At 42.1% G+C, this 140,651-nt stretch overlaps 1 protein-coding gene across 1 annotated transcript; it reads right to left on the bottom strand.

Moving 5' to 3' along the window:
* Nucleotides 1-55,948: 55,948 nt before the first annotated feature.
* On the bottom strand, nt 55,949-117,341 carry EFHC2 (EF-hand domain containing 2). Its single transcript, XM_055703146.1, has 15 exons — nt 117,252-117,341; nt 108,372-108,560; nt 103,957-104,107; nt 95,980-96,203; nt 92,869-93,120; nt 91,192-91,299; nt 90,728-90,866; nt 82,702-82,867; nt 81,578-81,720; nt 76,333-76,529; nt 71,664-71,797; nt 66,400-66,597; nt 65,763-65,855; nt 58,734-58,839; nt 55,949-56,267 (listed from the first exon to the last, which is right to left on the bottom strand). The coding sequence occupies exons 1-15, from the start codon at nt 117,291-117,293 to the stop codon at nt 56,172-56,174; spliced, it is 2,238 nt and encodes a 745-aa protein (XP_055559121.1). The 5' UTR covers nt 117,294-117,341; the 3' UTR covers nt 55,949-56,171.
* Between the last annotated feature and the right edge of the window lie 23,310 nt (nt 117,342-140,651).

The following is a 140,651-nucleotide window of genomic DNA, read 5'->3' as shown; positions in this document are numbered from 1 at the left end:
TCAGTCCTAAAATAAATCTTTAAAGATTGAAGGACACAGTTCTAGCCCACTCCTTGGCTCTCTTGCAGGCCACCCCAGCTGGCTGCCTCCAAGACAGACCCCCCAGAGAAGGAAATGGGACTTACCAATGTTGCTATGAGCCTGTGGCCTTGGGTCTGGGACTCAGGAACATTAATTGAAAGCCCTTGGAAAATAAGTGGAAAGATTTGTTGTTTGCCACAGACGTTGTACCTGATGTAAGAATATCTGACAAGGGCATAGACTCATAGGGACAAGTCAGACCCTGAGGTATGGGTTTGGAAATGCAACCAGCCATCCTTGTAAGCCCCTACCCAGTTTGTCCCATTGCAGCAGTCTGGGGCTGAGCTCCAGAGCTCAAGACAGCCAGTGGGCTTGCTGCTTCCTAACAGCACCATGGCACTGAGGTCAGACATCTCAGGCAAAGCCAGCATCTTCACTCAACAATGAAAGGTTCTTCAGAGGCTCAGCAGGCACCACTGATTAGTACTACATTGTCTATATGGCCTGTCAGTCTGACCTTGGTACTGTGGAAGGTTAGGGAGCAGACCACTTTGAATGCCATCATGTGACATGTACAGGATGACCAGGTGATCAGGCCCACCAGTGTGGGTTTATGAAAGGCAGGTCCTGCTTGATGAATGTGATCTCCTTTTATGACAAAGCTGACCTGCCTAGCGGTTGAGGGAAAGGCTCTGGATGTTGTCTACCTAGACCTTAGTAAAGCCTTTGACACTGTCTTCCACAGCATTTTCCTGGAGAAACTGGCTGCTCATGGCTTGGACAGGCTTACTGTTCACTGAGTGAAAAGCTTTGGCCAAGCCCAAAGTGTGGTAGGGAATGGAGTTAAGACCAGTTGGTGGTCACAAGTGGTGCTCTCCAGGGCTCAGTACTGGGGGCAGTTCTGTTTAATATCTTTATCAATGATCTGGACAAGGGGATCAAGTGCACACAGTAAGTTTGCAGACCACAACAAGATGCTGGGGGAGTATGGATCTGCTTGAGGGTAGGAAGACTCTGCAGAGGGATCTGGACAGGCTGGATCGATGGGCCAAGGCCAGTTATATGAGGTTCAACAAAGCTAAGTGCCGGGTCCTACACTTGGGTCCCAACAATGCCACACAACGCTACAGGCTTGGTGCAGAGCGGCTGGAAAGCTGCCTGGTGGGAAAGGGCCTGGGGGTGTTGGTCAACAGCCGGATGAACATGAGCCAGCAGTGTGCCCCGGTGGCCAAGAAGACCAACAGCATCCTGGCTTGTACCAGAAACAGTGTGTCCAGCAGGACTAAGGGAGTGATTGTCCCCCTGTACTTTGTTCAGTTTTGGGCCCCTCACTGCAAGAAAGACATGGAGGTGCTGGAGCGTGTCCAGAGAAGGGCAACGCAGCTGGTGAAGGGTCTGGAGCACAAGGCTTACAAGGAGCATCTGAGGGAACTGGGGTTGTTCAGCCTGGAGAAAAGGAGGCTTAGGGGGACAGCTTCTCGCTCTACAACTGCCTGAAAGGAAGTTGTAGCAAAGTGGATGTCAGTCTCTTCTCCCAAGTAACAAGTGACAGGACAAGAAGAAATGGCCTCAAGCTGCACCAGGAGACGTTTAGACTGGATATTAGGAAAAATATCTTCACTGAAAGGGTTGTCATGCACTGGAACAGGCTGCCCAGGGGAGTGGTTGAGTCACCATCCCTGGAGGTATTTAGAAGTGTAGATGTGGTGCTTAGGGACATGGTTTAGTGGTGGACTTGGCAGTGCTGGGTTGACAGTCAGACTTGATGATTTGAAAGGTGTTTTCCAACCTAAACGATTCTATGATTCTATGGTTTTAACTTCTGTGTTGTTGCTTCCTCCTTGGTACGTTTATTGTTTAACCTGGTAGGAAAGAAATAGGAAACTTGTTTGGGATGCTTTTCCAAGATCTAGCTGGAATTATGGTTGTGAGTTACATACTTCCTTTCCGGGCTATGCCAACCACTTACAACTCAGCCACTGCATGAATGAATAAATGAATGAATGAGCAAATTAATTATACAGGTCTTTGTCAGGTTCACTGGTTTCTGAGCTTCACAGACTTGCCTGTGGCTGCCAACAGCTCTGCACTGACTGGTTTAGAACTGGTCTAAAGCTCGTACAAGCTCCAGTTATCCACTTGCTCCTCAACTGTGCCTTCACAGTTACCTTGACTACACTGAGACCCTGGGTAGCTAGAACATCTGTGAGATTAGGTTGAGCTTGCAATTTTCTAACAGCCTTTAACATCTATTTGCTAAGCTCGCACCTTCCATTTCAAAAGACCACTTTGGAAAGTAAAGTGGCAAGGCTGTAGCTCTCATTTGCAAAATATGAAGTCCTGCATTAATTCCATCACTGAGACTTCTAAATTTACACCAGCACTAAATTTACCCTTCCAGTTATATAGTCATAGTATCTAATTTGGTATTTTCAAAACTTATGTATCTAACAAATCCAATGAATGGGATGGCGCAGCTGGATTGTTTCAATGCTTAAAGCATAGTGCTGTAGGATGCTGATTTCTCATGGTAAGTTTGGGAAGGAATCATGGCTGTGCTCTAGGCTTTCTAAAAAAGCCTGCATAGTTTGGGGACATGGTACTTGGAGTTTATTGTACTGTTGTTCAACACAAAAAAGGGATGGTCAGTCTGTAGGAATTGTTGTCACTTTGTCTTTTGTTGTTGTTCTGGCTTAAAACAGGTGGCCTTCAAAATTAGTTATCAAAAGAGAGATACACTCATAATCAGCAAGACTGATCATTTTAGTGATGCTGAACTCTGTGCAACACAATATAATATTGATGCAGCAGCCACAGAGCAGACTGTTAGCACAATCAAGGCACTGTGAAATGTGCACAAAGCGCACCTCAGCGTCGCGGTTGCACTCCCTGTGCGGGCCTGAGCTGCCTGTCTATGGATTTGTCATCTGTAAACGGTCATGCAAATTCACCCTTCTGGTGTATCCAAGATGTGAGCTAACACTGTAGGGCCACACTGGAAGTAGGTCGAGCCCATTCAGCTATCTGGAGGACTAGGAGCTGTAGTGCAGACAAGACACATTTTTGGTACTATGTCTTCTACACCTGCTTACAGCATGGTTAGGTTACATGGCAGGAGAAATGCCCATCCTCCTTTCTTCATCCGGATCTCCCCCTTGATGACACTGGGGGTGAATTGCAGCTTCTAGATCTCCCACAGGATTGAAAAGTCATGGTGACAATCTACTCAGAATGTGTTGTAACGCCACAGCTCTTGGGCAGGAGGGCTTTGCCACTATGGCAGGGCAGCACAGATACCAGCCCTGGATACGGAGGGCTCTGAACCACAAGGCTACTCCCAGGAACAGTCCTCCCCACAAGCCTGGCTGGTCCTCACCACCAGCATCCCCCGCTGGCCCCTGTTGGAGACACAGAGCTGGCTGGGTGGACCTTCCCCTGGTGCAGCACAGCCATGCTTAGGGTTCTGTGATCGCTGTAGTAAGCTATGTTATAGCACGACACAGCGTGGCACAATAGTTTACTGATTTAAATGAACCAAATGATGAAGAGCAAACAAAAGAGTTTTGCTTCTTCAGAACAGAACTTCTCAAAATTATTCAATCTGAGCCTTCTGATAAAGAAAAGCAGTATGATGATTTATTGATTTGGTTTGTCTGGGGATTCAGGTTGTGGTTTTTTTCTGAGGTTGTTACATCTTCACAGAACACTCAATTTGCATTTATGCTGCACTTTCCTGGAGAAAATGATGCTGTTAGAAAACAGAAATTATATCTTCTGGAGTTTTATAACACTAAAATTACAATTCAGATTCTCTGTAGTTGTAAATCAAATCCTTTTATTTCAATGGTCTAGTCTATAGAGCCTGAGAGGCCAGCTCTGTCTATCCAGTTTGTAATAAATTGAAGAACACCTTTGTTCAGCACAGCAGTCTCATACTGCTCATAACACCCAAGCATTGATGTCTCTATATAAACAGTTTAATTACCATTGCCAATTCTAATTTTCCAGGTGAAGGCAGCCACCTTGCTAAAATACTGAAATCATTTATCACCTGCCATGAAAAACAGTTTGTTGGCATCCTCCTGTGCAGGGAGACATGCTTTGATCTCAAAGTATTCCATCTATGGTATAGTAAGACAAAGCACCACTTGCTATGAAGTTTGAAAGACTGTATAAAAAATAATTTATGTACATTACCATCTTGTCTGACACAGGAGCATCACAGAAGAGAGCAAGAAGCAAACAAAAATTGTAACTTTTGTGGTAGGTACATATATCTCTAATTTATGACAGCGAGCAAGTAAGATAGTTTATCTTCAAAATAAACAACTCCTCCCAGGAGCTGTGCAGTGACTTTATTTATATGGTCTTAAATGAAAAGATTGTCTGTAGTCAACAAGTCAACATAATGCAACCAAATAAAAAATACAAAGATCCAGAAGATCTGATAAACCTATCTGGTAATTCTGATGTGTACAGAGGACCAGAAATCTAAAAATAAGAATTAAATCCATCAGACAACAGCTAATTCATTTGCAGATCTTCAGCTGGTAGAACTCCAGCAGCAGCAATACTTTACCACCCTCCCAGATGCACAGGAACAGGCAAGAGCATCGTCTGGAGAGGCAAGCTCTACTGCTCACTAACATCTATCACCATGTCCAAATCTCTAATGCTCCAGAATTGGCATCCAGCTGGTGGTGGGTCCCAAAAGCAAACCAAAATCCTCCTGTTCTTTAGCAGTTTATAGATGGGCAGGGGTCATCTTAAAAAAGGGGCAGAGAAAAAAAAGTGATTGGTGCCAGAGGAAGCTGGTGAAATGGGCCTGGGTTTTGGGGCTGCAGTCCCAGCACCGCTTCACAGCCACTGCACTGTATTGGCCTGGGTACAACCCCTCATGGCACCCAGAGCATCAGGATCCCACACTTCCACTCCTTTATAAACACAGCACTTCTTTAGGGCAGTGCTTTTGAGGCAGAGATCAGAGACATATTAATTGTAATGACTTGGGGTATTCCCTTGTCATCCCTGCTGTGACCTTCAAATTTTTTGGTTTTATATCCAGGGTTAGGGGGTGAAGTTCCCTGATAAATAACAAATCCCTACTGGGCATCATGCATGCTGCAACACTCAAAGGTAAGACACATCAGGGGCTTGTGAATCTCATTTGAAAGTTTTCACTCTTGTCTTCAGCTCATGCAAAGGTGGGACAATGAACAACCCCTTCAGCCCTTGCGCAGGGAAGACTGGCTGAAGCACGGTCGGGCATCATGCTTCACCCATATGAAGAAGTGGGGGTCTGGCAGGGTCAGCTGAGAGTATTGCTCCCCTAAAACTTACCTCTCAGCTTCAGCCTTTGTGCCCCGTGCCCTCCCTAGGGACACACAGTGGGGCATTGCCACCCACAAAGCGATGGGGCAATTTTGGCATTTGGGAACTGAAACCACGTGTGAGAAAGGAAAATGCAAGGAGACGGTTGGAGCAGCTCTGACTTGTGTTAGACAGCAGTGGGCTTTCTCAGGAGGCCACTTGTCCCACAGCCCAGGCAGGGAGGTGAGAAAACACTTATGCCCCCTCCCAGTGTGTCCATGGAATGCCTGCACTGTCCAGCCACCTGCTGGGCACCAAACACCAGGAACCAGAAAGTGACTGCCTTTGCAGGGCTGTGGGATCTTCCCATTTTGAAAAAGCAGATTACTTACATACATAGGTCTTGAAAGGAGGGTCCAGGGTTGGAAGTTTTCAGGAATCATTGCATGACTTCTTTTTAACTTAGTCCATTTGTACTACCATATTACTCCCCCCAAAACAAGCTAGAGCCTTTAGATCAAATACAGAGATGGAGTAACTTTTTTTTTCTTCCTTTGCAGTGTAGTGGCTGAGGCTGTATACACAGATCAATGTACACTTCTCATTTAGATTCAAGTACAGTAATTGTTAGCAAGGGTTACCCAACTCTGGAAAGTCTATTTTTTTTCTTGTTTGTTTTCCAAATGAAGATTATGTTTTGGTCCCTTTTTTAAAGGGGAAAACCAACCTATTTATTGCTCTTTTGTCACTTTTTTCTCCCCTCAGTAGTGAACCCCAGCCTTAATGCAAGGAATTCAAAGAAAGCTAAAGTGATTTTTTTCATGTTAAGAATTTGTCCATACACTAAACGTGTTTAAATATCATCTTCCATTTTCTGTTATGTCCTGATAAGTTATCCAAATACTGTTCTGCAAATTTGCTCTCAAGAAAAAAAATCCAGTCTGGTGTATTTCCTTCTCCCCTATTTCTTGCTTTCCATTACCGTTTGAAATTTGTTGTTAGAACTTCCTGGAATGGGAACAAAAATGATTCAACTTATTGCAGGGTTGGAGAGAAAAGTGATTGGTGGGAAAAGGGCAGGGAGATAGTAAGAGCAAACAAGGGAAAAAAAGGTTTGTATTTACTGAATCTCTAACTTTCAGGTATCCAACCTACAACTGGTATTGCCAGCCAAGCCCGACATTTCTACATTTTCTTTTGACGTTTGAAGATTAAGTACATCATGTTTATGTGCGATAGTACCAGCAGACACTTGACTCCGTTCTCTCCCCACCTCTTCAGGACTTGTCGCCAAAGTGATACCATGGAAACAGCATCGCTGAGATGGCAGGGAGTATGTGCCCGTACAGGAGACCACTGCTATTAACTAATCTTCTGATTTAAGGGAGCATTGACATAATCTCCAGCCCTGATTTCCTTCTGGTTTGAGCAGTTGCTCTAGATCTGCATGCATGTGCAAACCTACCTGATAGACATGTGCTTGTTATCTCTAGAGTTGTATTTTATTTGCCCCTTAATATTTTAGTAAGGATACAATTAAGGATACCAGTAAATGGCTGCTGTTTGCTTTATAAAGTAAACATGAAGCAATGGACCAAGTATCAAGTCTGTAGTGCTTTACTGAGGTGTGATTGGAAAAACACTAGAAGTCTACTTAAAGGTACTTCACTTTCTAAAGGTTTCTGAAATGTATCCGAGACTGGCTTGCAAAAGCAGCATATTGACATTGCCTTTATTTATCACTTACCTTTTGATCCTGCTTCTTGTGGCTACAAGTTCATTTCAGCAGCTGTGCTTGATGGTAGCTGAGAACAACCTCAAGGCTTTCTTTTTCCTGAGGATTCCCATCCTGTGTAGCAAATGAAAACAGATACATGCCAGACATGGAGGGAGGGAGGAACAGCAGGGAGGCAGGGATGGAGGGACAAAGAAAAAAAGAAAGAGAAGGAAAGAAGGAAAAAGAAGGAAAGGGAGGAATGGAAAGAAAGAAAATGAAGACAAGAAAGTGCAAGCTTTTTTATAACCTTGATTTAACACACAGCCTGTGCCAAACCTGTTTTACGGAATATGTTTCCTTGGGAGCTTATAATGTAACAACTACAGAGAAACCAGCATGATCTGACACAGCATGAACTATTCAGCAGCCTGCTAAAAATACGAATAGCTCACAATGACAGAAGTATCAAACTGTAACTGCCTGGAATGTGAGATTATAAAATGTGAGATTATAAAATATCATGATCCAGATTGAAATTCAATATATTTGTTGAAGTTTTCAGCAAAGGCACACAGACTATTGGAAAATTGTCACTGCATTCCCTACAGTTCATAGCAGCGGCCTTTGGACAAGGCAAGAATTTGCAATTTACAATAAAATAAATAAAAACAAAGCAAAACAAAACGAAACAGGGGGTGGGGGGTGGGGGGGGTGGGGGGTCCTGATAGCAATCCAGAGTATTCAAAAATGGAAAAGTAATGGTAAGCAAATAGTCAAAAGCCAGCCCTGGAGAAGTGAACAAAGGCAACTGCAGCCTGTAACACTGATGTCTCAAAGGCAAAAGGCACGTTACCCTTACCCAGAGGGGTCTTCAGAAGGTACTTTGCTGCAAGGCAATGCCCTTGCATAGTCTGTGCTGCCTACCGATTGCAATATTTAAAGGGATTTGCTATCAGAAACTCTCTGATTAGGTAATTTTACATGCACCAAGTTAAACAGCAAAGAGAGAACTAGCCAGCCTGCCAGGCTAGCCACTAGGGTTAGTGAAGGTAAGTAACAGCACGAAAATAGCCCTATTCAGGTAGGCAGTTGAACAAAAGTTTAGTCTGAGCACATTACTTAAGCATTTTCTTAAGCAATTTAATACACTGAGGTCAGTTTAATGAACTTCAGCTGCTATTCATCCTGCCACACACAAGTGTCCTCCATACCATAGATATGAAAGCAAATACGATAAAAGGAAAGATGAAATAAGAAAAGAGGTGCTACTTACCTGTGCTATGCATTTGGTCTTTTTTATGGAGCCATTTGTAACCACTCCTAAGCATGGTTTGTATTAAGGCTGGATCACAAATGACACCTACCATGCAGCTGTTTACATCTGGCTCACAGGTGTTGGACTGGTGTTTGCCAGAGGCAGATGGATGCCTTAGAGGGACCTTTCAGGACTGAGACGCAGAGCCAGAAAGGAGGGAAAGGAGCAGGTCTTTACTGTTCCCTACCTTTGTTACCTCCCTATTAAGCCTCCTGTTACGAAATACAAGTCAACTTGAACAGAAATACTGGTTGGAAAACTCTCCCGATTTTCCTCTAAGGTAGTGAAAAATACAGTAGTGATTACATACAGGAGTACAGGGCAAGCTGACTAGAAAAAACAGAAAGCATTAACAATATTGTAAGGCAATTCAGGTAAAGCCTTCAGCAAAGGATCTCAAGGTAAAGCCTTTGGCTGCTCTGGAATTGCAGAGTACATTGCCCTGACTGTGTATTCTGCCCCAGGGGCCAGAAACAGGTGCATTAGACTAAAAAGCTGCCAAAAGCTCCCAGGTGCCTGGCAGTGTAGTTTGCACACCCAGCGAGGAGCCCTCTACATGGCCATTAACTACCCTCCTGTGTGAGGAAGAGCTTAGCCCTGCAGTACCCCACAGGCTGAGCAGCCAGTCCTGGTTTTGAAAGCCCATTCACCATCATCTGCTCAGAGACTAGACGCTAGGTCTGACACTTGGCAAACCTACCCAAACCCGTCTGGACAGCAGGACTCTTGCCCACCTGATAATCTGAAGCCGGTGAAAAACATGGGCTGCATGAAGGATGCACCACCATATCTTCCCATCATTCTCGCATCATTCATGAGAGAGGAAAGCTATGGGGCGGGAGGATGCAGGAGGCAGGACAGGAGCAACGAGCAGGAATTTGCCCCTTGCACTACCAGCTTGGCACTTTCAAAGCCAAGTATGTCTGGGTTTTGCCAGGGCAGTTTCATTCAAGAGGAACTATGCAACAGACATGGGCGTAACAAAGAGACCTTTGTGAACACAACTGGCCTGTAGCACAAGATAAGGACTTCTTTTCAGGCTGGCTGCCTGGAATACTGAAGGAGGACGAACAGCTTCTCAAGTCAGGACAACATGACTGAACATCCCAGTATATCCCCTAGCTCCCTGCCTGTGCAACTCCCCATCAGCCTTGCAGCAACTTCTTCCTCCGTGGGAGGATTTGAGCAAAAAAGGGGGGGGGGAGATGTGGGAGGTCAGGCAGCAGGCAGGGCAGGCAGCTCTTTGCATGCATGCACACGTAGCGCTGGCAGCTGGGAGCCTGGCTGCTGGCGGAGCCCAGTCAGCTGCCTGGCTGCAGAGTTTGGGAAGCCCTACGGCGCACAAAGGTTGCACTGAGGCAACAATTCTGAATTCAGTGCTTTTGCTCTCCTGAGCCAGCACCACACAAAAAATCCCCCCAACTTTGGCAGATCAACTGCTTCCACCTTTCCTGAAGAATTATCTCAAGGCAGAGAAAAGATCCTTAGCCCTTTCTTGCACAGAAAACTGAGGATTTTTTCCATGGGCTGGGTAAAACAAAGAACCCCAAATTAGCACCATGCATGCTACCATGGCCAAGCACTCTCTGCACAAATAGCATCCCTAGTGAGAGCATTGCAGCCTCTCTTAAGAACATACAAAACAGAACTAGTCACAGATTCCCAACCCAATCACACTACCAAACTCACCCACTTCATCCCTGATCCCACCAATATTTTTTTCAATAAATTCAGGCCATAGGGACCCAGTTTACCCCAAAACACACCAACTTCTTTATAACTCACTTCACAGCAGATTTTTAGTTTTAAATAACTGTATCATCAAGCCTATGTTTTAATCAACATTCAGAAATCACATGTTCACCATCTGGATTGGAAGCCTGTACTTAGTTTTCAGTTCCCATCGCATATTCAGTAATCAGCAGTGCCATCAAGCTGGCTCTGAAATATTCTTACACCTCTATCAACTTAGTGGGCACCATCATTAGAGAAGTGACACACTAATTCTTCCATGCACAAGCATGCCTTCAGATCAACACATGTATCTCCACTGAGCTTGCAGCCTTTCAAAACATATTACGTTGCTGTGCCATACAGCAGACTGTCAGGGACCACCAGTCACTTGGAGCAGAGCAATGACAGCAATGATTATTTCGTTGGTGTAAGACTGCGTTTTGCTTATCAAAGAAACTGTTCTTACCTTACACTGAATGAAGAACCAGAAGCTTCTTCAATTCAGAAACCCAAACCAAAAGATTGACTCTACCCCTTGGTTTTCACACACTAAACCCTAACGGAATCCACATGGAAAATCAGCAAGCAATGACAACCAGCATTAGAAGACCATATGTTTTGAAAGGAATTTCCCCTAGCATCTAATTTCCTAATGTTAAAATATCCCCCACCCTCAACAAGCTCACAATTAGAAGCGAAACAAACTGAACCCGCTCTTGACAAATGAACAGCAACAAGCAGAAGAAAAATCTGTAAGCCCATCTCTGGAGCCACTGCCACGACTGCCCTCTGAGCAGCCCCACTGCAGTCCAGGCAGCCTTCACATGCTCACGGTGAAACATGACACACACTACACCCATGCACTACAGGGCTTATGGAAACAATGCAGTTGGACAACACATATGTGCTGGAGTGAGCTCTGCTGGACAATTAATAAAGGACCATAGCATCCAGTTACTACGTAGAGAATATTTTTCACTAAACCTTCCCTCTGACCTCTTGGAGGGTTGTTCTGAAGGATGGCTTCTGATACGACTCCAAAAGACAACCCTGAAAAGGAAGATGCTTAAGTCTACTAGAGTAAAAAAAAAGTTATGGACTCCACAAAGTCCATGTCTCTAAGGCATACTTTGATCTTCCTTCTGTCTAGCTGAATGATGCTCATTCCACATGGGCTGCCCGCCAGCCTGTTTCCCCCTGCTTTGCTCTGCAGGAACAAACATGTTATCACTTTCTCCTTGCTAAAACCCTGTCTTGACCCCACAGGCTGCAACAGCCCTTCTTCTCTCAAGTTAACTGGTCAGCTAGCACAACTGCATTGAACAAAGAATTATTGTCTCAAACCTGTGTTTTGTCTGGAAGGTGCTGCTGCAGCTTTCTGAGTCCTGAGCAAAGAGCTGTGTGTCCCCCAGGTTCCCTGTTTGGGTTTTTTCCAGATATCAGCTGGTCTAATGAAAGATGTCACGTCTGTCCGTAAGCCTGGTGAAACACATGTTATTGCACTAGCCTTGCACACACCTGAGCCCTTCACCCCCCAAGAGGGTATGCAGGCTGCTGTGGGAGGAACGTGCTGTGCGTGTGCCACAGACCTGCTTTGTTGGGCCACAGGCAATGGAGCTCAGCTCTTCTCATGCCCACAGGCCTGTACGCAGTGAGAAATGGAAAAGACCCTTAGATCAGAGAGGAATGGCTAGACACCCTGCCAAAAAATTCGGGATGGAAAGCAAACTGTGACTCAGAGAGCTGGGGCAAAGTCGCTGCTCCTGCCCCTTGGCTCACAGGGAAGCTGTGCCCTCCTCCAGGGGCTTGGCTGCACTGGCTGTGCCTTGTGGCACCCACAGCGGTGGTTGCTCTCCCCACTGTGCGTATTCCCTTGTCAACGCCTCCTGCGCAACCTGGTCTCTGCCCCCTCAGTGGGCCAGCTGGGCTCTGAGCCTGCGCCAGGAGCATGGCAGCCCCGCCTGGATGAGCTTCTGTGCCCCTTCAGCACGGCCTTGGCTGCAGAAACAGCTTTCCTGAAATGCATATGAGATGTAGTGCTCTAGTTGCTTTCAGGAATGTGCCTCTAACCAGGATTAAGTGAAATAAATGTTACCTGGTTTCCTATCTGTTTTCATGTTGGCATATGCACACCTGCCTCTAGCCCTGTCCAATGCTTAGACCTGGCAACTGCTTCTAGTTATTAAAGAGCATCTCAGTTTTACAGGGTCATTCTTCACTTTTCAAGAGCCTTTTCTTTAGAGGATGGCTACATCTGCCTGCTTGCATTCCCTCCCTAAGCTCACGGATACCATATATAGAGTTACAGTTCCCTACAGAGGCACTTCAGAGACCATCCTTGCATTGCAAAGAAGTAATGTTAGTAAAAAGAGGTCATATCTGAGGAATAATAACTCCTGCAAGACTTCCTTGGGTGTGTTACTGAACTAAAGGTGTCCAAATATTTTTTCTGTGGGACTTGGGTGAACTGTCCCCTTAGCTACTTCATTCATATTTTCTTTGGGCATATTTTCTTCTCAGTCATAATAGCATAGCTTCTTTAAATATTGCTTTTCTGAGCCATTTTTGTTTCATTTCCAAGCTACTGCTTCACAAACTGGTCCAAATTTTCCACTAATCCTCACTGATGCTGCCAGTGGCACCTGCAGAAAGGTGCTGTCCCAGAGTTCAACCTGCAATCTCCAGTGAGCCCAACAGTGCTGATTTTTAGTGGACCATGTTATTGTTCTTCCCCCACCCCAAAACTTGCAGCCATCACATTTCCTGGGCTTCTGCATATAAGAAAACTCCTGTTGGCCTTAAGGGAAGAGACCAGCTCTTGCACTGGGAGAGATGGGGACCTGCAAATGGCTTCCTTGCCAGCCCATTTTGGTGTGCTGTGAAGGAAGCATGGGGCGTTCATGGCTCCAAAATCAGGGCTCTTCCTTTTCAGTCTTGTCAGCAAAACACATTGAGCAGGTAGTACTATCCCCAACAGACTTCTCCTTACAGCCAAGAGTGAAGACAAGCTTGAAGACTGAATGGGACAGCAGCATACAGTAGGACAAAGTAGAATTAAACTCTGTCCAACTTTTGCTGGCCGAGAGCAAGCTCATAACTGTCCTCAGTGGCATAATCCTTCCACCCACACAAGTGGTTCTGGTTAACTGGATCCTTAATGGTGTCTTGGTTTGTGCCATCAGAGAGTTTGGCCCAGAAAGTGTACATTATTGTAAAAACCACAGGCAGCTTTTAAAAATGGCTATGGATAGGTTGTGTACCTTGGGCATTTCTGAGAAAGGTTCAGAGGCAGCTCCTCTGCAGCCACTAGAAGCCTCAGGGCAGCTGCATCATGCAGACAGGCAAAGAAATTTGCACATCACAGTGTGTAGCTGTGAGAATGCTCCCCAGATGCTTTTTGCACAGGAGGAGTTTGACAGCACTTGGGGCAGGGGCAGGACGTTGTAGGTGACACTGAATGAAATTGTCTGCTGTTGTTTCCCATGGAAAAAGGAGGCAAGGAGACACAGACTACCTCAGTTTCCAGGCTGGAGTTGCAGTTACAGTTCACTACTGCGCAGACAACTTACTCATGCGAGAATAACTGGTTTGTCACCTTTTGAATATTTATAAACTCTGCATGTCAGGATCCAGATGACAGCTATGTGTGGAGTCCTGCAAATATAAGGTCTAGCAGCCAGCAATGGTGTTTTAGGATAGATTTTTTCAAAAACTGGTGCCAAACCTTTCAGCTGCACTTGCAGTGTGGCACTTTCCAAATGAGTTGCAGGTGCAAATAAGACTGTTTGAATTTCTCTTTTCCTGCCTTGCATGAAATTCAGTCGGGGGAACAGCCCTCGGAGGTGTTCATGGCAGTTGTGGGGGGCGAGTATTCCTTAGGGTGGGTGCAGAGTGTTTGCTCCCCTTCCACTCCCTCCACCAGGATGCCTTCATTTCTGGGTGATGCATGTCAAGATCAGCGCAGAGGAGGGGACAAAACCTTTCCTTGTGAAAAAGCTTGCTTAATGAGCCCTGAACAGATGATTTGTACCTGCCAGGACTGCGAGGAGGGAAAAAAGAAAAGAAAAGGAAAAAAAAAATGTCACCCAGTGGATCTTGAGAGCTGTCACCACACCAGCAGTGAGTCACCAGAGCCGTGAGAAACATGTTGCAGCCCCAGCCAGGCAGGGCCAGGCCAGGCGCGCTCACCGCTCTTCGGCCACACGCTCGGAAAAGAAAGGGTCCCAGTTTCCAACAAACAAGCCATGGGCAGGGCGCCAGCAGCCTGATTTCTGAGCGCTGAGAAGAGGGAAAGGCTGCTCCTCTGAGAAAGGCTGGACCCAGGGGTGTGAGTGGGTCACTGGCGATGGAAAGATTTAACTCTTCCAGGGTTGCTCTTGCAGAGAGTCACGAGGAAGCGAATGTGCCCAAGCAGGTACCAAAACTCACCAGAGTGCCAAAGCCTGGCTTGCACGAGGTGATGAAGCTCACTTCTATCAGTCTTTGCCATCAAAGGACTTTACGCTATAACTTCAGAGCAGACAGACATCTATTTAATAATTTGCAGTATAGTGCCAAATCAAAGACACAACAGCAGTTGTGCTATCCCCAGACATTTAGACAAAGACACTTACCAGATTTCACATGGTGATATTTCAGTCTCCATAACCCTTATGCAACAGTGTGGGCAATACTGCGCAACAGTGCTTTATAAAATTCCTTATTCTAAAAGTTATGGACCATTTTGAAAAAAAATCAAGAGCCAGCTTGTGTAGTGCTGCCAATTTGCTTTTCTTCTGCAGCCAAATGTAATTGATGCTAAACTTCAGACATTAATTTTTAAGACTGTTTCCCCCCCCTACTATGTTTGTTTCTTGGATGTGTATGGGTGTGCTTTGATTTTCTTTACTTCTTTTATCCATCCACAGACCACCCGTCTGCTGCCTTACAGACCAGCACAATGTGTGCACCACAGACTGAAAAGCACTTCGCTTTCCTTTCCGCAGCCTTGGTATTACAAAATGCTAAGAGTTAAATTACAGCTTTATATTAAGAAAGAGCAACTGTAAAATACTAAGAAGCTACCTAGCAGGACATCTCTAGCTGGTTATAAAAGTAACACTAAAAAACAGGGGCAAAAGAATATTGCCTGCTTCCAAGAAAATGCAAAAGAAACTTTTTCTCCAATTGCACACACTTCATAGCAATTTGTACAGGCAGGAGGGGGCTGATGTATTGTCAGAAGATTGCACTGTGCTTTACTAAGGGTATGGAAGAAAATGCATAAGAAACAAGGAAAAATTATTACTGATCAGTTTGTTAGGTCCTGCTGAGGAACACAAGATTCACACAGTTGCAACAGCTATGAAGAAGTAACCTGGATAAGACTTAATGCTTGATCCCTTATTGCATCCTACAAGTAACCTAGTCCCCTCAGGCTTGCCCAGGCTCCTAACCTTCATCTCTGCTGTTCCCCGATGCACTCACATCATCTTTTCACACTGCAGAAAGTCTGCTCAGGGGTACTCCATACATTATGGATGATACATGCCTAACTGCACTGTGCTTAAGAGCCTCGGCATTCACTGCTCAGGAAAGCTCGCTACATGACCCCGTGCCCTTCTGCAACTACCCATTAAAACACTTATTCGTCACATGAAATTATAAACTTAGGTGGCTCCAAAAATAGGCAGTGTCATTTGGTTTGGAGCTGTGAACCTTTATGCTTTAGCATTGGCTGAGTAAGCAGTGAAAAGACCATTCTTCTAGGTTAATATGAAAAAATAATGTCCAGAGTGGAAGCCTATGCAGAGTAATTTGGCCTAGAGGTGCTTGCTCTCCACTTTTCTTTTAAAAGAAGATGATTCTGGTATGAGTGGTGCCAATGCGGCAAATTTGGGAAGAATTAAATACCAACATGTTGCTTCATCCCATTTTTAAGTAGCTGATAGAACAAAATTTCAAATTACTATAGCAACAGGCTTAAACAATACTCTGGAACTTGTCGATATTCATTCCATGATCTAATAATGGTTTGTTGACTGTGCTACTCTGCAAGGCTACGGCATTAAGTAAGCACTTCATTCTTTTAACATATGGTCCCCAGGAAAGAAATTTTCTCTTGTGCTTTGTACTCTGCACTACGGTTAAGTGCACCAGCAGTAAGATTCATAAAGAAAGGCATGAGTTACCTCTGATTAAATCCCATAGCTTAGGTGTGGATTTAAAATTTATGGAAATAAAATTATAGACATAAAAATGAGGTTGCATAGATCCAGATGAGTGTTAACAAGTGTGAAGGCCTGTGAGAGTAATGCGTTACTTTACTATTATTATAACATGTGTTTATCTTTAAAGAAGGCATCTGTAAAAGGTATTGCACAGGGATTTAAGTCATGTGGGTAGGTGCAAGTAGTGCAGGATTAGGTGGCTGGGGGAACAGGCTAAGATCAAGGAAATTACATCATTTCTAAATTCAGAAAACTCAGCAGTGAATCTCAAGGGAGCCGGGGAGAATTTCAGCAGAAGACCTTTTAAAAGAGGTGAACATGAGGATGTTGCACTATTTTTTCTAATTGGGGTGTGGGGTTTTTTTTAGGAGCTAACTCCCTGTGACACTATCCAAAAAAAACGCAAAAGACAGCAGTTCCAGTGGTCAGCTCAGGCAACTCCCCCAGGCTCATGCACAGAGACCCACCTCTCATGAGACAAATTCAGCTCCCAGAATTACACAGCAGATTTTGACTGGACTTACTTGCAGCAGCCTTTCTTCCCGTGACCCATTTTTGCTATGTGTTGGAAAGCAGCAAATTGCTTTTTGGGAACACATGGCTCATGGGAAGCTGGATGGTAAGTGCATGTACACCTACCTGCGGGACTGGCCGTGTACTCCTTGCGTACTGCTGGTGCTCCTGGTTATCCCAGGGAGAGTGCTCCCAATAAGCAAGGGGTGAATGATTTTTGAGATTCAGTATTCACTAACTGACGGCAAAGAATGTTGCCTGGCTTTAGAAAGGAAGAGAAAGACCACCTGGGGAATGATAGAGCAGTCAACCAGAGTCTGACACCCTGAAAAACACTCAGCCAAATTATTAGATGATCAGTCTGTAACTCTCAGGGGGATAACAAGGGGAAGGGAAAAAAACTACAAGAATTTGTGAAGAGCAAATTATGTCAAACCAACTGAATTTCCTTCTGTGGCAGGGTCACAGCGCTGATGGGTAAGGGTATGCTGTAGATGTGATATATCTTGGCTCCAACAAGATTTTCAGCAGTGTGAGGCTGGAGAGGCCTGAGCAACGCTTGCATAGAAAAAACTGGAATTCAAAGCAGTCCTGACAAAATAAAATAAAATGCAAGTGAAATCAGCAAGGTGAAACTCCATGAGACAGATGTGGAAGGCGGAACTCAGGAAGGAAAACTTGGGTGCCCAGAAGAAGGACAAGCTGGTGAGATGGACTGGGCTGCTACACAAACCAGTCTGGGGTCAGAGTGAAGCGGGGAGTGAGCATGAATCGACAATGTGATACTGTTGGAAAAAAGGCAAATGCCATTCTGGGACATGCCAGCAAGCGCTGTAAACAATTACTTTGCTCTGCTCCACGCTAAGCAGCCCTGAGCAGCAGCCCTGTGCCCAGACCTTGGCACCAGGCTCTGCAGAGGATGCAGGCAGATGGGAGGGCACAGGAAAGAGAGCGAGAGGCACTGCAAGGGACTGAAAAGCATGATTTATGGGGAAAAGATGAAGGAATAATTTGTTTAGGCTAGAAAAAGGGTTCTGTCTTAAATAATGCTCAGAACAATATTAAATGCTGAAATTCCCAGACTTGCTGGCATGGGGGGGCTATGCTGGGGATCCCCAAGAGATTTCAGGCACGGAAGTGGGGAGATGGTCCAAAATGCTTGGGAATGAGCAGGCTACCAGGGGCAATGCAGACACACTTGGGCTTGCTTCAGAGCAGGGGATAGCCCCACTGACCTCCCAGCCTACCCGCCTGCCCTCCCTGTCTATGGCTTCACAGTCCCACCTGCTTCTTGACTGAGACTGAAACCCACCAGAGTTGCCAGCTTCCATGAAACCCCTGCTCTGAGCCTGTATTGCTGGTCAAAGGAGCAAAGAGGACCGAGTTCTGTGCCTTACGTTGCAACATATGGCTTTCGTAGGCAATGCTGAGCCCCAGGGGTGCTGTGATGGGCTTTGGGCATGCAGGGTGGGAAGGACAGGACCCAGCTGTCAGTCTGCCTGCCACATGGCACCCCAAGGTGTCTGGAGGGGCATGGAGCAAGCATACTTTATAGCAAAAAAAAAAAAAAAAAAAAAAAAAAAAAAGACAACAGCAAATCATTTCTGGCTATAGAGCAAATGATGTCTATGGATGGTTTAGCTCCATGAAATGAGTGAATCAGCTGAGAAAGGTTGGGGTGGGGGGTGGGGGTTATTGCTGTTGTTCAGGGCTCTTTTCCTATGCTCAGATGCCAGTCTGGAGGGTGAGGACAGAGTATCTTCCCCACAGCATCACTGGCTGGGTTTGTCTCTGCCAAATACCACTTACTATGGAGTGGCAGGGTTAGGATGTGTCTCTGGTAGTTGCCAAAATCATGCTTGCTTGCCTTTGGAAAACAAAAATCCCACTTATTTTTTCTGTGCTTCACATGACATGCCTCTCTGCCTGGGTCTTTTTTGAAAAACTGCAAAGCAACCATGAAGGTTCTTTGTCGCTCATGACAAAAAGCGCATGGTATGCAGTTTGGCTGAGTGCCACACTCTACAGACCAGCATGTCCAGTGATTGTTCTTACTCATGCACTGCACCTTGTCTTCTTTTGTACTGTCCTTCATTCTTCCCTCACCCATATATTTCTTGCCCTTATTCTTTTTCTGAAAGAAGTTTTTTGATAGAGGATTCAAGACTCCAGCCACCCTGAGTGGTGAAAGGCTCTAGCCCTCAGAGTTTGCAGCATAGCCACTGCAGTGCCATAGGAAGCCCATCAGGGCTGTGTGGACCCTCAGGGTGCCGGTGACAGACTCAGGCCCTCACTCTGTACAATGGTACCCATGGAAAAAAAATCAGTCTTCACACATCATATTTTGAGGCACAGTCTTCCTCAACCAGGGTGAAGACTGGAAGATGACATGCCAAAATTGCATGTTGAGCAAAGCAATTTTGTACTGTAGCATGCAATTGTGAAACAGCAAGAGCTTACCCTAATAGTAACTGCCCCCCTGTCAGTGGTACCCTCTGCATCTGTTCTCTGTACTCTCCGCTTGACTGCTGGCCCCAAGGTCACTGCAACTGGTTCTACTGATAATGTGCTGGCCAGATTGGGCTGCTGGCATTTCAGTAGAACCTGCAGGCAGTAACACAAGGCAAATAAACAACAGGAACTGAGCTCCTGCAGGAGCCTAGACTTCTCTGGAAATGAAAAAGATTATTTTTTTTTTTAATTAACTTCTGGATTTTTCGTCAGCTTGCTGTTTCCAGATTCAGTTTCTGAGTAGCTGTCCTCTACAGTCCAGAACCGGATCATGCCAGAGGGTTACACTGCTCTCTGACAACAGTCCAGTGCAATGCAGGTGTAAACCTTCCTCACCCCCACAACACAGCTCATACCAGAATACTTAGGACTTTCCATGAGCCCCCCACGGCCAAGCAGTAAATCTGCAGAGCCAAAGACGGCATCTTACCCAGGGCAGAAATGTCTTTCCCATCAATGAACATGATTTACTGCACGTCTGCTACATTTCTTAAGTTGTGTAAATCGTCATATTTTACTGATAGCACATCCTTCTGGGACTGCGCATCCCTTTGGTTTCCCTTGGAGTGTTCCCATTCATACATGGAGACGGGCAGAGAGAAGTCATTCCGTCAGTGAACTGAAAGATGCCCCCCTGCCCTCAGCCCCATGACTTCTTCATAGAGAACAGAGTTTCTGAGAATTGGAAAAGCAGCATGTGATAGTGCTTTTAATGCCTGCTGCTTTTCCATGCCCTCCTCTGTTTTTGTTTCCTGGGGCTGTACACAACCTCCAGTAAAGAAAAGATTTTGAGTAACCCTCTGAAAATCATCCTCCTCTGTGTCCAGGGAGCCAATCCTGTGGGACAATACCAAGAAACAAAAAGCACTGTAGGCTTCCTAGTCAAAGGAATGCTCTTCAGCTTGCTCACACATATCCATGGATGATAGAGATCAAAAGAAAAAACAGACAAGCATCTCAGTTATTCTAATCAATACAAATGCTGACTCTTACAAAGTCCATTGATTGAGGTGCAACGTCAAACTCGATGGGGGCTGGGAGTCTGTGAAGCTGCTTTGACAGTCCTGCCAACACCACTGCCTTCATGTTCTGGGTTATGAAACACTGCAGTTGCTCCAGGCTTAGTGGGTTTGCTTTGTTGTTGCATTGCAAACACTGGACTTCACAGTATGCTATACAGAGGAAACACGCAGGGGCCCACTATTCAGCATCTGAGGATCTCACCCCATGATGTGCATTAATATGCCAGAAAGAAATATGAAGTTGACAGATATATTCAGTCACCATTATATGAGTCTTCTGTTCCCATATTGGCTCTCAAAGGCAAGGCTGTCACAGACAGGAAAGCACTGGCTCTTCAACGACCATATGCATTGCAAATAAAAAATTTTATAAAAAAAAGAAATGTTACTAAGGTCAGCATATGTTTTACCACAGGTCTTTGCAGAGCAAATGACTTAGAGTAAGTGCTGCACATAAAACATTATTATGTAAAATAACATGTATTATGTGTTTTCATTAGCTTTCTGCATAACCCCAGGATTGGATGGCGAAAGTCTATAGTATAAATGTATTTCAGATAAAAGCCCATTGCAAGATGGAAGATTTTCCAAAATTAAAAATGCCAGTTGATTACAATATTCAATAACTTGTTTACTTGGGGTCTACAAACTTATTCATGCCAGGCAGACTTAGCAGACTCCATGATTCATGTAGCTGCATGGAAGATGGAGTTGACACTTCAGAGAAAAACCTTCCCCTCAAAGAGGCAGTGGAGACCAGTATTGTCTTTCTTTTTTAAGTACAATATTACCCTAGAAGGATGAAAAACTAGAGGTCTGCTGTAAGACCTAGAATCCATGATAATTTCCTAATAGTTGCATGTCACTAGTGAATCACACTTATTATACAAATTAGAAGCAGGTAACGTCATGGTTTCTGGCAGGACAGATGGATGGCATTTATGACTATAGATTTTTCCTGGAAAATGCTGACACAAATTGACAAAAATAAGTTCTAGATTATGTCCAGTGTTGCCTAGTTGGACTGGTCAGAAAAATAAAAAAACCTACCAAAGCAAAAAAACTATTGAATGTTAGTATTTTTAAGATGAAATGCTATGCTTTCATGACTGAAAACAGGCTTCCAGCTTCAGTTAAATATTTGCAATGTTTGATTTCAGGCACAATAAGCCATTTTTTTAAGCCACAAATTTATTTTTTTTTTGCTCTTCTGTTCATCCAAAACACTTTGAATATTCTCTTTTTGGGGCAACCTGAAACAAACTGTTTTAGTTCTTTCAGTGCTGCCAATTAACTGAAAAAAATGCCTTATTAGCCAAGCTCTATTTGCAGCTCCTATGCTCTGTTTTAATCCTGAAAAGCCTCTCTGTGTTTTCTAGCAATTCTGGTTGTTTCAGACAGAGCATATGTGTACATTTATCTGTAAAATAAATTCTGGCACAAAGCTCTAGTGTGATGGGAAAACCTTTTTTGGTTTAGGAGATTCAAAAGCTGCTTTGCTTTGTTTTGCCTCTTCAGTACCTAACTGGAAGGTGGGTAAGACTAACTTAAAGAGGACTTAAGAAGGATATTTTATTTTAACCCAGGATTATAGTCACTTTAGCTAATGTTGTATAAGAAGATCAAAGTTTAAAGACATTTTTTTCTGTTTCTGTCTGAAATTATAAAAAAAAAAAGGTCAAATCTCATCCTTGTTCTAGAATATTTACTGATGTTATGGATTTTTATTGGTCATTTCTTACATGTGCCTGAGGAGTGTCAGACAATTCGAGTCCTTAATAGTTACTTCAATAAAGAACTAGTCGTTAAGTCACGTGGGTGCTGACAGAAACCAAAACCAAAACTATCTGTCGTAGTAACAGGAGACACACTGAATTAATACTGGGATACCTCTTCAGCAGGGGACCAATTCTGTCCAGAGAAGAGCAAACCATCTGACTAACCATCTCTTCCCCTCCAGCTGCCCCGTGGTCACTCTCTGGCTTTTGTAACATCACCAGGTTGCCAGCTGTCCCATGACTGCAAACATCTTCCAGAAAAGCCAAATTTAGGCAATTTTTTAATTTGTAAGTCCCAGAAGCCACATGAGAACTGAAGCAGCGCCAAGGCCTTGGGCCCCAAGAAGCTAATAAGCACCAGGCCAGGGCTTTGCTCACCCAGGGGTTACAGACAGATCAGCTAAAGCTTGCCTTTGCATCAATGGCTGAGTGAAACAGCCGACCGTGTGCCCTGTCCTTCCCGCGCATCGGCAGTGTTACACCGCAGCTCTGTGGTATGGCCCCTGCAGTTGCCCATGTCAAAGCTGATGCTCCAAGGAGCAGAGAAGGAGCAACCAACGTTGGTGCAAGGTGCTGTAAATAAAACTTGGTCACAGAAAAAACACCCCTTATGAACAGGAGCAAGGCTGATGTTAAAAGTAGAGGCTTAGAGAATGGTTTCTGCGAGAAGGGGAGGGTAAAAGAGAAATTAGGTGTGGTTATGTCTCACCTAAGCCTTGACCCCTCCAGATCATGTACTTTTTGCACAGTATTTTGTAGGCAAAAATGGAAGGTTAAAAATAAGCAGTTTTAAAGCGCTGGTGCCTGGCAGCATCTGTGAGGAGGCTGTTATGTACAAGATGTCCATCCCCCCCCCGGCAGCTTTTCTGGGAACACAGATTCATTCACTCATCTCTTCTCCTAACAGATAAAAATGAGTGATGAAAAAAAGAATGATATCTCCTAAATGGCAATTTTGACATGGAAAATACCTGATGTGTGTGTCAGGTATTCCCAAACTGCTCACATTCCCTGAAATAGCCAACAGAAGTAAAGAAGCAGATTAAAATGTGATGGCTGAACAAAAAACCACACACCTTTTTTCCTCATCTTTTTACATGGCTGCTTTAATAGAAGTTATTTCCTCTAGCACCCTGCAAACTCACGTTTGTATGGATACATGTTGCAAACGAACACTTCCCTTTCTCTCCATCATGGCTTCAATGACTGTATGGGAAGCAAGAGTGTGTTTCCTTTTAATCCAGTTCTTCTTCCAGTTTGACTCCAAGGTTTACAGATGTAAAAATTTGCTTTATCTGTGTTAAAAGTAGGTGAGTTTAATCCCGGTATTAAGAAAGTCTGTAGCAAAGCTCTTGCTGTCTTTTGAGGGCCAAGCTTTCACTTGCTGTGTTTTTTCTAATGAGCAGATGGACACTGTCACTCAGAAAGGAATTTTTCTGGCCTTACTAACTCCCCTCCTAGGAAAAGTCCTACAAGTGTCCTCAAAGTGCCACACAGCTGGCCACAGATAGGGAATTTGTCTGCTATTTCTTTTGACGAGGCACAAAATATAGTTTCTCTTACTGCCTCAGAATTGTGCTGGCTGTTCAGGGGTGGCAGAAGAAAAAGCCATATTGCCACCCAGCGCAGCAAGCCCAGCTTCGAACTGATGCAACAAGCACAGTGACTTCTGGGAGCAGAACTGCACATTATCATTTAGCTGGATGAATGCATGAGACAGAAAAGTTGTTCTTGATTAAAAACAAATATCGAGCATGGCAAGAAAATGAGTAAGAATAAACAGTGATTAAGTGTGATATGTCTGAAGGCTTCCCACAGTATAAAAGCCATATGTGGGAGGCATGAGCCTAAAATTAAACTCCTAACAGTATGAGTTAAGGTTTTGAAAGAGGCACCTGACACAATCACAGGGGGAAAGTCTGAGTAATTGGCTCATCAAGGGAGGTTCTCGCCACTTTCCCACGATTTGCACCTTCTTTCTTCTGCTGTGCTCATCCAAGCAGGAAAACACCATTCAGGAGTCAGACCAGACGAGCTGACTTGCTCGTCCCTCCAGCTCCACTCATTTGAAGGAGTCCCTGTGCAGAGCTGAAGCAGGGAAACAGCTGTGGGCAGCCCCCAGCTAAGCCACAGCCCATTCAACACCAGCCCAAGCCCAGGTAGTCTGGAGCTGGTACGAATGCTAAGGTCAAGTTAACCCACCAGTAGCCTCCCCTTCTTGCGCTCAGCCAGCTCAAGCCCCGCACCACAAGCTCAAGTATGGGAGAAAGAGTCTATTTTGAAAACAGGCAACGGGTTTTGTAACAATCAGTCCCAGACTAATTGCAACAAGAATTGTTTGGAACAGGAATCAATCAACAGAGAGCCTTCCTCGCAAACAATGAGCTACTGGTTGCTGTCTCTGTGGTTGCCACTGTGGGCTATAACCTCAATGCCCTTGCAAGCTGAAAGGCAGAGTGGCATGTGTCTAAGCAACATAAATCTTTTACCGATTTAATTTAATCCACCAAATTGTTTTCATTTGAGGATGCCACTTTTTGTTCATTTGGTGTTGCTGCAGCCTTGGCTTCCACAAAAAGCCTGCACTTCCAACAGGAATGCCAGCTGGCTTTTCTGCTGCCAGGTGGCTGGCAGGGTAGCCAGCATCCTTGGGATCTGTGTCATTTGCCACCCTTTGCCATGCAGCTGGCATTCCCGCACGCCCTCCCAGGGGTTCCCCACTCAGCAGCAGATGCGAGGAAGCCTACGGTTATTGGGAACCCAATGTCTCCCAAGGCTTTATGACAAACTGCTTGCACTGCATTCAAACCACTTTTTCCAGTAACTACACAATCAAGCAATCATTCATCCAGACCAAACTCAATAGCTGTGTCTTGCTTTAGCTTGCAAGTCGCTCAGTTCCACTGGTTTCTTCCTAATTAGTCTTCATTACAGACCAAATCAACAACATCTTCTCTGTACATCACTGGTGAAGAAATAAACCAGATCCAGTCAAGGTACATTTTCTGGTGACTAGGGAATCCAGAAGTTTCAGACCCTCTCCGTAACGCTGAAAGCCCAGTCTCTGTTGCCCACCACGTCGTCCCAAAACCTTTGCAGAGGGAGCCCACAGATCAGGCTGGAGGCTTTTCCACTCCCTTTGGGTGCGTGCAAGGAGACTGCCAACACTCTCACGGCCACCTTTGCTCCTGCAAAGATCTGCTGTGACCACAGAAGAAATTCCTGCTCAGGCAGAGCATACAGGGCCTTCACACAACATTTTTTTTGTAAAAAAAAAAGTCTAAATTAACTATACAATTAACTTCCTTTCCAATTCTTTAAGCTGCACTTCCTTAGGCAGGTAGCAGAAGCATGCTGCATGGCAAAGCATGCAACCAAAACATCACAAATATCTATTATTCACTGTGACCTGCTCTAGTCCAAGAAGGTAAGAAATATTTTTCAAAAGTTATCCAGAAAGTATTGTTGATTAATGAAAGCATTCAAAATAATGAGCTCTCTTGGAAATGTATTAAAAAGAAAAAAAGAGATTAAATTACTCAGATTGATTTCTGCTGAAAAATTATTAGCCCAGCTTTGTCAAGTACAGCCTAACTAAAAAGGACTGTATGATCCGCTTTGCTTTAATTGTGCTATTATTGCTTCTTGGTTTCCCAATTGTATAGAGCACTTTTTTTTCTTTGTTCAAGCTTCAAAGGATGCTTCACCATCAAAAACATCGTTTCTGAGCCAGCTAATGTGAGGATGACTACCTCACTCATCTTAAACACAGTGGTCAGCCAAAACTTGGAATCCAGAAGATTGTAATAAATTAGGAAGATGATAAAGCGAGTTGATTTATTGATGCCATCTGCTTATTTATCAAATTAGGGAAAAAAAAAACAAACGCAAAAAAACTATCAAGACCTGTTTTCCTGAAGACAGGAATAATCAACATCAGTAAAGTAGTTCCTTGCAGGTACCGCTCACAACCTTTCTGGCTGGCAGCTGTTCCCAAAGCGCTTGGCCATAACTGCTCTACCTTTCCATCTTCATCATCTTCTTCCATGGTAGTTTCATAGTGGTGTCTCTCATAAACTTCAGTTCTCATCAAAAAGCTAATTTATCCATAAAGTTCAAATTCCTGAGCTAGTTGGGGCAGGTCCACTGTGTCTTAGTTCATATATCTGTTGTCTCCTAAAGAAACTATATCACACAAAACATGCCTTCTGTTCAACCAAAAAGTTGCCAGGATCAGCTTTATGGAGATCTACAAAGTTACTTGCTTAAGATATCAACAAAGGCAGTGGCATAGTTAGGTGTCAGCTCAGGCAAGTTGAAATTGCTCAGATTTATTTTAGCCATATAAATATGTGCCAAACTGTGCATGCGTCTGTGTATGCACATGTGTATACACATGCACACCCCCACACACAAATACACTGAATCAATATATATATATTTATATGAACAAACAGAACATATTTTCCTGCAGTTACACCCATATAGACCATCTGAGTTCATCACTTTTCTATCTACTATTTTACCACCAGACAGAAGATTGTAGATGTTAAAAAACTGCTAAACGCAGAACAGAAGAAACTAATGGATGCTGGGTAAATTAAGGTCTCTACAGCTGATAAGGAAGCTGAAGGTTTGTGGGGTTGCTGCTGTCAATTCTGCATTTGGCAGGACAGGGAGGAGAGGAAACCATACACAGATATGCCCCATCACAGGAACATTAACAAAAACTAAAAGAGAAAATTCTTCTTCCAACAGGACAAGACCATCTCCTATCAATAAGCTCTTAACCAAAACTGTCCTCTGGGGAAGGTCCTTCTTCTATTCCCAGTCTGAGGTCTCCTGTTATGAGATAGATATAAGATTTTATGACAAGCTAATGTAGTCCAGGATGGTAAATGCCCATATTTCTCACTTTCCCACCATTTCTTTTCTCTGTCCTAAGGAATCAGAGCATGGACAAATCCCATTGACGTAAATGCTGTGGGGGTAGCAAGAATATTTGCCAACAGGCCATGCTCTGGAATGACAAATATGCAAGAATTAGCATGTATAACTCTCCATAAACATTGGGGTTAATCTCCAGGGTTTACAAGACTCTTTAAATGTGTTTTAGTGGGACACTGTGCTTTACAGAGGACCCATCCAACACTTCACATATCAGCAAGGTTTACAAGAAGGTAAACTGAGCTGGGGTAATAGTTTGGATGTACAGCCAGGGCTCTAATAAGAATGCCAAAGTCAAAGTAATAAATGGATTTGCAAGTATAATACCTTCCCAAATGGCTGAAGAGCATTCCAGGTCTGGCAGGACAGTTGGAAGGGAAGAACTGCAAGAACTGCATTGTTTTCTCTCAAACTTTGAAAACTAAAGAAATGGATTGAATCACCGCACTTTCAGGGCAAAACGATGGACTAGCTTAGACCTGCACTCTGCCAGCCTCACCCAGCCTGGGCAGGACTCGGCTCCTTGGGGAGTCCTGCTGAGGGGACCTGTGCTGCCCACAGAGTTTGGGGCTGATAAGAATGAGTAACAGTGGTTAACTAAAACTGAAGAGAGTGTGGATGCTTGTAAGAACACCTACTATAGGAAAGACTGAGGCCCTGGAAAAAACTGTTCTTCTCCACTGATGACAAAAGCTTCTTTCTAGCTTCTTAAAGCCAGGTAAGATGAATCCTGCCCTGGGTTTATTCAAGCCTTCAGGTAAACTCCACCTCTGCAGTCAGAGCAAGCCATCAGCCCCAAGTACAATTTGGTTTCATTTTGGAGAATGATTTTTAAGGTGACTGACCTCAGCCTCACCATTATCATCCCACAAACACCTAGAAAAATCAGAAGAAGCCATTGCTAACAGATGACCAGTTTGTTTTGAGTTAACTTATTCTTTCTGTGCTTTTCACCCAGAATTGAATACCAACAAGAAAATAAAGCTGGGAAATGCAAGTGACACATTTCCATTAAATCAGTATGAAAACCAGCCAGACTATCCTAATAAACTTAATGAATCAATTAGGCTTTCAATTATTACAGAACATTGGCCCAACTTAGACTTTCTTTCTATGCGTCTGTAAAGACCTGAGGGGACTTTTTGGAGGGAGCCAGCCAATATCTTAGCTGCATTTGCTATTGTCTCTGTTTATCACTTGGCACAACCCCGTCAGACAATGGGTAGATTGGCAGTAAATGGATGATTGCTTCATTATAATAATTCAATCTGCACTGAGACAGGCTGTCTCCTGTGCTACATGAGAAACAGCTAGAGACTTTATTTCATAAGCAAAATTACCACTAGCCATTTTAAAATGCCAAGAGCCACTATCATTAGACTGTGGTTCAGCTGGCTCTGTTCTCTGGTGCAGGGGCTGCAGCAGGCTGGGGAGCCTCTGCCTCAGGAGGGAACCAACCTGGAGCAAAGTGGTGACAATCAAGAGAAGACACGACCATTTTTTTAGCACCAAACCAGAAAGTTCAGGAAAAAATGTCTTTATAGACCAAGAGAAGACATTCTGTAATTGCTCATACAGCGAACTGGGAACAATTTTTGCTCTTTTAGAAACATGAGTTGACCTGGTCACTGTCGCTGAAATCTGGTGGGAGGATTCCCATGGCTGGAATGTTTAAATCAATCTTTATTATTTCAGGAGGATCAGCTGAGCAAAAACTAAGGAAGACTTGCACTGTTTGTGAAAAGGGTTTTGACCTGCTTCCAAGTTTTTAGCAACTTGGGAACAAACGTTCTCGTGTTATTAAGGATTAGCGCCCTCAGAAATGGTGTCTGAGATGGGTACAATCAGCATCAACTCTAAAGCCAACAGGCAAGGGTGAATTTCGCTCCCTGGATTATGATGCACAGGGACAAAAACCTGCATTGTCATGGGTGCTGCAGCCTGTGTAGTGCAAGTGAGAAACTTCCCGTTGCACCTCCTAACATATTTACGGCATGTCCAGACATACAGAAGACACAGCATAACAAATGCATGCAGTGTATAGCATGTAATGTGTAAAATCTGGTGTGCAACATACTATCTGCTAGATTTTTTTCTTCGCAGGTTACCAGCAGATCAGACAGTGAAAGCAGTGGCTGCATCATGGCTGGATGGGGTCATCATCATAAAGCCCCAGTCCGGACTGGGTGTTTGGAAAAGCCTGGCTTCAGAAAGCTGAAAATATCACAAGGAAAAATGCAAAGAGAGAAACATGGATGATTGACAGCTGTTTGATGGCAGCAGATCAGTGAGGACTAAGATTAATGAATCCTGGTTTGTGAGGAATGTCTTTCGCCACTAAGTGACTACTGGTGTTTGGTACAGCTTGAGCTTGGCCAAAGCTTTGCTTACCGCTGGCTATTCGTAAGGGGTCCCTCTCGGGTGGGTCCTCTGATCTAGGAAGTTGAGAACCTGTACTAAAGGGTTACGTCCAGAGAAGTCACTGAGCAAAAAGAGTAAATTGATGGTAATTAATATGAACTACAAGCTGTAATTTATAGCAGTATGGTAAGAAAAGGACACAAGTAGACATCTGTGGTCAGCTACACGTGGGATCATCAGAAAGTTACTACATTGTTTCTAAATGGACATGATAAGACCACCAATAATAAGCCCAAAGAAGTGCAAATGTTGAGTAAATATTTCCCATTTGTATTTGGGGGAAAGCCAGATAGTGCATTGCATCTTATGTAAGAAAAACAAGCCTTTCTTTTATAACAATAATTTCTAAACTTAGAAATTTTTAATTGGCAGTTCCTGAATAATTTGCATCCAAGAAGCAAAGATGTTCACTGAACCCCTGCTGCTGATTTTGAATAAGTCTTGGAACACCAGAGAAGTTAGAGATGTGAAGGAAAGATAATGTTGTGCCAGCACTTAAACAGAGTAACTATGATGACATGAATAAATATAGTCCTGTCAGCTTCACATCAATCTGAACAAAATAATAGAACAATTATTTAGGGACTTTATTAAGAATTAAAGGGGCAAGAATAGAATTACATTGAAATTATCATGAACTTATTAAAAACAGACTCAATCCAAATAATTTTATAATGTTGGAGCATGTGCAGGTTCAATTGGTAAAGGTAACAGTGCTGATGTAAATGATCCTGTTGGACTATTTTATCAACAGATAGGTCCTCAAATAAAACCGTCTTTGGGGAACAGGGCAATCTCATGAGCTGGATCCTTGGCCCTTCACTCTTTAACTACTGTTCCCTGCTGATGGAATTGGCAAATAAGACAAAGATTGAGGAACTGGTGAACAGCGAAGATGTAACACCTGATGTAGGAGATCAATCTGGTTTGCTCCATAACTGTGGCACAGCACAAGTAAGGGACAGCAAAGGGGATCGGTTTCCAGATCCTGGTAGGAAGTCAGCCAGACTCAAGCTCAGTGTCTAAGGAGGCCAAGACAGCCTTTGGCTGTGCAAAGCAGCATCCATTAAGGAGCAAGGTATCTTCTGTGTTTCATGATGGTGTGATGGCTCCTACAATTGTTCTGGTGTTCAGAAAAAGGGTCCTGCAAAAAAAAAAATGGAAAGGATTCAGAAAAAAAATACACTAACTTGATTAAAGAATAGAAAAGCGTGCCTTAACCTGAGAGACTCAAGAACTCAGTTTATGTACCAGGTCCAAAGGAGGGGGATGACTTGATACTAATGAGTAACGGTTGCACAGACAGCAGAGCTTTCACAAAGATAGGCTTTTTCACTTGTTGGACAGATGTTTAACAAATCTCATGGTCTGATGCTGAACTTAGATTCATTCTGACAGAAATAAGACACTGTTTTTCAGAGAGGAGAATAATCAATGGCCAGGATTCCTCACCAACAGTCTCCTTGTTATTTATCAGTTTCTAACAAAGCTTGGGGGATTCTCTGAAAAAAAAAAAACCAAACCCAAAAAGAAAAAAAAAGGTACAGTAAAACATTGAAATTGGGAAATTTCAAGCAGGAAGAAACCGAGGTAGGTCCCATGGTTTGTATAACAACGAAGATCTGTCTAGAAGGCCCTCAAGTCTATTCTAACCTTAAAAGATCTGAGAAAATAGATTGTCAGTAATGACAAACACTTTCACTGAGTCTTTCGTCCAGCAGACTTTCTCACCACTGAGTCAACTAGGAAGACCTTTCTTTACACAATAGAGTGCTCAAACAGTCCCAAAGTTACTGTTTGCTTTTACCAGCTAGATGTTCTTACAGACAGACAAAACGAGATGTCTCAGCTAGTGCAGCCACCATGTTTAGCCAAGCATTTCAGCAGTTGTTCTTTTGACCATCCTGTGAGCTTGGCAATTTCCCCATGCTAGTAGGACTTAAAGATCTTGCAAATTAGTGAACATTTAGTAGCAAGTAAGCTAGAGGTTCAAAACCATTTATGCCATTTCTACATACTCCTCAGCTCCTTTTGTGGCCTTGTAGAACTTCTTTATGAAGAAGCTAAATGCATCTCTTGCTGCTTATCAGCTAAGGAGCTGACCTGAGAGGAAGCACCTCTGCTGCAGGTGATGATAAAGTTTCCATTTGCAGAACTTGTTCTTTTAGTTCACGTGACCTTGCAGCCCATCAGTTTGACCAAGTCTAAAGTCTTAAATCACAACTCAAGCAAAATCACCATGGCTCTCCTCCTTTTCCCATTAAAAATCTGTGAAACTACCAAGTTTTCCATGGCTTTTGCCCAAAGCAACAACCTGCTACAAATTCATTGAAAAGTAATTCCAAACTTAACCCAGATTAATAATGCTTCCAATTAGTATGGCCAAGTTTTGCAGTTTAACAGACTAAAAATTGTCAGGTTTCATGTCTTTTTGCGAACATTTTGTTCCACTTAAACCACAATTCAACAACAAATTATGACCACCAAACTAAAGTTATAAAAAAAATTCCACCTTTGCATTTTGAAAACTCTACACTTTGGTGGAGTTCAGATCTGCAGTTTAATTTAGTCCTGTTGCATAAAGATGGGAGGAACCTGCTTCTAGATCCAGAATGGTTTCCAAGTCATAGCCCTACCCAGATCGGGATATTTGGACCCATATGCTTTTGTTTGGATCATTCCCTATTTTTTTCCTTAAAATGGAGGGCGTGCTCAGATCATCTGCAAGTGTTTCAAGCTAACATGTTTTCAGCTGTTAACCTCCCTTTAGCTGAATATTATTGCCCCTTGACTGAAGTGTAATATCTAGCCACAGTTCCCCACCAGTGTAACGTGAAACGGGTTTGCTGGCCCACACTCATCGAAAGGAAGGAGTTGAGAAGGGTGAACACCTACAAAGATGCTCTTTCAATTGTTTGTGATCACACTGGCTGCTCCCTACATTTTTCTGAGGTTGGTTTCTTCCCCTAGCTTCTGCATTCTTCTCTTTAGGTATGATATTTGGAGACAGAAACATGGGCTGATGATGACTGAAACCACACTCCCCTGAACAGGATGGCCCTTGCACTTTCTAGACCAAAGTACTCTCTGGGACTGTGCTGAAAAAAAGATTTATAGTTTTTAATCTCCTCATAAGGTATGACTGTTAAATATGCTATAATATATAGGACAGGAATTAATCCTGAATTTATTTAGTATTTTTTTCTTATTTCATCTGTCAGAAGATTGTCATTTCAATTATTTATTAAGAAAATTATGTTTTTCAAGGTAAATGCATTACTTTCGTTATCTGCTTTCAATTAGCTGGGAATTCACTATGTTCAGCCAAATGTCCATTCATCAACAAATTCCAGATTCCTGGCAGTCTGAACAAATTCCCGATTTTCTTCTTTTATGGGTAAAATAAGTGAAGATATTCATGCCTCATACTAAATTATGGCTGGGGTTAGACTAGCCTAGAGGGAGGAGAAAACAACTATGGAAGGTCTTGAAATATATTAATAGATGTTTTGATAGAGGTAGAGCTAAAATATTTCACAATCTTTTTTTCTTCAGGTGCTTTGTTATGTTAACTTGTTGCCCTCCTGCCCTCCTTCATGGGCAATTTAATGAACTGAGCTGGTCACCCTCCAAAATATGTGCAACAGGTTGATGAGACCGTCTCTAACTGCAGGACTCTGCCTTCCACATGGACATGAAGGAACAAAAGCAAACTAAAATACATCCTGCACCACTGCAACTCTTCATGTCACGTTCAACCCCTCCAATTAGTTAATTCACATTTTCAGTGCAAGGCTGTGTGAGGTAGCTCTGGCAGTGCCATGGCTGACCCAGGGCCACCTGCACACCATGGAGCATCAAGGGAGCAGTGAGCAAGGAGAAGCACAGTGGCCAGCCACGTGTCTGGGCAGAACAGGGTCCAGGCTTCTGCCTCGGAAATACTCCAGAGCTGGTCCTCCTTTCTCCTCCTGCAAAACAGGACTACCTAGCTGGGGGCCAGCCCATTGCTGGCACAGCTACCTGGCGAGTGAGACCCCAACCAGTTTCTCAGCCCAGCACCGTGCCATGCTGTGTGGCTCAGGCCACTGTGGCCAGTTCTCTCCCCAGCCAGCTGCACGCTGGGGAGAGAAAGCCCCAGGCTCCAGTGTGGGAGCTGAGCTTCTTGCAGAGAGGTTCTTTAACCTGAAAAAGGGAGCATAAGCACTTTTTGAAATGCAAACATGCCTTTTTTAAATGCCTCATGACCAAAGGCACTTCTGCTACCTGCTTGCAGTGACACTCCACAGGGTGCTGGGCCAAAGCCTTTTACAGGGAACCACCCAGGCAAAGCTGGGAGAGAAGCTCTGCCCATGCCAGCCATGGGGATGGAGGGCAACCAGAAATGCTGCCCCAGGCTCTGTGCACGCTCACCACAGCTGTGGTCTCAGTTACTCTCCAGGCACTGCTTGCAGTGGTACTTCTGTGTGTGGTACGGCCAGCTCCGAGCCATGGAGAGAGCAGAGGAGCTGAGTGGAGTGATCCTACTGTCCCAAATGGCTGTATCAACTTGCATCATCTCTGCAGGGCATCAGACCACGTGCCTGAGGAGGTCCTGGGCACACCACAGCTCCTGACTGGGCCCTGTGGCCACATTCCTTCCCAGTGAGCAAGGAGGCAGGGAGAAGAGTAACTTCCCAACAGGCAGTTAAGATCTAGCTGGGATGCTTGCTAGGACTTAGGAGCGTTTTTTGTGAGATAGCCTCAAAATATAAGCAGTATTTAAAGCTCAGCTGTTTCCTTCCAAACTAGGAAGATTTTCAGTCATTTTAGTAATTTATTTTATCTCCTCCTTCTTTTGTTAGTGAAACTGCTATCTCCCCTGGCTTGCTCTGTTATTGTCAAAAATCATCTGTCCTGGTCACTTCCTCTGGGTTGCCCAGCGTCATCTTGGTTTTGTGCTGCCCTTCTGTTCCCCAGCTCAGCCATCACTGACTCTCTAATTATGTTTACTTGGTCACCTCCTCTTTCCTCCTCCTCCTCCTCCTCTTTCCTCCTTTCCACTCACAGTGGATACTTTCTGCTCCTTTTGTTTTCTCTCGTCAATGACTTGTGGTCTGTAATGCTTTCCTTACACTGTGGAGCAGGATTCTTCAGCCTTTCTTACCATATCATTCTCACAGGTCTCTCCCTCTCCATGCACACTCTGAGATGGCGTTCTCTTGTGCACCATATTTTGCATCATGTGAATGAAGAAAGAGAGTCACTACTCTGCCTTTCGTTCGCCAGGTTGTGCAGAAAGCCAACCATCCCTATGTGGGACGATGCCTTTCCCACCAGACGTGGGAGAGGCAGGAAGATAAGATTTTTCCCCCCTTATGAGATTTGTGTGCATCTCAGCCAGACATTGCTCTCCACACAGCAAGATGATTTGTGTGCATCTCAGCCAGACATTGCTCTCCACACGGCAAGATGGCTAGGCTGAGGTTTTGGGGTAAAAGCTATGCCTCCTTCACTTCTCGGTGACACAGAGCCCCAAAAGCCACCTCACCATCCAGCAGTTCTGCCAACGCTGTGCCCCCACTGAAGGCTCTCCCAACAGGCGAAACCATTGCCATCTCTCCAACATCTGTCTAGTGTCCTATAGCCTAGGCAATCATGAACTCATGTGTTTATTTTACTGGTAGAATACACCTGCAACTTAAATATTGTATGATAAGCAGATGTTCGCTTCTATAAATTGAACAGCGTGCAAAGATTTATAGACCCCAGAGGTTCAGATTTAGTGAGTGGGAGCCAAGGTCACAACTGGACCTTCAGATTCAATAAATCTTGACATTACTGGAGCATTGGGGGAGGGGAGGAAGGCATTGCTATAGACATATAACAATTTTTAAAGTATACCAGTGATAATCTGCAAAGCAGATGTAAGTCAGGCTGATTTTGATATGTTAAACTGACCCTGCCAGGCAAGAGATGAAATAACTCAGGATTTGATTTGGAGTCACATATGGAATATGGGAGTGGAAGTGGTGATAATAAGCCCCTGTTCATATGAGAAGCAGAGGCGAAAAAAGCTTCATGAAAAAAAAATAAATGCTTTGTTTTCATGCTATAAGAAGGATACTGTAGATACCACCAGTGGTGAATTTATTCTAATTAAGGTACTTTAAATGATATATCTGTGCTGTGTCTTTCTTTCATGCAGCGCACTAATGAAAACCACTGGTTTAGCCACAGAAAAACCAAAGTCTTGTGGGAGCAGAGTAGGTACCTGCTGCACCCCAATGGTGTCTCCCAGCTCAGGAAGCAGAGCCAGGGCTGTAGGGTGCATTCAGAGGGCTGGCAAGGAGAGAGGCTGTTGGAAGTAATTCAGTCTCTAACGTCACTTCAGACCCTGGTCTCTTTGCTGAAGTTTTAAACACAAGCTGGCAGCAAGAATGGATGGGAAGGGAGGCAAGGCAGTATGGACAACCTGCGCTGATGTCACTGTGGAAGAAGGAGAGGCTGGAAATTGAGATTTAGGTAGTGAGGAAGGTTTGAAATGGGGACCAAAACATCCTGACATGGCGCCTTCATAGAATGGTTTGGGTTGGAAGGGATAGGAGCGACTCAGCAGCTGTTGCCTTGTGATAGGTGCAGTAAGATAGTGCTAAGGGTGTAAGTAGCAGTGGATAAAGTCTGAAACACCAGAAGCAGCCTGAACTGGCCCCTGCCAGACCAGAGCCCAGCCTGGGCTGTGAAGCCAACCAGGGAAGTAGTAGAAGTTTGTCTGCTCCAGACTCCACGCCATACCCCGTGATTCTCAAGTTAGCACAGTCAAAGTCAGCTTTCATCAGCTGATACGCCGTCACAGTCCAGGCTGGGCAGGGAAAGCCAGAGCTGCCGCTGATGTACATGGGGTGTACGTGACCAGCTCCTCCTGCACCCCCTCCACCCTGTGGGCACCCTCCTGCTCCACACCTGCAGTTTTGCAACTGCCCATGACATTTTAAAACAAACAGCTCAACTGGCCCATTGAACAATTCAAGGTTACAACAAAAGCCCACATGCAGGTTTTCGATGAGCCATCATAAATTACGCTGGTGTTCTGGTGTTTCTGCCTTTCTGTTTAGAATAACTCATAGTGGTTTATAAGAATCATCTAACTAGCAATTTTTAGGGACTTCCGAAACATGTAGTTCAGCCAAAAGCAAAGCAGAAAAAACACCACCAGTAAGGAATTCCCCAGTTACTGAATAACGACTATTAAATACGAATACCCAATCTAGCAGAAGATGGAGTCAGATGCAAACAAGAGAAAACAAACACGAAAATGTTGTACTGACTTATTTCTCACTGAGGCAGATATGCATGTGAACAACTCCCCCGAAGTCAAGTACCTGAAAGCAGAGCTGTCTGAAGCAGAATGAGCTAGGAAGATGTAGCATTTGATGGCTTTTGTGGGAACTGAAATGAAAATTTTGGAGCCAAAGTGAAGTTATCGTTAATTGCCAGATACAATCTTTGCAAATGAGAGTGACTCCAAATAAGACTATGGGATATACCCTACCTGCCAGCTGTAATACAGATAAATAGTCATATCACTCTGAAAGCATGACAGGCAGAAGCACCAGCTCAAGATTTTCAAAGTGCTTGCACAAGGATGCACAGGTACCTGCATGCCCTCCTGAAAGGAAATCCAGTGGGAAAAGCTGGAGTTAGGCAGGGGGGTTTGAGGCCCAGAGCACTACCCTCTCTTGCTCTCATACTGGCTCAGTTTTTTCACTTCTGGGCACAGGGATCTTTTTAACTCTCACACCCATGTATACAAGATATGGGCATATTTTCCTTCAGAGGATGTGGTGGAGGTCACGGTTTGTGCAGGCTTGGAAAAGTCTGCCGTAACAATATTTGATGTAAAACAAACATTCCGTCAACTCATCTTTCCTGTCTGACTGTGTGTTTTCTGCACCTAGGTCCCAATTTACGGGAGGGAGGCACAGGGAGTGATTACCTGCCCCAGTGCCACCCAGCAGCCCCAGCCAGCAGCCCCCTGCAGTGATCCCAGTCACCACATCCGCTCGCCTGGAGGCTTTTTTCCCCATGACCACAAGCTCCAGGTTCATTAAGGAAAGATATTTCTCAATGGTTTCTCCACTACTCTTTGTGAAAGTCCTACACAACCAGGGCAATCGGGAAGCATTTACACTATTGAGCATTTGTTCCAGTTTTTACTTTAAACACTGACTCTGAAAGAATTCTGATTTCCATACGAAACAAGCACATTGTGGCCTCTTTGCTGGTGAGGCACAGACTGTGAATTTCCCAGCCTTGGAAGTTACAAAAGACAGCTCTGGTGTCTGCAACGTCTTTTGAGAGAGCCCCTGGTGTCCTTAATGAAAAATTCATTTAGTGTAAATCAATATTCAGCTTTATTGTCATCCTGTAGCAGACCGGGCTGCAGGTGAGAGTGAGTTTAGTGGTTACTATTTATTCCCACCCGATTACTAATCCCATTTCCCATTGCTGAAATAAGGTGTTAAAAATCAAAGTAATCTCTCATTGAAAGGAAGACATTCCTAACAGCTGTATCCTTCAAAGGCTTCAGCCTTTTCTTTCCCTTACCGTCTCCCTAGGTAGCCCTCTGGGACACACGGTTATGTGGGATGCCAACAGCTCGCTATTCATCACGGCCCTATTCTCCAATGGCCCATTGACTTTCAATAATTTATCACTCAATGTTTTGTGTGTTGCTGAGGAAATAAATCAGAACTGGGAGCACCAGATGACCCTGCATCACATCATACTGTGTTAATTTATTTTAAAAGGGTTTTCTCAGCCCAGCCATGGGTTGCAGGAATCTCCTCTGCAAGGAGCAGTGAGGACGGGGGTTAAAGTCCACTGAGCCAAGTGCGAAGAGCAGAGAGAGAGAGAGGCTTCAACGTGGAAGCACATGAGCTTGGAAACCCTCACAGGGTGAACAGGCGGTCGGCTTTCCAAGCAGAGCTAGTGGTGACAGTGCTCCAAGAAAAATACATTTAGTTCTTAAGCGTGTAGCTTTTGTTCTGGGCTCACAGTCTCTTTTTGTTTCTTGGACTAGGTCTTGCACCCGGATACGGCAAGTAAATATCAAGCCATAAATCACAAATCCGATGCTTGCTTTTCTTTCCTCAAGGTTGTATAATGTAATGAAAAAGATCAAATAAATGCAAAGCTATTTTATGCTACACATGCAGAGTGCAAAAAGCCCTGGGTCTCTTCCAATGACCCCGCAAGAATGATAGGCCTCCTGCTAACAAGAAGATCTATTTTTCTGAGGCATCACACAAATCCTCTCGTGGATTGAAGAGTTTCTCCTGTTCTTGTTTTCTTTAATGCTCTTGCAATACAGTTAATTTAATGTATGACAACACTTCATTCAAACCTTCTGCACATATATATTACAGTAGTTTCATCAAATGTGCCTCTGGCAGAACAGGAAACACAAATTTCTTACGTTCCTTCCCAGAGTCCTGAATGCACGTCAACAACTTTTTGGCCCTTGTCGCCCTTGGTCATTTCTTATCTCCCCTTCAAAGGGGAAGAACCATGGCTGCTAACACACAATCTTGCCTCTGACGTTACCACTGGAGCACCAGGTTGACCCAACCTGGAAGACGGGAGGGTGTTGGGACTTCACCTTGAAGTTCTAGGACCTTGTTCTTGAAGTCCAGCCTTGCCAAGGTTGCACACTCTGTTCCTGCACTCCCTAACGCAGCAGGGCCTGCAGTCACACCACCTGGTGCTCTTACAAAATCAGCTCCTAGTTACCTGCAAGGGGAAGAGCCACACCAAGAATGCGTGATTCTTCCTAACCCCCTGAAACATTGTTCAGGGTAATTCCTCTTCTCTAGGATGGTGAGGAATTGTATAACAGGGTAGGAGCATTCCCAGTACTGCTGACGCATTAGCAGCCTCTCCGCTCATCTCTAAGCATGTAAAAACGGGACTTTAGAGCATCACATAACTAACTGGCAGCTAGTTTTTGTGGTGAGAGCAGGGAAACACACTTTCTTGACACCAGCTCCTTTGCCAGGTTTCACGTCTTTGCCACACCTCCAGAGGAACAGTAACCTTTACAGGAACGAGCTCGCAGGTGGGATGTAAAAGCCCATTTCTGTCTCCATTCTCTCCTCCTCCTCAGAAGTTTCCATTTGCATTTACATTTTTCCAAACTTGTAAAGTAGGGAAAGATATCCAATGTGTGTAATTCTAGCACGAAGAGCTAAAGTTTGCCAATGTTATGGGAAACCATAAGCAAAAGCTTATAATGGGAAGCGCTAGGGAATCCTGTCTTTGCCGAAGACAAAAACCCCTGCTGTGCCTGCCACCAAGATTAATTCCAGATTTCCTCAGGTTCTGTGACAGGCACAGGGCCTGTCCCAGCAGCTGCTAAGCACTATCAGGTGTAATGCTCTCTTTCAAATCTCTCAGCCCTGGTATCAAGAGCATTATTCTGAGGAGATTTTTCCTGAAATCTTCATGAGACAACATTGGGAAATCCTGATTAGTCAGTAAGACCATTGTTTATCCTCCTGGTAAAGCACAGCTTCCACAAAACCAGAGCCATTCTCTGCTTGAAGATAAGCAAATGTTAGCAAAATGGCTATAAATTGTGAGATTACTGGTTAAGGTTGCAGCAAAATGCAATTTGCATCTAAACTCTGTTTTCTCTCATTTACAGCCTTCTTCAAATGTCTTCTTTGGCACTAAAAACATTTGTCTCAACCTAAAAGTGAACTTTTGAGGGGGGTGGGGGGGTATCTAAATAAAACCCCTACAGCTGTTTTTTAATTATCCAGGAAGAAAAAAATGCACATTTCCCAGTATAAACATTATCTTGGTTTTATTTTGGGGATTTTTTGTTGTTTTGTTTGGGGTGTTTTTTAGTTCAAGGAGAACATTCAGTTTATTTAGACTTAGATTATTTTATTTTATTTAGATGTCAGCACGGCACATCTGTATTTCTCGGTGAGACAGAGGAACATAAGAACTGCTTGGTGAGGTCACACCAAGGGCTGGTCCAACCCCGTATCCTGCCTCCAACAGCGGCCCGTCAGTAGCAGATGCTCAGAGCAAAGCACAGAGGAAACAGGACCAGCACCCAGGGGGGTCTCCTGGTGTCCCCGCTGTGCTCCCAGTGCGCAGTGGTCACAGGGCTTCCTGAGCTGGAGCTGCAGCTGGACCGCTGCATGTGACAGTCACAAACAGCCTGGTCCTCTCCAAATTCGTCTAACCCCCTTTCGAGCCCCTCTGCCGTCTTGGCCTTTGCAGCGTCCTGTGGCAGACACAGGCACAAGGCAGCCACACTGCATGTGAAAGCAATACTTCTTGCCCTCTTTTTAAACCTGGTAATGTCCTTAGAAGACTCTTAGTTCTTACAAGAAACACTGAATAGCCTTTTTTCCTGAATACGCCTTTTTTTGTAAGCTGTGTCATCTCTCCTCTCATGAAAGCTTGTTCATAGCCCTCCTCATTCTTGTTTTTCTTCTCTCTGTACCTCTGCCTCTCCCATATCCATTCTAGGGGGGTTGAAATATGGCATGGCTTGGACTTATGATTCATATGACAACTTCCTTTCCTGATAGTATCTAGTATGTAATTTGCCTGGTTTTTCCTACATTGCTGCATATCAAAACCATACTTTCATAGAATTTTCCATAATTATTCCAAACTTCTTTCCAAAAGGCAGCAGCTTGCTGAGAGCCAACTATTGGCTAAGCAATAGTCATTTTCTTACTTCCCCTCTGTTTCATTACTTTTTTCTTACAAGCACTGGCTTTCTCCTGACATTGTATCTCCCAGCCACTCAGCAGTGTGAGATCCTCCTGCAACTGTTTGCTGTTGGCTCTTCCAAAGAGTTTTGCATCATCTGCAAATGTGGTTACTTTGCTGTTTATCCTCTCTTCCAGATCTTTGATCAATACATTGGAATATACTACATTCATGTACACTGCTTTCTAGGCTAAAGCAGATCCGTGAAAGGATTGGGCCTTTTTCCCTCCGCAGCTTGGCTTTCCAATGGGCCTGGGGCAAAGTACCATTTTTGGAAAGATGGATATGCTTTATTGGTGATGCCTTGCTTAGTCACATACTTACTGACCTCTGCAAAGACTGCCAACAGATTTGCAAAGCCTGACTCTCCCCCACAGAAGCAACACTTCTTTCACCATCTATCTCACACACATGGGAGCAATCCACATCTGTCAATTCTAATCTATGATATAGTTTTCAATACCCTGCCCAGTATAGAAGGCCAGCACATTAGTTTGCAGTTCTCAGATTCATTCTTGAATTATTTCTAGGTGTAATCAACATATCTGGAATAAAAGGTTCAAATGTGAGCTTTTATTAATAATGAGAAGGACAACAAATATTCCCTGTTGTCATGGTTTAACCCAGCAGGTAAGCATCGCACAGCTGCTCGCTCACTCCCCCCAACCCCAGTAGGATGGGGAAGAGAATCAGAATGGTAAATGTGAGAAAACTCATGGGCTGAGATAAAGACAGTTTGATAGGTATATCAAAAGCCACACTTGCAAGGAAAACAAAACAAGGAGTTCATTCACCACTTCCCATAAGCAGGCAGGTGTTCAGCCATCCCCAGGAAAGCCGGGCTCCGTCACACTCTATAACTGTTACTTGGGAAGACAAATGCCATCACTCTGAACGTCCTCCCATTCCTTCTTCACCCAGCTTTTTATGCTGAGCATAATGCCGTATGGTATGGAATATCCCTTTGGTCAGCTGGGGCCAGCTGTCCCAGCTGTGTGCCCTCCCAGCTGCTTGTGCACCCCCAGTTGCTGGTGGGGTGGGGTGAGGAGTAGAAAAGCCCTTGGCTCTGTGTAAGCGCTGCTCAGCAGGAACTAAAATACCCCTGTATTATCAACAGTTTTCAGCACAAATCTGAAACATAGCCCCATCCAGCTACTATGAAGAAAATTAACTCTATCCCAGGAAAAACCAGCACACCTGTAGACAAGCTCAGTTATCTGTGCTAGTTTCCCTATTAAAAGCATAACTTCTTCCACAAACTGGGCCAAAGTATGCCCACAATTAAAATCTTTGGAAAGTTGCCTGTGTTCCTTGAACAGAGTGTTGATTTAGTTTTTGCACTGCAAAATGCGCTGACAATTTCTTCCCCCATAAACTCCATTTTTGTATTCACAATTTTGCTCCTGTAGTCTCTTGTGGATCAAACATAATATAAGGCATCGACTGAACATGAAGAAGCTGTCATATAGTTTGGCATCTGCCATTAATACTGCGATCTGGGTTCACAATTAATTAGAGCCCTCCTACACTGGGAAATGCACTAGCATTATTTTGCCTCTATAATTCTGGTTATATTGGTACAGTGGTTGATGACCCAAGCCCGTCACCGTTTAAAGTTCTTCTGACAATGCCTTTAATGACATGCTTTAACTTTAGGTCAGTCCCTGAACTGGTCAGGCAGTTGGACTAGGTGGTCCTTGTAGGTCTCTTCCAAATGAAATAGTCTAGTCTATTCTAAATCAGAGCTTTCCCTGTGCTCAATCCTTTCCTGAAATAATTGTGCAAATTTGTTGATGTTTTGGCATATTTTCCTTCAGCATTGCTGCCCTCAGGTTTACAAAGCAGACATTTGCATACTTTTAAAATGTAGTCAAATGTATAACATAGGATAAAAATATGTAAGTCTGTATTGAGTTATTTGTCTTTTATACACCTGAGCGTGTACATGTGCATGTGTGTGTGCAATACTGCACAAGCATTCATGTAGACATTAGAGAAGGTAAAGGTATGTGTACAGGAACTGTGTTTTATTTCAAAAAAATGCTAAATAAATCCAAAAGAGGTAGAAGTTAACTATTGCAGTGAAGGCATCAAGTGTTTATGTTAATGCACGTAATTAAAAATATGAAAGCGCTGTCTGTGAAATTAACGCAACCTATCAGGTGCTTTAAAAATAGGCTCCCACTTAAAGATTTTGCCTACCCAGGGTTTCAGTGGGTATCACCATGGTACCACCTACGTAAACAAATGCAGATTAATGGAGGGAGTGTGGGTGCTTTCACCTCTCTCCCTCAAAATTAGCAGCACTGTGGTGGCACTGTGCATTCCCGCACGATAATACATCATGGCTGCCCAGCCCCGCCTCCACCTTCGAGTTAGTTCAGGGCTGTGTTTGCCTCCGGGTAATGTTAAATTCAGGGCTTGTGTTTCAGGACTACTCATCCTCACCTCGCAGCTCTCTCAGCTGCAGTATATCACTCACAGGCCTATAACCTTAACCCATAGGGGGGTATCCCATGCGGCATACACTAATTTATAAATGAGAACGATATCTGAACGCGTCACATTTCAGTGAAGAAAAACAAACCTTATGGACTCTTTTAAGGCTGTGATAAATTAGAATGTGCATGGTACAAGAATTTATCTTGCACCCTTATTACAAGTATTTCCTTTTCACTGGTTAATTTAATTAAGAGGTGTCCCTTTGGATGAAAACTTTGTAAGATGGATATATTTTTCTCCAAGACATAATTCATTTTGAATGAAGAGGGGGAAAATCATAGCTCCTGAACTTATTAATAATGATCTAAATTAAAATACATTCCTGGCTTCCTTGAACACTTACGTATGTTATGGGATAGCTGGGAGCAGAGGCAAGAGGGATTATTTTTGTTTTCATGGAAAGGTCCGGATCCCAGAAACACTGTCAAATGCGTATGGTGAGGAGTTAGTCACAATGATTACTTTGGCAAGGGAGAAAGCAGCAGAAACAAAAACAACACTGACCCAACTTTCTGTCAAAGCAGGGGACAGGGATGAGAGAGCTGGTATGGGGTCGTTCTTCTTCCCTCCCAATGCCCAGGATCCCATCTCACTCCAAAAAAAAGCCTCCCTGTGCTTGGCAGCCTGTGGCTGTGAAGGAGACTGAGGACAGGAGCAGGACAAATGGTCGAGCTGCTAGGGGTAGGTCATGGCCCAGAGGGGTCACCCTCCTGCACAGCCCCCTTTCCCCGTGACGCAAATCATCACCCAGCACAGGACACTGGGCCCCCAGGGGACACAAAACCCACAGAAGACCCCATCCTGGTTCAGCTGGCAAGTTCTGGGGAAGAGCAGCCATCCCCTGAAGGTGTTACTTGAGCTGTAGACCCAAAAAGAAAAAGGGAAAGATGAAGCCCACTGGAGGAGGTGCTCTTTAGGGTTCAGAGGGTGAGGATTTTACCTCGGGTCTGCCCCACTGATCTTGGATGTGCCACTTTATCTCACTTCTTGGGACCCCTTCCTGACTTTTGTCTGACCTACTTGAAGGGTGATATCTGTGGATCACAAGCCAATTCCTGCTGTGTCTGTGCAATGAGACAACGAGGCCCCACACGCAACTTTGCTGACATACAGGCATTGCAAAGCGATGATGACAAAACCGCAACAGTTTTTCCAAAATGTCTGCTTTCTGCTCACAGAGCAGTTCCTAGTATTGTTCACTAGAAAATTAGTTCCCAGCTCAGTCCCTAGAGAGGGGTGGGTGATTTTGTGCCTGATTATCTCTGCAAGAGAGAGTTTAGACACACAAATGTTTGGGAGACCCACCTGTTTTGAGAGGCTTCTTCTTCCACAAAGGCTGGTGTTTACAGCTTCCATCGCTGCCTCTGTGGCATGCTGATGAGGGATGATTTTAACGATGTTCAAGGTTGAATAATAGATAAAGGCTTGTCATTTCACTTCCTCTTTAGGGGACAATTTTCTGATCAGTATTGAGTATTATGTCAATAACTCGTGTCATATTTTCTTTCATTACAGAGCCTACCAATGCACTGCTAGCAGACTCATTAACAAAATAAGGGGCATCACTGCCAGAAGAAAAGGCTACTCAAATGTAAATACAAAGTCTAGCAAAACATCTCAAGCATGTAAGCTTGGGCTTGAATCATTGCTGAGGATATAATTGAAGGGGTTTCTCAACACATTATTCAAATCCATGTTGATGCTGTTTTGCTTCCCACCCCACTCCAGCACCTGCAGAAACCTCTCTGCTGACCCCAAGACCCTTGGTGAGATTCAAGCCAGAGCATTTGGTCAATGCCAGCTCTTACATCAGTGACTGGCACCCCTTCATGGCTCACACATCCCACTTTTAAAAGAACAATTACGGCCATGCTGTGAGTTGAATGACAAAACTCAAAGGAAAATGAACCTGAAGATGTTTCCCTAGCAACTGTGTGCAGCAGTGTTCCCACCAGTCCAACATTACAGCATCACTCTTCGAACTGAAAAAAAAAAAAAACCAGATTGAAATCTTTACCACTTAAATTGCAAGTGCAGCCTGGCAGAGACACAGCCTTCCTTGGTCACATTGGCCAGTACCCAACTCAAAATGCTGGCTTTCACCTCATGTGGAAGACCACTCTGGGTAAGGAATAGCAACAGTCATGAACAGAGGTTCAGGGAGCATAGCAACCTCAGGAACTAGCCCTGAAAACAAACAAACAAAAAGCTTAATTTCAGTATAGTTAAAAGAAAATAAATGTTTATTATTTCTTTCTCCTTCCATTCCTGATCCTTCTCACTACAACACTAGTGTAATTTTAACATGTGCTGTTTAACGAGTCACCTGCAACCATCTGACACACATTGGCTTCCTTGAAACAAAAGCCACGAGTTCCCTGTGGGCACAGCAAGGCTGACTCACCTAACTGTAACCATCTTTGTGCAGCTAGTCTTTCCCAATCCTTGCTTATCCTTCCTGAAGTGGCCTGACTCTGGGAAACCACATGCCCTGTTGCAACCCACTCTTTTTCTTTCCTGGCAGACACTGAGGTCCATATTTTCTCTCCGCTGTATCACCCAGAGCAGATACAGTGAGTGATGCAAATGGGGAGAGGGAAGAGGCAACAGTCCCATTACTATCGTAATAAACCCACCTATGTTTTGTTTATATTACCACCATTGTTTTGACTGATGTAGTCCAGTCTACTGGATGAGGCCAACTTTTTAGGCTGAATCCTGCATTATTCTCTTCCAGAAGGACAGTAACCATTTCCCTCAAGGATGCTATTCTGGTTTGAATATATAGGCACACAGGTGAAAGGCTGCGATGACATTATATTCTAAAATATATTTGCACTGGTACATTATCCATTAGTGGTACTTCTGAGATAAATGCAACATTATACCGTAGCACCCCAAGAATGATTTCCACTCACTCACGCTGGAAATATCCTGTTAGACAAACTTGGGTTTCACCTTTTGGACCTGAAAATGCTCCCCAAAGATGGTCAGCCAGTTGCTTTGCTTAGCTGATGTATGCTCAGCATCACTAACATGGATTAAATATTAAAGCAATATTAAATCCAAAAAATCGTATCTCACACTGTGATTTATGATTTACTTCCTGCAATACGAGAGGCCTTTGGCACAGAAGCAGAGATGCCTCAGATGCCACCAACGGGACATTTTTATAGAAAGAGTGTGAGGGGAGAGAAGCGTTCATCAACATCCGTGCATTAGTTATGCAGCTCTTCCTCCTGCTTGTCAGGTGTTAATACTCATGCCGTTCACTCTTTCTGTAGTTCTCCATGTGCCATCAGTAGGAAAAGCTCAGCCAGGGGCTCTGCAGGGCAGGGCTAAACAGTCTCAGGGTATCTGAAAGCCTCAGCTGATGAAGCAGAAGGAAGACTTATGCGGTTGCCCTGACCCACGAGAAAGGGACTGTTGCTTGTTACCCAAGGAAAGTGGTAGGTTTGTGCAACTGAGTAGAGCAAGTCAAGAGGGAAACGAACAATCAAAAAGCTGGAATCTCTCCTTGGTGAGGAGGCAATCCCACAGCTGCTGGGCCTGCTTTGGGAAAAGAGCTCCTCATTGCCTCCCGAGCTACATGCAACAACTCGGGGAACCCATGAGACCTGCACTACCCGCAGACTTCAAATGTTGAGTTTCTAACATCTCAGGAGGCTTTGGAGCATTTCATAACTGCATACAATGCAGGCAAAGCCTGAGAAGTCCAGTTTTCTTCTCTCTAATTCAAGTAACAGCCCACCCACATACTTAGATTAAGGTGTACTTCAGGATAATGAAAAGTCATTAATTCTCTTCTTACGACAGCTTCTTAAGAAAATTTCCCTGTTACTCCATCAATTCCCTTCGTTGACACAGGATGGTAGAGATGTAGTAGATCAGGCAGACAATATAACATTTTTTTGTGCTGCAGAATCTCACATCCTGTCCCGCTCATCAACATACTTACGAGGCATCAGGAACATTATCTCATACCTAGAAATTATTCCTTTTCCCATCCCTGTGCAGTCTTGCTACTGTAACTTGCAAAACCTCCCTACTCACAGGTTGGAGCTGGCACTGGACTCACCATCTGTCTTTTCTGTCTGCAAGAGGCTTTGATCCAGCCTGTCATCTTGCTAGGAGCCAGAGCACGGCTCCTCCTGGCTCTCCATTCCACCAGGTGCTGGGAGCCAGAGCCTCTGATGCTGAAGCCACAGAGAAGACAGTGCAACGCTGTTACAAATGGGTGATTCAGATCACTTAAAGAATCACTGTCAAAGCTATCAGCAAAAGTCAATTTATTGAAATATGATGTTGTAAAAGTGCCACTTAACAAAGTTCGATGGCAAGGTTTACTCTACTACTGCACTGCACAATCATTTGAACAATAATTCAAAACTGCCAAGGCAGAGTCAAAGTTACCAAGGCAAAATCAGAGTTACCAAGACACAACATTATGTACAATATCAGTCGCTGACCAAAGACCTGCCGTCGGTGAAAGGTCTCTCTGCCTTGAGGAGCAACCTTGAGAAGCGTCCCAGCTCAAGGGGAGATCACTGCCATACAGCCAGGCTGCTTAGCAGGGTGAGCTCAAAGGCAGCTCACTTAGGCTGTCATATTTATGGAATAAAGCGGTTGGCTTGTAGTCAAATTACATACAGTGGAAAAGGTGTGCATGAGACTCCTTGTACCCACAGCTTTCTTTGTTCCTTGATAAATGAGTCATGGAAAAGCCACCTGCTATTCATGTGTTAATTGCATGATGGATTGGTGTTCCAAGCTCATAGCCATTAATGCTCAGTGTCACTCTGCTCCTTTGTGGGTTTTCAGAGAACAGATTGGAACTAGAGAAGTTCTTGACCCGGTTATGGCTTAGGTCTTTACTGCCTTTGGAGCCTGTACCAAACTACCGCTAGTTTGGTTAAGGGGTTGAGTGTATCCATCACAGACCCCCATACCTGCATATCTGCAATACTACATTTTAAGCTGGGATCTGCCAGGACCTGACCAAGTCCTAGGACCTGGCTGCAGCAGCTGAAGCATGGGGACTACCCCAAGATGAGTAGAGGATTTTGTGTGCAGGGGTATGAAAGCAGCAAAGCAATTGCCCTTTCCCAGAAAGTAAAGGCATAACCTGTTCCCACAGAAATGAATGGTGAAACTGCTGCGCCCTCAGCAGCGACAGTTCAGGTCCTTTGTGATTGCTTGCCTCCTAAAAGGAATTAAAATGCTGATTCTTTCTAATTCAAATATTTGATTTGTTTTGGGTCTTGGGTCGTCTTCATTATCTGGTTGCCAACAGAGAGTCAAAAGGGGCATCTCTGAACCTGCTGTGAGGCCATGAAGCTTTAGGAGGGAGTGTTATGTGTGGGGCAAGAGCAGTGGGCAGGCACATTCCTGAGGGAGTGCCTCCCTGTTTGATACCATTCTTATGGAAACTTCAGGAAGGCCAGTAAAATGCAAATGGCACAAAGCCCAAGAGAGAGCTATTTGCTCACTACTTACCACACTTCCACAGAACAAAATGTCTGAGTTTCTGCCTTTTATGAAAATGAGGTTTCCCAGGGTCCTAAAGGCCAAGCTCCCTCGTAGGCGTAAAGGTCAGGAACCAGCAGTGGTGAGGTGATAGACATGAATCCCAACAGCCACTAGAGACGCTTACTCTGGAAACAAACTCTCACACAAAAGTGGCTAGAACAGAAGACACGATGCAACAGCAAAACAAATGAAAACCAACCGTGTGTTTTGTCCCAGGATGAGTTACCTACTGGGAGAGGGAGGGCAAGAGCAGTGGCTCTGTTGTGTGCCTCCAGCTTTTCACGTCCATTTGAACCCAGCCAGCTAGCAATGACAAAAACTTCCTGCATTTTCATGAACTCAAACAACATGACTTCAACAACACAGGAAGAAAAGTCCTTCAGCAGCAAAGTGACTAGATAGAGGTGTTTCATTGAGTGATTTGCTAAGCAGAACGGCGCCCTACCACAATGCAAAATAAAGCTCTTTTGGACAAAGCGTTCCTTTTTTGTGGCAAATGGCTTAATGAATCACTTCCCTTAGCTCCAAAGGGAAAGAGGCTTGCTTTACAAAAGCTCTGCTTGTATTAACCTCCAGGCAAGCAGACGTTCTTCCCTAAAATTTATTTAGCTGTCAAAATGGGGGAAAAAAAGTCAGCAGCAGAAAGGTGCAAAAACTGTGAAGTCCAGGCACTTCGATGAGGATTTTCCTTTAAAAAAATAATAATTACGACAGAAAACCACACTGAAACCCAACTCCAGAGAATATTTTGTTCCCATTTCTCCAGGAGGGAGAGGCAGGGTGAGGATACCACCAGAGCTTTTACATGCAATCCTTTCATGTAAATGATTTCAAATAGGAGCTCTTGCTCTTGCCCGCAGACAAAAGCAGAATGCATCGCTGTTGCCAGACCACCTGGGACACGGGGAGGAGAGGAAATTTCCAGATGGGTTTTAAGACAATTCATTTATATTTATACAGCCAAAATAAATGTTTTTTTTCTGAGATAGCATTTCCCTTTGCTCTATCTAGACCACCAAGAAAAGAGGGAGGCACAGAATTTCTATTACATTAATAGTCCTGATGTTTACGTTTTTGGCTTTTATGAACTTGTGGGAGCTGTTTATTGAGTCATAAACTCTACTAATGGGGATATTATCTCTAAATTATGTAAGTACTACAGTATTTGGGTTAGTTAAAAGAAAGGTTTAAAACAGTTACACACTTACAGTTTATCTCAATTACCAACCTGATCCCATAATGGGAATTTAATTGCTAAATGCTAGCTTATTTGCAGAAGAACTACACCACCACACAATATATAGCCTATATAAACATGTCCAGACAATTCTATATTACCTCCTTTCACTGCTACCTTCTGATATGGTGGGTTTTCTTATTACAATGATTTAATTCCTAAATACCTCAAATTATGGATTCCTCTTTGTCAGGAAAGCATTTCCACCAGTGCTTCATTTGACAGATTTTAGCATGTTGCCTGCACACACTCAAATGGCTTTGTGCAAAAGGGACAGTCCTTATGCATACGCTTAAATACTTTGCTAAATTACATTCTCAGAGAGCTCTAACAAGAGAAATAGTTCCATTTAAATCAACCCAGGTTTTCCTGTTTACCTAGCTGGAATGAAATTTGACCAAGACCCACTGGCCAGAGCCTGAGTCAAGCTCATTGAGGAGAGTCAGGTCCATGTGCTAAGCATGGAGCTGAGCCTCTGCTCAGCCTAAGATCCAGAATACCCCATGAGAGGGATCACATGCATGTTCAGCACATAGCATGGACTTACACTCTCCTCTGTCCAGTCTGCCCAGCTCAACCTGGACTATCCACAGCTGGCTGAAGCTCAGCCCTTCCTGCACGTACTGTACTCACTGCAGCATGGCTGCAAGGGTGGGGAGCAGCCAAGCGGTCACCATGCTTGACCACAGTGTTCCTCTAGCAATGCTGATGAACCCCAAGGGTGGGATTCATCTCACACAACAGCAATGCAAACATCTACATTTAGCTGTTTTTTTAAAATCCCTTCACAGTCAGTGCAGAGGGAGGGGCACTGTACGGATAACAGGCCTCCTGTAGATAGTCCTGTAGGCTAGTCACCCCCTAGAGATGCCCATCACCCTTCCATCAGCAAGGGACCCAGAGAGCTAGTGCAGGTGCAGACATCTGCACTGTAGACATCTGAAGGCAAGGAACGTAAGTCTCACCCATAAACCTCATGCTAATTTAGAGGAAGCTGTGTCCCACCCACACCACAGCAGCTCTGCAAGAGGTCTTCCTCTTGTCTTTCAAGCCAATGCCATTCTTCTGACAGATTTGCCTTTGAAAGTGGGAGCTCTTTCAAGTACTGTTCGGTGATACAATGAATTTTTTCTGATGTAGATCATTTCACCATGCTGCTTGCCAGGGATCTGCGCCAGATTTCGGAGAACTCTGTGAATCAGTACCTTTACTTCTCTTTGTAATTCTTAGTATGAAACCAACCTGACAAATGAGGACAGTGAAGAGGACAGACAGATGGCTTGGGTAAAGGGCAGAGGAGGATAGCTAGTTTATTTGTGTGCAATACATACTGTAAGAAACTTCCAGATGATTCAGTAATCACCAGCTGTGCAGAGAAAGATTTTATATGGTCAATCTATAACCTTAATATATCTATATTAACTTCCTTCCTTGTCTTAGTTGTTCTCCCTCACTGGTTTAGAACTTCACGTTGGAAACCGGTAGGGACATGGACTTCCCCCCACCCTCCTATCTGGCTTGTTTAACCATTGCCTAAAACATAAGTGCTGCTTCTGACTGGGCCTGAGTCACCATCCTAAACAAAAAAAACAACAATAAATCAATTCAGAGCAAACAGTAACTTTAAAAAGTCTTCTTTCAAGACAGTTTTCCCTCTTTCTTTCTCTATACTGCCTTCTAAAACCTTAAAATAATTTAAAAAACTGGACTGAGCAGAAATTGTGGTATTTTTTTCTTCCTCATATTGTAACTTCTTCACAACCACAGTGCCATTTTGTCTTTCTCACTGTAATGGGGCTGCTGGCTAAGCAACCTCAAGGATGAAGAAATGCTACAAGTAAATATGCCACAGATAAATTACTGAGGGTACAGGACATTATTGTTTAAAGAAGTAATGTCTCCCTCCATGTCACTGAATAACCTACATATTAAAAATGGAAATTTCTTCTAGTGATGAGTTCCATGTCTCAAACCATGGGAACACATGGAAGGGCCCAGCAAGCAAGAGACCAGTGATTTAGTGATTAATTACTATTAATTAATTATTAACTATCAGTAATATATAGGCTGCTGTTGTCTGAATGCTGTCAAGTGACTGAAAACATCCAGTATTTTGGTTATAGCGGAATTAGGATCCCTGCTGTTCTCCCATAGAAAGTTCACCTTCAAGAGGCAGAAATGTCTTCTGGGCTAAAAGGACGTCACAGGTAGAGCAGACATGGGAGTCAACTGAGCCCAAAATTTTCCTGTGAAGAGCTTCCTGCCATGAAGTAGGAACAACTCCCGTGAGGAACAAATGCAGAATGAGGACTTCAACATCTTTTCATTTATGTAGATGAACATGTCTGACTTTGATACAAATAGCTCTGTCTAGAAGAATACAGTAGATGCCTGTATGATGGGCAGAACACAGGAAAATACTGCCTAGTGAGGAACTTCATTTTTGTCCACAGATTTTCCATGGCTGCTTGTGGCTACCATGTCTGAGGGGCCCATCTGCTGGTGACCAGAGCCAGCACTCTGAACTGGACAGGAGCAGAAGCTGATGCAAGGCCATGAGCTAACCAGCACACTACCTGTACACGAGGACCGGTCCTCTTTGCCGTTTGCAGCCTGCCATTTGCTTTCAGCAGCAGCTATTCCAGAGAACTCAAAGCCTCTTATTCTCAAATGCCAAGTTGAGGAAATAAAAATTAACACTGAACATGCAGCAAACCCCAGCAGTGAGATGGGGAGCTGGTACTGTAATGTGAATCTCTTCGCTCCTGCCGTGGACAGCACAGATACTTGTGGAAATAAGATATCTTTGGCTCCCCTACAGAGATCGAGAGATGAGATTAATGGCAACTGTGAGGGCTGCCTTCCCCTTTATGCCATGCATGCTTTAAAGCTGTGGCCTCCTGCCATCTTGAAACATAATCTTGTGGTATTGTCTTCATTCAGGCCCCTCATCAGCAATGTGAAAAGAGAGAAGAAGCTGGTGGCAGGATTAGAGGAGAGGTTGAAATATTCTGGGCAGCATATGCTGTAAGTCACATTATACAAAGAGTATTATTGGACTGCTCATTGGCTAGGGCTTTCCCTTCTGGAAGCACTGCTGCTTCTAAAAAAGAAAACCTGGTGAAAAGTGTTTATCACACATCAGACCACAGCATATGACACATTGTGAGCACAGTGACAAGCACTGAAAATATTTTTCAGGCCCTGTCTGCCCTGCTCGTAGGAGATCTTTTTATGCTCGTCAGGGTTATGCAAGATGCATGGGAAAAGAGGAGAAAGAGAAGTGAGAATAATAATTTGGAACAGTATTAATAAACATCCTAAAATTACTGTCATCAGATGACCCATCTCAGCTTTAAAACAGTACTTTGTTCTTGGAAGGCTGTTTCACATCCTTATTTTAGAAGTGAGAAACTACCTTTTGTTGTCCAGTTTAAAATTATTTGTGGCAAATTATACCTGTTTGTTCTTAAGACTACCAACATTCTTACCTAAAACATTATTTTCCTGGTCTGGCCTTAATGTTTTTACATCAAGCAGTCACATTCTCTCTGAGACTTCATTTTATGGCACTAAATAAGCCAAGCTCCTTTCATTTCCTTTCTTATCTCCATTCTCTTGGCCACCTTTCTAGTTTTTCTCTGCACTGGTTCCAGTTTGCAGTCACCTTTCTTGACCACGACCAGACCAGACCATGATTGACCAGACCTATACACAGGGTTCCACATGAAATTATAAGAAATTATATTTCTTGTACTGATTTTTTTTTTTTTTTCTGTAAAGAGGCTCCTCCTTGTCCTACACACATAAAGGAAAACAAACTGAAGTGTATTTCCCATCTCTAAAAGCTACTTGGGAAGTTCTAAATGTTCAGAGTCAACCTTTCTTGGAAACCCTCAGCTGTACAAGATCTCCACAACTGAAACACCCTTCTAAAGTCTGGGGAACATTAAAAATTTACAAGGGCAACTGCATTCATTTGAAGTGTCAAGCTCAGTCTTGGTGGCATGTTTTAAAAATCTTCCGCTTTCATCAAACTGGCTTAAAATGCCAAGTTATTGTGTTGGCTCCTGACACTGTTCCTGTGGTCAGACATTTTTCTTGTCATGTGAGAAACCATTTTCCTCTTTTGGATCAAAAAACAGTACATGGTCTTGTCTACAACTTGGAGCATTTTAACAAGTTTTCACAGTTTTCTTTCTGACCCCCTGGACACAGACACCACTTACCCATTTTATTGCAAACATCTTCCTAAGTAGCAGCAACACTCATAATTATGCCTTGCCTCAAGTCTTTTTTTGCTGACAAAAAAGGTAAAAAGCTGCCAAAGGCTTCATATTTTGCCATACGGAGGGAAAAGAATTACTTCTCAGGAGCTGGGGGGTTAGAAAGAAGACATACAATTTAAAATTTCATTTACCCTATCATGCAAAAATGCAGCAAAGTATTTCTAAATGGAATCATAATTCTAAAAGGGATCTCCAAGTTTCCAAAAAGATACAGATTTACTGAGTTAAGTTATTCTTTGAAATATTATCTTTCCCTCAGTTTGAGGACTTATCTAAGTTGAATTCTCAATGTTCTAAATCAAACACTTCCTCCCTGAATTGTAATTTCAGATTACAGAAAGTGCAGCCTACTGAATACGTGAGTTTCCCAGCCACTGGCAGAGGTGTGCTGGCTCTTCCCCTGTGGAATCACCGTGGATGAGCCAGGTCCCCTCTTCACGTCAGCTCTTCCATTCTTCAAACTGGGGTAATCCTTTCACAAAAGCATGCCATTAAATTCACATCTAATCATGGCTTCGAGGTGGCACATGCTTAAAAAGATAGAAAAATGCTATCAGGAACTCCATTTAGTCATCATAACTTTGAGCAAAGAGAAAGGCATCAATTAATTTTCAAAGGGCAAGTACAGTGTTACTGCAAGAAAGCTGCACACTAAAACTGTACTGAAACACCTTCTCTTCATACATATCTCACTCAAGTAAACTTGGGTGGCTACTAATCTGAGTCACATTTAAAACAAAAAGCAAGAACTGGTAGCTTCCGTGCTGTGCCTGCAAAATATTTACTTCTACATTGGAAGGCTATAATTATCTCTGACACCACAGCAACTTTATAGTGTGCTAAAACCTTTCTAGTATTTCCTCCAGAAAATAACAAACTTTGACACAAACAGTACCTAAGCATCACCACAGGGATACAGCAAAAACACAGACATAAACTAAAGAGCAAGAAAGGATATTTGAATGGAATTACCTTATTGCGCTAACATAGACCAACCTAATATTTTAAGAGGTCATCCAAGAACCTTTGTTTGCAGAACAAAGCAGGGTTAGTCAGATTTTGCTGTTTGACTGAAAGATTTCTCAATACTTCTAAATTCTCCATATAAACAGACACAAAGATCAGAGGATACAGTTTTAATTATGCTTGTAGAAGTATGAAAGAGTACTGTTGATTTAGAAGGAGTTACAAAAACACACAAAGTATACATCTATGTTGGAATAAGAAATTCAACGCAATAAAGCCTCTATCTGATCTTTATGTTTTACAAGGAATGTTTTCAATATCTAAGTAAGCTTTAGAGCTGAAACACTAATCCAAAAGTAGTGCCTTGCACAGATCAGATTATTCTTCCTTGCCAAACAGATCATCCAGGAGAGGTAAGTATTTGATTCGTTTCACAGGAAGGAATGGTGGTTGTCCACTGCCGTCACCTTCATTCTGAAATCAGTAACCCAGAGAATATCTTAGAATATAATACTGAAAACAAAAATAATTAAAAACTGGTCAACATAAGATTGAATGAGCTGCTTCATTTTCATATATAAATCTGTGAAAAAGTGGACCTTTATGTAGCACATGCTCTTGAAATATTAATACATGCACATTTTTATCCATCTTGTGGAATATTTTATTAAAAATATTTTCTATCATTAGCCCTTTTGCAGATATTTTCAAATTAAATAATGCTATATTTTCTTCACTAAGATGCTTATACTTGAAAGTCTCTCAAGTCATCTAAGTCTTGACACTAGAAATCATATGAAATAATGAGATGAAGAAGAAAGAAAGTCAGCTAAATAAGCCAAACTCTGTTGCTGAAATCTATCTGTCAAATATAGGTACTGTAGCCCCAAAATATTGCTGTTAATTCATGGTTAAGTCATGAATAGAATGACGATTGGATTCTAAATTTGAACAAGATTTAAATCCCTTCCTTTCTCTGATTTTTACCATTTTGTATTGATCTCTTCATTAAAATATTCTTGTACTGTACCAAAGATAGCATAAGTATTGCAGTTAACTTACAAAACAATAAAGTCAGTAAACCTCAGTAAAGTATACTGGCACCAATTCGGGTGCAGTTCATTAAAACCAGTGCTGTATGTCAGTATGATATTTACAGCAAGGCTTTGGAGCTGATAAGGAATGGATCATCCCAACATAATGATGACTGATTATAATTTCTATCAATGGTCTTTCTCGGTTTTTGATTTCAGCTGTAACCTTCCTCCCATAACTCCATGTACCATTCTCAGCTGGGGCTCTTAGGCACCAGCCACCCCCTGAAAGCCCATCCACTGGCTGTCCTCCAAGCAAAGATAATGCCTTCTTCATACCCAAACAAAACCTCATCTCTTATGCTGATCAGAACATACAGTTCACCACAAATGTCCACCTTAACCTCCTGCTTGTTTCACAAGCATCTTTTCCTCCACACCTTCAACTTGTGAAGGCTGTCTCTTGGTTCCGCCACCACTTGCCCCTGACCTTCACCCTGTAGGAGCCATTTCCTTCCCTCACCTGCCAGAAATGAGGTCATGCTCAATGGCTAGATAAGCCATTTCTGTGAGGGGGGGAAAAACGGTCAAACATATTCAACAGCAAGTGTATCTATGCCTCCGTTTTTTTCACCCTTGCTTTTTGGTACAGAGCTTAGCACCATCTTCAAGGCAAAAATCCTCTGGGTACAACTTCCAATCTTCTTTCTGTTTCTGTGGTACTGAGGCTCATGAGGCTCCTTATCCTGACACAATCTCCTAAGAGCAGTCACTGTTTAAACAGTGAGTTGTAACTTAAGCACAGAATTCTTCTGGAAAAACAAAGAATATCCACTGAACAAAGCCTAATGCACACTTTGAACCACAGGACTGCTGTATAAAACACATGGAAGGGCTTTGATTTTATCTGTACAAGATGGAAAAACTCTTCTCAATGACAAAGTGAAAAATAAACCACCATGGAAAGCAGTGCAAAGCAGCAGCATTGGGCCTTCAATAGACATCACCAACAGTTTGAGATACTACAGGAGAAAGAGCTGGTAAGCCAAGTAAGAGAGAGGAGTCACGTTAATACCACTGTACCTGAGGAATATTGTTTTAAACACTGTCACTGTTGCACTTGAAATTAAAGGAATGCTATGCTTCTAAACAGTCTGAATACAATCAAACACATTCCATACAAGCATAGCAACACATTGGATAGGCTAGAAGAGCAAAACTACATGTTGCCAGAAGGGCTTCAGATTTCTTTGTTACAAAGTTTTTAAAAATCAGCATAATTGCCTTATGCAGCATCTATTTTAAAATGTTCCATTCAGCACAAGAAGGCATGATCAGATTAATCTCTGCAGTTCGTTGACACCACATTTTTATTTACCCTAAGTAGCAGGCTGGTGGAGACATACAAAGTTGATCCATCAGTCCTGCTCTTGCTGTATGCCTACCAGTGATGTGGTGTATTATGTACAAGTATCTATGGAGTTATAAAAAATACATAGCTATTTTCTGCAGTGTCGGTGAAGTTTAAAGTATTTCCTGACTATGTCAGCAAGTGAACAGATCGTTTGACATGTGACAGTGATATCTGTGGGTGAAGTGGTATTCACACCCATTGTTCATGGACAAACACACCTGTTTCCCTTTTTTTTTTTTTTTTCTTCTAGAAAAACTTCACAGAGATGTACACCTATGAGGCATGGATGTGTTACAGGGTTCCTTGTCCCTGACTGACTTTTCTGCTTCATTCTAAACCTCCCAGAAATAATTTATTACTTGAAGAAAACAGGCACAAATACAAAAATTTGAAAACTGTTGTGGTCTCCATTGGATAAAGCAATCATGTTAAAGCTGGAAAAACTATATCAATGTACTGTACTGTTCCTTTGTTCAGATATACTGGTTTTACCTTAAGAGGAACCTTTATTGTCTGGAAAGCAGGGATTTGATTCTCTCTCCAGTTCAGCCCATCCACAAATTTTTTATATTCCACTTGCTTATGCTCATCTTCAAACCTAAGCAGAATATCCATAAGATGACTCAACATTAAAGGAAATTTTCAACAAAGTTGTATATTTGTTGTATCAACAAAATATATCATACTAATATATTACCTTTGGGGTAGTAATTTTTTACTCCTTTATTACCAAACACTAGCAGTAGTACAGAAAAACAATACTAAACTGCCAGGACTTCTATATCATACATTCTATTCCATATTCTTATACCTTATTATTGTCTCTTATAGAAGAATCCAAATTCTTTAAGGTTTATTACATTTCAACTAATTTCATTTTACTTTTGAAGCATCGCCCAAACCTTCTCCAATACTGTGATCTCAGAACTGGTGACAAGCATAAAGTGAGAAACAGGTAGAGTGATACAAGAGCACTGTGCTATAACGCAACTGACCTGCTTTACATGGCTTCTGCAATCATTTCCTAAAAATAAGCAAACCTTCAAAAATGCTGTTTACACACACCTTGGGATCAATTTACAACTGAAAACCACACAGCTCTCTAACCTATCAAATAATAGCCAGCTTTAAAAATCACGAGCCTTGTCATTCGGTAGTTGTTTAATGGCATTGTTCTTTATTTCTATGGAATAAATAAATTTGTGTCAGTTATGAGGCTCCCCTACATGCATGAAGATATATATGCTGCTAGCTAAGGTCTACAGGTACATGTGGAACACACTGTCTTCCTCCCCCAGATTTCTAAAATCCCCACAGTAATAAACCCCATGAGAGCAAATTCATAAGTCACATCATCCTTTTGCCACTGACTTGGATGAAACAGCTTCAGAAAAAAAGACCTTCATTCAGCAAAACATTTAGGTGATTAAGACACTTGGGAACCACTGTTATTTCAGTGGCACTAGTTAAGTGCTTGAAAGATACCTGCAAGGTGAAGCTGCCATGCAAATCATTGTTGAAATGAACAGCTTGACTGCTCTGCTATAAATACTGTACTAGCAGTTTCTGTGAATGACGTCTGTCTCACCTAACACTATCTACATATAAAAGAGACCTGGTTTAGGTTTATCAGTACACCCTGGAAGTGTCTGTGCTTCACTGGCATCCATAGAGACAAATGCAGCTAGCAAGACTCAACACCTATTCTTGGGTGGGAAACATCAGGTTAAACAATTCTGTAATCTGGTGAGACAAACACTACTGCACAGGAACATCTCCAGGAAACAAGTATTTTAGAAAATCACTTTATCTTGCTCTTAAATAAACAGCACTGCACAAAACATGGGCCTCAAAACTCTTCAGTCACTGCAGAGGGTTCTGGTAAAAATTAAACATGAAGGTACTTTAAGAGAGAATTTACAGCACAAACTTGGAAAACAATACCAGAGAAGAGGAGAAATAAATCCAGTGACAAAAATAAACTGCAATAATCAGCAACTCATCCTTTCCTTCTCCTCCCCCCACACCTTTCATTTAATAGTCAGCAGAAGAGATAATAATAAAATATACTGAGAGCCATAAACAAGAGATGCTAGCGATAAACTGGAATGTTAAGTACAGTGAGTTATGCTGAAGATTAAAGCAAAGTCAGAAAAGAATGCTACTGTTACTAATATTAAAGAGGAGTCTGAAACATTGCCATAAGAACCCCTGCTATGATAGCTTGCTTCTTTGTAATAGCTCACACGCAAGTTAACGTTTTCATAAAGCCTTACTTTTGGGGAACATATCCAATATAAAATAAAATTACCATTCCCAGTTCTCAGGGGTTCTTGGTTGTTTCAGGTTTTTTACAGGTGGCAATTGGGAAAAGGAAGTTTTGCATTAGAAGTAGCAAGACAATAAAATAGCTTATACCTCTTGGAAAAAAAATCTATGCACACAGATTCTGAATTTCAGAACTATCACAACTATAATTTTTTTCTGTTATTACATATGTGTTTATCTTTTGCACATTGTGAAAAGTCAAAAGATTAAATCTACTGCCAAGATGCAGAGCTGTAAAGCAGGATTTAAAAAAAAGAACAAGAGAAGATGTGTAACATACTTAAACTTTATGCTGAGGCAATGAAGTCAAGGGAAGCATTGCTTCTGCTTTCGACAAGCATTAACAAGGAGAAAAGTCCTTTGATGTGACAGCACTGGCAAACTGAGATGATAACATGGGCATGCAGTTAACTATAACCAAAGATTTTAATATGGGCAGAGGAAATGGGATTCCTAAATCTCGTATTTAAATAGCTACAGAAAGCAGCTTAAAATATGCTAGAATAATCCAGAATGAAAAAAAGAAAAAAAAAATAATCTACTTTTCAGATCTTTCTGCTGCTGTGACTTATTGTATCAATCTACTAAAAGCACACACTTGCAATATGGCACAGAGTATACAGATGGACTGTGGAGATGTTATCAATTTGTGCATTATTAGGACAGAGATGTCATGCGTTTCAGTGGTTGGAATTAATATGACTGAAACTACCAGTGCTCTTCAGGAAAGGAAATTTGATTTGTCTTACCAAGAAGATGCAACAAAGATCTTTTGAAACCATGCTTCTCTTCAATTTTGCCCTAGGACTTTACCAATGCACGTTATTTTAGACTATGAAAGTCACGCCCCCATCCCTATCATAGTTTGCAGAGCTTTTTTTTTCTTTGACATTACAGAAATGACCCTACTTTTTGGCTTCTAAAAATGTATTCATAATGAAATACTCCAGATGTGTGAAAAACTGGTTAAACCACAATATGACCATTCCCAAGGATACTTTCGTGAGTAAAGGCCACTTACAAATGTTTTTTCTTTCCCATCAAGACATCTGTAACCCAAACATTTACGTGAAAAGTTAATGTACATGCAGATTTTTTTTAATTCCTTAGTTTTGAATAACATTTATTAAGACATTAATCTGATAATAATAAATGAGAAGCACCATGCTGCTTTAACCTTAGAGAAAATGCTGGGATTCTTCAGCGTGTTTGATAGTCTCTGTTTAACACAGGTATATACCTAAATCGTCATAAACTGTTCATATGAAAAGATTTTAAATGGCAAGCATGGACAAGTCTGTGCAGCTGATTAGGATGAATTAAGTAATGGCTCCTATCTTGTGTATACATTTGTTCACATCTTGAACAACTATAAATTGAACCAACAGTTCCTCAGCATACCAATAACAGAAATAATTTAAGAGATCTAAATATTAATGCTAGAGAGTCTTTTCATCACAAATGGCCCAGGGAGTCTCACTCATCAAAGGTAACAAGCAGAAGACAGAATGCAGGAGAAAGATCTTGTGACCATTTCCAATCTTGCTCCTGCTACCAGGACTCTTGCTGTAGTAGGAAAAGAGGGTTTGCTGCCTGAAAGAACTAGGTCAGCCCTAAAAAAAGACATTAGAGGTAGGCAACTAGGTAAAAAATTATTACCCAGCCACAAACCAGGGTAAAGCTGAGCAGGCAGTAGTGTCCTGGCCTGGCCTGTTAGTGACTTGAGAACTGGGATGACCAGGTAGGAGGCGCATTGTTGTCAGGCATGGTTACCTGAAACACTAGGGATTCACTTCCAAACAAGCCCCACTCCAGCATCCAACAGTCTCACCCTCATACCGTTGAGAAATGAAGAACTACACAGCTGCTTTTAACAGAAATTAAGATACATTTTTAAAAATAGGGACATATGCTTAACAACTAAACTAACGCGGAACAATCAACGTGTAATGCTTGTAAACTTGTCATCCACTTTTTCTTCCCTGCATTTCTCCTTTCCTTATCTGCCAGCTGTTTATATATCCTCTAGGGAAGGACTGCATCTTTTTAAGTCCTTGTTAGCATGCATTTAGCATTGCAGTAAATAAAAATAAAAGGAAAAAAACCCTAAATTCACTACTTAAGCACTTCAGCAACATTTATTTATTAAACAAACTGTAATTATTCATTATGCCTGCATGAATTTAAAGAAATGTTTATAATGACAATTGTAGTTTTCTGGCAGAAACAATTGTGTACCATCTGCATTACTTAATACATTGCGATTAGAAGTCTGTATTGCCCTGTGATTAAAAAAATGAGTGAGAAAATGCTGATGGAGAAAGGAAATAGTTTGTAATAAGCCAGGTCAGGTAAACTGGAAAAACGGACACATTGTTGGGTACCTAAATCCTACTATTTCACTATCGCAAAATAAAAAATATAAATTTACTCTAGGCAGAAAATATGAAAGGGTTTTATGAAACCTCCATGTTTGTGCTAATTCTCCCTGCACTCTATGCAAACTGAATGGTCTTTGGGCAGAGTAAACAAAGTCTTGGGTCATCTGGAGGTGACCACAAAACTAAGAAAGGAACTTCCACTCCCATCCCATCCTTTTAATACGTGACAGATCATTGCAGTATAATTTACAAATGTAAATAATAAATACTTTAAGAGTATTACCTTTCAAAATGGAAGAACCATTAAGTCCTACAGAAATTCTTTGCCACCTAATCACAGATAGCAAAGCTGAATAAACATATAGCTTCAGTCTTCAACTATTATCTGATCACATTATCCAGCATCATTTTATAGCTGAACAGGGTCCAGCTACTGCATTAGCTATATACACTGATTTTGTGGGAATCAATCCAACAACTTTTATTGTACCGTTTTCTTTCTTCATAAATACAGGTACACACAGTAGGAATACCACCACCACTTGCTTCAGAAACATCAGTGGACATGCTTCCTCAACCAAAAAAAAAACCAGGGAAAGAATATTGTTGACAAACTTTGCCCACACTGAACTGCCTACTCCCCAGGAGTGAGACTGTTCTTCATTAACAATAAACCTGCTTGTTTCGTCATTCTTCGCTCTCAAAGAAAACTACAGGAAGCAAGAGGAAAGGAAAAGTCTAAATCTCATTCATCCAACTCTATTCTTTGATTTCCATATTACTGGAAATTAACTCCCACCAAATACACTTAAAAAAAATCTTTCCCTGACTCTGCACCTTCACGAAACAATAAACTTACCAAGCAGCGCCAACTGCACACATTATTAAGAATGTGACAGTCTTCCTTCTTACTGGCAGTGCAGTGATTCACCATATAAACTGCCATCTTTCAAAGCAGCTGATATTGTAACTTAGAACTGGCATTACACATAGCACTCCATCAAACAAAGTACTTCTCACACTGCTATCTGAGGCCCAGCTTCACACCATTTACCTTACTCATACACAAATCTGCAATAAAGGCTGGCCACAGCCCCTTTAGAAACAAAGGAAAATGGATGGTAATTTAGAAATCCATCTCTTACACAAACTAAGGAGATAACTCTCCTCCATCACCTACAGAAAGAACTTAGAGCAGCTGAATCCTAATTCAGCCATCACAGGTACCCGGCTAAAGCTGGGTGAAATCCAGTCCTTTTAGTCTCCTCCTTGTCTTCTAAGATTGTCTCCAATTTTTATCATAATGAACTCGGCTTATTCTTTTTAACTGCCTAACTAACTACACTCGTCAGGAGAGAAGAGGTTCATCTCACAAAACCTTTCCCTGGTTTGAATTCACAAACAATAAACATGTCTCTAGAGCCTATGATGTGTTAGGCTTGTCTGTTTTTCATCAGCATTGAGTTAGTACATAAAGGAAAACCTCCAGTCCCTTGTCTGTGCATCTATTCAATTTCAGCTTTTATGAAGTGGAAAATATGAGAAGTCCTTGTATAGTACAGGATGCCAATTGTCCTCCAACACTTTTTGTATTGGGCAGCTTAGTGGGTGTTCTAAAAAATGAGTTTTAGACAAATACTAAAATTTAGACATACTTCTGATGACTAATGTGTGCATCCTAACTGTCAGAAGTGATGAACAGCACACAAATTGTCAAAGTTGTCTATCTGGCTACTGCAGAGAGCTATTCTGAAAGTTTTTTGGTCTGGAAATGGGGGCTTTATGAAAAACAGCCCCTTAGAATTCTTATAGCAGTCTTATTGATACTCATTTAAGTAGCGAAGTTTTGCTTGCCGTATGAAGATGCTTTATTAAAATGGATTCCACATTTCTGCCTGCCAAGAGTCTTTTCATTATCTGATAAATCCAGATGCTTAGTTTGCAATTCTTCCTGAAATCAAGAAGCGTATCCACCTGAAAGCATTTAAACATGATGGAAGACAAGACCTGCTCCTGCTTTTAACACAGTATGAAGGCACAGACAAAACACTTAAGGATTTCCCACGCGAGAAAAAAGAGTCCAATGCGCATGCATTTAAACCTATTGCCAGAAACTCTGGCCATGAAAACCAAACTCAACATCACATGAGTGTTCAAAACACCACAGGTTACTCTGAACTCCAGCCTTTAATACAACTGCACTGAATATCAGCGCTTTTCACTTCTATTCCCATTAATTCAGCTAGCCAACCTATTTATCTCAAAACAATTAAATGTGCTATGGAAAAATACAAAAAACAACATTCCTTTTCCTTTCTAAAAATTACAATAAAATATGTTTCAGGTGAGATGAATAGGAATAGCAAGTAACTTTTATTTACTACTGATGTTGCCTACTTGATTCAAGGACATTTAATTGCATGCATTGGTATGCTTCTTAAAACTTACATAATGTGCTCTTTTTTTATTTTACATAGACATAGGAACAACTAAAGCAAAAAAAGTTAATTGCATTGATAATGATAAGTATCAGTAGCTGATTCCCATAAGACTAATTCCACAGAATTCTGGCAAACCCCACATAATCTACTGTGTCAGATAAAATGAAGAGAAGTTGCTAAGATGGATGGACCTCAGTTGATCATAAATATTCTTAATAAGAAAGTTTGTATATGTATATAGGGACAAAATCAGCATCATTAAATGATTAATATTATACAAATGAAAAATTATTAAGAACTGTGTGTGAAGTCAATATTTAGCATTGATATGCATCCATGCATGCAGGTCATACTGTCTGCCCTTAACTTACATGGTCAGTAAAGCTTGCAGGTCATCATCAGCCAGTGGCAACTTAAAGGACTTGCAAACAGTCCTGCACATCTCATGGGGCAGCACTCCACATCTACACAAACAGAAAGAGAAGGGAGGAAGTGAACATTAGGTATTTCTCAGATTTATTTCAAGTGAACGTTGCTGCGAATAGGAAAACACACAAGAAATATTGGGGTAGAGGTAAAGAAAACAACGTTTTATGAAATTTCGCTATTACAAAGCCCAGAAATTTGGAAGTGCATGAGGTGACCTGTTCTCCCACACGCTGAGGTCCTTAGTGGTTCTCTGGGATTCTTTATCTGTGACATCAGAATCAGCTACAAATCCTTTCTTTTTTCCCTTAAATCACAATTTTTCCTCTGATTCTGGGCATGTGATTATGTCACAGAATGTTCAGTACAGCAGCTATAATAAAAAGTCCCCAAACAAAATGAAAAAAAAAGACAAAAAAGCTATCCTTTGCTTGTCTACAGCCAAGTGTTGAGAAAGGCTTAACATCACAAATAATATACTTCATCTGCAATATGTAATTTGCTCAGCAACAAACAGAAAGTAGATAGGTTTACAAGCAGAGCTTCCCAAATAACATCTTAGGATAAATAGAGGAAATTTACTTTTCACGGTCATTGTATACAAGCACTGCAGACAGTTGTTCAAAATTCTCAAAGCTATTTTTCTTTAGTCGTTCTTGAGCCACTGCAAGGAGGAACTGGAGGTCTATTTCATATTCATCTCTCACACTGTAATAGCGCCCAAGAGTTATAATTTCATGTTCTGAAAATGCTCCATCAGCGATATCGACTATCAAATTTCTGTTCACAAAAACAACAGTCTACGTTAGTTTTAAGTAAAGAAGTTAAAAACAGTTAATAATTACTAAACTGGGGGGGGGGGGAGGATAAAGTGCACTCATTACAAAATACTGTATTTAGATCTTTAAAGAATGTATCTACTTCAATTTAAAATCCAGATCTGTTCAAGAAGGTATAATGGCAATTACCTGAACTCTTAAACTTTTGCAGAATTTCCACATTTCCCCAGTAGTTGGCTATACATACAAAAATACATAATACTCATGACTGAAACCTTTTCCCAGAGATGCCATAGTGGCATGGAATATTAGCAGAGATTAATTTTGTCATTGCATTTATCTAACAAGATAGTGAATTAACAAGGTATTAGCCTGTTTTGTTCCTAATTATATTTTGCATTCTGCAACACACGATTATCAGTAAACACAAAGCAGGCACAACAACTGTTGCATAAAATATATAGAGAGAATTAACAACAGCAGAGGAGAAGTGGGGCAGAAGATCCCAACAGAGAACAGAATATTAACCAAGTGGCAAGCCACACTTCACAAAGCATTGTGAAAGCTGGCTGTGATAGGTAGCTTTCAGGGGAAAGCTGGGGGAAGGGAAACAGAAATTGGTCATAGAAAGAGGGCAGAAAATTACACCCAGCTTGTAATCACAAGCCCTCCTGGCAAGAATGGGAGATAGGAGGCAGTAGCATGACCAGGTTCCACTTGGACACTGTCAGCAGAGCATCAGATCACATGCAGGGAAGAACCTGAGATGTGCTCTCCCAAGACTGCTTGTGCTACTCAAACAAATCAGCCCATTCCAAAGAAGGAGAAATGTTTCTGAGATCCATCTGACGGGTCAGTGCTGGCACTGAATGACTATTCATTCCTGTTAATATCAAGAATTTGTTGCTGATAATACAGCTGGAGTGACTTCCGGGTAAGCTGAAGGCACTTGTAGTATATCAGCAAATGGACACAAGCTTTGGAGCTTAAGGATCAGGACTAGTAATTACAGGTTAGAAGAATGTCCCTCTGATTTATATTGTTGGTAGGGAGGAGGAGAAGGACCAATTTTGAAGACTGTTGCCTTCACGCAATTACAGATTTCTTCTTTGTCCTGGATGATAACACAACATAAGGAAAGAAAACCACCAGTAGCAAGGTATGCAAGGAAATTCTGCTCTCCTGGAAAAAGCTGGCCTGAACTGTAGGTTAACTCAGCTGTTACAAGGCCTCTTGTCAAACCTGCCTTAGTGTAACTACATTGGTGTTATGACACCAAACATCTGCCTCTGCTAAACTCATGTTCAACAGGATTTTTTTTTAACAAAAGCATCAACATAGGCCTACATACCTCAGTCAAAATTAGATTAATTATATATACTTCTGGATAAACTGCACTAAGAATAAACTTCACCGTAATTGCTGATCCAATTAGAGCTCTACCTTGTGGTATTCTTGAGGGTAGTGCATCACTGTGATTATATACCAATCTTTGAAAACAAATGGAAGGAATTATTAGTGATGTACAAAGTTCTGACACAAGATTTGAACTGCTGGCTGGAGAATAGTTAAAATTCTTGAATGAATGTGATAATGGGTCTCTTAACATCCACATGTGGACTGAAAGCACAGAAACTTAGTACCCTTTGAGAATGACAAATTTTATCACCAATTTCTCACTTGCTTCCTCTCAGAGGCTTGTGCGGCCCTGTTCAAATGAAGATATCTCTTCATAGAATATGATTGCACTTACACAGCTATTCAAAAAAGGATGCTAAGCATCATATTGTGTCTATTTTGATTCAACTGCTGCTTTTTTAATCTTGAAATAATTTAGAAAGATCCTTTATGTGCAGTGGCAAGAGATAAATATCAGAAGAAGACAAGATGTTGGCAGTAGCAAGCCGTATTTGAGATTATGCAAACTCAATGACAAAAACATAGTCCATCTATTAATATTATCATTCTCTTGTCAGTATGATTTTTCCACTTACTAAATGTTATTATTTGTATTGTAGCAGCATTCAGAGATCCAGTCAAAACTGGAGCCTGTTTTCTGGAGCCCACAGTAATACTACTACAAACACAAAGAAGACGACGATATACCTTGATAAGCCTGGCACTCTTAAATGCTTGGGCTGGTGAAGCTCAAAGCATGTAGATAACATCATCTATCTGAATATTTCCACAGACTGGATTTTCATACATGGCATAGATTTTTCCTGTCTCAGGATTTTAGAAGTTTTTTATTTTCTCAAGCCAGTCAGTGACAATCAAGTCTACAAAAACCCCAGATAAAATTATTGTCTCGTTTGGGAATTAAGGAATATTTTAGTGATTGCTAGGGACTAATGAGTGAGACCCAAGATTCGCAAACAAAACTACATCTAAACTCTTCCTGACAAAAAAAAAAACAAGTTGCAAGAATTGTTTTCACAGCTTAGTTCTCTTTTGGTTTACTTTTTTTTTGTTCTAGAAAAACATGACAGATTGCAATCTGAATTCGGTGGAGAAAGAAGAAAAAATAATGAACTGCTTAAGAAAGCTCTTTCTTAAGTTAAAAGGAAGACAGGCATCTTTGTTAAACCCACATGGTACTTTGTCTCTAACAGCAAAGGGTCTTGCCAGTGGCTTATGAGAAAAAGCAGTCTGGATAGGACCATGATGCACAGGCATCTAAATTTTAGTTATTTTTTTCTTCTCTTCTTAACAAAGATTTCAGTAGTTTTAACAACAGCTTAGGGGATAGCTTCAGTGTATGTCATGTACTTATTTCCCGGACAATGTGCCATAGATCTGGGTTCTGAAATTAGTTAAATTGTATAATTACAATTCTGCTTCACTACATCATACTTACAGGTACCTTTTTAAAAGCAGATCATATAAAATTACATAGGTAGAAAGGAAGAAATCTGAAGAGACCAATTCAGAGCACAGTAAAGCTTTAGCTGTATTTAAGATAAGAAAAGAGGATTATCATGCTGGTGGAAGCTGTCACACAGATAATTGCCTGTACTAAAAATAATCATTTGTAGTTAGTTATAATCATGAAATGCCATGACAGATTAAAAATAAGCAGTGATGTACATAAAAAAATACAAAACTGAAAGAAAAATACATATTCTGTTCACAGAAAAATATCTTCAACTTTTCATAAATGCAAACAATCGCTCTTGTCTTCACCACTAAAAATGTTTCTTTCATTCTAAAATAAGACACATGGATAATAAAAAGAAGAGAGTCTTTAAATTACAGGATATAATATGAATGAACAGAAACAAAATCAATTATCACTATAAAGCACAAAATTTAAATGTTCTTTAGAGGCAAATTCTTCCTCTGGTAGTGTGAATGCTTCCTGTTAGACCCCCTGCAGTCCCACCACCGCAGGAGGGATGCAGACCATTAGCACGTGTTCAGGCTGGCCCAGGTGAGCACTGAAGCCAAGAGAACATTTATGACATGGGTTCCCCTTCTTCCTCTCTTGCTTATGGAGGGGGTTACTGCATTTCTGTTGCTGAAACCAAGTGCCTCAATGCTATATAAGTACACATATCTTTCTCCATGCCACAGAACAGCACTAGCCTAAATTAAACAGTTGGGCTTTTCACAGCTGCGCTGAATATGACTATGATTAAATCTACACTCAGCTGAGCCTCTTCTTGATAAAATAAATTTTTTTCCCTGCTGTTTAAAAGCACAATCAACCCTTCTAAAAGTGTGCTCCACCTATTTTGTCATGCAAATGTTCCAAACCTCTGACCTGCTCTTAGTTCATGTAAGAACACAAAAGTTTTGCAGATGATTATTTCATAATTTAAATTTAAACCATAATTATTTTATTTTAAACCATTATTGTGCATATCAAGTAAAACCCTTTTCCAAGTGCTATGAAGTTTCTCCAAATACACACTAAGTAAATTTTCTTCCCTTCTTACTCTAGTAATTACATTTTCCCTCTTAATGTAATTAACAAGTCAGAATCTTGCTTCTGTGGAGTAAAATATCTAAGTCTAGAAATATTTTGACCAAAAGCTGCCAGTAACTGTGTTCTCTCTTAGTTTAAATCCTACCTTTTAATGACTTATTTTTCATTTCTGAATACCAGCTTGTTTTAAATTCTCACTACTTTCACTTTAAATTGCTGGAAGAACCTTCTACTGATCTATAACTCTTCTGAGGTAGTTCAGAAGTAATTTCTGCCTTGGTTAACATTCCTATAGGGATGACATTCCACCCAATATACATCTACTTATATGCTTTAGTTACTACGACAGTTCCTAAATACATAGTTATTACCACTGTGAAAAAAAAATGCTTCTAGGTAAAACTTCCTCCTCTGTTCCAGATCATTAACTTTACCAGTACCTAACACAGTTCATATGCTCCAGTATTCCGGCTGTGGGACGAACTGAAATCAGCTTCCATTGAGCATGATTTCCTCTTTCAAGTATCTATACATTTCCCCATTGCCACATCTGGACAATTGCCAGAAGCCAAATTTCTGTTCCCTCTACCTATGCTGAAATTACTATCCAAGCACTAGTTATTGCTCTGACTACTACTTTCCAGACTTTTTTAAAGATGCCTACCACTGCATTCTATAATTTCAATATACCTTGGTTCCGTGAAGATTCTCTTCTTTATCAATGATCCAAAAACCAAATAATACCATTTTCAGGAGACAACTCCAAACATTCCTTTTTGAATTGCAAAACTACTCATTAATTTGTTTCACTCCCAGGATGGACTTTTCTTTATCTTTCAGTGTATATATTACTGCTGACATGCCCTTCTCCATAACACTCTGTGCCAGCTCCATAAATAGTAGACAGATTTTCAGCTTATTTGAAACTTTTCAGCTTACTTGAAACTATCACATTTCTCTTTTTTCCTGGGGCATGGATTCACTTTATTTTTCACATACAGTCTCCAAGTAAATGCAAAACAAATGTATGCCATTTGTCAGCTAACATGTGCAGAAAACATCAAGAAACAGTCATGCTCTATACATTTTTGGGGAATGTGCCTTCATTAAATATCAAAACCTAAAATCCACTGTCTTACCTGAAAGGGTCATACTCAATCACCTTGGTATGCTCAGGGTCAGTGGCTGCAAACACCTGTCTGATTTCTTGGGAACGAGGTTTGGCTATGTCTTTCAGTTTCTTGAGTATGACACCAATATCAGCCATACAGAACTTAACAAAGGAAAGCAAGACATAGATTAGATCAAAAAGCACTTTCCAACCAACTGTTCATGTACCAGCAAGAGCTGTCAAGATGCAGGGCAATGCTGAACTGTCAAGTAATATTAGTTTCTTCATTGTCTCACTTCGAATGCATATATCAGCACTGTGTTAAATTTGGAGGGAAGCTTGCTGTGCTGAAAAAAATTGCTTCCTACCAAGAATATAAAAAAATCATCAGATCATGCACTCTCAGAAAGCTTACTCCAGCTACATAAAAGAACATCTACTTTTGTTTCAAACATTGCATTGTTAAAGCAGTAGAAACATTTAAACTACAGTTCTAATAACATGGTCTTTATATTATATTGGTGCACCTCACTTAATTCTCAATCAATAAATTTCACCAAGTTAAAACTAATCTTTTCACCATTGGCTCCAATGAACTGTTCCCACAGATGCTGTCATTCATATTAGACTATGTTGTCTTACATACTCAGAATTACCAGACGAAATTTGTTAGGAACCAATTTTTCCTGTCATGTAAGATGAATGCTTTTTTCTTATTAAATAGGCCATTAAAATAAATTTGAATTTAGATAAACAAAACCAGAGCACTAAGACTTCCACCCTATATTCATATTGTTGTGTAAGAGCTCTACCAAAGATTTATTTGCTATACTAATTTTTAACATCTAGGGTATTCAGTCATTAAATTAGGGTCAAGTCCAGGTATGAATAGCTGATATGTCCTTACATCTGTCATGCCCTACCCTAACTCATAAAGCACAATGAGCAGTCTGAAAAGTTTTCTCCCATTTCTTCCAGTAAGAAATGTTGCTTTAACCAGCAATTATTTGGAATTCGGCGTGACTGGTAATAAGAACCTAATCACAACAGAGACTGGGTTTCACTCCCATTTATGCTGAAGTCTGTCTACAGCTTTGTATCAGTTCAAAGGCAACTACTTTGAAAAGGGTATTTAAAGTCCCTATGACACTGCCAGAGCAGTACAAATTGATCCACGATTAATTAATACATCAGTGGTTGCAGGTAACATGCTCAGATTTACAGAAGACAGTTGCTGCCTATGCCAAAACTCCAGGAACAACCCTGGGATGCAATGCCACACAAGGCAGTGGTGTGGAGCAGGTGGACCAGCAATCAAGTTTTAGAGACAGAAATACCCTGCCCAAGCCGTTATTGTCTGGGCCATAAGCACACAGCTTTTTGCTGAAAAAGCAAGGAACAGAGACTGAGAAAAGACTGAGCAGAAGGAATCAATGAGTATTTACAGATGGACAAAGTGTTCTGTCTATTTAAAAACCTGTCTTCTCTACATTATCAAAGCAGATATTTTTACATCTTTTTTTCTGAACTACATATTCCAAACAGCTACATAGACGTCAAGTACCCGAGCAGCATGGTAATAACCCTACCCGCTTTCTCCCCTTCTCATGTAACTGCTGACATGCTAGTAGTCATGCTAGTTTTATTTGATTGTCTTGCTTAAGTCAGAGGTTACTCTGTTGAATTCAATGGAAGTAAAATCAACCTCCATATTTCTGCTGCAGAAGACAATACAGTTTGAACAACTGAGACTGTTTCAGAGATGATGAATTAATTTCCAAGGAGGCACAGTGATGCCTTGTTTGAAAGAGTCCTCCTCAAACCTGGATAATACCGGTAGGACTGCGCAACACACATGTTCTGTTTTGCAAGCAAATTTACGCTTTTTACATACATTATTTTTCCTCAAATTTGAAAAGAACTAAAAGTGTAGAAAAGTTACTTTCAGTACAGGTGGCAATCAAAATTACAAGACTCAATTATTCTTCTCTCCTCATAACTTAAAAACAACACAATAAACACAATTTTGAAACAGAAAATTAAAACTTTCCAAATACCTTATATAGTGACAAATGTTTCAATGGTAGGAAAATCAGTTCCCACCTGTATCATGATTACCGATCAAAATTTCACCTAAATCAACATATGCCTATAGAAAAGTGGCCAAAATGCCATTTTCCAGAAGAAAAACATTCCATCTGGATTTTTCTCACCAGTTTTCAGAGAATGTGTTGATGTGTTCTGTTGAAAGGAAACTTCTGTCTATTCAAAAGGAAAATTATTTATTTTCTAATTTTAGAAATAACTGACAAACAGTCAGTGGGGTTGGAACTAGAGGATCTCTAAAGGTCTCTTCCAACCCAAATCACTCAATGATTCTATGATTTTAAAATGCTTCCCCTTCTTCAAACTATCTTCCAGCTCTGCTCTTCTCCAATAATTGCTGAAGTTCTTGTGATCTGAGTATGCAATCTCCTGATGAACTGAGGCAAACAAGGTGTGTCCTTACTTCTAGAGCTCTATTCCAAGGATATGAACAAAGCACCTACCATTGGAAGAATAAATCTTTTTTTCTACTAGTTGTTTTAAAATCTTAACTGTGCAAAGAACATTTTAAAATTCACTTTAAAGAAGTATTTTTAGTGTTGCGTCTTCCCATTCTGCAGATTTTATTCTGAAAATATACAACCATTCAGTCTGGAAAACTAAGATCTCACCTGTTTGACCCAAGATAATGCAAAGAGCAGTTCCAAAGAACATTTACAACCTAATGATGCACTGCATTTTGGAGAATAGCTTTGGTTTTGATTCTGCTGGGAGGAGAACCAGTCCAGCAGTAAGAAAACATAATGTATAGAGCTTTACATTTTACTGCTTAAACCATTTAGCAGTTGTAGCATTTTATATCAATAAGCATTTTGCAGACTCTCCTCATTATTCCAGGAAAGGCAGGTGGGGCTAACTCCACATTCATTTACAAAGAAATCACACAGTTCTGCTGTTTTCATTTGAGTGAGAACAGCACGTGTGGCCCAAAGGCAGCACAGGGTCAGGTTGCATCTACCTCTGCCTCAGCAGCACAATGACAGTGAGACTCGCAGTCTCCAAGACTGCACTAGGCCTACTGGCACCTTGGGAGTCCTGCTCACTTTGGCGAGCCAGCAGGCATGGAACAATTCAAGGCTTGCACTGAGAACCTTCTCCCTCCTCCATCCACAAAAGATGGATGACAAATGGGCAGAGGACCACAGCTTGATAAACCCACTTGTATATTTTCCTTAGGTGTGCCCTCAGCAAGCCTAAGCAAAAGGGCAGCTCTGGAGAAGGTCTGCTGAAGGCACAAGTCATGCTGACAGCCTACCATGAGCTATGAAGCATATGCACTACACCAAAGTCCTCAGACCACAGTCTAGTCCTAAGGCTGATGTTCAAGAACACACTGTGATGAAGGAACAATCCAGAATAGGGATTGTGAGGCAAAAATGTCTTGGCTCCTGAGCTGCCTTTCAGAGTGAATGGGTCAGAGCTGCACATAACAGGAATTTCCAAGTATACTAGGGTACATTTATTCAAATATTGCTGCAGAAACTTCATCATAAAAAGAAATAGTAATCTACATTTCTTACCAAACCAAGAAAAAAATCCCACAAAAGCTCTGTGACTCTTCTGTGGTTCTCCATCCCTGTATCTTTTCTTTTTTGACCTCTGTGACAATTGCTATAGATAATTAATGTCTTCCTGTTGGATACGTTCCCAGCTTTGGGGAATGAGGGCTTCTTTACCAGCCATTTGTGTCATGACTGGTAGCATAAAGCATACAACAGCAGAGGCACCCCAGCTCTCTGTTGTTGCTCTCCCCTCTGAAAGCAACACCAAAAGATAGTGAAGCTCAGTATAAACTGTTAGCTTGAATTCCTGACTGTGATATGAATTTCTAATATCACAAGGGAAATGTTTTGGCAGATAAATATGTATGAACCCAAAAGTAAAATCAGGGAATAAAATAACTTCATCAGTAAGACTAAATTGGATAGGCCCACATCTTAACTGTGCACTGTTCCAGTCTCCACGTCTCACAGTTGCCTTGCAAGGACAGACTGAAAAGGGTGAGACTCTTAACTGGATAGGATTAGGCTGAGAGGGAAGAATGTGTGAGATTTAAAAATTATGAAGGTGGTGCATAAAGTGAATGAGGATCTTCATCAAACCCCAGAAAACTAGAACTGACATTGAAATTAGTGGGAGTTGGTTTAAAACAGATAAAAGATACTTACTTCTTTTATCATACTTTGTTGGGGTTTTTTTTGTTTTTGTTTTTGTTTTTGTTTTACATAGCAGGCAGTGAATTTTTCAACTGCTGCCACAGAAAGCTGTGGAAGCAGACAGTTACCTGTAGGTTCAACAAAGTTAGATCAATTCAGGGGCAAGAGGTCTTGAGAAGGAATAGGCAGGAATATACCATCTAACAACCTCTAATACAGTAACAGTGGACACTGAGAAAGTAGAAGGGGAATGGATGGTAAAGAGCGGCCAGGCTTGCATGCACTCCCTAGCAAGCACCTCCTAAATCCATTGCTAGACAGAGAGCGCTGGGCTGTGAACTTTGGGTGAAGTAACTAGGTATAAATAATGCTGAAAAATATATAGATAAGGTATAGCCCTTAAAGATAATAGAAAATAGCAAAAGCCTGCTTCACCTCATTTGCATGCTTCTCCATGTAGTTGAACGTGTACTCATCAGCATCCACCAAAAGAAAGTTGTGACCATGGAAACAAACTCTGGCTCCAACAAACAGATTCTGAGCCTTGAAGTATTCAGATGGCTCACTCTTAAAGAGCTCCTGCCCTGGCTTCTTAATGCGACCTCTTTCCAAGAACTTCCCACCACGTATCCCTATGGGAATAGAATTGTAAATAATTAATTGTGGCCTTACTTGGGGAAAAAAAAACCAAAAAAACACAAAAGAAAACTCAAAAGGCACCCCAAACCAGCTGATTTGTGTTTAAATATCAGTGTTCATCCTTGAGTTCCTTCTCCCCCTCCCTCTCACTGCTAAAAGAACTGTCTCTGCCAGTGTCCACAGCAACTGTTACATTGTGCATATTCTGTGACACGTCTCATTTGAATGCCTGCCAAACACTTTTCCCTTTTTTTCTTTTCTTTAAAATGGGACAGAAATGTGCCTCTTCAAATCATTCCCATAACCCTGTCGCCAGCCTTTGGACTGACCTTGAGAAACATTAAGGTGCAAAATGTAAGATGCAGGCAATCATCCTTGAACGGTTAAAGCAAAACAGAAAAAAATATTCACAACTTAGGATAGCACAGTCCTAGATCATGAATTATGGTGTGCTCTAATTCTAACTTGGTTTTAAGGGTTTTTGAATATAAAAAAAAGTAGGAGTGGCATGACACTATCTTCCACATACTGTTCTGCCAATGCAATTTAATTGTGATCTGTTATTTTATTTGTAAGCTGTGTATGTCACATTCTTTCTTTTCACATTGCCATGATTTTATTTGTGCCACTGGAAACTGCATGTGGTCCTCAAGGGTATGTAAGATACTAAAAGGAATATTTCACTTTCTAGTACTATCTTCTGGTACAGCACAAGGTTGCATTGTATGTATCAAGCTTTCTAGAAAACATTCTGTCACATGTTTAGTTTTGTCAGGACATGTGCCCTACAACAACTCTAGAGTTCCTGGGGTTTGTTTCCTGTTTATATTTCAGCTTCCAAGCCAAAAGCCAAAAAGCATACTTTAGTAACGTTTAATGACATCTTACATATTAGGTAGTTATGCAAGTCCAATAAAAGGCTGATGAACCGTGTAATAAAATGCCTTTTATAGTCAAAATTATAAATAAATGTGAAACCAGAGTTACTTCTTAAACCAGAGTTTGGAGTAGATGTCTGTCTTAATTGCTTTACTAGCACCGTAAAAGCAGAGGACAAAAACTACACTATGATAATGGTCGGATCTAGCTTGAATCAAAAAACAATTCAAATCACTAATGTAACTCTAATCTCAACACAGTCCTTTTCACCTAGCTACTAAAACAAATATGAAATTTTAGGCTATATAATCCTGGCAATTGTCTGTAATATTTAAACAGAACTGGTCTTCGTAAGATTGGAACTTCACTCTTGTCTCTATATCCCTACAACTGTGCACTTAGATTGGAAACTTACCTTAATACCTTTGTCCCATAATTGTTTTGTAAACATTACAGGTTAGTACATTCCAAGTGTTATAAAGAAAAGCAATCCAAAATATTTCATTAGGTTAGAGATTTTACACTGAAACCTGAAGAGAAATTTTGATGGAAATCTACAGGAGCCAGGCTCAAAGCACAAAATAAACACCACAACCAAAGACTCTCTTCCATTAAGATCAGATCAGACTTTGCAGGTGTTTGTACAGCTGTTGGCTTGGTCTTACACTGAGTAAAAAAGGGGGTTGTGATCTTCTGCATGGGGAGCCAAGGTTCTCATGCTTTGACCCCCATCTCAACAAGTGCTTCAAGATGTCCAGCCCTGTGCATTTCAAATACAGTTTCACAGTGTTACTAATCATGTGAAGAACTTCTCTGCAACCTTTAGGTTACTGGACTGAGAAAAGTAAGAGCAACTAACTACTTCCATCTTAGGTCTGAGATTTGAAACATTTTTACTTGCTGATTTGTATCAATTCATGCAAATAAAAAGGAAAAAATAGCCCTTTCAACCTGTGCATAAAGGGGACAGTCAAGTTGTTATTTTGGGACTCATTTACTATTTTAACTCATCCCCTCTGTAGGATGTGCTCAAACTTACTGTTCTCCCACCCCATCCACTTCAACACTACTCCTCACGCAGGAATGTTCTCCTTACTCCCATTTTGCATGCCTTATTCCTTTCTTCTAGCCACTTTTATCTGACCTTCACAAAGCCTTCTCATTCTTAACCTCAAAGAAACCTGTTCACTTTTCCTTCAGAGATGACTAAAATGAGGGAGGGATAAAGAGAGAGAAGAGAAAGGGAGAAGAAAGAAAAGAAGGAAGGTGGGAACAGAAATTTCTGCAGTCCCAGGCTTCTTTCCCACTGCTGCTCTGCCACCCCTCCCCATCCCTACTTCTTATCCTGCTTTTTCAAAGCTGTTCTCACTAAACCCTCCAATGGCCAGTTTTAGCCACATCCTTCCACTTCACCTTTCTACCACCTCTGAAAGTCAGCTACTCCATTCACTTTAACATCCCGGGGAAGTTTAAAAGCCATTTACAAATATGTGCCTTTCAAATGCATCTTAAAGCATTTGTTATTGTTGGTATGCAAACTTGCTCATTTTTTGTTTTTCATTTTGTTTGACTAGCAATGTTCAACGGGCTCCCAGCTGCAATCCCAGCATATATTCTCATTCCAAAATAGAAGGTAGCCAGGAAGCAATCTCTGGTCCCATGCTGTTTAGAGCCTGACCAACAGACCACATCTACACTGCACAGTGTGTGACCAATCCTGCTCTGGGTGCTATGGGATGAACCTGGGGTCTAAAGACACAGCTATTATTTTTGTGTGAAAGTAAGTGAGGGCTATGCTGCAGTCCAACAGAGCGGTGCTTTACAGCATAAAACGAGGGTATGTATTGCAGCCCCTGGGTGTGGCAGAAGGATCTGAATTTTTGAGTGTGCAAAACCTCCTGGTATAGCGTTAGATGACTTGTAAGAGTGGAGCAAGCCAAACCTGGTGCAGCCCTGCCCTTACTGCCTTGCAGGAGAGTTTTCTGGAGTTCAGCATCCTCCAGGAGGGGCCCCAGGCTCTGTGGGGCCTTTTGCAATGGCAAAGGAGAACCAGCAGCGACGGAACAGATAATACATATGATTGGGGTCTGAGAATCAAACTGTTCCCTTGACTTCTTTAATTTAACAGTGCAGCTGTACCCTTAGCATCCTTTATGTCTCCGGACAAAAGGAATGCCAGTCAAATGTAATTCACTAGTGGAGAACTGGGCTGATTTTGAGCCTCACAGCAGTGTTACATAATAAATATATACATAATTGTATGTGTATTTAGCTGTAATACAAGAAGTTGCATAAATTAGAGGCCACTGGATGGCAGGAAACTCATAAAATAATAATGACAGATCATTGCTGCCATAGACAGTGCTATATCTTGATGTTGCAGTGGAGCGGGGCTAACTCATTGAAGCCTAGGTAGGTACTCTACATATTTTCAAAATATTTCCCAGAGAATTGCTTGTATTGTAGTTGGGGGTGTGGTCCCTATTTATGCAGTCATAATATAGGTGGATACAAGCAGAGATACCATTAGAAGTTCTTGGCATCGAAAAGGCTCAGGCCTTCCCAAAAACCTACCTATGTGCAGGGCACTCTAAATGACTTAGCAGCACCACTGGCACAGAAAAGAGTACTCTAGGAATACAGGAGGGTCTAGACATTCACCACACCTTCATTTTTTATGGATGTGATGTTCATCATAGGTCTGAAAAGGATTAACATCAGAAATCATTTTCAATAAAGGCTTAAATGTGGGGTTGCAAGAGTACTTAGTCTTCAACTGTAAGCTAAATAACTCGACCTCAGAAAGTCAACTGCTGGAACCAGAGCCTGAAGCAAAGGGGAGTGAACAGTCCCCCTAGGGCAGTCTTCGCTCTAGACAGTGAGCTGGAAGTACCAGATAGGCCAGTACTGAGCACGGTGAGCTGGTCCCCATTGCAGGGTGCACCTGAAATACCACGCTAAGGTACTCTGTGCCAAGAAGTGATATTGTGATAGAGGGCAATTCAAGCAGTATCAAAAGAGCTAGTCACAAGGTTTCACAAGAACCTAACAAGATAACTAAGGAAACCTTCTATTACTCTTTCCTCCTTGTCTCTGAGAGACTGTGATTTCCTGATTTTTTTTCTCTCTGATTTTATCAGTCAGTCCTTTGACTGCACATGTTGAGAGATGCCACAGCATTTCTGGATGTTAACTGTTCTGAAACTGTTCCTGCAGACGTTTTGTGGCCTTCACAGAAATACACTAATCTCTCCAACAAGATCACTCTTAGCCCAAGGCTTCCCTGTCTCTCTGAGTTACTGACTTTCTGACACCCTTTCCAGTGCTGTGTCCTTCCATCTGTGTGCAAGACACTCCAAGGAAATAAAAAAATGCTTGAAAATCACAAAACCTTTCATATCCTCAGTTGGAGGCAGCCTACAACAGACAACAGTAGTCAAAAGAATTTAACCATGACAACATTGGGTGACCATGCTCCAGCAATAGGATAAATGTGATAAAGCAACTGAGAAGTAACAAAGCATTTGTCACTTAAAACACGGGTAGTCTGGCTCTTGATCTTCAGTTCAGTATTATACACACACACGTGCATACACAGACACTAGTGCAGGGCAACCTTCACTCTTCAGATGCTCAACACTACATGATTAATGTTGAAGTGTGTTAAAAATATCACAGCTGTTTTGTTTTCATAAGCTGCTTCTATACAATGGATGCTATATAGGTTTCATAACACCATAACACAATCCCACAAAATAAAGCATTTACTCTTTCATTCTTGATGTCTTACATTTCGCATCCCTATTTATCACCAGTTACAATTCCTGTATGTTATCTACTACAAAAGCAAATGTTTAAAGGCCAGATTTGCAAATTAAAATGTAATAAAAGTTCTAACACATTAAACATCCACTTCCGAAAGGATATTGTGAAGTACTGTCATACAATGAACAGAGCTGTTGTGAGTGATGAAGGTTATAAATTAATGTGACATAGAGCTATGCAAGATAATGCAGTAGACCTGCTGATGTAATTCCCATTGCATTTAAAAATCCATATCCCTGCTTCTGCTAGTGCCGAGTCCGGCCACAATGTTTATTGTAAACTCTAATCAAATGAGCAGGGCAACTGGGACTGATTGCAAGACATTACTGCATCTTACCTGTGTTTTGCTGTGTATGTTCAAAAACTGAAATGGTGTCATCACTCAGGAAGTAGGAAATAATAAATCTCCGATCCTTGTCAACAGGACTATCTGTGGTGAGTTTTGCAAGAAAGCGCAGTATGTTACTTTGCATGCCACTTCTAAAAAGCAAAGAGGCAAGAAATCAAAAACAGAGTCAGCACTAAGAAATGCATTCTCCTGAGTTTTGTAACATACATTAATTGTGTTATTCCTGGACCAAGAAGGGAAATGGTGTAAGATTCCCTACTTTTGTCAAAAAACATTTTCAGCTTAAATTAACAGAACCAGCTAGTCAGTCAGATAGAAAAGAATCATTTTCAGGAGAAAATTACTTCTCTGCCACAGGTCTGGAATGAATTTGTATTCATTCCAGAAAATTTATGAAGGAAGAACACATTTAGGTAGGTATATTTTCAAATCAAATTCTGAACAGCAATACATACTAGGATTATCTGCACAAAATCAGGCCCACCAGATGATGTTACTAGTTGGATATTTGTTCAGTGATCGTGCTGCAAATGTTTTATTGCACCACTATATATACACTATCAATACATTCCCAAGCCTTTTGCTAATAGCTTTCTTCTTTTAGGGAGGTTCTACAGGTGAATCTCTAGCATATGACCTTGTGTTCTGCTTAGGCTTCAACAACCACTGTCTGACAAAACATTTCATAATGGAAAGGAAAAAGTTAATGCTTTAATATAGCTAGAGTAAACTGCATGAAATTCAGCAGACAAAAAAAGCAAATGCCAGAAAGTCAAACAGAAAAACAAATCAGTGTTGGACTGCTGAAGCACACGAAATTCCTGACTAATACCTAGACTAAGACTTCTATCAAACTCCTACTGAAGACAGCAAAAGGGGAGGAGGTAGGCAATGGGAGGGTGAGAATATTTGCCTTCTCAGAAGATAAATTTTACTGAGTTTGGAGAATAATTATTAGGGTACCATGTCACTAAACTAGTCCTGGTGCACCTGTCCCTTAGAAGTCTGATGAGCTGCAAATTTTGCTGAAAAAATTACAGCCCTACTTAACATTTATCTCCTTCATGAAAAGATGTAATTAAATAAACTGGAATTATTTTTCACTGAAATACCTGTCTTTCTCCATGAATTTCTTGAAATCTTTTTGGGGAGGCTTGGGAAGCAGACCCATACAGGAGCACAGAGAATCCTCTTCGGAACCAAATCCAGTATAAGGAGGAAATGGGATTTTTGGTTTTGGAGGTGATGGAGTCTTATATGGAACTGGGGTGAAATCCTCTACAACAAAGACAGCAAGACTTATTTATTACTGTTCTGATGAAGCCATTCTACGAAGGATTTAAACTTCCAATATGAATACTTATTAGCCTATTTCTGTAACAGAGCACTGATCAATGTCAAACCAGGATCCTTCCTACTGTTACAGTGTAGAGTTACTCCATAGAAGCCAACAGCAAAATCATAATTTCTTCAAGGGTTTCAGGACTTCACCTATAATCTTAAAATGTTTGACAAACATCATTAAGACACCCAGGCAAAAGGAAAGACAAATATAGTTTCAAAATGGGATAAAATAATAAATTAGCAATTCTAAATTAATTTTTCAGTTTTATTCTTTGAGACAACTTGACTAAGTAAATATGAGTTTCCTGTCCTCTGGTTTTTGCCAGAGGAAAATAAATACATAAGTAAATAAAATTTTATTCATTATTTAAATCATACATATATGAGAAGAATTTGGTACATTGAAGCCAATAGCTTCAGTCCACACCTCACTTTATATAGAGTTTTGGAAGCTTTGTTTTCCCTCATTCTCCCCAGTCAAAAGTCTTTCCTTGCAGTGATCAATGGTCCTGACTATCCCAGATACACAGCAGGAGCTCTCCTGACTTAGCAGAGACATGACTGGTCAGGGACGTGCACTCACTTCCCGTAGCAGTTGCTCCCAAAAGCCCAGCTGCCCTATGGTCCCTCCTTACTCCTCTCTTGGTGAAAATCTTACTGTACCATTTGGCCCGTTTGCTTCCCTGCACTGCTCTCCTGCTGCAACACAGCTTCCAGCTGCCAGTGGGGTTCACGTAAAACTTCAACAGAGTAATACCGTCTGCTGCTTAAATAAGGTTAATGGAAAATGGAAAAGGCAAGAGGAAGTAAGTAACTTGTATATGGGAGAAAGTAAACGGGCAGGCCTGAGGCAAATGAAGACATAAATCACAGGAATATAGGATAATTCAGGTTGGATGGGACCTCAGGAGGTCTCTAGTGTAGTCTCCTGCTTAGGAGAGTCAGCCCCAGGCCAGAGCAGGCTGCTCAGGGCTGTGTTCAGCTGGGGCTTGACACCTTCCAGGACGGAGCCTGCACAGCCTGCCCTGGCAGCAAAGTTTTTCCTGACGCCCAGCCCTGAGCCTCTTGTTTCCACTTAGGCATGCTGTCTCGTGCCTTCCTGCCATACACCCCTGCAAGGAGCCAGGCTGCCTTGTCTCAGCCACCTCCCCATGGGTGGGTGCCGGCAGGGGCCTGGGGCCCTTCCCAGGCTGAGCAAGCCCTGCTCCCTGGGATGTGTTCCTCAGCCCTGACTGTCCTGTGGCCCCACCTGACCTCACACTGGCCGGTCCGTGTCTTTCCTCTCCTGGCATACCCAAAAGGGGACACAGTAACTTGATGAGGTCTAACAAGTGCTGAGCAGAGGGGGATAGTCACTTTGCTTGATCTTGGGGCAGCCCAGGCTGCAGCTGGTCCTCTTTGCTGTGGCCCCAAGCCCAGCCTGCTGCCCCCCACAACCCACAGAGCCCTTCCTGCACCAACACGGATGCAACATGTAGGTCGGAGCCAAGTGGCACAGCACTGCCTGCACGGAGCATCACCTCCTTGCCTGGTGGGCTGGAGATGCTGCCCTGAAGAAGGGAGAGCTGCCTGGGCTAGTAATTGAAAGAGAAACAAGGCAAACTGGAAGATGGATCACAAACCACAGCCTAGGGGGCAAAAGGTGATTTAGGTGACCAGTGTATAAAAGTGGATCCTGTAAAAAAGATTTTCAAAAATTTAACTTTTCTACCCAGAACCGAAGAGAGATGAATAACCTAAATGTGTAGCATGGGTTTCAGTGCAAATAGAGGAGAATGACAAAACTGCCGTCACTCGGAACATTTTCTGAATTGGTTTGTGATTGAAATGTTTTAAACACGGATATATCAGAAGATCAAAGCAACATACTTTCTTAAAATCTTGACTTGCCTAACATCAGTATGAAATTGAAAAATATAGAAAGCATTCAGATGTCAGAGTTTTTCTTTGACTTGAAAAAACAATGAGGTCTTCTTTGGCCTTTACCTCTCAGAAGAATATGGTCTGAAAAGCTAATGCCTTCACCTGGATCAGGTGAAAGGGGGTTTTGCAAAAATCATGCCAACATTTTTCTCCATAAAAAATGCACGTGCCCTTTCTGTGATTCAGAAGTGCAAAGGCCAAGCCCCTACGTGAAAGAAACTCCATTCAGCAATTTTCACAGCCACCTCACGTGTGTATGTAAACGTGCATCGAAATACCGTTTCCCAGACGCCGTTTGTGACAAAATTGCCTCCCGAGCCCTGTGCAGTGTGCCACGTTGCACCCCTTCGGCACGCCGCTCCCGTGACGATTACCGGGGGCGATGCCACCCGAGCTACCGGGAGCCGGGAGGAACACCCCTCTCCCCAGGGATGGCGCCCACCGCCCCGCCGGGGGCTGGCGCGCGCCGTTCCCGCGCTCCCACAGCGCCACCTCGTGGCCGCGCGGCAGCCCACGCGCCGCGCCCCGCCCCGCCCCGCCGCGCGCTGAGGTCCGCAGCTCCCCTGCTTCTAATTAGGGTCTTGACTCTCTTTATCATCCTTAACCATTTTTATTTTTTTTTAATTATTCAGTATGTGAATCGGCACTAATAATTTCTCCCTCAGCGTCCGGAGGTTTGTGGCAGTGTATTCCAGCAGAAACAAACCCCGTCTCTTTGCACGGCCGCAAATAACTCGCTTCCTGCCAGAAGAGTTTGGGAAGCCAGGACAGGCGGTTGAACTGATGAACCCAAAAGACAAGCTCATGTGTTTCCACGCCGGTCACAGTGCATGCACATTAGTACTCACGCATAAGGCATTCATCAAGAAATCCTAAAGCATTTCCCTTTGCATGTACTTTAGCACATGTGGATGAAAATTAGATTTATAAACTAGAAGGAAACTACAAATAAAGAGGAATATCATGTTAGCCCCAGAGTACACTGAATCCCTCACAACCCAAGACTGGAGTAAACAGAGTCCAAAGGGAAGTTCTGTGCTTTGGTTCCCACCCTTTCCCCAAATAAAATGACCTTATTTCATTCAGATTCACTACAGAGAGCAAGGCAAATGTCCAGCCTCGTGCCACCTACAGCTTCCAGGATTTTAAAGGATTATATATTCAGATTCTCTCCTGTGAATAACAACGTTCAGAAAGAAATTGCCATGCAGAAATACAGTTTATGAAACTAGTTAAAAACCTGTTTCTGCAACATTTAAACAGCCCCATGAGGTGCAGTAGACTAACGGCCGTACCCAACCTCAAATCTCATTTCAACTTTGCTCTGCCACACAACGGTGGGGTAGAATCAGACAACTTGCACTTACACAAAAAATGCACTCCCCTCAAGGTTATCACTGTTTCTTAAGAAAATTACCTCTGTCCAGTCTGGAAAAAGAATCAATGCTCTCTTCTTCCAGGCTGTAACATTTTCAGTGAGAATCTACAGTGGGTAGAGGATAAATTGAAAGTCCAGGATTACAAATTTCTACTTCCAGAAAGAATAGCACAAGTATTTCTCCCATAGACAATTTCACCCCTTGTTACTGCATCAATTGATGCCCAGCAGGAGAAGGCTGGCTCTAGGGGATTTATTTCACATATATATTTCAGATATATAGTATATCAAATGTACCACATACTAGTAACTTTTTCTCATGACATCAAAATCTGAGTGAGAGTTGAAAAAGCACCAGTAACAGCAAGAAACAAAACAACTCCAGCTTTAGCATTTTTAACATCTTTAGCATATAAACAAGCTGAAGATAAGGATAGCCGCCTTAAGAAAAACTAAACTCTTCAAGAAGAATTTGTTGCCACAGAGGCAGCATTAAACCAGCTTGAATAGGCTTGTCTGCTTTTAGTTTCAGTATAGACTTTAAGATTTTGGTATACATCATAAGATTACCTTCTGCCCTCAGTTGAAGAACTGTAAGAAACCCCTCGTGCTAGATAAAACCATTTTCAAGGAAGAGTCAAGTGCTACGTATTTTGGATTAGAGTGATAACCATACTGAATATCAGCATATCCCAAGCAGGCAAGAAATTCTACCTCCAGAGGAAGAGGACAGACACCTCTGAGCATTACAGCTGAGAACAGGAGAGAGATATCCCACTAGCCTTTGACAATAGAAGAGGTGGTGATAACCTGGAGGGATGACACTTTAACATGATGATTCCTACACATAAGAGGAGATGTATAACAAACAGCTGAGACCTGTTTTTGTGAGAGTCTGTCCCACAATTTAGGCAAGAAGTAAAATAAGAAGACAATACCACCACTTTCACAACTTTGACATGCAGGATTAAAGAAAACCTAATGCTCATAGAACCGTCCATGCAGCTAAAACATGGCAGTGTTCACTCTGATTCAAAGAAAATCTCCTTTAACAGAGTCTGCCTTCATGATTACTCCAGTTACCTAAGGAAAAAAGGCATCTCTAAATGCACAAGTATATTTAGAAGCTGCTGCTCAGTCTCCACCACATGTAGTGGAGAGGTTAGACGCCACAGAGACTCTGATCTCTGATGAGTCTACTGAAAATTGGCAGCAGGCTTTAATGCCCCCACTGAGGGAAAAGTAAGAAGTCAGCTGTTATCCAGCAACAGCTGCCTGGCCAAAAGCACACACGTACTGGCCAGCCGATCACCCCGCACGCTGCTCTGCCCAGGCAGCAGGTCAGAGAGGGAGCCTGAGAAATGAGGGGGTGGGAGAGGGAGGAGAGCTGGGACAGGAGAGGAATCACAGGGTGCTGCGAAAAGGCGTAACAGACAGGCTTGGGAGGTGCCGGGACATTGAATAAAAATCAGTAGGAAACCAGATTTTACTGGTTTTGTTCCTTCAAGAACAATCTGTTACTTAAAAAAGAACACTTGATACTCAACTCTACACTTTATACTCAATTCTGTGCCAAGATACTGTATTTAGTGAAAAGAATGAGTATCAGCTTCCCCCCACGCCCCGCACATCAGTATATTTTAAGTTTCAGCTGGCTGACCATAACACCTACATGGCTATAGAATATTTTTCTCCTCTGAGGCTAACACTAGCAAGTCTGGACAGATAATATCACACACATTAAGGCGTTTTTTCTCTTGTATTCATAGCACTGCTAGATGACATTAATGTCATTAGCTTCCTGTTGAAGGGCATTAGCTATTGTTTATCCGTGGAAAAGCTCTCCTTTGCTTTTCACAAACGGTATAAAGAGTAAAACAGGCAAACCCAACATTGGAAATATATCAGATATCATAATCACTCACTTCAAGGGAAATCTAAACTGCCCTTAATTCTCCTAAAGGGCAAATTCCACCAGAAAACAACTACTACTGAAACTGTGGAGTCAAAAATAAATGTTGGACTCTTTAATGGCTTTGGCAGAAGAGTATAAATTGAAGTAATGTGAAAACACAGTAACAAACAGCTGAATTGATACCATGAGGTGCTGAGCCCTGTGCCTTGATTTAAGAACTAATTTATCCACTTGCTTACTTTTACTTAAGTAAATGGTCTCCCTGGACTCAAACTGCAATTAAGCATGTTTCAGTGTTTAATTGGATGGAAGCAGAATGCCAGGCACTTTGTGGGACTAAGCCCACTGAGAGTACCTTGTATGTCCACCAGACACAAACAAAATTTCTAACTCACTAAGAATAAATGGTGAAACCTCACCTTTTCAAAGCCTGCTTCTAAGCCAAAAACTAGCTTGATTCTACTCCTAGTCCCTTCTAGTTAAAAAGTCACCCTACATTTTTTTTTTAATCCTGATGGGGAAGCAAGGAGGAATTTCACAGCAAATCGTGAGAATCTTTTATCTCGAAGAAAGAGTGTATTTTCTCTGAACAAGACAGGCTGCATCAAGATGGATGTTTTTTTCATGTGAGACAGAGTCTCTGCTATCATGTATCCTTAAGGGTACGTGCAAAATGCTTCCCAGTTTTCTGCAGGTCTCAGCTAGAGCACATCTTTGTGTGTTATGTGTTAAGGAGGCAGAGAAACTGGAGAGAGCACTGAGAAAAAACAGAAAAATTATCACAGATATAAAAGAATGGACTATGGGGAAAGACTGAAAGGTTTCCCCTAGCAGCAAATGGCCTGGGAGGAGGGTAGGTTGGTAAAACAGTGTATTGGAATAGTGTTCGAATATGTACAAGGTTGTTACAAAAAGAGGATACTGAGCCATTTTTCTCCATGTCCAGTAACATGTAAGACAAAAAAGTTACTCGCTCAGTTTACACAAACAAGCTTCTGAGTAGCTATTAAGCAGCATTTTTAACTATGAGGTTAGGACAAGATACCTCAGGAGGCAAAGAAATCTCCTCTACTCGAGGGTGCTGATAAAAGGCTATACAAACATCAGTCAGTGACCATCTATGTATATATGCTATCCTGCCTCAGAACAATGGGAATGGACTAGACCACCTACGGTCCCACTTTTCTAGAATTCTGCACATCAACAACTTCTGACTTCTCCTAACTTATAAACCACCTAACTTTAATACCCAGAGACAGAACCAGTAATGACTGAGCCAGCGTTATAAGAGGGGGAGAGCCTTTGCGTTCATGTAACACTTGGCTATATTGCTTGGTTGATACAGAATGGTCAGCTGCGTTTCATTTATTGCCTGCTGTGAGTAAGAAATCCCCATTCACTGTTCCAGGATATTTTGCTCAGGCAGAAGATACTGCTGCCAAACAGCGGCAGCAGTCTTGGCTGAAGAAATACTCAGGGAAGAACCCCCTGTTTTGCATCTCTGGAGTCAGACTCACTGTTATTATAGATAATACTATGGATATTGAATATGGCTTCCTCACACACTGGCCAGTATAAGAAAAGATTTATTTCGGTACAGATGTGCCAAGCTATTATTAAAAAAGTCCTTATGAGTCATGTTTTGCAATTAAGAAATTTAGTGTTGTAATGGCAGTGCTACAACATTTCTTTCCCCCAATGCAGCAGACAAGCTTTGATCCAAACACTACACTATCTGATCACAAGTCAAGCTGAAAGAAATAGTCTACTCAGGTATTTTGTTTCACAGTGTGAGAGAAAGGCCATAGTAGGATTCTTCCAACCGTCTCTGAACAGTCAGACACTTAGCTATACTTTTTGAACGAATGAACTGCCAGAAATTAACTAAGTTGTTTTTGCACAAAGATGTCCATAATAGAACCATTAGCAAGTCTGACTGAGGGAATTCAAAGACAGATAAATGAAAGCCCCTATTGTTATACATTTCCAAAATGCTTTTCCATTGTGGACATAGTTGCTAAATGTTTCCAGAATTCAGCACTGAAACTTCACGGGATACATACTCTAATGGTCCAGAATACACAAAACTGCATTGTAAAAACCAATAATGTGATACACTACTACTGCCTTGTCAGAAAATCTTATTATGTGAGGATTCTGACATCCATATAAAATGAAACATAGTATAATGGGGAATAATTTAGCTCATTCTACTTACTCGCTCACTACATGCTCTTCATTATTTTCTGACTGCAAACACAGCTATTGGAATGGGAGGGGAAAGGAAAGGAGAAGAAATGGCAGCCTATCCATATGACTATTTTGTCATTCTAGTTTTAAAATAGAGACAGTTAGGAACAGAAAATCTACATTATGTGTTAGTTTTCAATGGAGTAACATATAAAAAAGCCCTTCTGGATCACCTGCAAAATTACTGCTTTGCTGTTAACAGCCTACAACAGATTGTTATTGCTAAAGGTTTTAATGAACATGTTTTGTCAGTAATAAAATTCAAAGACAGCTCTGTCAAACAAAGTGTAAAAATGCTCATAAGGAAAGGATAATTATCACTACTTACCAATTCCGTACTTTGTCCTGTAATATTCTTTAGTGAATTCATCACAATCACAGAGTATTATCTTCCTTCCCCAAACATTAATTACTGCCCCTATTTTCAGGTCACTGTCTCTGTAAAATTCCTGATGCACTGCTCCTGTCTAATGAAAGAGGAAACTTTTATATAGCAGCTCTATAAATCTCAGAATCCCACAACCTTTCTTAAAATCTAGGTCATTTAGTGCATGTGATTTAAAATGTAACCTTCATAGCCCATTTGCAAGCATTTTTCACCCCATGCTAACCTACATCACTTTCACAAATACAGAATTTACATACAGTAAATCTCAGTAGCTTTCATTTGCACTATTCTCCAGTGGAAACACAATATTATAACTAACTCTGTTGTAGAGGATAACAACCACAGAAATTACAAAAACTACTATAAAGACATTCAACAGCTGGAAGCATTCAGTAACATCTGACCTTACGATTGTCCAGAATGTACCGGTCTCTGTTTCCTAACTTTCCAAACACATTGAGAACAGTGCGACTGGTGATTGCACCTGGCTGATACAGCTCACTAGGAGCACACTGCAAGAAAAAAGACAAACTCTTAAGAAATAGAGTTAACAGCAAAGAAAAAGAACTGTTACCTTAGAATTAGCAGGGTTTTTACAGACTGTTACTGCAGTATTTTCTTGGGAGACTTTTTAGTAAATTGTAAGTTAAGATTACAACACTAAACCTAAAAGCCAGTTATACATCAAAAGCCGGTATGTATGCCAGAAGCAGCATTCAGAATCTTACTGTGTATCCAGGAGTAAAGTCTGCATTTTCTTGGAAGTAAACAGAAAGTAAAGGTTAGCGCACACAAAGTAGCACATCGTTGTCAACATCTGTTCTAAAAGCTATTATTTTGATGGGTAATAATTATAAAAACATGCATAAGAACCACTCAGAGTTGGTCCTACTGTACGCTAAACACTGCACATATACATGGGATTCAAGTCAGAATGATTCTATTGCTAAAAATGTTAGTATTTTTCTTTCTATTGTGAGTTTCAAAATTACAATAGTAATTTATCCTAGTAATATCAAACTTAATACACAAACGCACTACATTTTTAAAAATTATGAACAAACTGTTGATGCAGGGTAACCAAATTGAGTTATTTTGTCTTACCACCTTCCCTGACACCCCAACTTTTGACTGATCTCCTCTGCTGTCCTTCTCAAAATTTCCACTGAATTCAGAGAAAGCCAGCCCTTAAAATTGCAACATGCACTTCAGTGGTAGAAGAGGTCTGGTAATAGAGCCACTGCTAAATCAGCATCTCAGAACATCAGATACACAAGGTGAGAAAAATGCAGTATTTTTCTGAATGTTTTTTGCTATAAAATCTCACATAGATCTATAGCATCATAAATAGATGACTAGTATTAGAAGGAAAGGAGAGAAAATATTTCCCAGTATTTCACTCCATCTGTGGGTTGAGTTATTCTATCACCAGGTTCTGTTCAGAGTGATACAGAATTGTATCCAGCTTATTAATTTTATAGTTATAATAAGTTAGAGGACTCAAACCCCTTAAAGATTTCGCCAAGAGGAGCATTCCCAAATAAGCACCTGATTAATGCCTGACAAAGCTCATTCATGGATTCCTATTGATTTTAACTAGATTTGCATAAGGCCCCAATTTTAAGAAATCACTCTAGATTTGCTAGAAGGAAGTAATGTTACGGAATACTAAACCTGGACTTTTCCAAAGGTTCCAAATATAAGACATGGATCAAATCTGAATTCACCTCAGTTTTACATTAGTTTATCAGTATTAATTACTTTTACGGACTTCCATTAATGCAGAACTTTATTAATACCTTTACCTTAATACTCTAACATGGCAGAAAGAAAACCATAGGATATCTTTCTGACTAAACTGTCTCCTTTAATTTAGGCATGACAAGCCTGAAGTTATTTTTTTCCCATCACTTATTATTATACAAATGTGTGCAAAACCTAAATCATGCAATTATGATTAATACTCTGACAACACTTTCTAAACATCATTACAAACCTAATACAGGATTTTTAAAATAAGGCATTTAATATTTCTTAATTAGCAGAAGAATTTGAAATAAACTGAAATTTTCATTCCTGACCTTTGGAAGCTTATCTCTTCTGAGGAAAAGTGGAACTGCATCCCGGCCTGAGTTTACTGGTATGATTTCTTTTAGATCAATAGTATCATCAGACAAATAATAGTGCAGAACAAGTTCCCGTGGGTCATGAAACATGGATTTGGGATCATCCCACACACAGAAAAAACGTAAAACATGTCCATCATGCTCCAGAAATTGTTTCAAAGTGTCAATGCGCTCATAAGGACGCAGTGGCTTCATACTATCCAGAATCTGCAGATAAAGTAGAAATTTAGAGAAACACCTTTTTAATTATTTGCTCTTAAAAACAAGATAACAAACTGCAGTGTACCATCTAATCTTAAAACATGCTTTTAAGATTTTCAAATAACACCACATAACTACAATACATGAAACACTATTTAAGCCATTACCAAAGAACTATTTACAGGGTTGCTGTGCCCTCAGAAAACATATGAAAAGAATTTTGGATTGGTTTTGATCCTTGTTTTTCTTGCAATAAGGTCCTTCAGATCAGGGAACTGTTGAATTATTTATAGTACAGCTCATATTTTCAAATTGCCCACGGTAATCAGATGACTACAACTCCAAACAGCATCACCCTTCCTGATTTACCTCCTTAAAAAGTATTTTTTATAGATGATGTGGTATAAAGAATTAATTCTTTCCTTTCCCTTTAATGTTTTCTTTCTTTTAGCTTTAAAACATAGTTTCTTAACTTTTGCTTCATGTCATACAGTTGGCAGGTACTGGGTATGTGTGTTCTCTCAACATACACCAATAGGTCTGAAAAGGAATAGCAAATCTCCAACTACAGATATATTCCAGCTAATGTGATCTATGACAAGATGCTATCTACAGTCATGGTTGCTGCAATATCAGTAATACTACAATAAATCAGATTCCAGGATGATGATTCAACCTGAGAACTGCATTTACATACTGTTAGTTACAGTCACATACATAAATGGTGACCTGAACATTTCCCAAGTCAAAATGCATCATGTCCAAAATCGGTTAAAGGGGCAAGACAGTCCTTCTGATCCAACATTTTACAAAATTGCTTTCAAAGAAGAATGGTGAGAGACCTCAACGAGACGATGTAAGCTGAACTATCTTAACAGAAAGAACTGTTGACTCTGCGCAGCTTATATCATTGTCTATATTTATATCTATCCACTGACGTGATTTCTGGCCTTAAAAATCTGAGAGGGAAAAGGCCTGTTCAGAGCATCAAATTTTAAAATAAGGAGAGCAGAACTAAGTTTTGCCTGCCAATGTCCCTGCTGATCTGCAGCACTCCTTCCATTTCAGGCATCATCATGCTCATACTGCTACAACCCAGTTATTTGCCTTCCCAGTACCATCTTTCCTCCCTCCTGACCCTTGAAGATGCAATGAAAAACCAAATAGAGCGACAGAGCCAGATAACAGCATCCACGGGATATTGCCTCCAACAACACAGAAATATGAATCTAAGGGGTCTGCTACATTTTTCATTGATGCCACTTCCTATCTCATCATATTCCTTACTTTCCTCCATACCTTCATTTTCTGGACATCTATTAAGAGTCTGGTGCAAAATGATTTAATTTTGCTCAGAACAGTCCAGAGCAATACACAATACACACTAAATAAATAAAAAAATTACCTTCCACAAATATGTCACAGGAAAGTGAGAGCATAAAGCATCCAGAATTTGCTAAAAAACTTTACCGTAATTTCTCAACAACTGAGAATACTAAGACATAGATTTGAGTAATTTTTGGTCTTCTGATGCTCTCATTTCACAAAGCTTTTTCCCCTGCTCCATTCTCTTTAGACACACGTATGCACAATATTTGAATGTTTTGCGCTTTTTTTCCCCTTAAAAAAGTAAATCTAAGCAGGTGACACAGTACCATATGTAATGCTGACAGTCTGCCAATATCAAGACAAGTCAGCATGTGTCAATATACACCTGCACCTATGAGGCCTAACCAAGGGAAAAGGAACCCATGGCTAGCCTGAGTCACCACTATGCAGAACCAGGAGACGTACTACAAATACTACTTTTCACTGGAAGACTGCAAAAACCCTAAAAGTATCAATGAAGTGAAATCAACATGTTGGCCTGAGAGTGCCTTAGAGATATGCAAATTGTCCTACACATCTCAGTCATAATTACCTTCCATTTTTGCTGCTGAGAGCTGCAGCAGTTTTCTCAATAGAAGGATTAAGTTGAATGCAACAGACACATGGAGTATTTGTTGCTTTCAGAGTATTAGGCTGGATATATAACGACAGGCTGCATATCGAGGACCAACAGTCCTAGCCGAGTCAGGTCAAGAGAAAAATAGTGTGCCATCTGCACTCATATTATTCAAGAAAAACAGAACTGAAAGAAACTGTCATTATTCCCTACAGAAAACATCACTCCCACTACAAAGAGAAAAGACCCCAAATCCTGCAGAGGGAAATCCACATAGCAACCAGGAGCAGTGAGTGACATTTTTGGAGGAGGCATGTATGTGCTCCCATATACTCATGGAAGGGGGAACTGCCTTCAAATAAAACCTCACAATCCTTAAAACTGCAGAGTGCTGTATTCTGTGTGGCAGAAGAATTTGCTTTATATATGCAAAGGGCTGTTACTAACATGTGGGGTAGACATGAAAGATAGACATATGAATAGACCAAGTGAGTGTGCAGGAAGCCATGGATGTGCTTGAACCACAACTCCAATTAGATCTTCCTTTAAACATTTTAAAAGTGTTTATTATCATTAAATTAGCTCGAGCAAAACCATAAGTAGAACATATAATAGGTCCATTTTTTTCTTTTTGGTTTAATACTGAAAGGTTTATTTTATTTTTACCAATTAATTTTGGTTTATTTCAAAAGATGTGTGAAACACATCAGGAGAAAATCAGTTATATTTTGGACTTCACTATGTTAGTACAACGAGCCATATAATAAAATTTTTAAAAGCAAGTTTTTTCTTGGGATTTATTATGTTGAAATAGCTACTTTGCTATTTGCTATTAGAGAAATATTTTATATAATGCATATTACTAATAGCAATGGCAGTTCTATTAAACCCAAGTTTTCACTATTACTGCCTCATCTGACCTTTTGCCGTTCTTTGGTGTATGGGTCATCTGGACGATCTGCGGGAGGATTTAATCTAACTCCCATCTTCCTCAAGAAATGTTTTGTAAACTGGTCACAATCTATAATCTTGTATTTTCGGGCATAAAGGATTACTTCTATGTTGATATTAAAATGATCTATAGTATAGAACTGATTTTCATAAGGAGGTGGAAGTGGAATCCGATGCCGTCGAACAATAGTTCCTGTAAAAGAATTAGAATAAATTCATAGAGTAAATATCCTTTGCTCTAAGGATCACATCACAGACTTGCTAATTTTCTATGCTGATATGACCAAAACAGCTGAAGCCATATGGGACAAACAAAATTATCCTCCATTAAACAAAAGAACTACTAGGTAAGAGTATCCTTTTTAATAACAACAATATTTCACACTGATCATCTTCTGTAACTGTAAGTTCTAGTATTTTATTGAGGTTCATACAGAAAATTACCACCTTCTGGAGAAAACTGGAACCACTGGAATAAATTCCCATTTGTTGGTGCAAACATAACAGGTCGGTATTATTTCTCACTATGAAAAGAGATGTCTTTTTTTAAAAGCAACAGCAGTCTCCAGTACTCATTAGTATCATTAACTTTTCTTTTAAAAAAACACACCCATAAAGTTGTGCAAAAACCATGTGGTGGGGTTGTATGGGAGGGACAACATTCATCTGTAAGTTCTGCAGGGTGAGAAAAGCCATATGTAGCTAAGGTTAGAGAAAAAACCTGCCCTACCAAGGAAAAAAGTGTGACCCTATCCAGCATGGAGGCAGGCACATTCAACTAAGCTTCCTTAAGGAGCACACTGAAAGTCGAGACCACAGAGATGAGCTGGGCTGATTGCTGGGCTGCAGTAAACAATCCAGCTCAAAAATACAGAGCCGGGAACTCATAACCCATAGTCTAACAGGAACACTATCCAAAAGAAAAAGAAAGGCCGGGAGGGTGGAGCAGAAGAAAAAAACCAGACATTTTAGCTTTGTTAAAGTAAGCACACACTTAAATTTTCCGATAGTCTTCAAATGAAAGGACTGTTATTCTGAGATCATTGTGTTTGTTTATATTTAACACATTAAAAGAGAAGGAATCTGCTCTTGGTCTATCACCTGAAAACTCACAAATACATTGATGAATTGGGTAATGCTTCAAATATACTCACTGCTGATGATTAAGAGACTGAAGCATCTCTCATAAGAGGAAAGGTTGAGAGAGCTGGGTCTGTTCAGCCTAGAACAGAGATGGCGGGGGGGGGGGGGGGGGGGGGGGGGAGGAGGCACGGGCAGGTGGACTAATCAATGTTTATAAATAGCTGATGGGAGGGAATGAAGACGACAGAGCCAGACTCTTCTCTGTGGTGCCCACAGACAGGACAAGAAGGAATGGGCACAAATTAAAAGATAGAAAATTCCATCTTAACACAAGAAAATTTTTTTTACTGTGACGGTGATCAAACACTGGAACAGACTGCCCAGAAAGGTTGTGAAGTCTCCATTCCTGGAGATACTTAAAACCCAACTGGACATGGCCCTGGGTATCTGGCTTTAGCTGACCCTGCTTGGAGCAGGTGGGTTGGACTAGGCATCTTTAGACACCCCTTCCAACCTCAATGATCCGGTGATACTACAACTGTTTTAGAAACAACATATAAACTCAGCAGATTAAACAAAAATGTGACACATACATTAAAGAAAGGTGTGCAGCTGCATGTATGACGAACTACGATTTATTTTGAATAAAGTTAAGAGTTCACAAAGAACAGCAGATCAGCATACCTGGGACTAAACTTTTTTTCAGCATTATGAGAGAACAAAAAGGACAACAGTGAAAGTTTTGCCACATCAATACCTCAATATAGTCATGTGAAAATACCCTGCAGAGAATAAAAAGATCGACCAGCCTTCAACCTCAGGACCTTCACTGGGCTTACCAAGCCAGACACCTCTGTAACACCAGCTTTATAATGCAGATACCCACTGGCTAAGACCAGAGAGGAACCAGCAACCCATACTATTATAATAATTCCTTGCTACCATGGGTTCCAAACAACTTTAAAATTACAGTAATTACAAAAGGTTCAACTTCAAGACAACTACAGTAAACACAAAAAAATTCCAGAACTAAAAATAGTGCCAGTACTAACGTACTACTACAATAACAGTTTATTAGACACAATTATGTAAAAGGTCTATCTCATTATCTCTCACTACAGAACTGGATCCAGTGCCCTTCAGCTGTGCATCTGGTAGGGTTTCCCACTGAGTCCCGTTTGATGATTTTCCAGCACTGCTATTTTGTTTTGGAGGTAGGTGGGGGTGGAGGAGGGCCTGGGGAGAGAGGGGATAAAGAGAAGCAGAAAAGGACAGAGAAAGATATCTCTGTGTGGTTTTGTCTGCTGTTGAATGGCCTTATTCCCAAGTTAGTCCACGGAAATTCTTCATTGTTCGCTCTATTTCCCCAAGGACTAATCTGTATGAAATACCTTCCACTGCTACATTATCTGAGTTGTTTGTTAACTTCCAACTCCTACAATGAAAACATACCCTTAATTTTTCACGTGAATAAAGCAGCAAAGCAGATTTACTTTATGTCCTCATTAAAATAATTATTTAAGAACCCTTGAGCATTCTGATGTTTCACATGTACCAAATCCGATATTCTGGTTACTGACCTTTGATTGTAAAACAAATTTGAACCTCTACCTCCTTAAACATTACTTAGACACATATTTAAGATTCATCCTTGTGGAAATGTTAGAAAACATGGTAATTAGTACATTATAATATGATGCAAAACTGCATCACATTACCATTAACAAAACCACATACTTTAAAATGTTACCTGTTTTACACTAATCCTTCAGTCACCCCTACAAAAATCATCAGATAATATGCTGTCAGAATAGTCCTCTATATAAATGCAAATCCTGTTGAATCATCATTTTAGTGGAAACATAATGGCTCACAATTTTCTAATATGAGGTGTTTTCTGAGGGCATATTCACCTCCAATCTGGTGAATAAGCCTTCAGCTAGTTTTTCATATCACTTTTCAAAGTATAGTACACATGCCCGTTTTCTTCTGAGGGATAAGAATTTCCTTCCTAATGGAAAGTGGCTTGTGAAGATAATATCTGTAGCAATCCTTTGCTTTTATTAGGTATCACTGTACCTGATCTACACATGTAGAGGATACATTTCATATTGTTGAATTTGAAATTTAATAAAACCTGATCAGCTGAGGTTAGGTTTCAAAACAGCATTTTTAAAATTGTCCTTCCTTCTGGAAAATAATTACATCTCTACTTTTCTAGAAATTTGCTACAAGCTGTTAAAGGAGGATCTGGGCATGTGCAACACTCAGATTGCTCAGGATGGATGGCTATTCTTGATGTTTCTTTTGTTAGTTTATTGAGCAGGCTATCCTACTGCACCACCAAGCATTATTTTAAATATTTGCATCTCATCAGGCTAAAGCTCTCTACTGTGCTCTTGTAAAGGAAGTTGAAGTACTGCTTTTCTCTGACAGTGAGGGTGGCAATGAGTTCCCACACCATAATCTGCAGCGTATCTTCTTTTCTCTCAGGGCTTCTGATTATTTGGCAACTACAGCAGCAGCTTAAGAAGACCTGAATAGTAGTGAAGGCTTTTTGACTACGGGGCAGCTCATGAAGCTGAGCAGCAAATGATTATATCTCTGCTGCTACACTGCTCTGCAGGAGAAATGAAGTGGTATCAAGAACTTCCTCAGCACAGCTTTCTGACTCCCTCTGCACTACTCAAGAGTGCATCAGAGGGAAGAGAGGAATGGGTAACACCTGGAGTTTGGACACTCTTCGACTGCTTGCACAGAAAGGAGGAGAAGCAACCACTACTGTTGCTGCAATAAACAAGGGGGCTTCTTACATTCACTTACTCACTCATCTCAAAACATCTAGGCTACCATCAAGTAAGGCAAAATCACAATTACTTCCAGGCCTCAAGGGAGGCCTCTTAGATAATCGGTCACATTGGAGGAGCTGACTGCAGCTTCACTTTCCCGCTTGTGCTTTCCTCCTCTTCAGCCAGCTGGCCTTGGGAACCCAGCCAGCAGGCTGCTCCACTCTCTTTTTCAGCTGGCTGACCTTGGGGAAACCAGCCAGCTGCTCCACTCTGCTCTGGCTTGCAGGGTCTGGATTACACTGGAAGCTACAGTCAACCCCATGGGACATAAATGACCTTTTGATAAGACTGTATCAGCCAGCCACAGTCCTTTTAACTGGGAATTTAGATCTACAAAACACTTGCACTGCCATATTGAGCCTGGCTCTCTATGGGAGAATTTATTTTTATATGGGAGGAATAACTAGCACTCTTGTTCTGGAAGAAAACAGTGGAGTTTGTTATGTGGTCGAGTTTACCATCCTTCTCTTCACTCTGTACTCACTTATCTTTAGTTAGTTCTTGTGCACTGTGAGTGTCCTGGTATTTTTTGCTTTGATTCTGTTTTCTAAAGTTCAGGTTGGCCTCTGCATTCCTTTGTGTTTTGCATTGAATCTCTGTTTGTATAGATTTCTTCTAATGCTTCTAATACTTTCCAAAGTTCAAACTACAGCAAGGCAGTTTCCAAAATTAAATGAAGTTTAAACTTCAGTTATTTAGTAGCAACCTTATCTGCCCAAATTCATGTCCAAGTACAGCAGCCAATTCCATAAAGCATTTTTTAAAGTCACTGAAATACACTTCCCACAGATCATTTACTTTGTCACTCTGAGGGTTTGATCAATAGTAAAAGTACGTTTCTTAGCTGGTTTTCCCCCCGAAACCAAGTTTTTTTAGTTTTGTAAAATCATAATTGAAGTTTTAAATTCTTCTGTCTTCTTTGACCACAGCTTCACCAAATCTTCCTGCAGTCCATAAGTCTCTTTATTTTTTTCTGCAAAGCCACAAGTACTACCCACAGTGGAGAGTACGGTGGGAAACTACTACATTTCTCTGATCCCACCATGCCCAGGGACACCCATTCAGATCATCAAGCTCTCATTTGTGGGTTATGGCACAAGCACGGGTAAACCCATGGCCTTAAGGCATTAACCAGCCAAGCTAAGAAGATCTACCTTTGATCTGCCCCACCACCTGCCTTTGATCTACCCCACCACTGCTATATCTACTCTTCAAGAAGACTGCTGAGAACAGCCATTTCAGCTGTCTCTTTTACATCTTTCCCACTGGGGTAAACATCCAAGTTAAGATCCCCACCACTTTCTGCCTTCAACAGCTCAATTCCACTTTTTCCATCACTGTTTTTCACTGTTCCTCCTTTACACAACCCCTTTCCTGCCACTGCAACTCTCCAACTGCTCACACAGACTGAGCCTATCCTGCTCCTGATGTTCCCACTGTCCTTTCTTCCTTCGTATCCCCATGCCTGTGCTCCTCCATTCAGTACAGTTCGCCTATCAACAACCCAAGCTCTCCTACAGTTGAACTCTCCCTGGCACTTTAATTAACTGCAACACTGCATTTCAGCAGACATGCAGAGGACAGCATTATGGTTAAGATCCTGAACTTCAGTTCCCTTCATCATCCTGTTACGACCTTTTCTGCACGATCATGGGCAAGATTTTCATTCCTTTGTGCTTCAGTTTACAAGCTTCACAATGTAGACAATTACACTTCTGTTATTCTCAGGCTTACAAATTCCCAGTCAGGACAGAGAATTTGAATAAGATTATATATGTATTTATTTATATATATATATATATAAATACAATAAAAGAGGCAACAGGCCAATTTGTGATTGAAAACGGAGTAAGACTAGCAGTTAGTGTTTTGGGATTTCTTTTTAAGAAACACTGCCTTTGCATATATTCAACAGCACATATTTAGTTCCTTTAACATAACAACTTTGTGCTTGGTCTTCAGTTATGCAGCATGAATTTAATGCCCAAGTGCATATGAGTAAAAAATCTCTGACAGGCATCCCACCACCTTTTTCCCTCTACATCATATTAATGTCTAGGATAATAAGAATATTTATGTAGATGTTTATGATAAAGTATAGGGCCCAGGTCTTCTCATCAACTGTGAAGTCTAAATACGTCCCTAACAGTCCTTGGGCCTTTCAATCTACAGTATCTCCTCCTTCCTACACACAATCAATATGCAGAGCTTCCTTACCAGCCCAGACACCAGCAACAAATAAATTAAGTGTACTTCGAGATCCTGGAACATTTCTTTCTTATCCTTCAGCTTAATACATTGTAGATACACATTTATCCCACATAATGTACTCATACAAATTCATAGAGGCCTTCAAAATATCCTTGCATGGAAGACAGAGAGAATTCTTGTTTCTCTCTAATACTATTCAGTTAATTTTAGATTTGGTACCAAAGGTGCCTCCAACAACCATTTGAAATGAGGGAAAACTGCAGCCTTCCTGTCACCACAGGAACATGACGAGGCTGCCAGGAACATCAGGCCTGAAGGGGCAGCCTGCACAACCGATACTACAAAGACAATGAAAATTACTCTCTCCTATATTCAAAGGAATCAGCTTTAAATTTGTTTTATCCTGCTCTAATGAACCTGGCTTCCACCTTCCCTTTCAAAAATGTCACCTCTGCCTCTCAGGTTAACTGTACTTCCTTTGTCAACGGTCATTGTTCAAAGCCACAAAATCACAAATACCAAAAAACAGTCACTCCCACGCCTGTGACACACAGGTCAAGGAAAACCTAAACACAATGATGTCTCCTGCCTTATGCATATGAGTGCAGAAAGAGGGTAATTAACTTGTAAGTTCCCAGGAGAAGAGATACGACATGCTTTTCTTCAGGTCTGGAAAAGCATTTGCCCAGGTAGGAGTAGGACAAGGTTTCTCTGAATTCAAAATCAGTTCCTGATGAAGAGCCAACGAGATTTCTGGCAAGAAGAACTAGTCAACACTGGGAGAGCAGAGCCTGAAGTACTGGTTTAAGAAAAGATTCACAGGTAATTATATCCCAGCTCTAACAGTAATGATGCACATAACACCTTTAAATATTATCCTACTCTGTAGACAGAGAGATTGATAGCATCTGCTCATCTTGGAAAAGAATATGGCAGTTAAACGGTTAACTTATTTTTTGTAAGATCCACCAGAATGTACAAAATATCTTCAGGGATTGGGAGGCGCAATCATCCCAAGATACTCATCCCAAGACATCCTGCTTATCTGGACTATATCCCTTGAAAACTTCTTTAATTCTGGCAGTGACCCATAAACACCAAGAAACAGCAGCTGTGCTCCCCTTCTGCAACAGGATGCTGACCGCTAGATCACATTTTCTTAATGTAAACCAAGTCCTTTAATACTCCAGTAAATCAGCTCAGTAAACCCTCTTCCAAAAGTCCTCAGGCTGGCCCAAGTGCAGTGATGTGACACTAAGGCAAGGCAGCCTCTCAGCTTAGAGGAGTCAAGGAAAAATTGCTGTGCCAAGGACACTTTAATCATAGAAGAATCAACAGCCAGAGTCACAAAAGGTGCTCTCCTTCAATGGCAGCAGAGATACTGCAGCAGCTAATGAACAACTACAGAGCTGCCAGTAGAGTCAGTGCCAAGATGGGAGGAGCCAGACTCAGGATTGAAGATCTAGAACACAAACTGCTTTTGCAGAAGTGACACAACACTGACAAAAGACCTACTATCATATGATTTCAAACAACTATATTGGAGAGAAAGATGTATGTTTGAGTATGAGAGAGGATCCTGCCTTACAAAATCTACATCTTCAAACTAAGAGAATAAAAAAAAGTTAACATTATGATCCATACAAGAAAAGACAATTATGGCTGTTCACTTACATCCCATTTTAACTACAAGAAGCCATGTTAGGTATCTTTTGGAATGGACCAAGACTGTACTGAAGAAAGATATAAAGGGTAAAAAAAAAAAAAGGAAAAAAAAAGAAGAGTACTACCAAAAATAGATACCTTGAGTTATGCCACTATTTTTCACTTGGGGTTCAATCACTTGAATTGTATCATCTTCAAGGTAGAAGTATATTTTACAATGTCTGATTCTATATAGTTCTTGGTTTTGGTCAGGCACTTCTTCCTCAAAATAGGCATCAAAAGACAGTACCTATTAAAAACAATAAATATGTATAAAGCAGCAAAATCTCCCAATGCTTTTGCAAAATATGTCAATAAGATAAACTTCCATAGATTGTAAGTAACTAAATGTATGGATTTCAGGAGCTAGATTTATTTCTCAGAAATGTAAGAACAGATATCCACATTAAATCACATAAATTTAAAATTCTTTGCTTGGCATTTTTATTATCACAACATCTAAGCAGAGATGGAACTCTAAAGTAAAGAAGTAAATCAAATATAAAACTATCAGCGGGCTGCTTGGAAAATCTTCTGAACAAAGCACTTTGATAACACAATGAGCTACCTAGGTCCTGAAGCAAATTTTAGACTGCTATTCAATGAATTGCTGGAAAATAAAGTGCATTATGACAGTAATGGCTTTACCATTGAGGTAAGTGGAAAGAAGAGATCTTTTTAAGCAGACCTTGCAAGCTGTCTAATGAATGGTACTGAAGAACTATCAGACAGAAATGACATTTTTCAGGAGTAATTTAGAGCTGTGCAATATTGTAATTTCAAAACTTACCTGGTCCTGCAATTCAGCGAGTGGGGAAATCTCAGCAAGTATACCAATGGGTCTTCACAGTCTCTTGCAATCGCAATAATGCAAAAAAACCCACCTTCATGGGTGAGGTGATCAGTGGTTTACTACAGTGGCCTTCATGTGCGGAGATCCCAGCTCAAACTTGCCAAATCATTACACAACTTTTATACTTTTTGCTATCATTTATGGTCTTTAATCCCCAAGACCAATTTTAAGGGAACATGCAAGAAGTATCTCAGTTATCTACTAGGATGCTTGCTGTGGTAAGTATGTGCAGGAAAGCACTAATTAACATAGGTTTCCATCCTGCTCCCCAACACATTTGGGTCAAATCAGTGCTAATTCATACTTCACTTTTCACAATTATTCTATTTAATAAATTCAATGGCCTTTATTCTTGATTCATTAGACAGACTGAAGCATTGAAAAAAAGACAACTTAGCTGTTGCTTATGTTTCCATAAGCATCTGGCAGACCATGGGTTGAAAATGTTTGAAATCTAGTAAGCTGGCCAAGATCCCTAAATGACAGAACAGACTGGTTAACAGTCTGTATGCCTTTAGCATGTGCCTTTGAGAACCTCAAAGTACTTCCATGAATACTAATGACAGAGATTTTAAAACACCCCAACAGACAAACACAGCCTCTTTCTCTACATCTGGGGAGAGAGAGCTAGTGGCTTGCTCAGGAGCACACAGGAACAGCCACCCTGTGTCCTAGTCAGACTTCTCAAGAGGCCACTCTCCCTTCTTTCAGGCAAGATAAATGCCAAGATGAAGAAAACTGTGTTTCCGCAAACTATTTCAAAGGCTAAGACCCCACTGATTTTCAGCATGCATCAAACAATATAACAGACACATTTTTGGTATCAACTCCATCTGCACTGTTACCCATCACCATTAGAGAAATAAATTTTAAATTATAATCAAATGACATAACTGTTACCAGTTAAACCTAATGGCATTAAATCTTCACACAGAAGAATCTAGACACCATCAGTTATGGTTTAAGTAGTACAATACACAAGTTTCTGAACACACTACACATAAAATAGTTGAAAATAAATAAATAAATAAAGTTATTCTGGCCACAGTAATTTTTAACTGTGGATTTCACCATTTTATGTATCAAACACAAAAACACTAGATAAAACATCTGACATACAACAGAGTCAACACAAACTCTATCATCCTTTAACATCTCTTCTTCTTTCCATTTGTCTAAACATTGGCATATAGTGCCATTTTTGGTGACCAAGGTATCTTTCCTGGCCTCCAGCTACTGTTCTGGAATGACCAGGGGCCCTGCGCAAATCTCTTAAATACTCCAGGAGACTTAAAAGGTACTACAGTGGTGGAATGACTATATCCCAGTCTGAACAACCTGGGGTTCAGCTGAAAAGAAGCTGAATTTCATTCCTTGCCTAGCTGCTGATAAGCCATGAAACCACTGGAACTCGCTTAGATGAAGTACCTCCTTCTCCCTATCCTGCTAGTCCCACCAGAGTATAGTCATTTGACAAGCATATTGTTCAAGTGCCCTATTTGATTACTAATTGTTCTTAATTTTGTCAATGATCTTTACTGAGAATGGTTGTCTCATGAGACAACAGCCAGTCAGAAGTCTGCTTGCACAGATATCCAAGCACAATCAGGTCCTACATAAACTGTATTTATTTCTTTCACTGAGCATACACATGCCCTGGTCTACTCCATTCAAGGAGTTTGAGCAAGTGTATGACAACATGCTAGAGTATGACTGAAACATATGCAGCAGCCACCTGCAATTTTGCAGATCAAAACAGACGATTCAGGAAGGGTGAGGAGAAGGAACAGAAAAGATGACAACTTAACTTTTCTTCTTAAAGCAAAGTTCATTTTCAAAGTACTTGAAATGTAACACTTCCTAATGCGTGTCTCGTCTGTAGTACATTGCTGTGTCCAAAGTTCCCATCCTACTCTTAAAAGAATTAAACACTACCTATGAAAACCAAAAGTAATAAATATTGAATAAACTCTGTGGTATTTTGTAAATTTGGCACAAGGTTTCTCTGGCACCTGTGGTAGTCAAATTATAAACGTCATTTCAAGACCAGGAGGCCCTGTGTGTGTACTTAATCATAGAAGAAATCAAATTTACACCTGCTTCCTATCAGGCATATGAAATTGGAAAAGCTGTTTCTCAACCCACTTAATAATGAAGTTTTATGCCTGTCCTTCCTTGAATTACTATGGTGCTGCTGAAAGTTAGAAACCAAAGAAAAATGGTAAGAAAGCAGACTACATTTAAAAAGATAAACACCTACTCAAACTATTTTTCATGTCGTCCATTCTGCTGTCACCGACTGCAGCAGTGGAGGACATAGCTGCACTCTAGGCTCGTAAGTGAGAAAGCTAAATGAGTTGGGCAGTACCCTTTAACAGCCTGCAATTAATGCAAACACATGAGCCCTCTGGAGGCCAATTCCAAACCTGCAAACTGCTGTCCTACGTTGCCCTGTGGAGGAATACACTGAGAAGGAACCTCTGAAGGCCAGCTAGCTCATCTCACCAGCCGAGTTCAATGTCTGATGCTCAGTGGAAGGTCCCCACTGCCTCCTGCCTACCCCCTTTATTTCATAAAGCTGGGTCCAAGCCCCGTTAACTTGAGAAGCCAAGGCACAGCTCCCTGTTGAAAGAAGGGTGTAGATAAAGCAAGTGCATGCCTGGCTGAAGTCTTAACACTTTGGCACATTAGACCAATTCATACTTGAACACATTGCTGAACACTACGTGAGCAATACTGGGATTTCAGAGGCAATGCTAACCGAAGTCATGTGCATCTGTTCAAGCCTTATATTTTCCTGCAGTAGTTCTGGTCTGTCAAAGAGACAAATGTGTAATTGTACTGCAATTACCTGCATGGCTTTTTCTTTTAAAGCAAAAATTACGAGATTAGCCATTCTTCCCAATATTTAAATACCGTACTCATTTAGTCATGCAACATTTCTGTGATCTGCTGAATGATTTCTTTTTCTAGATCATTTTCATTCCCTGATTGTCGGCTTTTTGCTTTAGAAATAAGACACTGCTAACTACAATTTAATGTAAATTTAAACATGGAAAGTAATGACTGTGCTACAAAATTCATATCATCACAAATTACAGTTATTTGATAACTCTCTAATGGTGTCAATACATTCTTCCAAAATAAAAATACTGATTTTAAATTCCTGTGTCTATGACACAATATACCTATATTACACATGAACCAATCACACAAAAGTCAACAGGATTTTGAGCAAGCAAACCTGATGGCATAAGTGAATTCCAAGCCTATAGGTGCCCATGCACATTTTCGCCTGGACTGGGCCCTGCCCTACATTCATTATTACCAGGTCGCCAAATAATTCTTTTACTGTCACCATTTTCTCTAAAGAGAAATAAGCCAACCACTCCCTCATTTTTTTTATAGCCTGTGGATGTACCCCAATACAGAAATAATTTTTATGTTGCTGTATGGCATGATATATGTTTATATTAATTGTCCAACATACCAATATGATGGAAAAATAGATGTTACCACTCCTTTTGTCTACCTATGAGCTTTTTTTGCATGCACAAAATAAACTTCCGAAATATATGACTAACTGAATTTCACTTACATGCCATCTTTGCCATATTGTAGCTATTCATAAAAAAACATACAAATACAGATTTCAATGTACCTGCTTGTCAAATGCTACCCAAGCAGGAGCATCACTCCCTATTCCTTCAGGAAACACACTATATTTAGGTTTCAGCTTCTGACCAGGTAACGGTTCACCTCCTATTCCAGGTTTATCTTCTCCAACCAGCATAGCAACATTATTGCAGTAACCCCAGTGCTGTGACTTGTGGAACTTTTCTTTCCCAATCTGTCAAAAGTTTGGAAGAAAAAGATAAAAAAAACAACCATGTTTGTTTTTAAATCCACAAGCGTTAACTATCTAGGCAAGAGGGATTAAACATGTAAGAGTTTCTCTATGATTACTTTTAATGCAGTCTAAAAACCTGTAACAACTGGAATGATTCAAGTGAAGTGACACATTTCAGTGGTCAATTTGCCAGCCTTACAGATGAAAATGGAAAAATATTTCAGTAATTTACCCTGGCTGAGAGACAGGATGATACCAGCCGTTTCCCGCCCCCCTCCTTCCCGGCAACAAGGATTGAGACATACGGTAGAAAGAAGCAAGTCACCCATGAGAACTGTTGCAAAAGGTAGAGGGGAAAAACCTTTTCTACATATCTCCACAGCACAAACGGAAACGGTTCAGGAGTACCAGAGAACAGCCTGCTCTCATTACTTATGTCAAAGATCCTATTTACACTTGCATCCCCGAGTGCACAAAAAATAGCTCCTTACATGAATACATTTGAGTTTTGGGAGGCTGGACCTTAATCAAAAAACAGAATATTCATTCCATCTGGGCTTATTCCAAAAGAAGGTCTCTGTAGTGATTTCTTTATATTATTACTATTTTTTCAGGCAATTAAGGATGTAGTACTTAAAAAAATATGCACAACCAACTGCAAAGAAACCCATCTTGCCGATTCACGTTTCTTGGCTGGGACTGGAAGCCAGTCTTGAAGCGATATAGAAAAGCCTCTGGCCTCACATGAATACCAGCCCTGCCTGTGGGAATGCCCCTCCTAATGAGCTGCCTGCTTTGCTAGACAGTTCCCTTGGATGCAGGCAGCCGGTGTGAGTTGTGCTTGGGCAGCAATGCCCTAACAACCCCACGTATCAGTCTCACACAAGAGGACAGGGAAATAGGAAAAGCCAACAGAAAGCTCCACTAACCCTTCCTCCCATGAGTGGCAATCCCAACTCATTAGCCCCTCTTGCTCTGCTATTCCTCCCTCCCTCGCCTTCTCCGCCTTCTCAAACCCTTGACACACTTTGTCGGGGAAGGCAGAGAAGGGTCACTGGGTAACTGCACCCTGGAACACCTAGTAAGGGGAGATGGGGACTACCACAGCTGTGCCCTCCCCCGGCCTGGGAGAACATGAGGGAAGATGAGGCTGAAGGGAGAGGAACTGATGTTCTGGCAAGCACATAGAAGGCCCTGGGCAGAGGAAAAGGCTGGACAGCAAAATTTTTCACAGCAGCACCAGAGCAGGTATGTCAGTAAAGTAGAAAAGAGCCAAAACTGTCTCCCTCGCTACATTTGGAAAACTAGGTATCACTAATCATCACACACATATATTTAAATCACTACTTCCCAAAAAGGTGTAGACAACTCTAAGTTACTATCATAAATCAAAAAATGGTACAAATAATCATTTTTCATCATGGCAGCATTCAAGTGCTCCAAGATTACGTAGCTGTACATGCTCAGCACAGCAGTTCTGGGAACAAGCAAGCAGTGAAGCAGCAAAATCTAAAAGTAACTGAGTAGTTACTTCATTCTGCCAATACGAAAGAGAGTGAGGAATCTGAAAGGCAGCTAACCAACCTCATGGCTCAGAACATTCAGTGCTCATCTATACAAAGTACTGCACACTGAAGGTTACAATCTGAACTCTTCACCTGCCTTGCAGTGCTCTAAATTCAATGACCCAGACGGAGAACTGCCCTTGACACAAACACCTTCATCTCCACTTTAGCTTAACATTTCCTTAAAATCCATTTGCATACCACTTTTGCAAGGACAATGGTATGAAAAATAATAAAATACCTACTATTTTTAATACCATAATCATCAGTGGCCATACCTTGCTTAAGTTAACAAAACCTGGGCTAGCCAGCACACTTTGAAAGTAATTGCAAAACAAAATAAGGGCCACATACTGGGGACAGTAATGATCAGGAGTATGGAACCACTTCCCCAAAGAAGATACTTAAAAGCTAAGCAATGTTTTGAATAGAGGTGAATTAAAGGGGACATGGTAAGTATCATAGTTTAGAGAATAATACAAAGGAAAAAAATAAGTACTCCTGAACCATATGTTTATAACTCAAGAACAAAGGTTACTGAATAAAAGGGAAGCTCAATAAAATAAAATACTTGTGTAATGACTAGTTAACCCACAGGCACCCCGGCCACACAGCATTGCTCAAACCAGGAATTTAATAAGACTTAAAAAAAGAGGTGTATATTTGCAGGAATAATGCCCAAAATAAAATATTTCATATCAGCACTGTTTTTTGAGCTGTTATATAAAATGTCATGCTTCAGTGTGCAGCGTCAGTACTGACATTTGGGCATTAGGAGCGGATCTTCATGTGGTCATCCCAACTCTCCCTCAAGAAGCGAGCACAGGTGCTCTTCTGGTATGGGACTCTGGAACAGACAAGCACTGATGGCTCTGGCACCCACTTTGTAACACACCTGCAGTTGGGATAGTTTTCTCCCTCTCCTTTGGGCGCTACTAAGCTGCCCTTTCTTCTTCTCTTCCTTTTTTTAATAATAAAGGGTTGGGGACAAGTCAGAACGGAAGGGAGCTTTCTGCATTTATCAGTTCAAATGTGAAATAACTATAGTCAAACTGAGTTTTAAAAGGGAAATTTCACAGCAGAAACATCTGATTTATACTGAAGGTGCTATAGAACAGATTCACTTTTTAGCACAGCAAGTACTTAATTCTTTTCTCCCTATTACCAAAGCATGAGTTCGGGAGAAAGGCATAGTTATCAAAGCACAGTGAGGGAGGCAGTTTTCCTGAGCAAAGGAAAGCTTTTCAAGTCCTTAAGGCTTCTTCTAGAAGCATTTGCTGTTCAACTGTTTCTGGGTTTTGGTGAGCTTTACTACTTTTTGTGGTAAAGCGTTCATCAAAGTAATCCAGTTTTCTCCTGCTGGAAACTTTCTAGAATTTAGGGATGAAATTGCAACATCGTTCACAATTTGATATGAAAAATACATGGCCCAACAGCTCCAACTCAACGGTTAAGAATCTTTTGTGGCATTCTTGTAACTTTTTAGGGTTTGACAGAAAGACTGCTCTAGATTCCCAATCACAGTATTACTTATAAGCCCCTTCTCCATGAAAAGCACTTAAACCCATATGCAAAACAATCTCTTCTAAAAGTCAGCACAGTTACCAAACCAACAAAGTAAAAAAAAAGCCAAAAGAAAGTTCAAGAAAAAGAGTAATTATAGTTGAAGATCACAAAAGAGAAAAATGACATCTGGGAAACTTCAGCTAATGAACTCAGACCACATCCAGCCTAAAATAGTGACAGAACATCATGTTACCTCCACAGTAATATTAAATGACTTCTAAAAGAAATCTGTAAGAGTGCAGGGAAAGAGCTTTACTGTGTCTGCTGTGCTAATGCAGCTAAACTGAACAGGCTGTAGATCTGCTGAACAAGGCTGGCCATTTTCTGTGCGGTGAGCCTGAAATAAATATTGAGGAGACATTCAATAGTGACTAATGCAAAGGTCAGGATTCTTTGACTGCAGCTATTGGCTTTGCAAATTCAGGCACTGCAGTCCTTGGGGAACATTGCCTCATGCTCTCTCCATTTTGCTTTTTAATACTCTGGTACAGAATCACAGCAAACTCATTGGGGAGCTGCACGTTTCAGCTGAACCAAACGCAACTGGAAATTGCTCACCACGGAGGTTAGAGTGATAAGGGAGCCCTGTGACACATGCTGTCTCAGGAGCTACATGTTTTTAACCAAGTCCCACAGGGAGTTATGGCAGAAGCCACTGGTAGCAATCCAGTTCTCTTCCCCATATACATTTTTAATTCCAACCTTGAGAACAGCAGCTTCACTGTGGAGCTCCTGCTCAATTCCTGTATCAGGATGAACTTACGGCATTTCTGAACTACTCTAGACCGCTCATACAGTCTCTTGGTTGCTTCAGCTAAGCAACGGAAATACATGTAAATGCTGCACATTGTGGCAGTCAAATTCATGTGACCGATTTTCAACTTTTTTATCATCTCTGGCTTGCTGCAGTTTTCAGTATGTTCAGAGGTTAAGCAGTACTTTAAAAGGAGGAATACCTTAAGACATTGATCCCAGCAACTCTGCTGTCCCCCTAACACATCTCAGAACAAGGTACCTCAACACTAACAGCCTGGATCAGCACAAGAAAGACATGGACCTGTTGGAGCAGCTCCAGAGGAGGGCCACAAAAATGATCAGAGGGCTGGAGCACCTCTCCTGTGAGGACAGGCTGAAAGCCTGGAGAAGAGAAGGCTCTGGGGGGACCTTTCTGCAGCTTTTCAGTACTTAACGGGGGCTTATAAGAAAGAAGGGGGAAAACATTTCAGTAGGGCCTGTAGCAATAGGACAGGGGATTCTAAACTAAAAGAGGATAGATTCAGACTAGATATAAGGAAGAAATTTTTTACAATGAGGGTGGTGCAACCCTGGAACAGGTTTCCCAGAGAGGTGGTAGATGCCCCATCCCTGGAAACATTCAAGGCCAGGTTGGTCAGGGCTCTCTCTGAGCAACCTGATCTAGGTGAAGATGTCCATCACAGGGGAATTGGACTAGATGACCTTTAAAGGCCCCTTCCAATACAAATCATTCTATGATTTTATTAGCTTGCTCTTACTGACTCATCTGGTACAGTCCGAAAGGAGACAACAGATGGATATAAAGTAAAAGGATCAAAATGCAACCCTGACAGGCAGCTACAAGAAGATTTGGTTTTGGTGATTCTGGGGGAGTAGGGGGCAGGAGGTAGTAGAAGAGGTTCAGGAAAGAAGGCCAGGGAAAGAAGAAGGGAAGGCACAGCAGGCCAGCTTACTTACAAAGAGGTTGGCAAGTGCTCTGTCAAGAAAAACAAATGTCCCCTTTTGGTGCCAATGATTACAAGAGCAGCAGCAAATACTCAATCCAGGAAACACAGAGACAGCAAGAGCAGCACAATTGAGGGCACCTCCAAGCTTTCACAGTAAACAAGGAAGATGTGGAATTTCTACTGCACCATAAAGTTTGCAACAGTAACTGATATTCTCAAGGATGTATTTTCCCCCTGAGACCTATAAACTTATTGCCTGATTCTCTGAGAAATGCCATGCAGAATTATTGTACAGAATTCTCTGAGAGGGATTTCAAACCTCAGGCAAGAAAATACACTGGTCGGCTAACATTTGGTAAATGTGACCCATGCGAATATGTGGTCCTCTCCGTTAGCTGCTGATACAAGGCAAGAACATCAATCTGGTATCAGAAGGGGCAGCTGCCTTTAAGGACAGGAGGTAGACCAGTAACACTAACAAAGGAAGTACTGAAGCTGTTGCATTGCAACCAGCATCATCCCTAACACAGTCCAGGCTCCAAATGCACAAACTTTTTCTTGCAGTAAAAGAGCAAACCTTTATATGCTACGTTTCCATCACGTGCAGGACTAAGATGGTTATCAAGATCTGTGATTTTCTGCCCTGACAAACAGGCGACACACATGTAACTTGTATGAACAAAGCTGAAAATCTCATTATTACACAATTTCAATATCAGTTGGGCTCTGCAAGTAGAAGCCACAGTACCTAGGTTTTCCCACAGCTCTTAAACATTGGCTTCAGTGGCAGAAACAAAACAAACAAAACAACAACAACAACAACAACAAAAAGAATTAAGGAATTCCCTTTTCAAGGGTATGCAACATGCAGTCAAATTTCTGAACAGGTAACACACAAGTTACTGTTTGTGAAAATAAAGAAATTAATAAACTCTTTAACGCAACAGGACTATCAGGCAGACAAGGGCACTTCTCTAAGGTTGTCACGACAGAGGAGCACCAGCCTTGCCAAGGGGCAGCAGCAGCCCCAGCACAGACTCTGACCACCCCAGCCTCAGCAAGGGGAAAGGCCTGACTTCTGCCCATGAGACGGCCCTCTGAAGAGGGGGGCCTCACAACTGGCCAGGAGATGGGCTAATCCGTGTTCGAAATACCAGCCTGCTCTATGGTTCTCCTGATCACCCACATTTGAATATGACAGGCACTGCCGCATGCTGCCTGGCCTCACTGCCAGTGCTTCCAGCCAGAGATGAAGCATTTCTGCTCCTGGCTGGAGAGGATGTAAGTGATGTAAGTGTTCTCGGCAGAGTGAGCTAAAAGTAATAATAATCCTAATGGAGAGGTAATACAAGGGCCAGTGGCTCTTAGATCCAGAGACCTAACAGCTGAGAAAAGATTTCTTATGTCCCATTTGCCAATTGTCCCTGATAGCCTGAAGTTAAACTCTGTGTCCCTAACTACCTTAGTTAGGTAGTTAGAAAGCTCTGACTTTCTGGAGACAGCCCAGCCCCTTACTAAACACTTCCGAGGTAGACAAAATGCGTATGTACTCTTCCACTGCCTTTCGTGAGCCTATGAGGCAGGTGGAAGCATTAGGGACAGAGAAAAGAGGATTGCAAAAGTAGCTTGAACAGTGATGAGTGGAATTAATACCCTTAATTATAAACCAAGGGTAGACAGGAAAAGCAACACCCTGTGTTCTTCTTGTCCTTCTTCAGGGCATGCTTTGCTGCTGTTGTTTCTGTGCAATAAGAGGTATTGCTGGCAATGCTCAGTGTACCAACAGGTGAAAATACTTTCTTCCTTTTCAATTTATCTATAGCAGTGACACTTTTCCCCCCCTTGAAGTATGCTCTTCTTAGCCTCTCATTTGTGGAATTCTATGAAAATAAAATTAAATCTAATAGCTAATAACTAAGTGGAGATCAGAAATGCTTTTCAAGAAAGGCAAGTTAACTCTGCTATCTCAAGGACTCTCAGAAGAGCAGTATGGAGCCCTAACAAGGGTATAACCATGGTTTTACAATGCTGTCTTGTGGCAACTGTGACTTGGTTTTCACATCTTTAGTTCTCATAACACATATATGAACTATACTTACTCCAGCATGCAGTGTTCAATGCTCCCTATATGTAACTTCCCAAGCATGTGAAGCCAAATACTGTGGGTTTTCTTTGAAAAAGGAGGTACCACGTGTGTCACAAAGCCTCTTCACTGCTCTTGTGGAGCTCTGGAGACAACTCACTCACCATACTCTAAACCCAAGAACCGCTAATGATTAAGTTAAACTGAAATTTGGATAACAATAAAGTCACAGATAAAATTAAGCTGAGCTATTCTGCTTCCACCCAGCACATAACAATGGTACACACCTCCTCCAGTGTTGCTGATATGCCTACTCAACAGCTACTTGAAGTGTTATATACACAACCAACTCTTTACAATACAAATTTGAATTCAGCAAGAGACTGAATAGTCAGCAAAAGCCCCTTCCTTTTTCTTTCTAAAACAATGGAACTCAACCTGCTGTTCACAGGGAAGAACTTGCCTGAAAGATCCTTGCTGCTTTTAAGTTGGGCTCCTCCTGCAAGAGGCCCTGTGTTTGCATGCACCTGTGCAATGCTGACACACCAAGCAAGGCTGGGGAGTCCACGTATTTCTACGCAATTTCATGATCCCTGTACCAGGACCTGGGCTGCTAAGATCACGTCTACCTGTCTTGGTGTTTTAGAGAGCTGCCAGAGGTTTTACACTGGACCACGCTTAATGTGAGCTGATTCCTAGCTCATGAAGCAAGCTCCAGATACGCTAACAGCATGGAGAAGTCTCAGTGAAGTGGTACTGACGTTCATGGTATCATTGGCATTAACACATGTGTCTTGACAAATCATTTGCAAATTATCCCTGAACTACATAATCAACTTCTACATGGTACCCCACACAGCAGACCAGCCTCAGGAGCTAGCAAAGCACCGCAGCAGTCAGGATGCAGAAATGAGGGCTCTAACAACATGTTCATAGTGTGAAAACGACAGATTCTCTTCCAGGTATTTTAGCATTATTAAGGAAGTCTACACTGCTTCATCTGCCTCCTGAAGGCACCAGCTACAGTGCCATGCCCAAAATCCTTCCTTACCTCCTGCACCATTTCATGGTACAGATCGTATTCAGCAAATTTCTAGCTATCCTTGATGAACAAGTTTGAAGTAGCGATGGCAGCCTTCTCTTTTGTTTGCTATTGTAGCTCATGATAAAAATACCATCTTACACATTCAGACTGCCATCTGTAGTTAACAGAACTGGCAACTCTGAAAAACCATGTTAGCATCCCGTGCATTTTTACCCCCCTCTGCAAAGACTTTTGGTTTATTTAGAGGGTATCTGCCTCACCCCATTTTGCTTTGTTGGGGATGCAACAAATGCTCAAAGTGCCCCACAGCAGCTGCCAGTAGTCTGGGCCTAGCTGCAACGTATTCCCGCTGGCAAGGCAAGGCCGGAGCAGGTTCCTACACCGGACAGCACCTCGCCTTCCACCTGCCGGGTAAGGAGCGGGAGGAAAGGCCTCGCCGTGGCACCTCCGGGGCCGACTCTGCAGGGCGCACCTGCGCCTCACCCCGCCCTGCCGGCCCACCGACAGCCAAAGCGCCTCTTGTTCCGCCCTTGTCCCCCCTTCGGGCCGGCGGAGCGCTGCCCCTGCCCGCTGTGCGGCGGCCGCGTCGCCCCCGGCCCGGCCCGGCCCGAGGGGGGCGGCCGCGCCAACGGACGCCGGCGCGGCCCCCGCGGCAGCCCCGGCACCGGAGCAGGGGAGGGGACGGGATGGGACAGGACGGGACGGGACGTCTCCTCCGCTGTCACTCACGTTCCGGTCGCGGGAGGCCCCGGGCAGCAGCGGCAGCGCCATGGCCGCCCCGGCCCACCGGGAGCCCCGCGCCGCTGGGGGCGCCGTTGCCTGGAGACCGGGCGGTGACGTCACGGGGGCGGGGCGAAGGGCGGCGGAGGCCGAGCGGAGCCGAGCGAGGCGGTCCCGCCCCCGGCCCTGGTCCCGGCTTCGGTCTCGGTCTCGTCCGAGCCCGGCGCAGCTTTTGGGCCGGGGGCTGCCGGGCGCGGCGGGCACTGGCCGTCCCCGCCGCCAGCCATCCCGCCGCCGGTTCCCCCGGTGCTCCAGCCCGCCCAGGCGGTACCGGGGGGAGGCCAGCCCCGCGGCGGGGCGGTCGGGCCCGGAGGTGGAGGGGCGAGTCGGGGTTTGCGGCCTTCGGTGGCGGAGGGGAACTAAATACAGATCCGCTGATGCGATTTTTCAGAATCCGTTGCCGTCTTCTTCACAGATCTGTCAGCGTTTACCTCAGGCCCAAGGCGGCGTGCAGCCCCCTGCCCGCGCTCCCGCCGGCTGGCGTGAGATAACCGCTGCCCCCACACGGCCCCCCAGAACCCGACGGGAGCCGGGGTCATGGATGGGGCAGATCCCACCACAACTGCAGCTTTCTGCGCAAATCAATCTTTAATGCTTTTCGTTTTGTGACTTTCATCCACTACGTTTTACTCAGGGGCCCTGGTGGGCTTGGGGGTGGGGGTGGGGGGGGATGCTTTCACATCTTTTTGTTTGTTTTGTTTGCACTTTGGTCCGCCGGGATGGTGAAACTAGGTCAGTGGGTTTCCACTTTCTGGTTTCCCAGCACTGTTAGGCACCTGCATTTGCATTTGGTGCGGAAAGGTGAACATTTGAAACATATTTTAATTGAAAATAAAAGGAACCATCCTTTTAATCACGTTCATTGTACAGTGGGTGGTATTATGTTAAAATTTAAATTTCAAACAGAAAATACACTGAGAGTTTCTCACGGGTGGCTTGGGGGGAAGGGTTGTTTCGTTCTTTAATGGAAATAACATTTCCCTTGTTAATAAGGGAGGATGCACTCCAGATCGCCTCTAAAGCCTACTCCAGAGAACAGCAACCATGCTACATTATGTTCCTCCATTTTACATAAAGCTGTTCATGAATATATATTTTTTAATTAGAACTGCTTTTTACAGAAAAGTGAGTTTATGGAAAAAATAGTTAGCTGAAACCCAAATACTTCAGTTCTGATATGTCATCACACTGCCTCAGAGGAACTGTACTTCAGTTGCTGCATGTCCTTATTCTCATAGATGGAGTGGATCTCCCCTGCCATATTTCATACTCTATGATGCATCAGACCATGAAATTCCCATAACATATCATCTCTCCTCCCTGAAACAGAGGCTTGTGGAACAGCATGGGCGATGTGTTCAGTCTGAATGAGTCCAGGAGGCACTCCCCAAACAGCTCCCATGGAGCGCTTGTGCAGCATTCGATATCTGAATTGGTATTTGGCAAAACTGTTCTCATTTCAAAACCTGTCATTTCAGTGAAAATTCTTTCATTTTTTATTTTTTGCCAAAAGTTTGAAATTGGGAAGGGAAGGAAAAGAGAGGGAAGGAAAGCAAGCAAGCTGTGCAGATTCTGAGAGGGTCATGGCAGTGCACACAACACTGTTGGACGTAACCAGTGAAGCTCTTCAGCATCGCCCATTGTTCTTTGCACATTCATGTGATCCCCTGATACCCTTTCCGTATGTCTTTATGTACCTCACAAACAGTGCATGGGAGACAGCTGGCATACTTATAAAACATACCTTTCAGGTTTGGCAGCTGCCATTAGAGAGTGAGGATTGTCAGAAAGTGGATCCAATGCATTTTATAATGTGTATGTGCCAGTGTGTCTCTGAGATGAGTGAACCAGCCTAGCTGCAGCTTCATGCAGAATCCCCATAGGCCCCTTGCAACTAATAGCACAACTTCTCATTTGGGGTAGAAACCATTGTCAATACTCAACAGTGAAGTGCTAGTATGTCTTTTGACTTCACTTATCCTCCAGAACTGGTATCTCCTGTCTAGTTTTTGTGGCTCATTACATAGCAGGGCAGTTGAAATGTCTTAATACTTTTCTGATATCAATAATAAACTGTTGCTTCAAGGCGTCAGGCAGGATGGGCAAAGATTGTATGTGAAAAACATGCAAGGGAAACAGCAGTAACTAGGAAGGTTAGTGAAGTGCACAGTGTCAGTAGAGAGTCCCACACATTGCCAGCAGAAAATCCTGTGCATCATCCCTAACCTTCAGGTCAAATCTTTCTGCACAGGATTATCTCCCGCCTCACCCAATGTAGAAGCCACAGGGAGCTGTGGAGAAGGGGAGCATCTTCCTTGTATGCCAAAAGCACAGTTGCAATGTGATGTTTTCTATCAGTCTTCGATCATTTTTTTTTGCTTTCAAAATTGGGGGAGGGGGAAAGGTATATTCTACTTCAGAACAGAATTGTTTCTTTCTACATTACCTTCTCTTTGGGGTTCCTCTCACATGTTTATCTTTTTTCTTCCTTGCTGTATTCACTCAAGAATAAAGACCAAGTGAAAAGAAATTAATTTTAATGCCTTTTCTGGGAAATATAAAAGTACTACAGGAAAACCATTTTTGAGAAAAGATTTTTATTAAATGAAGGCTGTTAATGACAACAAAGGCGAGCAGTTGGCAGTAGTAAATTAGCCATATATTCTGACAGTACTCTGTGGGTAATAGTGGTGAATGTACGTAAGACTGCATTAGTTATACAGTTCAAAGGAGGAAGAAAGCAGGAAGGAAGCTAAAGCTGGCAAAAACAAGAAAATACTGTTTTTGTGATGAAAAGACAAATTCTAGTCTCTTTGTATTGGGATTGAGTTGTACTAGCAAACTTGAAATCAGTAAGGGTATTCAAATCGTAAACTTCTGAGCAACTCAAAACTCCAGAAAAGGCTTAAATTTTTTACAAAATGCCATTTTTTAATCTGAGCAAATGTCATTGGCTCCAGGTTTTTGTTAGTCCATTGGTCTAAGTTGTGTCCATTCCAAGTTGTGTCAATTTAGCATAGGAGAGTTTGGAATGAAGAGGAGAACAGGGAAGTTTTACTAAAATCAGCGTAATTTAGTGTCACTTCACTTGAAAACGTGTCTTAATCCTGTCATATGTGTTACTTCATCCTTTTTCTAAGACTGGTTTTACAGACCATGTCCAGTCTGAGCTGTCCAAAATCAGGTTGTTTCCAGGCTGCCTAGTTTAAAGTGAATTATAAGCTGATGTGGATCATCAGGCAAGCACACTAAAACCTGAACATTAATGCCTTCTTCCTTAGGCCTGTCTTAGCAAAATATCAAATGCTGTAACAGTCATCACAGAAATCGTGTAGGGGACAGGCTCAGAGGAATCAAACATGCATACACACAGAGAGAACTGCAGCCCTACCTGTAGCTAGCTAAAATAGGGGCGGAAAGGGCAAATCATGATGTGGCTGTTCATTGCAGTGTAGTGTGGGTCAACGGATGCCATCCATGAATAGTCCTTAGAAATATTGATTGCTTATTTCTTCCCATGTCTTCATTTTGTTTTCACTGGTCAGTGAATATGTGACATATGAAGATACTTCTTCAGTGGCCAGAAAACAATGCTCAGGCCATAATTTTTGGCTGCAGCGGTGGAGTGCTGCAGACAACCCAGACTGGGAAAATGGGGCACTTTTGTGGCTGCGGGTCCGTGCTGGCCCTGTACCACACGGGTGATTGGCATGTTACTGCTGCGGCTGCCCGGTGCTCCAAGAAGGCAAGGTGTTAAGCATGAGTTTTCACAGCTCGTGGCCCATAGCCTTTTTCTCCTGGCAATGCTATGGGTGACAGGAGAACAGAAAAGTAGTTATATCCAGCCTGCTGTCACTAGGTTTCCTTAGCCAGAATGACTTTTCCATGGCTGATTGCTCCAATTCGGCATGTCCTACTGAGGCACGTTTGCACATGAGTCACCTCGCTCAGATCTGCCATGCCCTTTGAGGCGTTGGGCAGGGAGAAAGGTGGGAGCTGTAGTACCCCCATTGGTGCTACCTCGCTGGTGCAGCCTGTGTACGAGAGGCCATGCAAGTAGGCTGGTTTTCCTCCCCTTCTGTCATCACCCCATCACCCCATCTCACAAATTCATCAGCCTCTGGAAACCTAATGGAAGAAGTTTGCTGTCTCACAGAACAAGCTTGGCGGGCGTGTTTCACTTTGCCATGCCTGTTTAAAGCATTTTGAAGTTCCTACTCATCTGATATTCAGCTCTTTTACATAAGGTGTAAGCTTTTCGGGGATGTTTGCAATCAGCCTGACTTCCCTGTCATCCAAGTTGGGGAGAATATGAGGGGCCGCTTTCCTAAGTCCCCCACACTTCTGAAAGTGCATGAAGGAGAAATATTCTGGGCCTGGTAGATACCTTTGAGTTGCCTCCGCTGCATATATTCAGTGAGATCTGCAGTACAGAGTAGCTTTTCAGCTCCTCTCCACCCTCCTTATGTGGGCTGATTTGAGAAGCAGCCACGCTAGTAAAACGAACCTGACAGAAAAACCTCTAAATTAATTCAGAAATGGAATGCAGATTTTTTGCAATTAAGCCATAGACACGTGTTTAATACAGTACATAGTAGTTGCGAGGAAGAGTAGGAAAAACCCATGATAAGTAATGCGCCTAAAAAACTGATGGGAAGAGAGTACAAATACAGCACTTGGCAGCAGCACAGCCATTCATCAAAATGCAGTCGAGACCTCCAAGTTAGGTCACCACCTGCACAAAGAGCAAAGCATGTGCTCCTCCACCCAGATAGCATCTATTTCAGAGTGAAGGCAAATCACCTGAGAAAACAAAGCCCCTGTGGCAGGGGGACATGGTGACTCCCTAACAGAGGCAGCCTAAAAGGGCAGCCACCCCCTGAAAGCCTCATGGAAGTCGGGGAAATGCTGCTATCGCCTCAACTGTAGCATCCAGACACCCGATGACATTGTCAGACACTGCAGAATGGTGGGTCATACACATGGCCATTATAAAGAAGGGAGGCAGCTGTTTCCCTCCTGACTATTTGGTTTTCCTTCCTTTACTCCTCTGCTTTGGGCTGTCAGTGGGACTGAACCCATCCGTGTCACAAACATTTCCTGACTTTCCTCTTTTTGCTTGCACACTGCCTTGCTGACAAAAACGAGGGGTTTGGCTCAGCAGAAGCATCAATGCACATCTTTCCTCCTTTCCACCAGTGGGGTAACTTGCCTGTAGCCTGAATCTCCGTGCCCATTGTCAGAGCCTTCCCATCCAGCCAACGAGGCACCACAAGACACTCAAAAACCACAGCCCTGGCTCTGTTCAGCCAGACTTACCAGTCTGCTTCCTCCTGCCTGGGAAAATTCTGTCGGCATGTCTCCAAGTCTTGCAAGTTGCCTTGAGGATATGCCATCGGTTGAGGCTGCATGACTGATCAATTCCTCCCTCTCCTCCCATCCTCCATTTTCCAGCTTAATCTTTTCAGCTGATGGTTAAAACAACAAAAAAAACCTGAACAATTTTAAAAATTCCCATGGCAATAAATAGATAGATAGATTACAGTCAATTACCAGAAATAGCTATTGATCAAGGCTGGTTTAGAAGTATACTTGCTTTCTGCAATCAAGCTTACAATACAATTTGCTCTGCATTCAGCATCTATTTCAATTAAAATGAGAGGGGAGGAAATGCCACTTATTTTAAATAAAAAGCTTTCAAGCTATCCTTGCAGGCTGCTCTGAGGATCTAGGACAGATCAAAGCTGCTTTGAGAACTCATCCATTCTGTTTCAAGTATGATAGCACATTGTCCATAGGAAAAATGAAGGCAGTGTAGGATATCAAAGCAGCAAGTACATTGTGGGTTTCCAAGCAGTGGTCTGGTGAAGGCTGCCAGAATAAGAACAGCATGGGAATGACAGTAATCCCTCCATCACAGAGACCAAGACATTGGCGATTCCAGGCATTGCACCAGAAATTGTTTCTTAAATTAAACTCTGTCTTAATGATAGTGAGGTCATCTGTATGGATCAAGAGTCTTGGTCAATACGAAGCTTCTTAAAACTGTCTGAAATCAGTCAATTATGAATAAGTGAGGAATTGAGGTTTACCCCAAACCTAATCCCTTTGCTGATCAGGACTTTATTCTAACTTCCAGCCCAAAGGCATTCCTGGGAAACATGTCCTTTTTCATCCTTGTTTTGGCATTTGCCTTTGAATAAGGCCTCCATCTCTTGCCTGCTCCTTATGTAATGGCAGATAGCAATCATTTCTCCTTTCAGCTTCTCGCCAAGTTTAGCAAACCAGACTTTTTGGCACTCTGCTTGTGTGATGGTTCGTCTTTCTTCTGAACACCAAGGTCTGCTTTTCTCTCTGCCCATTCCAATCTGAGTCCGTCTTCCTTGTACAAAGGTACTGTAATTCACTGTAACCTGAAAGAAGTCTCACCAAGGTGCTGCACTGTTCCACTCGCTCTCATCTCTGCTGTCACTCTGCTGTGCCTTCTCAGTGTTTCTTCTGTCTCTCTGCTTTCTCGAGTTTGCGCTTCCTCCTACCCCTTCTCATTCCCATTTGTACTGCTTTTGGTTCTGCTTCTTTTCTTCACTGCTTTTCTCATCGAAGGCCAAAATAAGTGAGAAAAGTGTCAAGTCCCCCTTTCCAAACCTGTTGATTGAACATGCGGAAGAATAAGTGGTCTGGAGGGAACAGGATTTATTGGGCTGTGAGCTTGAATGGAGCCGTCTGGTTCAGGCTGTCGAGTCTCTGAGCACAATTTCTTACTGCACAGCTCCACCGCTGCTCCTCTTCTCACTAAATGTACTTTGAAGGGCTTTGTGTCAGTGTGTAGGGAGTATGGGTAAGACCTAATTTAGGGGCTGGGAGAAGCAGACTTCGCTATCTATCAGAGGTGGTTTCATGCCCTTAAAATGTATCCTGCAAGGCAGCCGGTCCTGATGCTGCATGGCTAACTTGTCTTCTGTCCGTTGAAATTAGAGCCACCCTCCTGAGGGGGTTGTGTCTGTTTGTTTGGAGGTAACTTGTGTTAGCGCAGAAAGAAACGTCTTAACCTGAAGTTCAGTTTGAACTTGTGATTAAACTTAGTTCTTTTTATGAAGGTGGTACCCATTCTTATTTGCTATGGTTCTGCCTTCAAGACAGGGCAAACTCCAGATGTTGTCAATGGAAAGGATAAAGAAGGTTTAAATGAGAGATGAAACCCATCTGTCACACTAGGGCATGACATTAGCTGGTTGCTAGCACATTCTACACCACAGTGAGAACATACTTATTTTTCTGTGCTAAATGCTGTAGCAAGGATAGTTAACAAATAAATAAGTGAGTTGAGGTTGAATCCTTAAGGGAATTTCAAGTGGAACAAACACTAATGTGAAAGTTGAGACTAACAACCTCGACAGTGTCCCTTTAAATTACACTTAATAAATACCATGGAACTGAAGTGTTCTGTGGTTATGCATATATTTGTAACAAATGGTTGCACAAATATTTGGCTTCTAACGATGAACTAAATGGTATGACATTTGCCTGGAAAAATTAATTACTTTAACGTGTGTTGTATAAAATATGAGATAATCATGTAATGTATGTGTATACTGTGGAGTATTGCTGAGTGACTAAGTTATTACCAAAGGAAATTTATGAGAAAGAAACAAGAAATACTCAGAGCTGCTGTAAATGTCATGGTATGCTCAAGGGCCTTTTGCGGCTGAATAATTTTTATGCGGATGAGGAGGATAGGATCATGCAGTGAAAAGTCAAGTTAGAATGAGTTAATCTTTGTATTTGCACATAATTTTATTGGTATTTAATGTAGCTATGATGTTTCTGTTTCAGACTATAAGGTAATTTCATAATGAACATGACAAGATCAAATTAGACTAAACTGAGTGATGCAGTGTGGTCTCAGCACAAAATTTTAAACTGTTTAAGTTCAAGAAGAAAAGCTCCCTGCTAAAGAAATGGGGAAAAAAGCAGTCCTCATAGTCAAATCATGGCTGCTGACTTGGGCAAAATCTTACTGCCTAATTTTTGTGACTTTTTGGACGGGTGAAGTAACCTCCCTTTGAGGTTTTGCCTGTGAAGAAGTGCTTCTCCATGCAACTCTCACGTCTCCAGCAGGGAAGGCTCCGCGACTGTCCAGAGCTCTGCCCTCCCCTCCCACAAGGATGCTCTGCAGAGTCTACGTGAGACTGTGTACATGAGGAAGAAATGGAAAGCAGTGAACTGGAGAAATATGAACCAGCGAGGGAAAAGCAGATACATACATTTCTTCTCAGGGAGTGTAGAGCACGATAGACCTGATCTCTAAATAACAGCAGGAAGTAATAGGGTAAAAAATCATATCCATTACACTCACCTTCTTTCCCCTAAGAAACTCAGATAGATGAGGCTCGCTCTTGAGCAGCTAGCAGAATTATTTAAAAAAAAAAACAGGACTGATTGGTTTGGAGGGGTCTTTAACTACCCTGATAGTTATGACGAACATGATAAACTAGGGCACAGCCTGCTCAGCACGTGTGTCACCAGCATTTTGTCATGCAGCAGTACAGAAAGCAGCTTCCCAGGTGGTGATCCTGGAGTCAGTTCCTACCATGGGAGAGGAACAGCTGCGGAGAGTGAAGGTGGAGGACCACGTTGGTGAGAGGGTTACAGGATTTATAAGCCTCAGGGCCTGAAGGAAAGATGACATAAAACTGAAAGCAAAGGACTTGAAGGCAGCAGACTTTAATGAACAAGAGGATATTAGCAGGTAAATTCCTCTGGGAATCAAATCTATGGAAAAAAAGAGCTCCAGAAAGAGTTGATGGTTCATTAAATAAAAAAATAAATAAACAAAAGACAGTAGGAGCAGAATCACAAAATATCACAGTGTGTAGAAACGACAGAAAATGCAGTAAGATATCTGTGAAATCACAAGCTCTTCAATAATCTCAAGTGCGAGAAAGGAGTGTACAGAACATAGAAACTAGGTCAAATATCTAAAAATGAATGTTAAAAAAAACCCCTCAGCTTGAACATACAGAGACAAAATCAGAAAGTTTAAAGCACAAAATAAAATACTTCTCCTATTTTTTGCTTATACTAATAAAGCATTTTAAGGACATTTTTGATAGTAACAAAAAGGAAACCAAGGGAAGAATTACTCCATGGGTAGCAAAATTGGCAGATGATGCTGAGAAACTCAGAAAGCTTAGTGCCTTTTTTAAAGAAAACTAGAAGAGGACAAATGTAGTGCTTCTGTTAAAAGTAAGGACAGGGGACTGTGGAGCCAGGGAATTAGAAATAATCACCATCTCTCTAATTCCTGAGAAAAGACTGAAACAACCAATCAGGTGATTTATAACTCCATGAAATTTAAAAATTAGATGCAACGTGATACGATCTGCCTTTTTCCAAATCCACCAGATTTCCTTTTAAGACAAGGAAATAGGCGTTGCAGGTACAAGAGAAACAATACAGGCCACACACAAGGTTGTGTATGTGTGTGTCCGTGCATGTGCATGCGCACCGGGGCTCAAGGGGGGACTGGACAGGCCTGCCACAAATACTCTTGGAGGGGGCTTTCAAACAGAGGCAAAATGTGGGATCCTCTCTGTTTCCCACTACCAGTGCTTATGCAGCTGCCTACACTGAAGACTGTACGATCTGTAATAGCTGTGAAATGGAGGGAGCACCAGAGCTGACGGGAGCTGGGAGAGAGACGGGAGTGGTGGGTGTGCTCTCGCAGTGCTTTTGCAGACGAGAGCAGTTGTGGCCCTTTTTTAAAAAAAAAAAAGATGTGCAGCGAGGAGGGGAGGACGCAGGGAGTGCTTGCGGCTGGCGGGGCCATTTGCTGCGTAGCTTTGAGCATCCCGGGCTTCTGAGCTGAATGGCAGGAAAAGATGTCACCAAGGAGAAGACCCCAAAAGTCTTGCAGATGAGAGGGAGCCAACCTTCCCAGTGCTGACAGCATCTGGCTGTGCTTCTGCATCCCGGGTGCTTGGGCCAATGCCTTGAGGAAAGCACCAAATGTAGGGAAAGGTACTGCATGTAGGAAAGCCCAGGGTTTAAAATAACTCTCTGGAGCTGTGATTCTTTATCTGTGTTTAATGGGAGTAGTGGATAAGACATGACAAAAAGTAATCCAGTTACACCAGAAAAATACTGTAGTGGTGAGGATGGCAAAGAAGAGTGTCATGCCCCTGCTAAGGAGAACATCCTCATCTTCCAGTGCTTGTAACAACAGATTAGACAGATTTCTGCCTGGGTATGGATTAGGGACAGCCGATCCACCCCAGGGTCAATGGGAAGCTGTAAATGAGTTTGTGCAGTCTCTTTTGGCACTGTTTTTCACCCAGGATATTACGATGTGTATCTGCAGTAATGGCCTGGCCGGAACCCCACTGGAGAGGTAGCAAATGGGTGGCCTTTCAGTCACAGCAACCTGGCTCGTTGTTTGCTCTGAGGGGCACGTTCAGGCTTTTCCCTGTGGTCTCTTTTCCTTCTGCACAGCTCAGAAATGGCTGAGGAGATCACAAGGACCGATGCAGTGGGTGGCACGTTTTGCCTCTGAGGGCAGCTGTGCTGAACACCTCAGGGAGAAATGCAGAAGCTGCGTGAGTGGGTAACCAGTGAATAAACTGCTTGTTGGTGGAAGAAGGGCAAATATGAGAATCCAGCTTCTGCACAAGGAGGTTCAGTCGTAATCTGAAGCACTCTGAAGCACAGTACCCAAGCCCTGAGACAGCTTGCGTTTTAACCCCCGCTGGCCTAACTTCCTCGGTCTTAATTTGTTTTTTCCCAACTTCCCCAACAATATTCATTAACCATGCCTTACATTTCTGTGTGTCTTAATAGGGAAAGGACTAACAGTAGTCTCTGTTTTAATGGAGAAAACCAGGTTTTCTGAAGGATGGTGAATAGTAACCTACCGCAAAGGGTTTGAAATACCTCCTACAAGAAAGCCCAATGCTCTCTCTTCTCTGCAGAGGGATCTCAGGGAAAGTAAGCTCCTTAAGGTAAATTAGCTGTTCTGAGTAGGTCTAGGCTGACCAGAACCAAATGCAGCATCCCAGGTGAATCACTAAACCCTAATGGCACTATAATGTCATAATATTCAGCGTGTTTTCCTCCCCCATTCTTTGTGTACTCCAGTGTCTTGTTTGTGATTTCACTACTGGTTTACACTGAGCTTCCACCTGAACATCCCAGTCTTCCCCTGACTTTGTTGTCTGTGATTTAGGTCCAAGCACTGTGCAGAGTGCTTCAGGTTGGTCCATCTGCTGGACATGATTTTACATTAACAAGCACCAACATAGCTTTACCATCCCACTGCCCACATGCTCAGGCTGGACAAAACTTTTGGGAATTCTTTTCTCTCTGTTGGCTAAGTCTAACCTAAATAAGTTTGTGTTACCTTCAAATGTTTCTCCCCCACCTCTTTTCTGGATCACAAAGAGATACTGCAAATACCACTCATCATGTTATACAATCCATTGGTGTATTAATATTAATACAGGATCTAAAAAAAGACTGAAAAAATATTTCAAGTTACAAAGAGAGGAGATGCCAGGATTAAGGCCTCTTATGTAGTTGTGATCTAAATCCCTCCGTACAGCAATATAGGTTTTAGTCACGGGTATATAGACGATTATTTAGAGCATCCCTTCTCATTTGGGAGGCAGTGTAGATTCTGGACTAGATGGACTATTTTTCTGGCCAAGGATGCAGTCTCTGGGTAAATGTACTGTCACTAGGTGGGCACAGAGAAAATGCAGCACCATTTCTGATCCATGCTGCCTGTACCGACAATATAAAAGGGAATTCAAGATGCAGTAGAGGATTCTCTCATGGACTTTTTTTTTTTTTTTTTTCTGTTTTATGAAGAAGAGGGGAGAGAGGCCATCTTTCTAAGACCTATAACATTTAGGACATATTTAGATGAGTGAAACCACCTTCTTTAATGGAGTAGGAACATACTAATTGTGTTCTGTGCCTGCTTCATCATAGTAATAGTTTTGGAAATGTAAAAATTTGTGGTGCTTGGTAACCATCAGAGCTAAGCTATGATCATCAGCCTAGACACTGGACAGTTCTGAGCAATTTACAAGAACACAATTCATACAGATTAGTAAATTTAAATGTGTTCTATGTGAAGCAAAATACTTTATAAATGTAAAGTTTCTTAGGAACAAATTCTTATTTTTTATTGTCTGCTGGTCAAGGAAAAGAAGGTGTGAAAACATAGTCAGATTGAGATTAATGCCATGTATTCCTAAATGAGATAAAGAATCTGTCATTGCTGCTTTGAAGTAAATGAGTAATATCCCTAATCAAAGGCATTTTTTCCAATTGTTATTTTTGCAAAAGCCGTTCCATATATACTCAGTAGTGCAACTGCACTGATGTGAGGGAATTACCTCCACAGATGACCTGCAAAATGTGCTCCATAATGTGGCATATCATAACACAGGAGAAGCACATTTGTGTGTTTTACAAAAGGGGGAAATTACAGTGCTGAAGTTACGAGGCTCAAATTTATCCTGCCATGTGTTTTCCTCCTTTCACATCTTGTCTCATATCTTGTTCTAGGTGAGTTACTGCTCACCTAGAACCTACAAGCAACCTTGCAAGAGGTGACACAACACTGAGTACCCTTGGCCAGAGGATAAGTTGTTTTCACTTGGTGGGGGGAAACAGCAGCAGAGGGGGGGAGTTGGGGCAGAGCCCCAGTCAGGCTGATCCCACGTGTGGGAGATGCATTGCCACCAGCAAGTGTTAAAGCAATCATAGAATCACAGGATAACTCAGGTCAGAAGGGACCTTGGGGGCCTCAGAGGCATGGCTCTGAGCCCAACCCATGTTGTTGATGGCTTGAGAAAGACAAGACTTGGAAACTTCCAACGGCAGAACCTGCACAACCTCTCTGGGCAACCTGCTCCGCTTTGGGCTTGTCCTCATGGGGAACAAATTCCTTCTTATGTCCATTCTAAGCCTCTTGTTTCAACGTATGCCCGTTGTCTCGCCATCCTGCCGTGCACCCTTGTGAAGAGCCTCTTTTCCTCATCTCAGTGACCTCCCTGTAGGTGTGGATGTATCCACTACCACCCGCTGGTTTTCTCCTAGCTGTGTTGGGCAGGGGATGGCGGGGTGGAGGTAGCAGGAGTCTTTCTCTCTCAGGCCACAGACCTCCAGAGTTCAACAACCCAACAGAGAGGCCTTTTCCTCTGCACATACCTTGGTTCCTAAGTACCTACCAAGCTTCTGACAAAATTCTGCGTTCAGGCGATTGCCAGCTCAAGCATTCCCCTGTGCTGTGAGCCTCCTAACAAGAAGCAAGTACACAACTAAGGCAAAAGTGGCCTGGGCTGGTTTGTGCTACAGAGCCAGGGTGATGGGTTAACATATATACACAGAAGATCCCAGCCACAATTGCCTTTTACCTCCTGTCTTTCCCCACCAGGTTTCCTTGACCCTAGGTCAACCTCAGAACTGGCAAAAGGAGAAGCTGATTTATCTGTAATTTCTATAATCAGGAAAGGAAGTACTCCAACTTCCTTGTTCCTTGTAGAGAGATCAACAGGCCTGAATTCTCTTCTGCATCTGTAAACAGCTGGGAAAGGATGACCCTTACATGGTATCCATACTGCTTTTCTTCTGGATTCCTCACCCAGCAGTTTGGCAGATTTAATGAATTCTGCTTTGGGGCAAAATCACATTCACTGAAATGGTTAACAGCTTTATTAAGTGCTAAACATGCAGCTGTATTAAATAAGTAAAATTAATTTAACTGTAAATGAGAGCCAAAATTCAGTATAATCAGACTAATACAACAGACTATAATAATAACATCCATAGAAACAGAATGATGCAATATCAACTGCATTTGCAGTTTGTGCTGATCTGGAAAGAAAAAAAAAAAAGTACCTGGAAGACCGTCACCAGAGTATTACTGAGAGTTGTTTCTGTTGTGTAATTTTTCAAGCACCAGAACTATTTACTTGCCAATTGGAAATTAAACCAGTGAGGTGCAATTAATGCATGACACCGTTCCCTTTGAGTACAAGCATGACTCAGAAGCAGTTCATAAAGAAGACAAGCTCTTGCTTAGTTTAGCTACATGACCTGCTTAGTTCTCAAAGGGACCCATCAAACTGAAATTATGCAGTTAAAAAAATAATTTTAAATAAATTTAGGAGCTTACAGTTATCGGGATCTCTCTGCTAATTTATATAACTTTGCAATCACATTTTCCATTTTTTGGTCAAGTTTCTCTTTTAGTTTAGAAAGTAAAGGTGAGGGAAGGTTGCCTAATCACAACTTTACAGTCCCCACATCAAGTGACAAGTGGCACATAGCATGATGTCAGCCCATTACCAAGAAAAATGGGTCATGTCTGTCCTGTGCTATGGCTGACCAGTTTTCTGCCTTTTCAGTGCTTGGTCAGCCATGGTGAGATTGTTATGGTGGCACTGGTAAGTTAAAGCACAAAGATTTTTTCTGGGCCAAGCTGCCAGCAAGAGCTGAGTGCAGAATGTGTCTGCCTCTCCAATCACATCATATCGACTTGAGGGCCTGCAAAAGAGAAGGGACATCATTCCATGTGGAGCGTGGTCATTCTGGCCATGCCTTCTCCCTCAGCTAGGAGACTCCTCAGAGTGCACTGTTTGCTCTGTTTTGCTGCAGGTAATTTGCAGGAGGTTTGAGTAACTGTTTGAGTTACTAAAATTTGAGTAACTAAAAAACATTTAGGGCTTAGCAGTTTTGGATTTGGGAAGAAGACAGGTTGGAAGTTGGTTGTAGACTTTCAAACAGGAGCTGTATGGAGATGCGGGTGAGACTCCCAGCTGTAGAGACAAGTTGGATTTCTCGAGGCTATGATTCAGTTATCTAAACAGAAGCATCCTGTCCCATGTGAAACATCCTACAGTATCCAAGCCACCCATTTGTAGCTGGCAGAGATGACACAAAATCCCATACTGATGGCTTGGATATCCTGAGATGTCCCAAGGGTGCTGGACAAGGTCCCAAGGTGCCTGTTCAGGCACCTGAGTCCTGCTCCCTCTGTTGCCCCACCAGAGATAAGGTGGCACTCAGATCTGCAACATCCTGGACAAACAATTGCATTCATGCAGGGATGGCACTTTTTACTAAAGAGGTCCATCAGGTGAAATTTTGTATGTTTAAGAGGACAAAATGCCTGAAGGACTTAATTATGCCTCTGTGAATCTCTCAGCAACAGCAGGCTACCTGGAAAGCCTCTCGCTGCCTTAGATGAGCGCCTCCCAAAGTCACAGGAATTAACAGCTGGAAGGGACACCCTCCTGACTCTTACTGCCTCATGCACTGAGACAGGGCTGAGCATTTCTGAACCATCAGTGCTGGATGTTTCCTTAATCTTTAAAAAGTTGAACAAAACATCCCTGGGTTATGTCTTCCAGTGCTGCATAATTCCCGTCATTAGGAAGTTTTCTCTATTGCCCAGCCAAATCTTCTTTACTTGATTTCTTCTTGTCCTTCTTTTGATGGACATGATGAACAGTTGATCATAATCCTCTTTATAACAACCTTGTACATACTGGAAGACTGGGAGACAGATTTTCTGAGAACTTGATTTTGGCCTTAAAATAACTCTTCCAAGTTATTTTGCTTTTGTACCATGAGCCACAAAATAGGCAGTTTTCATAAAAGAAAGAGACAGGAACGATCATTTGATAACCATCTCTATCCCTCTGAACGCACGTTTTAGTCCTCTGAGAGGTGACCTGTCAAGCATTAAACTGATACCCTTATTTATCAGTGTCACGTGTAATCTGTAAATCCTTCTAGTGAGATGAAGGTTTGCAATTTTGTTCCAAAAAAAAAAAATATGTTTGGAGACTTTAACTGACTGGTGCCTCTGATCCCTGTTGAACTTGCAGTAGCCTAAGTGACTAGCTGCTGAACCAAGGAAAGCTATATTAGGTAATCTGGATAGTAACACAATAGACTTTCCACCTCCTACAAATCTGAAGATTAAGGAAGGCAGTGCAGATAATCAACAAAACCAAAACACACTGATTTTAGAAATCACTCAGGAGCATTTTTGCAACTGTGTAGGACCGATGCTGCTACTTCAGCTGCGTGTGTTTGGCTCCTGGTTCAAACCTCAGGCTGCACTTGTCCACATCTCCTCCTCTCTTCAGAAAGAAACCTCATGCATAAAACTTGATTTGCCTTTTCTGAAAAATGAAACCTGTTTGTCAAGGAACAGAAACCCTGTCTGAAATCCAGAATCAGTTGGCACTGCTGCTGTTCATCCGTGAGAAGTGCTGACAGCCTTTGAAAAGCACCGCAAAACCTGTGGGTGCCTCATGCTACTGTTCCAATTTAGATTACGGAGCTGGGGCGATCAAGTCCATCACTGCTTGTTATCTTGAAGGGGATCGGTTTGAGGAAGAGGCAAGGAGCAAACAAGACTGCATTTCTCCCAGTGCTGAGCAGGCTGAAAGAAACTCAAACCCAAAACTGAGAATGATATGTATTGCACAGGAATGTTATCACTTTTAGCCATTTGTAGAAATACTTGTGCTCAAGTTTCACTCTGAAAATGCCAGTTTTGCATGTTATATAGCTCCTTGGTGGTGTGAAATGATAGCAATGAGGACCAAAAGTGATGGGTGATGGTGGTGGGCACTGTCTTGTCACCCCCAAGTCAATAGGGATGGAAGCAATGCCCGTCCATTATGTGACCTGAGAAGTAAAGCATGGTTTTGTAGGCTTCATCATCTTTCCCCAAACACCTGCGCTATAACACGGGCAGGGCAGTGCTGTACCCTCCTATCTCTGTAACATCTCCCCTCCAGGGAGCTCACTGCCAGTGTGTCAAGGACCCAAGGCCCAGCCCTGATATGGCACAGCTGCGTAACCTTGAGTCAGGCTGCTGAGAAAGCCATGAGAAAGTCAGCACAGAAAGTCAGCACACAGATAAGAGACGTAAAATTACAGTCAGAGGTAGGGATGCTGAAACAGGCTTGTTGTAGAGCTCAAGAATTCAAGAGGGGAAACACCTCCAGAGAAATAGTATCAAATCCTTTAAAAAACAAAATAATTAGGTTGTTTGGAGGCTGGCCAGAAATTAGGGGATGGTCATGTCATGTCATTGGTGTTACCTCCCACTGCATGGGGATAACCAACTTTTTAAAATGCCTGTCGTCCCTTGTAGTAAAGGTGTGTGATCCTGCTTGGAGCCCCAGATGTCCCTCCCAGCCTCAGGCGTTCTGTTCCAGAAGGACAGATGCTCCTGCAACAGCACCAGGGGTATGGCCATGTCCTGTCTGAGCAGCACAGCGTGGAAAAGCAGGTATTAATTTTGTCACCACGAGGTGAAGCAAGGATGCAGGTGAGTCACGCTTGGTGGACCGGCGCACAAACCCCAGGAACATGGGGCCTGCCTAGATGTAAACACACAGAACCACTCCCTGGGTCACTACCAGATTTTCTGGCCCTCAGCAGGCTAATTCCAGCTGGACTCAGTTGAGCCTTTATTTTTCCCTGAGTCCTGAAATTCAGCCAAAGATGAGTTTGAACATCCAAACCCACACAGCAGCTGAGAAGCAGAGCAGAGGCTGTGTTGGGGGATGAACTGGTGCCCATGGGGAGCTGAGGAGGTGAGCTCCTCCTCAGATGGGAGCAGGACACAGGTCCCAGCACTGGGTGGCCACACCTCCGGGCGTCCCGGCAAAGTTGACCTTGGCAGCTCTTCTGCCTCTGCAGTGCAGCTGCACAGTGGTCCCGTGAGGTCTCCCAGCCTTGGGCACGTGCCTGATCTAGATTAGAACTGCAGGTATCTAATGAGGGTCTGTCAGCCACCCTGTGGTGGTGACCATGTCCCATTCACATCCATTTAGGATCTGGGGCTGCACAAGTCCTGGAGAAGAAACTCCTCATGGCAGGTGCTAGGTAAGTGTACTGGGCGGGGTGGTCACTGTAGACGGGGAATACCTGAAGGATGCCCTTCTGTCCCTGAATGCTTCTCTCATTTTCCCGGCGGTGATTATTCTAACACACTCTGTTGCTCCCACAGGTCTTACCTTGCTGGTTTCCTTCAGCCAGTCCAGTCAGAGCAGTGCTGATGGTGCTGGGTACAGTGGAAACACTCTGCAAAGCATCTTTGCCACCCTTTGGCTGGCATCTTCTGGCAGATGATTCCTCCTGCCAGCTGGAGAAGGGCTTGTTTATTCAACTGCTCTCTGCAGAGGCTGCTCTCCTCAAGAGGTTCAGGTTTTTCCAGCCTATTTCCTTATCTCCTTTTTTCCCCCTTAAGCAGATATCCCCTTGGTGCTTTATGAGGAAGATACTACATGCAGCTCTAGAAGGTAGATCATAGAATCATAGAATCATTTAGGTTGGAAAAGACCTTTAAGATCATTGAGTCCAACCATTAACGGAGCACTGCCAAGTCCACTGCTACACCATGTCCCTAAGCGGCACATTTACACATCTTTTAAATACCTCCAGGGATGGTGGCTCAAGCTTTTGACCTTCTTCCTACCTGGTCTCACTCCTTCAGGCACCCTTCATCTCCGGAGGTGCAGGCTGACGGTTGGGGCCCCACAGGCAGCCCCCTGGAGCCAGCGCTGGGAAGAGGGCTGAGGGAGAAGGAGCTGTGGGCAGCCCCTTTGGGGAGCTACTGCTCGGTGCAGACCCTCGTCCCGGTCCCCACCCCAGCTGTGGTGCAGCCCTGTGCAGCCATGGGCCCCACTCATCCTGACCCCCACCTGTGGGCTCACATCCCCCACCCACAGAGGCGCCTGATGCCCAGTCACCTTCCCACAGGGAGCCCCTGCTGCCCCAGCCCCTGGGGATGAATGCGGGGAACAGGATCTTGCTCCCCTGGGCAACACAGCGTTTAACCAGCCCGCAATACCAAGCGGAGAAGTTTGCCTGTTATTTTTATTTTATCGGCAGCAGTTAAACTATTTCATAAAGGAATCATTTCTATCTCCAATAGATGAAGCAATAAAAAAACATGGAGACCAGATGCAAGAAGGTGTGTGGAGGTATAGCGTACAGAGCATCTGTGTTCCTCTCCCTTCTTATTCAACCTGCAGATGATAAACTGCATAGTTCACATATTTACAGAGCTTTGCAAAAGGTTAGCAGTTACCTCCTCTATAATACATATTAACGTAGGGAAAAACAACATTTGAAACTGAGAAACAGCAGAAACCCTTTGGAAAGGTAAAGCACGAGCGTAACATTGCCAAGACCTCCTCATATTGACAAGAAAGGATTTGCGCTGAGAAATCCTATTAATAGAGATTATTTGCATAAATGTTTTGTGCAGCAGACTCCAAGTCATTTGTATTATATATACTTCTCCCATGGCATGTATGTTAAAATAATGTAATTTTAATAATATATTCATGTTGCCACTTACAAATGCACACAGCCATGAGTCACCAGTATTTAGTTTCTTCTGCAAAAGCGGTCAAGTTTACAGATTTGTAAATGCTGAAATTTCATTAAACACTCACCAGTTCTTAGTAATTCCCTTTCCAGTAAATTATCACAACTGTCCCACAAAAGCTTTCCAGCATCTCCCTCTCCCCTTACAAACCTAGGATGTGATTTATCACCTCAGTCTGGGTGCTCTGAGAACTTTTAATAGTACTAATTGCCTTATTATCCACTCCAGTGCAAGAGTAAAACCTTTTGACATTTTCCTTCCTTCCCTGAGGAAAACAAATCTCAGTTCCTGGGATATTGCCTTCTGCTGCCTCTGTGATTACTGGGGCGAGGAATTCCTTTAGGCCTTTTGCCTTATTAACCTCATCTGTCACCAACTTTCCATTCCCATCTCTCTCTCTCCATTCCTGTTCCTGTATGTCACCTACCAGAGGATCTTAATTTTCTAAATGCATACCTAATATCACAAAAACATTTGGCAGGTCTCTAACCTTTCCAATGCTGATACAATAAATACATTTTCTTTTTTTTTTTTTTTTTAAGCAAAAACCTGGCATTAGTTGCCGAGCCACATACCCTTAGCATCTATTTTTCTTGCTCAGTGTGAATAGTCAGAGACCAGCCACAGAAGAGCATTTGCGATGAATGTTCAGATGTGCAGGAACACAAGGCTAAACCCCAGAGAAAGAGTGAGGGGCTGAGTGGGATAACACCTGACTGTCATAGTCCCATGGATGTGCTGCTTGGATGGGACCACTGGAGTCTTCTGCTCACAGCAGGGTGGTTGGACATCAACACTGGATCAGGTCAGCTGTGGCTTTGTTCAGCCAAATCTTATAAACTGATGAGGAGGGTGACCTGTCCCAGTGCTGCACCACCCTCCTTGTGGAAGACCTTTTTCTAATGTCCAGTGTCACCTTCCCAAGCCACAACTTGTGGCTCCTGCCCCTTGTTGAGGAGGGTTTGGCTCCATCATCTTTGTAACTCTTCTTCAGGTAGTTGTAGGCTGCCTTAGCTTGCTCCTCAGCCTTCTCTTCACCAGGCTGAACAGCCTGAGCTCCCCTTGTAGGTCCTATGCTTCTTAGCTTTAGGCTTCTAATCAGCTCAGGTGTTTTTCTCTGGACCCTTTCCTTTTTCTCCACATCCCTCTTGAATCAGAGGGCCCCAAAGCAGTCACGGTATTCCAGGCACAGTCTCACCAGTGCTGAGTACAGACAGACAAATCACAAATTTCCACTTTCCTTCATTTGCAGTAAGGGTGCAGGGTTCATCCAAATTCATTTTGAGGTCCACCGTAACCACCATGCCCCCTCCAGCACAGCTGTTACTCAGGCAGCGGCCATCTATGGGGCTAGCCTGCCCCAGGCACTGGGCTTTCTGCTTCTCCTTGCTGAACGCCGTGAGGTTGCCCTTTGTGCAATGCTCAGCGTCCCCAGCTTTGCCTTTGAATCAAAGCTCCGCAGCCGATGGTGCCAAAGGCTTCTCCTAATTTGGTGTCATCCACAATTCATTAAGGGGCTGCCTTCTGGCCCATCACACAGCTCTTTGATGAAGATACTGAGCAAGTGTTTGTGCAGCAGCAGTCCCTGATGTGCTCTGCTTGTTACCGCTTCCTGCTGGACACCAAGACATCGATGGCTGCCCTTGGGGCCCAGCAGCCCAGGCAGTTTTCAGCCCACATAAGAAGACCCCTTCTCTATATTGCCAGCCATTTCATCAAAGGAGGAGAGCAGGCTGGTCAAGCATGACTTGCCCTTGGTAAATCACCTTGTCATCCTTCATGCCCTTGGCGGTTCAAATATGTTTCATGAAATTCATGTCTCCCAACCTTCAGTACCTGCCGGTGAGCAAGTTGTGGCCTGGGCTGCCATTAAAAGCAATCGGGAAAATGGGTCCTTCCAGGTCAGGTTCATCTGAGCCACTGCAGATGTCAGGTTTAGAGTAAGGTAAATTTGTCACAGAAATGCCAGTTTCCTTTCAGTGACATGAGCAGGTCACAGGGTGCCTGGCTTGATTTCAGACAAATACTGCTTCTTGTGCCTTACCCTTAACTCCTTATGCAGTGTGCAATCCCTGGTCTTCTAGCTCACTGCAGACTACCTGAGGGTCTCAAAGCCTAACTAGAGATTCCTGTAACAACATGAAAAGAGGGGGGGAAAAAAAAAAAAGTGTATATCGCTTCCCGTGTTTGTTCTACCTTTGCTTTCACATACAAACCAGTTAGTCACTGAAGCATATGCTGAGCTTTACTTGCACAAGCAGCCTCAAAACAAGGCTCCTACAGAAGCCAGCATGCAATGTAGCTGGCACAATAAGCTTTTAAGTTTGGAAAGTGAGTATCATATTTAATGCCATATAAATAAAAAAAAATTAATGTCATAGAGAGGGAATTTCTCGATATTTTTTAACCTTAACAATCATACGATGTTATAGCAGCATTAAGAATATAGACTCCTTATTGCTGTTAATTTACATTCCTCCTTTTTATTGTCCTAAGTGGATTTTGAAACAGTATTTGACAACACTTGATTTTCATACATTCCTTTCATACATCTGTAGGTTTTTCTTACATTTGCAGATTTGTTCAGATGTATTTTGGCTTAGATTTCTGTCTGAGAAACATTTAGCTATCAAGGCATTTTGATTGTCTCACTGGAGAGGATTTGAAACCTGAAAGTAAAAATCTGTATATTTGGCTGCAGAATGAGTTTGTTAAACACACAAGAATAGAGCGTAACCTTTACTTTACAACTAATACTTCAAGAAAGTAACACGTTTAATTAAAAAGTCATGCTAGAAACATCAATTCTTAATTTTCTAGGTCCCATGTGTGCGTATTGGCAAGTGTATGTAGATAGCCTCTTGTTACAATGGAAGTTCAAACTATCTATATTAAATGGGAATTGTATGGTTCAATACTCATTAAGTCCCTTTGTGGATGTTATCATTTTCTATTAATTTTTTTTTGTGTTTGTTTTTTGTTTTGTTTTGGGTTTGTGTTTTGTTGGTTTTTTTTTTTTTTTTTTTTAAATATACAGTCCACATAAGTGGAAATGGTTTTTTACAGCTTAAGGCTGTGAGCAATTGATTTTGTGGAGGTTTGATGGTGAAGCCAAAATCCCTTATATCAAGGATTAGATGTATAATGATATATTCCGGTTCTCAGGTAAGCACCCTACCAAACAGGCAGCAAAATATCCTGGGTGTAGCATGCCTGCCTGCCTGCCTGCCTTCTTGTTAGAGCGTTTCTGCTTCAAGCAGCATATTTAACTATTTAGCCATGACGCAAGGTAAACTTTGAGCAGGTGAGACTCAAGTTTCTGTCCTCACTCCCGTGAATTCTGAGAGACATCCACACAACAGAATGGGTCAGCAGGAGAGACCAAGGATATCTCATGCCAAAAGACCTTATGATTTGGTAGGTAGGGTACTGGTCTGGGAAGCAGGAGAGGTTTCCCAGGAAGAGGGAACTGAACGTGGTCTCCAGCTTCCTTGAGCTCTAACCCAGAGGCATTAGCTAGCAGGAAGCCTCACAGCTGACCTGGCTTGTGGGATTTATTCCCCAGCTTCACCTCATTTTCAAGCTCTGCATTTCCTGTTTTTCACAGATCAGTGACGGCAGATGCTGTGGTGCTCAGTTCTATGTAGCTGTGAAAACAAGATGGGCAAAACAGACGCAGGGAGATAGGAACGTGCAGCGCTCTGACAAACTGGGCACGCAGAGGTCAGGGGACAAGAGAAGAGGGTGAGGGCGGCAGAGGACTTCTGGGCGCTGAACCTATGCACTAGTTGCATTTGTTACCACCGTATTGGTTTGCCCAAGCTATAAATTGGAGCCAGCTTGGATCCAGCATGGTGTCTTAAAGCACGGCAGCACTTGCACGAGGGTTGGCCATGCTGTTTCCAGTCTGGTGTGTGAGC

This window comes from Falco cherrug, chromosome 2 (genome assembly GCF_023634085.1).
Source record: "Falco cherrug isolate bFalChe1 chromosome 2, bFalChe1.pri, whole genome shotgun sequence".
In the NCBI taxonomy this organism is placed as follows: domain Eukaryota; kingdom Metazoa; phylum Chordata; class Aves; order Falconiformes; family Falconidae; genus Falco; species Falco cherrug.
The sequence above is the reverse complement of the archived record's forward strand: the minus strand, read 5'-3'. Positions and strand labels throughout refer to the sequence as shown.

Coding starts and splice junctions, on each gene's coding strand:
- EFHC2 (XM_055703146.1), bottom strand. CDS start 117,293: ATGGCGCTGCCGCTGCTGCCCGGGGCCTCCCGCGACCGGAAC. Junction 96,204..103,956: donor AAATAGTGGCATAACTCAAG/GTATCTATTTTT, acceptor ATTCTTTTACAG/GAACTATTGTTCGACGGCAT. Junction 90,867..91,191: donor ACATTCTGGACAATCGTAAG/GTCAGATGTTAC, acceptor CTCTTTCATTAG/ACAGGAGCAGTGCATCAGGA.